Raw genomic sequence first — 115308 nt, forward strand, 5'->3', positions numbered from 1 at the left:
TGCGTAGCGCTAACGTACATCATCAGAGCTGAAATGCCTTCACAAACTCATAATCATATACTTGTCCCCCTTTAATATGCTTATTTGCTTTCCTTAAAGGGTTAGTTCACCCAAAATCAAAAAATATATATTTTACCTCGTACCTGTAGTGCTGTTTATCCATCTAGATTGTTTTGAGGTGAGTTGCCGATGTTGATTTCTGGGGGAACTGTTCCTGATGGATGTCATTTCATGTCTATAGCGAGGAAACAACTCTCCAAAGTAAAAAAAAAAAATACATATAACAATGCCGTACTTCTTTTGTTGAAGTTGTACAGAGCTTATTTGGTCTTAGAGGGAGTTACATGCTGAAGCAATTTGTCTTGTTTTCAGAGTAAGGGTGGCTAGTTTTGTTACTTTCACTTACCAAAAATAAACCAGCACTAACATCTGGAACACCGGGTACAGACCATAATGGTCTTCAATTTCTAACTCCACTTACAGTCGCAGAAGCGAGCCAAGACACGTCTTCTAAATCCAGGTATGCAAGTTTTTTTCAAGCTAGTTTTTCGCCCTGTCAATATGTTAGAAGATTGAATAGTCCAGTTAAAAATGACGAGGAATACAATTATTAGTGTTTTTACCGACAGTCAGAAGAGAAGATGGCTGTGGGATAGCCAAATATGAAGTCACAGCCACCTAGTGAAAGACCTAGCCTCACAGGATGCCAACAGACGCCTCTAAAGCTCAATAATTAACATGGAATACATTTTGGCTATTTAATCGGCACAAAAATCTAGTTTCTTACCAAACAATTCCTGTTTCCATTCTTAACGCTAAGCTAAATGAATTGGATGCAAGCTACAGCTTCACACACACGAGCGTGGTGCCAATCTTATTATGCAACACTTGGGAAGACAGTGAAAAAGCTAACTTATATAGCAACATTGTGTATGTAGCAACATGATGAACTGCTCCTTTAACTCTCTCTAAACTTCCACTGCACTAATTATGCATCTACACACATTTGCACTTACTCAGCAACTAATTACCCATATGAACACACACACACACACACACACACACACACATAGGTTCACTGCACGACAACCCTTTGATAGTTGTGGTGGGAGAGGTGCAGCACCATGCCTGTGTTCATGCTTGTAATTTCAACTGTGTGTTTGTGGGTGGTTTGGGTTTGCACACGTCGTCTCGACTGCCGACGAGGGCTTGTAAATGAGTCACTCTTGCTCAGTGTTATTAAGTATTACATGTAGTTTAAGCGTTTTTACATATATGTATGTGTAGGTGTAAGGATTTACAGGTTTGTTTGTCTGTTGTGTGGCTGTAGTCTCGTACAAATGCTCAAACGTGTGTGTGGGCTGGCACCAACGGATGCAGCTGTAGGTTAATTTAGCCACAGTAGACGGCTTGTAGCGTGTCAGAGGATCTTTAAGAGGATCTTTCTGTGTGTGTGCCAGACCGTAGAGCCTAATCACGCACTTTGTTATTACACACGGGCGAGATGCTGACTCGCTGTCCCGATCGGACACCTGGGGCTCCCAGCAGAGGAAATAACTCACGCTCCACCAGAATAAAAGACGTCTGCCTGACTCCGTGTCTGCGTTATGTAATTGGCTTGTATCAGATCTCTCTGATATGAGTCTGTGTCTCTAACAAGAGACTGTAAGACTCATCGAAAGTGTTTGTCCGCCGGTGTTAGTCATTGTTTATGACTCTGAACATGAATCTGGTCGGTCTGAGGGTAAGTAAGGCAATCAGTCAGTGGGGCAGTTAAAAATCTGGCTGCCAGTGAGAAGGCACAATAGTCATAGCAGGGTGCTGATAAATACAATTTTTAATTAGAGTTTACTCAGTTTGCATGATTCACGCTGCCTCACTGCTTTGTCAACATATTATTCTTATCAACAGAGAAATAATCGTTTCCTTGAGAGACCGGCTCATCCAAATGACCAAAAATCATATTTTCTTACTTTAGGTATCCAGTCATGTATGCAGTTGTGTTGGGATTTAAAAGGGGACATATTATGCAAAACTGACTTTTTCCTTGCTTTAGTATGTATATTTGCGTATCCGGAGTGCCTCCCCACCCCCTAAGCATGAGTTTTGACAACTAAGTCAATATTTTGTACCTGGCAGAGTCAGGATTTGAGTCTCTAAACGAGCCGTTTGGATTTCACCCGGATTGTTATGTAACAGTCCGGGTGATTTGCATACTCCCCGCCCTCGCGCTGGGTATCTCCTCCCACATTACGCCAGCTACCTGAACGAGGATCCGCCATTTTGTCGTCGCTAACTTGTACCCGACAGCCTGACCGCTACCATGTACAACCCTTAAAGCCAAGCACTGCTGCTCTGTCGTCGGATGCACGGATCCTCAAAGGATATCAGAGCGAAGAGGCTACTTTTTATTTATCAGGGTCTCAGCTTCAGTGAGCAGAAGCGTTATGGTCTGTGCCAGTCACTTCACATCGGACTGTTTCAGCAGCCAGGGTCAGTACAACGCTGGACTGGCAACGAGATTGTCCCTTAAAAGATGGATCCATACCCACTGTCAATGATGGAACTGTAAGTATTTAAAAAAACAGTGTAGTTTGTGTTACTTTGGCCGTTTAGCACATGAGCTAACGCTAACCGTGGGTGTAAATATGAGGCTGAACTAACATTACATGTGAAGTCATCAACGTTGGGCTTACTGGCCGTAGGACTCACGATAATGTTAATGTAACGAAGCGTTAATTTGTCATATCAGCATTCTTTTAAAACATGAAGGTGAATTGAGAAAATGAATTAGGATATTGAGATTTTATCGCTTCTAACCGGCCGGTGAACCACTGCTCGGCCGTGGACATGGGGAGGAGACGGGGTGAAATGTCTCAGTTGTTCGCGGACGTTTAGCTGCTGTTCCGCGGTGAACACGCAGAGGAAACGGTATGAACTGGTCTCTGTTATTCTCGGCCAGTGAGCTACGTTCATTCATTAGCATGTTGTGCTAAAGGACAGTGTGTAAGCAAACTTCTAGAAGCGTGTCTTGTCTGAATGCACTGCTGACTGTGTGACAGCCCGAGGAGCTGCTGTAGTTGGGCAGATGTCATGGCTCTGGGAGACTGTCCTCTGACCGTTTTTGCCTGTGTGTTGGTATACATGTAATACGTGTGTAGCGTTAGCTGTAGGTTACAGCTAACGGTACAGCTAATACTACAGCCTGTAGCGTTAGCTGCTGGCATGAGAGACCAGACCTCAGGGTACCAAAACGTTATCTGCAGTAAAGCAATCACTACTTTGTTTTGGAGCTGGAGACAGGGGCTACCTGCTACATGTCTGCTGTGCTACTATCAGTTATTTGCAGGCACGGACACAGAAAAGCTGCGCCGCGCTGTGTATTGCTCGTTGTTTTTTTTGTTTTTTTTTCCCAACTTTATTGAAAGTTGCTGTGTCTCGCTCGTTGCCATGGTCACGCGATGCCGTCCTCACGTCTTCCGGCCGACAGGAAGAAGTGGGCGGCGCACGCAGTAGCTCATTAGCATAAAAGGGAAAGTCACTGAAACCGGCTGCTTAGAGCAGGGCTGTGAAACTGGTGTGTAAACAACCCTGCTGTGCTCAATCCTTCCGATGGATCTTGGACTCTGTTTTACCTCGACCCATGAGATGTCCCTCTGGATTGTCTGAATGTCTGATAACCACTACAGTTTTTTTGGTTTGGATCTGAAAACACTAATTAATGAGCTTTAGATGTGTTGGTAGACAGCGAGAAAGTGAATAAACTCGCTTCCCAAAATGTTGAACTACTCTTTCAAACACTTGTAAGGACGGTTTATAAGTAACATAGATTTGAATCAAGCTGAATCAATAAAGTTTTGTGGATGAATCTTCTCCAGGGCACCGTCATTTAAAGACAAAGTTTTGACATCTTGTTCTTTTTTCGCCTCGGCTCTGTCTGCAAATCTTTCTAAGTGCTCCATTGTTTTCCCCTCTCCTCTGCTCTCTTCTCCCCTGAGATAAGGACCACTCATATTTCCAGTCAAGGACAGCTGATACAAAACCGTGGGTGATGCTGGTGATTCAAAAACCACATCAAACCTCCGGCACTGGTCATCGGGAGGGGAGGGCGTCCCACATCTGCCCTGGGTATTTTTCTGTTTTCCCGATACAGCCGGGGCCTCCACTTTAGCCTCACTTTCTCTGCGGCCAAAGGAACATAAAAGGGACATGAAAAGCCAACGCTACCAGACTGCAGCAATTACAACAAAGTGAGTGAATAAATGACCAGCAGATGAGTAACAAAGAAACGGAGCTCCCAACAGCGATCTGAAGTGATGCGGAGACAGAGGAGCAGGTGAAGTAAATTTGGAAATCAAGCTGTTTTGGAAATACGAGAGAAACGCTTTGAGTTTGCCAAGACAATTGTATAAACCTCCGGTTTTCATGAGGCTTTTTTTCCGAGCTTACATGTGGTTCAAGTTGCACAAGGTCGTGTAAATAATTTATTTTGCTAATTTCCAACTGCATCACAGAAGGGTTGTTTGTACACACAAGAACTATTCTGACGCCAATTACACAATAATAGACGCCATCGACCTCCCTTTCATCGCGCAGACCACTGTCGGAAAACTGGAAAATATAAGGCTCTCCTCTCTTTGCGTCCGTTGCTTCAAGGATTTATGATTTGATATTTTCTTAGCTCTAAATATTGAGTCGACACCACATGTGGAGAGTACAATGTCCCTTTCTTGGCTGTTGTTATTTTTAGGTAATGATGCACAATAAAATGTAATGTGACACACTCGTCCAATGACATAAATCAACTTCCAGATTGGGCATGTGTGACGCATTCTGTGTAACCCCAGAACACAGTTGTGAGACAGACCCAAGAACTTCGATGTCACACTGAACAATTTTCCAAATTCTGGGAGTGTTTGTTTCTAGTTAGTGGTTGACAGTTTCATTCATCAAGAGAACAGTCTGTGCCTCAATAAAGTCGTTGTTGGATTCTTGGAACTGCAAATGAATTTACAGGGCTTGGAATAATCTATTGAGTTCACTTTTTTCAGTCTTCACGCACAATTTCTGCTCCTGTCTGATAACGCAAGACTGTTTGAACATTTTTGTTCTCGCGGTTGCGTCAGGACACAAAAGACTCTCAAAACAGAGACCGATGTGATGCAGCTAGCACGGCCTGTCCTTATGGGTCAACTGTGCAAGCAGCATATTGCGACTGATATTTCTGTTAATTGTTAGCCGGCGACCTCTAGTGGCCATTGTAGTTATAACGGCAGCAAATGAGGAGGGCAGGTGAGTATAAAGGGCGACGCCGAGAGGAGGATGGGGTGGATGGACGGGTCAACAAAAACAGCACTTTTACCCAGGAGAAGTGTGGCAATTTGAAACAAGTATTATCTCTCTGCTTTTAATCTCTTAGTGTTCTACCTTGTTCGGTTTAAGCGTACTGAACCCTTCAGAAGTCTGGACATAGTTGCTTATCTCAGAGTTAAGACGGTAACAACAGGCTACCTGGAGCTCTTTACTGGATGTACGCATGATGAAAGAATCCTGTACTTTTAATGTAATCTCCTTCATCGTAATCTAAAATCTGAAAGGAGTGTAGAGTTTAAGGAGCTGTACGCAGCTGACTGCTGACCCTCAGGGTTCAGACTTTCAGAATAAGACATTTACAGTCCGCCCATCCATCTTGCTTATGATTTATACTAGAGGGTCGCTGGGAGCCGGAACCAATCCCAGTTGACACCGGCCGAGAGGCAGGTACAGGGAGAACATGCAAACACTTCACAGAAAGTTTGAAGCCGCAGCCAACGGTGCAAACTACAGCATCTCTGCCAGAGAGGTACAGTGAAAAAAAACAGAAATTCTGTAGGGACGCACAACATAAACATATCAGTCTCAGCTACCCTGACATGAGACCCCCCCTGTGTCCTATAAGCATCACAAGATGTCTATTAGAGCAGTTGTGATTGGGTTTTGAGTCCGGGCCAAACAAATGCCTTTATGAGGTGTTTGAAATTTAAATGAAAGGGGACGAACTTCATTTGGGATCAGGGGTGATTACACATTACACACAGCCGAGGAGCAGAGCCAAAGTAAGGACGAGCTAAAAGACAGGAGATGTGGAGACAAACAAAAACCTCAACAATGCCTTGGTGGTCTAATCGTTGCTCTTTGTCGTCAATTGAAGCCCTGAAGCTGGGTTTTTTTTCCTGACCACAACCCTCAAAGTTATTCTTTCTTCCCAACAAACTACCGGATCCTTTGTAAGCCTGCGTCTGTGCAAAAACAAACCTTTCTCAGTGGGTTTGTCCGCGGGCACCAAGCAGGCTTTCGTGTGGGGACAGTGTACTCTTCAGTAACCCAAAACCGGTCATACTGTAGGATCGCCTCCACAGAATGGGAAGGGGAGAATGCAGAAACCATATCTTCCTCATCTCGCACGGTGAGGAATGCAAGAGTAAGCATTTGCTGGGAAGAGGGAGAGCGAGGGTTTTCAGAGGAGTGCATGCATATAAATGAAGCGGTGAGCATTCCTGGTCAACATATACGATCCTTTTTTTTTATTATTAAGCCCTTCAAGGTTCACTCGGGTGCACAAACCAACGACATGTGACACCGTCTCTCCACTTTTTAGAAAAACAAATCTTGGTGTAATGAGACTGTTAATGCTTACAAATGGAATTACTTACATAATAAACTTTTCATATTTACACTAGAGGCGGTTTACTTGCGGGACTTGAGGCCAGATATCAATCAGTGACAGGGGGACACAAGCCCAAAGACTTAGGATAACAATCAAAAACACAACAGGAGTGACCTCTCAGTGTAAACCAAACTGGGTCATCTTGTTGCCAGACGCGAAATCCAGAGCCCTCAGCAGGAAATCCACCGTGTGTTGTTGACATCGCAGCTCATCCGTGACAGACAAGGAATAACACTTTTGGAAAGGAAGAGTTTTTTTGGGGGGGGGGGATAATAGATAGGGTCCAAGAGAGACAGGGTGCTGTCACCGGAAAACACGTTTTTTTAAAGCGTGATTTAGATCTTTCATAGAATATTCACTCAAAGAAAGAGGATGCATGGAAAAACAGAGATTACACACAGGGAGAGTTATGCTACGGTAACAAAATATGACAGATTTATGAGTCGAAATCCAACTAGGCTTGAGGAATTTACTACGTAATTTCTTTGCATTACATCGCATGTTGATAAATTATGTTTTGAATGGGCGTCCGGTTTCTTCACTGAGCCCGAACTTCACTGAAATGGCAGTTTCGCTAACTTATGGTTGGTGCTGTTGTAATCAATTTGTGTCACATGGTCTGTAAAATATGTAATTTCATATTATTGGTCTCCGTATAGTCATTCACCAGCTGTGCTACCAACAATAAAGGCCATTTTTTATTAAAACGAAATACTAAAGACATTGTAATTGGTCTCATTTAAAATGTCCCCAAGCACCGAAAGGATTTTACTTTTTCCTTATATACCATACCAAGCTAGGGTTAGTTTTTTAACGTCTATAATAAAGAGTAAAATGAGCCTGTAGTTTGTCTTTGGGGGGCAGTGTGTAAGAATCTGGGCTTGAGCACAGCTGGTTTCAGGTTCAAGTGTAAAGCGAACTGCGCTAACGAGAAAGTCACTTAGTATTTGATCAACATGCAACAGGGAAAACAGGAATTACTGCAAATTTACGACCAGAGAACATTACGGGTCGTTGTTAATGGACGTGTCCTTGAGCCAAATTCAATGTTGTAGAGAGATGTGGCTGCAGCTACGCCTCCACCGTTTCTTTTCCTGGACAGTGTTGATTTTGGCCGAACGTCAGGTTCTGATGTTGGCTAGACACTGGGAGAGCAGACTCGGGGTGCTTCCTTCTCATTCTCACACACATTTGGATGGGAAATGTGTGCTGGCAATGTGACAGAAGTTAGTAACAGAAATCTGATCCGCTGTGGAAAAAAAACAGACATTTTGCAAGGGAAGGACATCAGCCAGAACTCTAGAAGTAATGCAACAGATAGTAATCATAAACTTTTTATTCTGAATATACCTTATTTGCACATGAATAAACACGTTTTTTCCTCCCCAGGATTATAAACATTGTTCTTTTTTTCTTTTTTGTTGAGAACAACATCCCTTTTGTACAAATTTTTACAGGACTGATTCTGGAGAATCAATTTCCACTAAAGTGTAACATATTAAAGCACAATCGAGGGAGACTGACAGAGAGGCCCGCCGCCAAGACTTCCCCGACGCGGAGTCTGGCGAGGGGTGACTCGGTGGACGCTTCCATCAAGAGCCTGCCTTGAAAACCAAAAGGCAGAGAAAGATTGACTGACAGGCCCGCCAATCGTCTGCCAAAGAGTGGCAGCAAAAAGGTAACAGACACAAAAAAACACACATTAAGCAATCCTCAAGATTCCAGAAATAAAAAGGCCAACCCACACAGTCCACACAGAGAGCACCAACAGAATCAAAAAACACTTCATATCACATCGAGAGAGTATTGTTCCTGAGGTGACAGCATCTGATTTTAGCACTTAAGAGTAGAACGGGACATCTGGACGAGTATGAAGCTCGTGTTCATTCTCCAGTGTTTTCTGTGCATTTCTATGCGATTAGGTGGTGTGAATTTTCACTTATTTCATATCTGTACAATGCCTCAAGTGACTTTAAGGACCATATCAGTGTTTTTGCAAGTTTGTCTCCTTACCTACAATTAATATTTCCAATTTTCTCCACGTTCGAAGGTGTTTTTCTACTTTTCAGGCCCACACTGCTCTGTGAGGTGGTTTTGGGAGATTTAAAAGCAAACCACATGAACTTTGAATGAGCTTTTGCTATTTGTTGTTAGAATGTTTGCCCTTGTGATTTGATATGAGGGTATTTACATTACAGCTAATTACTGTAAGGGATAGACTTACATACAGAGGTCAACCTAAAGCACGTGTTACCGTCCAGTAGGCCACAACCGAAATAATTCTCGTCGGCATAGAGGATTAATAAGAGGAAACAACCTTTTGTTTTATTCATGTTTATCAGATGACAGCATCGAATGATTGCAAGCATGGCTGTTCTTGGCTTCTGTAGTTTAGCATGTTATAATTTCCTTGTGTTTTCCTTTTTTAGTGCTGAACACAGAACAGTTGAGGCTGATGGGATTGTCATTAGTTTTGCAGGTTAGTTAGTTCTTAACCAAATTACTGGACACACTGAAGTATTGACCTGATGACGGCACTAGATTAAAGTCCAGGGATGACTACAAATTTCATGGCAATCAGTTTAAAACCTGAGATATTTCACTTCAAGGTGCAATATGTGAGCGATTTACTCAAAGACGTTTAAAAAAATTAACAAAAAATTATCAACAGGACATGAAAAAAGCTGTTTTAATGTCATGAAATCTAAGTAGTGCGTTGTGGAGATATCCAGTTAGCAGAAGAGAGGTCGTAGTCTAAAGACACCAACCCCTCGTGCTCTGAGCTCCCGGTCCGGACCGCTAGATGCACGGCTAATCGAGCTAGCTAACTAAGAGCATCTACAGCAAGCTGCAGTTAGCGGCTACTCTGGTGATGTGCAGTCCCTTTTGTTTGGAGTATGTATCAGACAGCTGGTCAATTCTTTTAAATTTGCACCTTTAGAGCCACAAATCTGAACCTCATGGTGGCGCTAAGTAAAACTAGGGGGACCAAAGTCATCAGGACACATGAATGTCAAGTATTCCTTATTTGGAGTTATTGGTCCAAACTTGCTGAATCACTGGTATGGCCCTTAAATAACAGTAAATCACACATTGCTCGAACCAATCAGACAGATTGAGTAGTGCATTCAAACATCACGCTGGCCAATCGGGTTCCTTCCCCCAGCTGACTCAGAGCAGTGAGGAACCAAATGCTGTCCCCCCAAGAGAAAGGCAGTAATAGCTGATCATACCTTATCATATCATATCATGAACAAACACCTGACACCCAGAATATGATGCTTCCCAACATTACACACTAAAGCAGGAGCACACCGGATATGTTGTTTTCTTTTTTTTTTTCTTTTTTCTTCATCAAATTGTCAGCCACTACCATGCAGCGCACAGGGAAACAACTTATGAGACCTACATCTTGGTAAATTGCATAAATGTTGTATTACGATAATAGGTTTCTCCACAAGAGAATAAGAGAGTCCTATATGGCACTTGATATTCTTGAGTGTTAGTAAATGAGGAGCATAAATACCGTTGTTAGTTTCACCACATTGTCTTTTGTTGGAAGTTGAAGATAGAGGAAAACAGAGAGAGTAAAAAGTGCACATCAGCGACTTAGAAAGTCATTATGATGATGTTGGTAGTGGTTTGCCACAAAATGAGACCGACAAGAAGGCACTCCTTGATCTGACTCAGAGGAATGCTTATTTGTTCGAAACTGACATTTCTGTATGATGTCACAGCGAGTATTTAACGAAAAAGGAGAGAAATTGTAGTGGTAGATGATGTGGTGCACACAGCTTAGAGATTTCTGTGGTTTTCACGTCCCCACAGAATTAAGTAGTTTCCTGCAAACATGCGTCAGTGTTTATTAGACTCTTACAAAAAAACGATGCACCCCCCGGTTTTGTTTTCGTGGTGTTTGTAACATCCCAAATCCCCAATTTACTTCGTCTGTTGATGTTATGATTTGAAATAGTTGAAATTGGAAATGTTTAACAGTGGTTTTGAAACAAAAGGGGTGATTTGGAGTTGCTATTACGCAGTAAAACCATGAAGTGCATCTGTCAACAGTTGTAAAGTATTGGTAACTGTTTCAATCGTTCAGCCTCAGTTGACTAATAATGCATCACGAAGAACATATGAATCATTTTAGCCTGCGATTGTCAACTCTTGCCTGGAACCAAACGTCCGCATAATGGCAAACTTATGGGATTGCTCAATGACGGCCGTGACAAACAAGTGCCAAGTGCAGCTGGTTTAAATAATAATTACATATTTATATTACACAATCACACAAGTTCTCTGACAGACAAATAATTTCCTGCCTCGTTATATGTGTCCTGTACTGCTCAATATATGTGTATTAACACGTCAACCACAACGACGAAGCATGGCCTTAAATTGCATCTTCAGGGTGGATTTATATTTTCATCATGAAATTAATAAAATGAGTTATTCCCTTGCATCCTTGCCCACAGTACTAATATTGCATGGAGATTTAGCGGCTTAAATTGTCCAGATTTGATCCTGCAAAATTTGATACACTCAATTATTGTGGCAGATGACATTTGCTCTGCAGCAGTGGCTAATTAGTCTGTTTTGCGCTCTGGCCAGCAAGATGACACTATTTAAAGGAGACGTTATGCTCATTTTCACAGTAATTAATAATGTTTTAATTTCTTTAATAATAATAATTCATAATTTTATTTAAGGTTACTACTGGAATAAGTTTACATGCTCTGGTGTTAATGAAAACGCATCAGTTTTCTCATGCTCCTGTCTCCTTAAGGCCCCTCCTCCCAAATACCCAGTCTCCTCTGATTGGTCAGCTCACACACACCTGAGTCAGCTGTGCTAAATCAAATCTTAAGTGCCAAACTAGCCGCTAGGCATAAATTATGTGTGACATGGTGACCTCGTGTGACGGGATTTAAGGCGGGGCTACTGACGAGGCATTTAAGGAGCAGTGTTTTCTGTGGGAGGGAGGAGCTTCTGTTGGTGCGGACCTTGATCCCAAACTTTCAAGACCTTACTACATGCACAAGAACCTTTATAAAACACTGAAAAACAACAAAAAAACCAAAAAAACCAAAAAGCATTATAGGTCTCCTTTAAATAAAACCATCAACAGAAAATCATCTGTCAGTTTTCACACTGAAGCTCAGTTGTTTTGTGTACGTAACTGATGGAAAAGAAAGCACACAAAATGAACCAATATGAACTAACATTGATGAAAATGAAATACAACAGTAGACAGGATCATCAGCATGGACTGACTGCAGTGATTTCTGCTGGGTTGATATCATACCACAGTATAATAAACTGAAAGAGGCAACCTCGCTACTACGCGGACGGAGAGGTTGTTCTTCAGTCAGGAGATCAAACTGTAAAGACGAATCACAGCTGCACTTTGAAACGCAGTGCAGATAGTAGTCATTTAATTTACAAAGTGACAGCAATGAATACAAATGTACGGTTGTCCTGTTTTGCCGAGCAAAATGTCAAACACAAATTCTGATACCCTCCTCGTTCGTTTGCTTTCGTGGTTGCAATAAAACAAACAGTAGCGTGCTAGCCACAGCCTACGAAGCCAAAGGGTTCGTCTGAGTCACACACTCCACATGGCACTCGAGATTTTGTCCAATGAGCATGCACAGGACAACAGCCAGGCTCAACCCTGACCGGTTAATACGCACTATGGCAACAATGTTTTCATTGGAGCAATCCAACACCAAGGTGGGAAATCCGGATAGTCCACCACTCTTGATCAGAGCTGATGGGTGGGCGATCAGCTACGAAGTTAAAATCCGTACAGAAGAAGAAGTCAGGCGCTCTGTGGCAGTCGGAGGGGCGGTTTCTGTGCATAAATATTAACAATGAACGTGATTTCCACACTGCAAATACAGTATCTACATGAAAGAACACCGGGGTGAAAGTAAAAACGATGTATGTTGCGAACCCTCAGAGATACTGTGAAAATGTTCTGGGAAGCGCTATCATAAAATCAGACTGCGACAACATTATCATCAGCAACCCCAACGGAGGCAAGAGAAGGGCGCGAGCTTGTGATGTAACAGTTTGGCATACGTTACTGCAATCTTAGCCGGATTCTCAACCACAAAGAAAATAAATACCTAAAAACTAGCCACTGCAAATCGATTCAAAATAAACGGTACGCTTACAAAGGGCAGCGCTGATTCTGGCAGTGGTGAATAAAACTGCTCAACATCTTCAACAAACACCAAGTCCCCCTCTTTGTGATGTGTTAAAAACCCTCTGATACTATAAGGCAGTCCGATCTCTTTCATCAATGACATCAAGCCAGAGAAAGTTCAGAAGTTGCCAATCAAAATTAATCTCTGGATTCCTCTGATCTCAGCTGGCAGGGGACCACTGACCGGATGAACAACAGCCAAAGCTCAAGTTCTTTCTTATCTTTCTTCCAACATTCATTTCTTTCGTCACTTGTGCCCCTCGCATCCGGTGAAATCGCTTTGAGCAACCCCTGAAAATGAACGTATCAAAAGAAGAGATGGGCAGAGTGTTGGGCTCACAGGTTTTTTTTTTTGTTTGTTACAAGCGCTTCTCATCTGCGTTCATCGTTTCGGTGGCAGCGTTGCATGCTGGTTGCCATCTGGGAGATAACCGAGGGAGGGAGAGAGGGTGTGATCAGGATGTTCGGAGGTCATGATTGGATGGCGTGGTGTCTGGAGCCGGTCATAACCCAGAGGAGCACCAGCTGAAGGGCCAGCATTAGCCAGAGTGAGGGGCTCAGACCGGATGCACCGCCACAGTCAGGGTCCTCCTCCTGGTGCCGAGCAGGGAGGAAAAGAAGTGAAGTTAGTGATTGTTAAAGCCAACATGTTAGACACTTTTCAACTGAGCATTCACTAAACCCCTCCCCCAAACAGAGATTGTCCAATCCAGTCCAGTTAAATGTTGGCATTGTACATTTCTGGAAACCAAGGATGAATGAAAACGAACCTAAACTGAACCAGACAAGTGCGTAGACCTAACCAGACCTTAAGTACAGCATCGTCACAACATAAAATTGAAACATAACCTTAAAATGAAAAGAAATGTAAACTTTTAACAAACCTGTGGTTCGCAGAAACGTACAATTCCAACATTTTTTCTGATGATTGGGTTGTCGAATCATAGCTTAGCAACTAGGCACAGCAAACCTGTCAAGCTTTGTGTTTCTCCAAATGCGTTGGTGTTCATGGGGCTCTAGTAAGAGCGATACTTAGTATGTGTAAGAAAGTCTCATAAAATAAGTCAAAATCATTAGCGAACCTGGCTAACTAGCTACATTAGTTCTTGTCGTGACATGTGAACCACTCACGACTAGCACATCCATAGAGAGGAAGCCAGTCCTCTTGTAATGTTAAAGAGGCTATATGTAAGATTTTTAGCTGAAGAAAGTATAAAATCAACTGAAATTATCAACAGAAGCAGGGGTATCTACTGAAGTTAGCATGCTAACTGGCTAGCCTTGACCCGGCCCAGTCCGAAGCTCCCGTGCTAGCAGTGTAAACACCAACACTCCCCTGGTACCGAGCTCCCCGTCTGAACTGCTAGCTGCACTGGGCCAACTAGCTATAGGTTAGCAGTTACTCTGGTGACATGCTGCCCCTTATTTGTTTCGAGGATTTGACAGGAGGCCAATTCTTACTCTTATTCTCTAATTCTTTCTCACTTGTTTGACAATTACTAAGAATTTTGAGTAGCTATCTGCCGACTTCATCATTGTAAACTGCACAACGCAAAGCCTGACAGGTGCAGGACCTTAGCAGCTCTAAGTAAGGGTGGTGGGGCTTCGCAAACGGCCAGCAGGAACTATGCAGGGTACAAACATGAGGTCAGAAAATATAGAAAAAGCTTCAAAACTTCTTTTGAAGACTTGACTGGAAAACTCTGAGCCATAACTAATTGGATACTCTCACTCTCTCTGTGAATTTTGCATCTGGAGAGGCACAAGGGAAAGAATGTCTTTCCTTGATTTGTTTATCGAGAGGAAAAACGTTGAGAATCATTAAAAGAGACGTCAGAACGTCTAGATGCAAATGCGAAGTGAGCGGTCTGTTTAAGCTAGCGTCTGGCCACATCAGAAATCAGATGTCAGAGCAGAGCAGAGATCGACACTGGAGTCTATTGCCTGAGACGGACAATGATAGATGGGGAAAGATACAAAGAGCATGGCTTGAAGTTCAAAGTCAGGTGAGATGGAGTAAATGTTGGCGAGCGGTGTGAGGGAAGTAGACTGGGAGGTAAGCTGGGGGGAGGTGAAGACAGATGGCGGTATAACATGAGAAAGAGTGACGGGTGAGGATGATAAGGGTCAGGAAACGATGGGAACAGACGTGAAGTAGTGGAACAAAGCAGAGACAACCAGAGATGCAGAAAAAAAGGAGGCGATAAGGTGAGAAAAGTGTGCAGGGGTCACGATTGAGGATAAGACAGTGATATAAATTAATGAAAGAGAAAGAGCTAGCGTTATGGGACTGACCCGAGACAGCACATGAACAGTGGCAGCAGTAACATGAGCAGAGAGGAGGCCAATGGGGAGCCTGCGCTCCTCCTTCGGCACATGGCCTCATCCTAACCATCAACAGCCAATCACAGAGCGGGAAACAGAGAAAACAGAGAGAAAGAGAATCATGCAGCAAAAGGTCCACACAGTTAGCAAGAAGTTAGAAAGCAAATATGAGCAAGAAAATTAGTTTTCAACAATTATAGTACAAGAAAGATGCATTCACTTGCGAGATAAGAGTGTGAGAGAAAGAGTTAGTGTGTGTGTGCGCGAGTGTGTGAGTGTGCAAGACAGTGCAGGCATAGGAGTTAATTCATAAAGCCGACAAACTTCGACACTGGAAAAAGACTATAGAGTGAAAACAAACAGAGCATTCAAGCGCAGAGGTTTCACACGCAGAGATTCATCAAGATGTTTGTTTAGCTTAGTTATTCATAGTCGAGCAACAACCCGCTGTTTGTCTCTGCGTGGGAAATCTGCGCACGTACGGCTTTCCAGGGATTGCAACAACACAAAAAAGAGATGACATGCACCATGTAAAGATATTAGTGATGGAAAGGTGCCATGGGTAGAATTTCCTCACTGATATACTGTTTCCATAACAGGAGCGCAGCTTAAGGATTTTGGGCCTCCGGCCAGTGAGGCTAAAAGCTGACTGAAACCCTCCCTTAATTTTTTATTGGTCCCTAATATGTTGCTGTTGCGTCTCCTTCGGTGAAATGTCAAAACAGATCAGGTTGTTTCATCTGGAGTATACATTTGGAAGGAATAATGAATAAAAAAGATATGAAAAATGCTCCCAATAGCCGGCTCTGGGATGATATAAACTTAACATTCATATTACAATAAATTATCACAACAACCTTGATAACATCTAATGTAATAACACAATATTTCCTTCCTTCATATTTCAGTCGGACCGGTTTAAAGCTTGATTTGTTGGTTGAACTTAGCTGTTAGCGGACTCTAATCAACATATTTATATTAACGACGGATCAGATGATTATGTGCTAAGTGAAAGGGGTCAAACCCACAGAGGATTCTCACCCGACCGCAGTTCCCTCGAGCTGTTTTAACATCTTTCAGCGTATTCTTTTGGTTTTATGGCCTGCAGCTTTAACTGCCCTCATCAATCACATTTCAAGCAGCGCGAGGCAGCTGTTTTCAGCTAAAAACCCCCCAAAAAGCTCAAATAAACCTATTGTACGCTTCTTGCCCAGCACCAAACAGCTGTTAAACACAGTTAGTGACGAGCTGGTGAACAAAGTGTAGCATTTAGCAGCAAAAGAGCCAAAACAAGCCAAAGAAGTAGCTAAAGAAAGGCAACTTCACCATAAAATGTCATAATGAGACAGGGTTGAATTTTTAAGCTTGATGCAGCGCCCCAAGTGGGCAAAAAACAATCAATTATGGAGCTTTAATTCTATCGGATTCAGTAAATTCATGGTGTTTGTTGTCTAGATGTGTTAGGATTGGATCAACAGATGATTATCACAGTTCTGCAAGTGCTGAAGTACTAAGAAACGCTCTGTTTTGCAAGCTGTCACCATGCCTAAATATTCCTTGGCGATAAACTTGAGGGATTTTAGCAGTGAAACCCAAAACAGTAGCCTCGGGGCGGACGCTTTAATTCGAAAGGCTTTTCGGATTTCAGCAAATTTCTGCAATTCTTACGAGACTATTAAAGCAGGAATGATACATGAAACCCTACACAGAGCACCCTCAGCAACACATTTGTGCAGTTAAAACTGTTGAGCAGTCCAGGTCTGATGAAAACAACTTACATGTTCAGTGTTATCAAAACAGACCGCAGGCCCTTTTCTGTACCGAGGATTGTTAGACAGTATACACGGATCAGGGCCGTCAGCTGGATGAGTACAGTCAGGAAACATGACAGTTTCTGAGTGATTAGTAATAGCGGTAAACAAATTGCCCTTTGTAAGTAGACAATTGCCATGGGAAGTTCTAAATTATAACATGATTAATAAAATCACCAGGATGTATCATATTACTGTCCAAATCAGGCAGATCCAACGTAATTCTGCAAGGACTATAAAACGTTTTGGGTTTCAAGCACATTGCTCAATGAAATGGCCGTCAGTGTGTTTTCCAAGAGGCTTAATCTGTAATTGACAACAGCCTTGTGTGCTGGAGAGACCATCACGATTTGTTTGTAAGCTATTCATCAGACATATTCAACACTGCCATCTGCTTTGCAGACACAGAGAGAAACCCAGCGTGTATACATCTGAGATCCGGGCAAGTTTTAAATGTCAACTACCATGGAAATGGTGATTATTGAGAATTACGCATCGTGAGGAACAGCCTTTTTACAGAAGCATGAAGAAAACACATCCTGTGTTCACCACTTTCTATGCAGCCCACGTCTATAATGCATTATAACACACTATGGCCATTTATAGTGACTTTTAACCAGCTTGTAATGTGTTACAGAGGGATTCATTACTTTACTTAAAACACTTACAGTAACCTCTCATCACAATATAACACATAGTGTTGTGATTATTGTTATAAAGCATTCTGAATATGAATATTCCTTATAACTTTCGGCACACTGTAACACATAAGAATGTTTTAAATAGATTATTAACCAGCAGCATCATAATGAGTTATGATTATTGTTATAAAGCATTATGAGTATTCATGAGTGCTCATAACTATAATTGCACAGCGCTATAGGTGCGTTATAACGCATTATAAGACTGTTCATAATACATTATCATGCACTTTAGGAATGCTTTTAATCGATTATTAACCATTACGATAATGAGCTATGATGATTGTTATAAAGCATTATGAGTGCGCATAACTATAATTATACAGTGCTGAAGGCGCAATATGACGCATCATAAGTATAGTTATGATTATTGTTATAAAGCATTATGAGTTTTCATAAGTGCTGATAACTTTTTATACTAATTATAAAGCGCTTCAGACACACTATAATGCATTGTAAGTATGTTCGCAGTGTGTTGTAATGCATTATAGACAGAGGCTTCATGGAAAGTGTTGGTGAATATATCCTGTTGTCTTGTCATAATTAGCATTCATCCACTGTTATCTTGTCACAAACATACACTTTTAAAACATCTGTTCACTCAATCCAAATGTTCACGTTCTGTGCCAGATGACAGCTGCATCAGCTAAAAGGATACACTGCTTTTCTTCCTGTGTTAACGGCTTGCTGGCACAGGCCGAGCAGAAGTCTTTTCTATCAGCGATGATAAAGACCAGGTTCGTCTTGGGCAGCTTTTCGGCGTGGTACGTCCTGGAGAGGAGCAGACACACGAGAGACACAAGAGGAGTTGTTGACACATGGGCTGGAGTCCAGGAAAGATGGAGATAAAATTTCACCGAGACATGCTTACAGGAGATAGAGTAGGAAGCTGAATATTTAACCAGAGCGCAGTGAGAAGAGGACATTGATTTTGCACTGCAGACACTTATTATTTCACATACATGACCAAGCAACACTCTTGTAATCTTTGACACAATGAAAAATCGCTCAGTCAAGTCTCATGGCTGCCTTTTATTCCCGAGGGGACGCGAACCTGCTGTGCCACCCCACCTCCAAGACCTTTACTGAATCCCACATGTCGCTGGTGCACAAATGATTTTCTCTGCCTTTTTTATGGCCGTCGTTAAAAAGAAACGTGTGTGCGGCTAATGTGCAGGAACACCGCGCGGCATGCGGGCAGGCACTCCATTAGCCGGCACGAGGGGGCCTTAAAATGGCGTATGTACACACGCATCTGCACAATCGCACACACTCGCGCGTGCCAAGACGGTGGTCCGCGTTGGTGACTTAACTTCACCTTCATGGCATGTGAATTTTTACAGCCCCTCTCTTAGCGCCGCCTCTGGGGGCTTCATTTGTGTCTCATGGATGCAAACCAATCGCTGCAGGTCAGGCAAAGTGTTTGTATCCTCCGTGAGCATGTATCGACAGTAAATGGCCGGTGTGTTGCTGAGAAGGTGTGGGTGTTTTTACCTGGAGCAGTTCAAACAGTCGAAAGTGCCACTGAAAGACCCTTGGTCGGTCCCAAAGAAGTACTGCGTTTGCTCCGTGATGCAGACCTGTTTATGCTTGCCGTCTGACATCTCGTCCTCCATCTCGGCTGCGGGATGATATCAGGTGTATTCATGTAAACAGGCGCTTTCAAAAATATACACATTTGACACAAGATTCAAACAGTTACATCATTAAAGTGTAACATTGTTAAAATAAACTGGCTTTTTGTAGCTTTTGTAAAAAATAATTGTTTGCCCACTTAGCATCAAGAGAGGACTACGATTAGAGTGCAGGAATCTAGAGCTGGCTGCCTGACAATCCCTCTCAAGACGAAGACACAAGCAGCGTGGGATCATGGGAGTTGATTTCTACCACTATGTGACTTGGGCAGAAATGCTCACGGATGAGATAACGTATCGAAGTTTGAGTCACGTTACGTTCAGTCTCGTTCACCCAGAGCCAAATGAAATGCACCACTACCGTGACAAAATTAGGATTTTTCTGGGTTTGAACATTGCTGGAAACATTTGGGATGATGTGAGTACACTCCTGGGCAGAATGGCACACTCTGGCAAGCTGCCGTTCGTGACCTCCCATCCTACTGCATCTATGTATTTGTATTTCCCGGATGAGCGATGGACAACTCCTCGCAGTAGCAGAACTTTTCTGTACCAACTATTCACACATCAGACTAATATGTTGCAATTTCCTCCATAATTTAATGTCTTTTGGTGCCTTCAAAACAATTCAATGAAAGGCTTGAAGACAGAATCGACGGGGGGTTGGAGCTTAAACTCAAATCTTTTACGATGCATGGCTTGTACTGCACTTTGTTCTTGGGGGTGTTACAATTTTGTGTTATTGCTTGTTTTTTGTTTTGTGGCTGTTTAAAATCATTTGTTTTTTGGCTGGGAAGTTAAATTATTTTTTTTAAAATAAATTCCTGAATGTGTAATGTGCAGATTTCTCAATAAAATACACGATTAGCTGTTTCCGTCAGAAGAAAAAGTCGCCTCCAGTGAATTCAGATTCAGAATTTCACACAAAGATCTTGCAAAACATGGAGAAATGAAACCCAGGCTTAATGCTCTTAAACCAGGAGAGGTTAGTCAGAAAAATGTGTTTCCTGTTATCGACCTGTTATGTTGTTTTGGATCTGCTGATAATCTGTATTGTCTTAGAGCACACACAAATAGAACTGTACATTCGCTGTGTCTGGGTCAGATGTGCAACATGTTGCGCGCATGAAATCCTCTGATGATGAATTCCTGTTCAGCTGTTCCTATGAAACGATATTGTTACTAATGCCATATTCTTGGCAGGTGGCGGGGGGTTGTGCTAGAACCTCAAGATAAAAGAAACAGTTGGAAAAATAGTGTGCTCAACATCTTTTCAGGCCTTGTCAAAGAAACTAAAATAAACATCGATTACTATTTCGTTTCTGTAACGAGGCTATTTTTGGCTGTCAGGGCCTGATTAAGGTTCGCAAAAACCCTCAAACCGCCGTTGTTTTCCACGTGTCAAATGGACAGAAACTCACCTGCGTCCAGGAAATTGGGGAATGTGATGCTGACCAGTAACTGCTGCAGTATTGACCTAAAAAACAAAAACAAACCTCATGGATGAAAAATGTCTGGAACATAACCTACAATAAATAATCTGCGTGAATGCTAATGCATCAATAAATCAAGGGAGAAGATTTTGTGGAATGCTGACTGTCTTGGGAACAATTCAGCTTTTAAACAGATGCTATATGTCCATTTTGGAGGAACAAATCCTTGCCTGCTTTCCAGCAGTATCCGAGGACTTAAATGCTTTAAAAGTGTATATATTTCTCATTAATCACTTGAAAAACACTATCAGGAAGAAGCTCTAAAGAGCGACTCACCAGGCTGCAGCTGTCGCCCACCATCCTACATTCAAAATATCAGCAATTGTGGGCTAAGGGAAACAAACAAAGTACAGATTAATATGAGAAAAGGACAAAATCAAGTCGTTCTAAGCTGCTTGAGCCTGTCTGAACATCCTGCTGTGTTTCCAGTGGCTGCAGACACCACAGAGACCAGAAAGGTCCGGCCATAGATTTTCATGTTCCTGTCTCTCGGAGGAAATTAGAACACAATCCTCCTCAACAGATGCGCGCATAAATATGTAAACAAGGAGCCAGTGAGAAAACAAAGCAGCACACGGTTTGAATCAGAGGCACCAACATGCTGTTTTGATTATGGCTAGCATGCGAGGGCCTTGTTTTGGTGAATCACGGCTGTGTCCTTTCTCTTCAGCTGATGGCGTGTTGAGTCATCGGGGAGCCTTAACTAACCGTGTTAGAGGCATCGTCTGCTATTGACGGCATCTTTGATCAAGAGATGTCTGCACCTTTCATCTCACCTTGGTCACTCGAGCGTGTTGTACACATTTGCGGGAAATTACATGGTTTTCCATTGTCTACTAATGAGGGGAATTTTTGCATCTCTGAATACCTTGGGAGTAGCCGAATCTCTTTCTTAGGTACGGTATCAGCTTGTTACCTTTACTTACCGCTACCTGTAATGACCTCTGAGCATCCAAAACAAATTAGAAACGACGCCTGCGGACGTGTTTGCGTCAATTTCGCTGTACACTTTGCATGTGATGAAAAACAGCGCCTCTTTCTACATCACTCGCTTGTGTTAGCCAAGCACACTAGACCACCTAATCCTGTTACCGTTTCTGCAACTCCCACTCTAACGCTTTCACCATACCCTCTGCTTCCCTTCTCATCTGCTCCATCCAGATTTATGGCTCCCTGGTGACTGTAGGTTAGTGTGTTCGTGTGTGTGTGAGAGACCATTTGGAAGCAGGCGAGCATGGCTGCGAATGCATCTGTCTGTGCAGAGAAATGAGCAAATGTATATGTGTGGATATCAAAATGTGTGAACATGTAAGTAAGTGTGGGTGTGCACATGTGGGTGGCTCTGTGTGTGTGTTAGTGGTTGTGTGTGAATGGTCTCTGGCTTATGTAACTCACCACGTAGACGGATCGCAGGCCTGCAGCCGCCTTGCTCTCTTTCTTGGGTTCACAGATCGACTGGTAGTCGAAGGTCTTCTTATAGGTGAACAGAGACGAGTTGACCAGGGTCGTCATGAGGGCCGGGTCGATAACACCGAAGAATTGCCCGATCTAACGACAGGAAGACATTTTTTTTTTTATATATATAGCACTTTTATATCACATTAACAATGAAAGTGTTTAAATAGAGAAAGAACAGAGCTAAACAAAAAAGCCGATTCCAGCTTCTAAAATGTTGATATTTTCTGGTTTCTTTCGTCCTTTATGTACGGAAGCCCTGAGGGGCAAGTGAGGATATTTTTTTGTTTGTTGTTTTGTTTTGTTTTCTCTCCATTTTTTTCATGTACGAGACCAAGTTTTTAAAAAAAATGTTGGGCGAATTTTTGTGGAAAACCAAGCAAATATGAATTGTTTTTAGGAGATTTTTTTTATTCAGGAGAACTTTTTTAAACGTGTGAAAAATAATTTAAAAAAATTCCAGGAGTTTTCATTTTTTTCATCTTTTTAACAGCACCATATATTGCACACATGCCTGCAGTTTTGTCTTGAGGCCACAGGACATAAATGTAACTGCTGAGCCGCTTTTAGCTCACTTTCTTCCTCTCATCATTTGTTCTGTACAGTATTCAAACACATCCAGATTTGGCATGTTAGTTGAAGGTTTAGGTAATTATTAGCAAAATGACCACAAAGCAACTAACACACGGTGAACCTGAGGCTTTCTGGAGGCCAATCCAGCCTTGACTATACATTAAAACAAATTTAGTATGTTTTTAATAGAACAGTTTGACATTTTGGGAAAATATCAGGGAAATATATCAGACTGTGCTCGACCTGACAACTTCAGAGCAGAAATCATTTCGGTAACAAGGGTGTGAGAAGCGTTTGAACCCTCACTTTGTAGATTTTACCGACTGAGGTGTTCATTTACAGAGCACTTAAACACTTTTATACAGCCATCTCCCGATTGTTAGAAGTAAAACACATGCACAAAAGCAGTCGAGGGCGTGTATACATGGGTTAAAAATGTTCACAGCGAATTTACACACACACGCCGACACGCACTCAGTAAATCACCCTCAAACCAGGATGATGGACTTCAGTATAATCTGATTAACACAGTCAACCAGGCGGCCATAAATTTCCACTCAGAGGAAGTAGTTTGTCTCGGCATCTCGGAGGTGTGACATGACCGTATGCGCGGGAGTGTTTAAGTACTTGTGTATCCAGGAGGGAGTGTGTACAGTAGGTAGTGCTCATCTATGTGTGCGTCTGCACTGAGAGATATGTGTGCACGTACGCGTGAGGAAATACAAACTATCCCTTTCCTTCCACTTTGTAAGGTCACCGTTAACAAGCCGTCCTCCGCATATCCATTCCTCTTTAGTCTAACAGCCAAAGGATATATAAATCTTCCAATCTATAAGGTAAAGGGAGCCTTCTCTCCTTTCCCCGTGCAATAACACAAATAATGAATTAACAGTCACAGCCCTGTTGGCTGCAGACTCCCCGAGGGTTTCGGAGAAAGAAAAGGAACGAGCGAGCGGGAGAAAGACATAAAGCGGGAGAGAAAAGCGAGAAGCTTACAGAGAGAGAGAAACGTTGCTCCTGTAGGAAATATGATTGAGGGCACACAGCCTTCTCCAAACAAGGCCTCAGGCCCCTGGGTTTTTAGTGCTGCTGCCAAACTTCAGAGGGCGACTGATTTATCCAGCGCACACCCAGCCCTGATTAGGAAGGAGCCGAGGCCGCATGAAAAAACATTTACTCAGATGACAGCAGGGGCCCGCTCTTAGCATTTAGCATAGGGCAAAGGGAGAAATGTGTGCGCCTACTGTAGGTGTGTTTGTGTGTGTCTGTTAATGATATGTAAAGACGGGTCGGATTGTGTTTTGAGAGGCTTCATTCATTTTTTTTTGTTACGGTTGTTGAGGGCCAATTGAGACCGACTGAAGCTTCACAATAGGTTTGGCTGATCACGTTATAGATGAGTATCTTAAGTATTTTAAGTGTGAAAGCTTATTGTTTGTGGTAAGTCAAAAAAAAACATCTTAACTCAAGGTCAACTGACTAACTTTTCCAGAGCTTTAAATTTCATTTCATGGCGTACTCCAGTGTACGGTGTTTGGTCACATGATTATATTTGGTCATATGTGATTCTGATTCCACCTGAAAGTGATAACAACTGAGCAAACAACCATTTTTTAAGGGTGTGAGACTGTGGACCATGTGCTAGTTGTTTTTGTCAATCAAAAAATCTTTCTGTCATTTTTATTGCCGAAAAAAAAAAAGTTTTTCCATCTTTACAGATGGTAGACTCAGGAAACTGATTGGAAGAAACCCTAAATTGCTCTCCAGCAATATCAACACAAACCAGTTATATCATCCTAAAATATGAATACGGGAACCATAAAAAATGTTTTGCACATGCAGAGATAATTAATTCATGTTGTCAAGATATTTGGACAAAAGCTTAAAACATCCATGTCAGCTCTCTTCTGAATTACAGCACCAAATGTAAGTTGTAAATAAGGCCTCTTTTGTAAAGATGTTATAAGTTATTACTTGCTTTTGGAAAGTAAGCTAACCCATGAGAATTAATTAATGGATTAAAAACATTTAAAACTGCATTACTACCTCTGCCAAGATTGTTGTACTTTTCTTTTCGTTCCCGTGTTTGTTTGTCAGCTGGACAACACATAATCCTGTCCCTCATCGTGCAGATCTAGATAATATGACGGATCCTGGAATTTTTCTCTCACTTTTTTGGGGGGGGTTTTCAGCATTTTTGTTAATTTCTCAGCATATAATGTATGCATTATACCTATAAAGCACTGGTTCATTAATCACTAACACAGAATTGCAGTTGACCTGCCGAGGTCTTTAGTTTTTGTGATTGAGAATAAAACGCAGAGGCCCACCTTAGAAATGTCATCATCTTGATTGGACATCACCAGGAAGCCCCCGTCATCCAGGATGGAGCACTCTACTTGCTGGAATCACAGAGAGATTGAACCGGCGTCGCATGCTCATGACTCTTGTCCATAAATAACAGCTCAAAACATAAAAATATGCATTTAAGCTTCTTACCTCGTCGTTTCGCTTACAGCCACAGATCTCATCCTTGCACTGAAAATACAGTAGAGCAGATATAATCATGAAAGGTGTGTGTCCTTGTGCAAACTGTATGTGCCATGCAGGTAGAATCTACTCACATCCACCCTCTGCGTGGTGTTGATGAAGCTCGCCATCCAGGCACTGATGTCCAACTTCACACCGACCACTGGGATCAAACACAAAAGCCAGACATCCTAGATCATGTTGGACCTCTGTGTCAACTTTACTCTCTGAACTTTCGAAAATGCAAACTTGGCCAAGGATCACAGGAGACCAGACAACTTGATGTGTGGTTTGTGTGTGTGTGTGTTTGTGTGTATATGTCAGAGTGAGAGGGAGAAACAGACAAATGAGGAGTAGCGGCCTGTAAATATCAGACGAACTGTGTGTGTGTTTCAGACGGTACAAAGGCATGAATAGGGTTAAGGCTATAGGGTTGCATATGTAGGTGTGTAAATAAGAGACATAGCTGTAAGTGTGTTTATATGTGGGTGGCAGATTGAGAGAGACAACCTGAGGAATGAGGGGTATAAATGTGTAAATACAAGCCTTTCTCTCTTTGTGTGTGTGTGTGTGTGAGTGTGTCCTTACCAGCTGGTTTGAGTGTGATATCATCTATGTCGATGTGTACTGCTCTGCTCACCAGGACCGAGTCTTCACTTGCTGCAAAAAAGAATAATAAGGGAACGCTGACTATACGTGCAAACACACCGAGGCACAGGAAAACACACACACACGCACGCATGTCGGCTTTCACTCACAGTTCTCTTTAGTGTAGGGAGTCGGAGTGAAGATGTACAGATCGTTATCCAAACTTCGCTTATAGAAGCTCGACTCGTACGTCTCTGCGTCTTCTTTCCAGGACAGCCCAGCACTGTCGTACACATTTATACAAAACAACAATGCAACTTCAAGCTTCACTTATTAAGGTAGTTATTGATGTGTTGATTGCTGGCAACTGCTGTCCTGCATTAAACCCAATAGTCCAGACTGATGTGTGCATCGCCCTCAACACCACAATCTTTTACACAAAGATTGTGCAAATACGTAGCAACAAAGACCATTCTTTGAAGTGTATTTTTACACTAGACCAAATAACGAAGGCCCCGGTGTGGGGTTTTGGTTAGCATGCCAAAAGAGCCGTGATGTTTGTGGTATGTAATTCTAGTGTGACGTTTACATACTTGTTGGACAGCGCTTTCTAAACAATAACACTGGCATAAGATGGCAACAACAAACATTTTCCATTTCCGCTACATGGGGATTGATTGCATCCTCTGCTCGGAAGATACGGATCTCTCGGACCTCATGTGTCCCCAATTTGCAGACAATTTAGGTTGCTTTGTAGTTTTTTTTATGCTTCTTTTGTTTTAAACTGCTGGTAGCTGCATCATTAACATCATAGAAGTACACATTTTAATCAGTAGCAGCTTTGATTGCTTTGATTGCAAATGATGCTGGGGTACATTTTTATGCAGATGATGCTCTTATGTACACCCCTGTCTCTCAAGATGATGCCTGAAAACTCCTCATACGGTGGTAATCCATGACTAACTTCATCCTCCCCAAATAACAAAAATAGTTATTCCCAAGGTAAATACATATGTGTTGTTACGTGCCATCTTCTCCCATTATATCTGCAATACATCTCAAATATCAGATACTTTGTTGTACTTTCAAAATGTATTTGTGACGTGTAAGATGACACTCTTTGACAATGGCCCAGAACTTACTGAAAGGATTATATAATGTAATGCTATCTGGACTGGGAGAAGCTTGGGATCTCCCAATAGCAACTGGTAGAAGTAGTTATGGATATAGGGACATGGGTCCTTGGACTGCTTTGCTTAGCGTGCTCCAACATGACTCAGACACAAACAAAGGGTGGATGGATTAATGTTCATCATGAACATAAAGCACTTTGTGGGTTTGCTGTAGCTTTCTTAGCAGACCACATCATTATTCTTTATAAGATAATCCAGAACATATTATCTACTCCTTCCCATGCTTCTAAATCAACTCCCCTCCAGGATGAGCTCGACAAGTACCTTTTGGGGTAGACCCGTGTGATCCCTCCGTCGGTGGCAACAAATCTGGCCGAGACACCATCCCTGACAAGCAGAGAAGATAAAGCTATAAAACACACAGTTACAAAAACCTGGACTGTGCTTTATGCCTGCATGACATTTACTGGTGATGGTGAAATACTTGAGCCATCTGCACTCAATTTTTCCACTTGGACATCCATTACCATATACCAAGCAACAAAATATCTGACGCATTTTTTTTTTTAGTTTGTTTTGCTGGATCACAAAAAACAATCATGGTAAACTAGGTAAAATGTTGGTGCTTCACTCACTGCAACTCGTTAGTTTTCCAAATCTTGGTTAGTTCAGAAGTGATGCCAGCATCCAGCAGCAATCTGTTCACCAGCTCCACATTACCTAAACAGAAAAACATCACTTTATTGTCAACATGTTATCTCTGGAAACCATTTGGTGTCTGCTGACTAATTAGAACATTTTAAAGTAAAAGATGCAATACGGAGCACTGGGGAAGTGTTGGTGTTAACCCTGCTAACACAGGAGCTTTGGTTCGGGACGGTACGGGGCTAACTGTTAGCATCTAAACATTGCAACATGATACAGAATGTAGACATCATGTCAAAACTGTTAGTCCTTCTCATTATGTTGATAACTCTAGTTAAGTCTTCAATGTTTTCAACCAAAATTCTTACATTTTGCACCTTTAAAGTTTCAAATCATCACATTTGAGGCGTCCCAAATGAACGAGTGCAACGTGGGAATAGGCTACAACTGATATACTGCACCTAAAAGGTCCAAAATAGAAACAGCTAGACAGACTGATGTGATGTTTTTTTGTCTTTTTTACAGAAAAATGTTCTGTGAAGAAAAGGTAACATCTCAAAAATCTCTTGTGCAGTAAGACCTAAACAGACACAACCGTATGAACCCATTAAAATATGTATTTAAAGTCTGCTATTGGTGAATGCGCCTGATGCTGACGAGGTGTAGCTGGTGGGCTGGTATAGGTGCAACAAATTATTTTTCGAGACATTCAACAAGACCACATGACAAACGTAACAGGCGATAAAAGCCGTTCGCCCACTCTTTTGTCCATGCCCGCCACTTTGAACTCTCCGACGACCCGCTCCAGTCCATTAACATCGAGGCTCGTCGATATAGCCCCACCACCTCCTCCAACCTTTATGACACACCACACACATCAGAGAAAACAGCTGGTGTAACACTTTATTCCTCCCCCCCACCCCACCTTCCCTCCTCGTGCGGTGGTTTTCATTAGGGATCCTTTATTGAAGTCAGCCCAGGAATTCCTAATGTACTTCAACTTCTTCGCCACTGCAGTGGCTTAACCAAGTAAACCGTGTAACGATACTCAAGCCGCCAATAGTCCACATGGGCCATACTCCTCTCTCTCCCCCTCTGAACTCCCTGTGGACTCCATTAAACTAGCAGCTAATAATGGTGAAAGTAATATTTCAATTGGATGAGAAGTTTTATTGATCATGTTTGAACCAAGTTCTCGTTAAAGTAAACTTAAAGGGAATCTTTTATAAATACCTGAGGACCTTTTGTTTTACTCAGCGGGCACGATGCATATCAATGAGTGTATGCAAGAAATGGCAAGGATGTTAATGCATTGGTCAGATGTTTGGGAGAAGGTCCACTGGCCCCTGATTTGTGTTTTATTGCTCCTCTCGTGCTCCTGGCTTGACGTGTCCTGCTCTTTCTCACAAACACACAGTAATTGGATGAGGTCGAGCGGCTATGGGTGGGGTGTGGAAGGCATATTACTGGTGAATATTGTGCGAGTGCGAGCGCGTGTGTGTCACATCTAAGCCGACGTGCCTCACACATGTGCACTCAGGCGTGTGATGGTCAGACTTTTAGAGTTAGCATCAAATGGGTAACACGAACACAGGGGTTCCACTTCACAAAGCTTTGCCTGGTCATGCACACCAAACAGCCAGACCTGTATTTCACTGGAAAGAGAGAGACCTCTGGGGAATAGGCTTCAGTTGACGGTCTTCCATTAAATTTTCAATGCACACCTAATGCTGAGCCAGATGGCCGAGATTCATTCGCATTTATGCACTATAGCAAATACTGTAAAGCTTAGCAGCTCTTTGTGATGCAAATGAGAGTCTGTAGTGAGAATGAGGTCCAAGTGTCCTGCAGAGTACATTAAAATCGAGGAGAAAACTTTCAGTTCTCAAGCAACATTTCAGAGTTGATGGCACCAGGAGGATGTAAGCTGGAAAGAGGCATCGCAGAGAATATTTCCCTGTTTTTGATACTCACACAACGGGTGGTTTGGAGTCTTAGTGTCGATGTAATCGTTGAACTCCATGAGGAACTCAGTGTTGTTTTTCTTCTTGTCAGGCTTTAAGTCCTTGCAGTACATTCTGTGGGAAACGAAAGCAGTTTATACAGTACTGAAGTAACGTAAGCAGAAAAAAAGTGAATCACAGGGTTGAAATTTGCCTCTGTACTGAGTCACAGTCATCAGCAGGGGTGTCAGGTTTCTACAAATCCATTTTCAGTTGCAAGGACATGATTTAATTTAATTTTGGATTTAAACATTTCTGTTTTCAGCAATGACAGCTACTGTTTGCCATAGTTGGACTATCGAGTAAGCGTGCGACGTGACGTCACAGTTGCATGCAGTAATACGTAGGATATTTCTGACTGTCACACTGTGGTGAGAGCATATGTCAGTGGGTGAGAGGATAGCCGTTTTGGGGCAAAATCCAGTCCAGTAGGTGGGGAAAATAGGACTAAAAGCTGTTTTCCACCTGCCATTTAACATCGAAAGCAGAAGAAGACACAATAAAACATCCCGTTGCACCGAACTGTGACATTAAAGCAGAGGTATGTACTGAAACTTGATCAACAGACCATTGGTTTTATGCCGTGACAATTATTTATATTATAGTTTCAGGTGTAATAACAATATTTCACAAGTCATTTGGGAACAAACTGTTAAACACAAAAAGAAAAGGACAGTCACTAGATGGCAGAAGGGTACTTTACTAAAATCTTGTGTTTAATCCAGGCACAAAACATGTGTTTAGCAGAACACGTGTTTTTCTTTAAACACAAAGAAACTGTAATCCAATTAAACTTCATGTCATCTTACCTCGGTGCAATAAACGTATAGCCGTACTCATCGAACTTGTCTGCCAGCAGGCTTTCAGAAACTGGTGAAAGGAATGAAATAGTATGAATTTCCTTCCCGTGCAGAATAATATCAGACAGGTTCAAATGAAACTGAAGTAATAATTGTATGCAGATGAGATGGTGCTCGACCGGGCAGAATGCAACACCTGTTGAATATTTAACAGTGCAGCAATAAGAGAGAAGTGCTACAGGGACCAAAAACTGAAATGAGATTTTATCTCTCGACAGACATTAACAGCACAGCTCAACATATTCATCATTAGCTCATCCCTCCTTTCAAAAAAGTTACCACATATCTACAAAACTGAAGTAAAAAATACAGAAATGTAACACTGTAAAGAATACAGTCATACACAAACAGCTAATAATCAGGTAAAACAAGAAGGACCAGAACAGACTTGGCCAGACATGCTGGGTTACGGACCCACAAGGCTCAAGAACGGGAGGAGAGAGATGAAAGTAAAGGAAAAAATACTTGCCATTTTTCCCTGGAGTGGAAAAAATCCCAGCAGAGAGAAAGGGAGCGAACGACAGAATCATCCCCCAGGGAGGAAAAGACGAGAGGGAAAAGAAAGGAGGGGGAAAAAAGGCAGGGTAAAACCACAGGGGTCAAAGGTGACACAATATTTTATTCACAGAGCGAGTCCTGAATAGAAATATTGGATTCCAAACTAAAGGTTTGAGGCCTTTGGATGTAAATGGAGACAGTGCACAGAGAGAGGCTTACGATGCGGTCAGAAGGTTTTAAACTTGTGATTTAGATGTGCTTTTAGCGTTTGTATTAGCATTCTTTTGGTGATAGAGGGTCTGCACTTCAGTGATGTATTTGCATTACAATACAGCACGTAGGAATATCAACCACAGCTCGTAACCTTAACGCTCCTTTGACATTCTCCAAAGCATGTCGTGTCGACAGTCGATTATACTGTACAGCAACATTTCTCATGACGACATGGGCTACTCCTTGTCCTCTTTGGTGGTCATGATTGGAAAATAATTGCACCCATGTGCTTTTTCTTTGATATTCGGTCACCACTTACTAATCCAACAAAGTATCTAGTAATGATGGATAGCAGGGAGATTTGGAGAGTGACGACTGCTTATATTTTCAGCTGTTTCGCACGCCTTTTCACACTGATGATGACAGTTTTGCGAATAACTGAATCGCTGCAATATCTAAGGTGCGCGGCTTGAATCCTTCCAAAATGAGAGCTGCCTTCAGGATTAATCAGTCTCACACACAGAAACATGGAAGACAAGAATCAGCATTGACAAATAGATGTGGGAAACGAAGACACGATGCACTTTTTCCCAAGTTCCCTTAGCTTTTTAAATTAACATTTATTTCCACCATCTGAGTATAAAAAGATACAAAATCGGGCTTCGGTTTGAAAACCACAGCGCTTAAAAGGGGATGCTTTGAGGGGATGTTTGATTCAATGACCACAAACAAGTCAAAACTGATGACAAAGCACACAGAAGGACAAACAGAAGAGATGAGGCTCAGTGTGTTAGCAGGGATCCTGTCTTTCATTAGCATTTGTTTAACAAGGTTGTAAAACTCAAAGTGAGTCAAAAAAGAGAAAACTAAAGAAAACAAAAAAGCAAAAACACGACTCATGTTTTGGGCACACACTCACAGCTTTCTCCTTTATGGCTTCACCTTTAAATAATGCAAACATCCTGTCCCTCCTGCTACAGCGAGTTAGTGCCAAAACCACATCTGAGGGCCATTGGAACAGGTGGGGGGTTAAATACATACATGCGCACGCACACGTACACACACACACACCATCTGCGACACACTGTGTGGGCGCGCGTTGCATGCGAGGCGCTGCTTCTGAGAGCAGACGCCAGCTTGATTCAGCGTAACAGAATTGTCATTGTTAATCAGACGTCGCTAAATTAAGAAAAACAAAAAAACAAAATGCTCCTGTGCTCCGGAGTCTGAAACACTGCATATGAACGGAGTTAGGGGGCGCAGTTACATCCAAAGTCTGCCGGTAGTGTGAGCGTAAGGAGACGGGGGCTGTGAGGTAAAGCACAGGAGGAGAATACTTGCCCACAAAGTCTGCAGGGGGTCCAACACACCAGGAATGGTCAAGAGTTGAGGAGGACGGGAGAACAGGAGGAGGGAGGAGGTTAGAAGGGTGAGGAGAGGAAAGAGAGGATTGGGAAAGAGAGCAGTGAAGACAAAAAGAAGCCAACAGGGTTACGCAATATTTTATTCAAATGGACGTTGAATAAGAATATTGTCTACAGAAGTACAGAACACTTAGAGATTAAGTAAGTTACCACTTGAAGTGTGTTTAAGGAATAATGTATGTGCACGTGTGTGTGTGGCTGTAACTATGGCTGTTGCAGGCCCCCCTAACAAGCCCATCCAAACCTCTTATTTGACCTATATGAAACGATTGGACAGGCTACTAGAGCTGCCAATAACTGAGTAACACAAAGCACACAGCCCCTGAGATTAGGCTCAGGGGCTGTGTGCTTTGTGTTTTTCTAAAGAGGCAGCAACAGCCTTCTTCGGTGTCTAACGTTAGCATAAAGCACACACACCCAGAGTAACTGTAGCGCTGCGTCGCTTTTTTGGACTGAGGTTTGTTTGTGAAGGCTATTTTGGTCGTGGGGCAGTCTGTAGTTCTGGAGGAGTGGCCCTGAACCTAGACCTCAGAGACCGGGACAACCGTTAAAAGCAGTTTCCAAACTGCACTCAATGAAACTGCAAGAAAAATGAAGGCGATGAAATCTTCGATGTGATGGATTATCAATGTCAAGCAAGCTGCCTAAAGGTGTGAAATTTAAATGTATGACATGCATCGGAAAATGGTTGGTATTAATGTACAGCTGTGTTGAGCAGATACACAACCATACTTATGGCTGTCTAAGGCCCACTTTTGGCTACTGATGGCAAACATGGAGTCAGATGGACAGACTCTAACAAGGGACGGCTCCATCTTAATTGTAGTGAACACACACACACACAGGCACACTCACTATAAAACCGTCCTTTGAGTAACACTATGAGTCAATGACATCTTTTACTAGTGGGAACAGACGTGGCTCAAAAGAGACGTGAGACGACATCGCCACACATATGGAACCTCTGATCCACTGCATGGTATCCAATAGGCTTGAGGATGAACACACACACACACACACACATACGGCCACTTGTAGACACACACACGCTCAAACATAAACACACACACACACACACAGCGAGGAGCTGTAAATGAACTGATGAGTGCTATATGTGTGAAAGGGGACACTGGAGCCTCTCGTCCCGCTGTCTGGCGACGAAAACTTTGAACAGCGCCACAACTGAGGGTGTGTGCTGCCATAGACTCGAGGAGAGGGCATGCAGGGGTTGGCGTAGATTTCTTTTTGGGTGGGGTGTGTGTGTATGTACTGTATATGAGCATGGGGCACTATAAGTGATGGACAGGAACCATAAGCTGAGGCAGGACTGTTTCTCAGCCTTACATGGAGAGCAAAATACTGTCACTGGAGAACATTAGCAGTCATTTTCCAACCAGGATCATTTGTCTTCTGTGTGTATAAATGGAAGGTAAATGTTCCTGAGTGGAAAAGCTACAAAGGGAACAGAAGATTGAACTGATTTAGATGGCACTTACATTTCGCCTGGGTGATTGTGTCGCCGATTTTAGCCGCGAGGTAATGCATACTGTAGTCAGGGAGGACCAGGGCCAGGCTGAGAGAGGACACACATACGATCATAAACAACATATCATCACAGCACGGATTAGGTTTGTTTTTTCCCACGTTGAGCCACTTTTCTGCAATTTTTTGGAACTTTAAGTTTTTGCAAGATTTTTTGTGAATCCTTATTTTTCTTTCACTGCATTGTTCAATTGAGTAAGCATTTAAAGGGTAACTCAACAAAGTTTACACACCGAAGTGTGTTTACAGGTCTTGTGGAGCGCTACTGCATATGTGAAATTTTTTTAGTATGAAGCTTGTTGTGGCTCCAGAGGAAGCTGCATGTAATCTGATAAACCCTCGCACTTTTATAACACTGTTTGACTCATTATGGACCTTTTAAAAACAAATGATCACAAGCGATACAGCAGAAACTTGGTGTCTACAATACCTACAAGCAATTTAGCCACTGAGTGACGTCACGAAGGCAATTTAAAGATTGCATGCGGCTTCTTCTTGAGCCACAAAAGCCATTATACTACTTTTGTTGACCTATAGTACTCCCCAAGACCTGGAACACAGTGCAATGTGAAAAAACACACAATAAAAACATCACATCCACCCCCAAAAATCATCACTATTCCAAAGACAATCTGTCAGTAAGTCCTGCTAAACATTTCTCAGCAGGAGGCTGAAATTACCGAATCATACACACACGTTCTACATTTTTATCTGGACTGTGTCCTGAACTTAACAACACCCTGCTGCTCCAGTCCCAATGAGAACAAAATGGTTTTATGTAATTATGAGAAACATTTCTCAAAGCATCTGGAGTTCCTCTCCCTCTGGACTGAAGTTTGCTACGAAGGTACTTCACACACGCGATGGATGAATCACTTTATGGCGATATTTACCTGTAGTCTGTCCCCTTCACTGGTCCAAAGGTGTACGTCCTCTGACCTACGTCAATGTAACGCTTTGAGGGGCGACAGTTTGGTCAGTACATGTTACATTTTCTCAACAAACGTGTTTATAACTATCATGGACTCCGACATCCTCCGAGTATAAAATTACCTCATCTTGGGATTTCACCAAAGTAGATATCGTGTAACTTCCTCTTTGAGCGTCGATCATTTGTTTTCTTATCTGTAGACCAAATCATTATAAATGATTGAATCAATTAATGAATTTAAAAAAGGAAAATAGAAATCAATCATGCTATATTCGAAAATCCCAGTGCTATTGATTTGTACATGAGCTCATGGGATCATAAGAGTTGAAGTAATCTATTTTCCAAACCTCCACTTTGATCTCGTTCTCCAGCTCTGCATCCAGGAAGTCCAGCGTTACGGGGTCAGTAAACTCTAAAGTCTAAGCGGAAAAGCAGGCAATTAGTCCGCAGCAATACTATAATTCAGAAATAACTCAGAATTTGTGGGCTTAGAGTACAAAGCCCAGAGAAATATTGACATTTTGCAGACATCACTTATTGATCTTCTGTTTCCAAAACAGATTCTTTTTCTTTTGTCCCAGGCTTTGAAAAGGGAACTAATTATGGACAAATTTATCTGTTGACGCTGACATTTGAACGGTGTAATCATCTGTGACCAATCTGTGCATGTGTTATTTACAAGAAGAGCGCATATCTCAAAGGTCAACAAGAAACATCTTGTTGGGTTTCAACAAACATCATGCCGGAGCCATCGGGACGTTTAAAAAAAAAAAAAAAAAAAGAACTGAAATGTCGGCCAAGCGATACAAACAAAGTCAGTGTGGTAATTCAGGATAAGCAGAGATGCTGCAATGTCAGTTTAATGCTAAAATCATACCTTCTTTGGGGACAAGCAAGATAACAAATCTTTTCTGCAAATGTTTTGTAAAATGTGACGACCGGTTGGCAAACGTCAGCGATAAGTCATAGGAAAATCCTTTGACAATCCAACATGTTGTGTTTTTCTTGACTGTTATTCATGTGCAACTAATGGGTTTTTAACAAAGTAACAGATAGTTGGAGCAACATCAACTCTGACTAACTGGAGAAAAAGGAAAACGTCTGGTTGCTCTGAATCAGATTATAGCGATCTGACCCACCAGTGGCTGGAGATTAGGGTGGAGCAGCACATATCCGTTCGGGTCGATGGCAAAGTAGTAGCCATTTGGTCCAAACTGCAGAAAAAAAAGGGAGTAGAGATGAAGATATCAGGAACACTGGTAGCAAATACGATATCTGCTGTATGAGTAGGCTGGCTTCTCTATGTCCTGCTCTTACAGTAAACCGAGGCGTCAGTCTCTTGATATCTTCCAGGGACACGTCAATAGCCATGACCCCCAAGATGAGCTGGTTATGATATTTCGGAGCTTTCTGAAAGGAAACCACAGGGGGAAAGAGCCACTGTGAGACAACTTTATACTTCAACTCCACAACATTGCCATTCATGTATACTGGGCCTCTCTTTTCAATTATTGTATTATCAGTGTCTGTTTGTGTCTTTCTAAATATCACGTTAGAGAATATAACATCCATTCAGACACCGCACAAACTTAAATACTCCAATATCATAACAAATCCTCTTTTCAGTGACCTGTAACGCCATTTAAGGCCAAAATGCATAGAAAAAGCTTCATTATAAGAAATACCTGTGTACGTTTGGACAGGGCCTTAGTCATTCTATGGCCTGACGTGTACATGTGCACTTTTCTGTTATCTGGTACACTGTTTTTATACTCTGTGCTGTCTGTTTGTTTGCTTTTGCTTTGTTTTTTCATGTTTGTGTTGTGAAACGGAACATTTCATATAAAAAATACTTTTTAAAAAGATAATTTTTCAACTTTTACAGTGGCAGCAGGCTGGAGGGGACATAGTGTACTTAAGTAAGGTTTTGAATGCAGGACTTGTATCTTTTATTATTATTTTCACAGAGTGGTATTAGTACTTTTACATAAGCAAAGGGTCTGAGTACTTCTTACACCACTGTGTAAGAGCCTAGTATGAGTCCTGTTGTTCTTTCTGGATGAGTCAAGTCCCTCTGTGCATTCTGAATGATTTCAAGGAAATGGGGTGCAATAGAAATCTGGACAGTCTCATTCCCAAAAGCTTTACATGCCGCCATGAGTCACTGACAAGGCATTTCCAGCCTTCGTATTCAGCCGTGGCGGAGGTTGCCTCTCGTCCTTCGAGATAGACATGTAAACTCATCTTGAAGCACTTAGCTACCGGATCATTTGTCTCCCCGCTCTGCAGGTTTGATCTCTTTTTGATATTTGCTTTATGACGTCCCAGATCCTCTTCCTGTGGGGGCACGTGGGAGAGCTTTGAGGGACCTCAGCGTCAACAAAGGATATAAGGGAGACCCACAAGAAAGAGGGGGATAAAAGTAAAGGATGGGACGATAATTAAGATTATTCATGTCGCCTGTTTATTTTTTTAGTCTGGCAAACATTATGGCGTGTCACGAAAAACCCCAGACCTCAATTCTCACAAGGGGTCAAAGTAAATTTATTCAGTCAGTCAACTGTAAGCTAGATGGATGTAAAAGGCGGCAGGATGAGCCAACAAACTGAGATACAATCGAAGACTAATTACGTGTAATATAAAAAAAGTAAGAGTTATTAAAAGTGTGCCTATTGAATAAATTAGGACCAACCTTTGTGCCCATGCCTGTCTTGTTGAAGACTGGCAGAGTTCCAGTGATCACAAGGCCAAGCTCCTGGAAGACCAAACACACAACACATTGAATAAACACGAGGTCATGGGCAAATCCATCATCTCAAAATAAACGTTCATGGCATAAATTGAGTGATATTACGAGCCAGAGCTAGCTGGTTAGCACGCTAACTTCAGGAGGTATGTCTGCAACACAAATATTGACGTCCTACACATAATGTCAAAACTGTTATTTCCTTACTCTCTGTTGATCATTTTTGTTAATTTTTGAATGTTTTAAACTAAAATTGTTGCATTTTGCACCTTTTAAATGTCCAACACTGAAACCACACACATCTCGTGGGTGTCACTGGGTCATCAGAAAACCGAAAATAAGAAGTTTCCCGTAACAAAAGGCAGAGACATTTCTGAGTTTGACCAGGTCACTACAGTCACAAAAGTTGACAGCGTCTTATCAGTGACAATATCCAAACCATTTGGCTCCGTTTTCGAGACTGCTTCCTTATCTACACTGTCGCCTAAATGTTAATCTTGACAGAATCGTAATCACCACAAAAAAAAAAAACGACTGATGCAACATTTGTTGAAGTAAAGTTAATCTGTCATTTCACAAACACTGCTGGAAGAGAGTTGAAGCTGAGTTTACCGGGATGACAAACAACAAATGCTGCAGATAACTGAACAAGACTTATCTCAAATTCTTCATCTGACACAAAACAGATTTCTTCTCATTCTTGCAGAACTACAAATGCCAGTCTTTTCCCACACTGGTCACATGTCTGTCTTTATATCAATGTGTGTGCAACATAACGTACCAGTGCGTCCAGGTAGACATTGGTCCACTGAACCTGCTTGGCCTTCCTGCTTTCCTTAACCATAGGCCTGCCCAAAACATCCAGGTACTCCTGCAGAGGCAGGAACAGAGGAGGGCTTCAGTTTTAATTTTCTACATGCACATCAGCCATTCCACCACAAGAGGGCAGAACACACGGCTTGTTAAGTAAGCCATGGACAAATAAGCTGAGACGTGGTAGTGCTGTATGGGTGAATTTCAATTTACCTGGGTATTGATCCTGGTGGCACCTATAGATGGGATCTCATAGTAGTACCCTGAGGCAAAGACATATCACAAGGATTTGCAAACAAATAGATAGGATGCCTTTATTGTCACACATTTCTCTCTCTCTCACACACACACACACACACACACACACACCTGTTAATAAAGAACTGGTGACTACAGATAAAGAAATGATGCTGCAGCAGAGCCAAAGTAGTGCGATTAAATTAATTTGATTTATCAGTAATCAGACACAAAAAACATTGATCCCGTTAATCGGAAAAATGCTGAAAATCAGCCTTGATAATCCATCAAGTACCCCAAAAAATGACTTAATTACAGTAATTTAAGTAGCTGTAATCAGTTACTTCCACCCCTGAACGTCAGATATGTGATGTGCTGCCTCGAACGCAACCTTGTACCTTTGTTAGAGCAGGCCATCCACTGTATCGGCCCTTTGTCGTAGTTGTGCTGACCGACTGAAAATGTAAAGATGCGCACCTGCAAAGAAAATAACATCAGTAAACAAACAGAAACACAAAAAAAAAAAAAAAAAAGCAAAGACAGCTGTACTCTGCTCTCTGAATACATCCTACCGCTTGATTAGGATTGTATTGTTTGAAGATCTCCTCTGCCTTCTCCTCTCCCCCGTCAGTGAAGAGCATGATGATCTTGTTACAGTTGGCCCGTGACACGTTCACCTAGGAGACACAGAAGTATTTTGTATTTTAACCACAGTTTTATTTAAGGAGACTGGATAACAACTGGCTGAAGGAGTGGTTGCAAGGGAAACATGAACTCCTGCACTGACACGTAAATCTGTAATGTCCAAAAACATCCAGAAGAGGTCGACACATACTCACTCTTCAGGAGAACACCACTAGGATTGAGTTGTCAGTGTGTTCTCTGCTCCATCATTATTTTCATAATTGAATGAAATTGATAAATAAAATGAACATGAATTATATCAGACTGTTAAATAGGTGTTTCATCAAGCTTCTGGGTCAGTCTGCATATTTTAAGGAGCATTGAACACAACAGATTGACGGCGACATCCTCAACGTTACCATCCCTGCACACACACACACACTCCTACGCCCTTATGTTAGTCAAACGTTCCACCACGCATGCCCACGCCAACACTTTACCGCTGCGAGCTGCTCGAACGCCATCTCAAAGCCGCCTTTGTAGTTGGTGATACCCTTGGCAGTGATTTTATCCACATCTGCCTTCAGCTTCATCTTGTTGCGGACGTTGGCCTGCACCAGGTTCTGAAAGCACGACGCGTGGTTGGCCTTCTCGTTGAACTGGAGGGGAAGAGGGAAGGAGGGATGACGGGAAGTGGAGGGAAGGCACTTGCACATATTTTCTGTTAAATATGTGGCCTGGTTTCCCTTCATTATGGAGTCATGCAGTGTCCCTAAACATATAGGATGCACTTAATAATAAGGTATTTAAAGAGAGAGATTAAATTGATTCCATTTGAGATCACAAAGTAAACAGACTACTTCAACAACACTTTAACTTCTCGGCTTTGCTGATGCAAAACTCTGTCGTGTGTTAAATGAAATCAGTCTTAATCAAATCTGTACAGACCGAAGGGAGCTGTGGGAGCAGAAGGAAGGATTGGCAGGAGAGCAGGTAGGGATGTGAAAACAGTGGCATAAGGAGGTAAAAAAAGAAACAACAGCCAAGCTTGATTATGGAAGAATTATGCCATAGAGACAGAAACCACTGGTAACTGGTTAAGGTACATTTAGACAGCGCTACATTTAAAATATCTTCTGATTAATATCTGTGAATAGTTAATGTGGAGGAACAGATGGATCCCTATTACACACAAATATAATCCTACACACACACACACACACACAGCATCTATGGAGGACTGGGACATGGCTCATTAATACCCAACATCTGTTTTGGCCTTGACTCCAATCATGATCATGTTCAAAACACACACACACAAACACACACACACAAGAGGTGCACAAATATCGCCTTTACCGTGCTGTTAAAATGTCTTGCTCTGTAAATATTCATTTCTGCCCGTACGCATCACTGATCTGTTACACTATTTGTTTGTCTTTAAAGGGCAACTCTGCCAATTTTACACATTAAAGTGTGTTTACAGGTCTTGGCGAGTACTACTGTATATGAGAAAAAGTAGTATAAAGTCCTTTTACTGGCTCTAGAGCAAACTACATGTTATCTAATAAACTACCTCCAGTGATGTCACTGAGAGGCAAAGCTGCATTGTGGGTAATGTAGGCACATTGCATTCCTATAACAGTGTTTAACACTCATTTTGGACAGTTTAACAACAAATGATCACAATGATATCACTTTTTTAAACTCCACGCCTACATTACCCACAATGCAACTCAAACTTATCAGATTACATGCAGCTTCCTCTGGAGCCACAAAAGGCTTTACACTACTTTTTTCTTCACATATGCAGTAGCACTCCCCAAGACCTGTGAACGCACTTCAATGTGTAAAATTGGTGGAGTTACCCTTTAATAGCATTCACTTAGATCTGCATAGGTGCTACATTGGTGAATTGTACCTTTCTGCAGAGATCATCTAAAAGTTTTAAGGGGACTTCTCGAGCTGGAAACAAAGATCTGACATAAAAATGTCAAACACGGGTGACAAAGTGATAGAAGAAGCACCAGAAAGAGACCGAAGCGTCGTCGTCTCTGAGTTCAATGACGAGGGCAACTACAAAGACGAGTCATTTTCAGCTGACAGCCAGTGTTGTCAGCTTATAAAAGACAATCAGCACTTTTAAGTGAGTTTTCAAAGTGTAACAGAGGCAAAGTAGCCCATATTTTCTAGGTGCGGAAGCAAAAGAATAAATGTTTAATTGGAACAGAAATAAAAAAGATCACTGTGGTTAATAATCTCTGTTCAACAAAAAATGATTCATGATAAGAAGAACACAAAATCCAGGATCTAACAAGCAAGGGGCCATGTGTCACCTCTTTGCTATTTTTTCTCTATCTGCATGGGTTTATGTTGTTGGAACGCCAAAGGAGCTCACGATAACCGCTTCCAACTACTCAACATGTTGGCGGACGTTTCAGGGCAAATACTGCCAAGACATTCGTCCTCTAAACAGACGCACGCCTACACACACACACACACACACACACACACACGCTAATATAAACCATGGTGAGTTAGAACTTCATCTAACTCATAAAACACATCTTAAAATATCTCAGACAGTAAAAGCTCAGCGGAGCAGCATACTGTATGTGACATATATATATGTTCTCCATTGGCAAGACATTGCTTATATACATTCACCCTAAAAACACACAAAACCTTGTTATCTTGGAGAGATTTGGCCAGAAATACATGAAGCCACACACAACAAACCCAATCGCTTTAATTACACTATTTGATTCTGAAAGGTCATCACAGATTGAACCTTCGAAAAGCTTCTAAATGCTTCTGGAAGGCCCATAAACTGAGCCGGACGCCATCAATATATTTATTACGCTGCTGCCTGATTTCATTAACTTCAGAAGCCCGATCACTTAGCTGATTTGAAAGCTCCAAACAAAAACATAAACCACCGCTTTATTAAGGAAAGTGAAGGAAAATGTAATTAATGGTTCGTTTGGAAAGTTGGAAGTAATTTATGTTCCCTCCCATTAGGAGGAAGGACAAAAAGGAGGCAAACAAAGATTAAGAAGGAGGTTTCGGAGAGTGCAGGCACATCCACGATCCTGTGCCAAAGAAGCGAGCGACTGGAGCGAGACATTTTTTTGCAGCCAGATACCCACCTGTATGCTAAAGTTTTGAAAACGGGTTACTGTACGAGGCGAAGAGGAAGCTGGTTATGCGCACATAACGTATGTATCGCATGAATGGAGAGGGCGACGCCTGCATTCTTACCCAACGTCATGGAAGTTTTAGAAAGACGAGGCAAGACATACAAGATGACAAAGATAAAAGGGGAGGGAAGCTGTCAATGTCAAAGTCCTCCATTTACGGGAATTGAGCGTCTGCTCCTTCTGGCAGCACGTTATTGTTGTCTGTGATCGCCCGGTTGACCTCTCCTTTTAACAGCAATGGGGGACTTTTAATTCGGTTACACAGAACGAATGTTATTTTGTTCTTGTGCAATCTAATTTCTCAGAGAAGGCACAAATGTTATTTACTGAGAGGGTGATACAAGGACATTCTGGCGGCAGGAGTCATCTCGTTTTCATTACTGTCAGTGTGTTTGAGACTTTTTCTCCTTTGTCCGATCAGATTACAAAAAAATAAATCAAAGTGATGGACCTTCTTGTGTTTTTTTAGATAGCAACATTAACAACATTAACTAACTGGTCTTGCGCCATCTCAGTGCTTGAGAAAAGTCTAGCTGCGCCATTGTGCATCCTTAAGGCCCGCCCATTTTCACTCTGTGGTCCAATAACAGCTGAGCGAACCAGGATGAACCTCAGTCAACTTTGTACGGACACATCACATTGGATGTAGCCACATCTTGGGTTAGCAAATGTTAGCAAAACAATAGTTTAACGTCTGTCATCAGCAATAAATGCATAGAGTAACTGATGCAAAGAAGGGTATAAGGGGACGTAACCACGTAATGTAGTCTTTGCTGTTAGCTTCTTGAAGCTACATTGCCTGACTCCCAGAAACTATCTAATAAAAACTGCGGGACCCTGCTAAATCCAAACAGGACCGGCGTCGCCATTTTTGTTATTGTCAAGTTTGTCCAACCTAGCAACAGTAACTAAGGGGGGCGGGACGTAGGATTGGTCATTCTGATATAGGGGGAAAAACAATCAGGCTTTGTTTTCATGTCTTTAAACCAATCGCAATCATCTTGGGTGGTGCTTTTTATTTTTTTTGTTGCATTATCGTTTTGAAGGTGAGTCCTGGGATAACAATGGCAAACCAGGTTAGTGTTAGTCTAAGTGTTAGGAATAACACCGGAATTCGGCGCCCAATAACAGGCTACACCCAGTAAATAAGACTAGCTATGCCCTCTAAGTGACAGACAGCAGCATTTGGCGTTGGCTCAAAATCAAGTTAGAGTGGCGCCCTACACATTTCAGCCCCGGAGATAATGTCCAGTGTGATTGCCTCTAATATGTCTTCTGGAGTACTCGCAATTTCCTCCAAAACCACTGAAACCAGTATGATTTTTCTTTCCGCAACTAAAGTTGCTCGGAAGCACGACTACGCCCTCGGCAGCCTGCTATTGAGCTTTAAATGATGATGGATGAATATTTCCTCAATCCCCATGTCTGTAACTCCTTCGATGCCTCAGATTCCTCGGGGCTTTTCCATAACATGCCACTGATTCAAAGTGTGGGTCATAAATAAAGCACACAATCATTCGTCAAAGTTATCTCGTGGCACTTCAGGGTTCGCTCAAGCTGTGTCATCTGTTCGCTCTATTAGGCACACATACTTGTATTCAACTGCGATGCTCTTGAGACGTGCACCCCTTCGTAAGCATGAGCGCATCCATGCAGCTACAGTAAAGATTCATCCATGTGCAGTACATTAAGTCACTCAAAAGGTCACTGCCACGTTAAAACGGTGACGCAAACGACAGCCAAGCCACAAATACTGTATGTCCACATTAACATTCAGCAATGTGTGCGCCTGCAAATTCAATACATAAAAACAAATAATGTACGTTGTGATAGAAAGTTGAGTACTTCAACATTCAATTATTATTTTACGTGTTCCTTGCTGGTGATTAAATGAAAGCATGAGCCGTGTGAATACTCACAAAGAGCACGTTCACGAAGTCGTCGTCGGAGAGCGTCTCCAGCATTTTGCCGACGGACTGTCGGATGAGTTTGAGGGTGAGGCCTGACACGCTGCCGCTCCTGCAGTTTCGAACAAAGATACGTTTTACAACAAAAATCAATATCAGCATTAAAAAAAGAAAGAGAGAAGAAACGTCCCCGCTGGTTTAAGTGGACATTAAAATGCAGGGACGAGTCTTACTGAAATTGATCCTCACAGAACAGTGGCACAAAGCTTTTTAACTGCACCTCTGCCTGCTCGCCCCACTTTCCTCTTGTGAAATAATCTGAGCATTTCAGGTGATTTCTGGAGGTTTATGTGCTTTTCAGTTGCCGCCACAGCCAAAGAATGAAATGAATAGATGGATAAATAAACCTTGCCCTTTGATTGTGTACGAGACAACTGGACATTTGGCTCGATCAGTGCGCTGAAGCAAGGGTCAGGCGCAACTGTCACTGCCATCTTTAAAGCCTTCTGCCTGCAGGGCAAAAAGACTATTCGTGAGCTATAAGCAGAGATATCACATGCCATCATCATGTCTCAGCTAATGACCCGTACACAAACTGTGAATGATTGTATAGAATGAATAATAAACTAGAAATGCAAGAGCGCTGAAACGCCCAATGCTAGAAATGCAGAAATTGCCTCAAACTGCTCTACCAAAAGCCAGGATTTGAACTGGTGATCATGCAGTCCAGTGCTTGGGCTTTCAGCACTGTCAATGCTCCTTCAATAGTTTTCTATATTGTACTAAAGACGAGATAACCTAGTGGATCTATAAATATGCCTCTTGCTTGGTTCCTGCAGGTAAAAGAAAAGATAAATGGATGGTGGAGTTCCTTTGATGTTCTTTTCATCCGAGCTTTAAATGTCTAATAAGACCCATCAATCCTCCGCCTGCCAATTACCAGAGCTGTGTTAGGAGTTGACTGCAAGTGGACAAATCTAGTTTTTCATTCATCACAGAGCGTTGTCATTTAGCCCTGCTGCTGTTGCCAAGTGTGCCATTTGTCATGAAACACCACCTGAAAATCCAGACGAATCGCCCTGACACAGCCGAGAAAACACAACACGCGCGATCACGTGTTCGCGTCTGCAGCATGTTTAGTACATATACTATAGCTCCACTGGTTGTGATCATGAAAGCTGTTGAAAGTGAGTATTTAGGATATGACAGGCTTTGGAAACACAGGCAACACTTGTTATTGATATCAATTTATTTCCCTCTTACTACAGACTCATTGACTGTATATAGACTGGCTGCATGACACGAAGCCAAAACATTTCCATCGCCCCCTGGTGGCTGGCTGCAGTATCGGTAATAAATCCTTCCTCCTCCATGTTAGCAGACAGTAAGTGTGCCACACGTAAAATTGCAGGTCAAATAATGTTTTACCAAAGATGGCATCATCATTTAAGGTAGTTCTCGTCGTGCTCATGTACATTCAAGTGTTTATTACTCAGATAAGTTTGGTTTTAAATAGTTTTTGGATATAAAAAGAGGATGTGACGTCATGATTGACAGCTGAGACTGCTGTCATGACAGATATCACTTCAGAATCTTCCCTGAATATCTTGTCTCTTCTAACCCTAAAACCTTTAAGGCGAAAAATCACAAGAAGAAACAACTGGACCGGAACTGATGAAGTGGCCCAATACACTGACTGCTTTTTGTTCATCAGTGTCACACGAGCGCGGAGACAGCTGCGGTGAGCACGTCGCAGCAGCGCCCGGCGGGGTGAGGCCAGTCTCAGAGCTAGCATCGGGGGCCTTCTGGCACGCAAAAGCAAATAAAATCTGACTGTAACAGATGAATCATAGGGTTGTCACTCACGCATCCACCAGGATCAGCATGTCCTTGGGTGACGCTGCCCCCTGAATGTACCTGGTGAGTAATCACAGACACACACACACAAAGGTTGCAGATATTGAGCAGCGTAAAGGATTTACAAGTACGCAGAAGTGGAAGAGCAAACGGCCACAGACACACAGGCAATTAATATAATGTAGGAATCCTTTTTTAATCAAATTCATATAACACAACACAGACACAGAAATGGGCACACATAACAGTTATGAGACTATTTTTCAGTCTCGTTACTCTGATCTCTTGTAGAGCGAGTAAACAAATATCACTTTCTCTCATTTGAATCTAAAATCAATCAGACCTTTGTATTCTTTCATTAGCTCCCGTCTCCAGTTTCTTTAATAAACAAACAGTTGCATATCTTTGTTCAGAGCTTGAGTGCTAAGTAGCTGATGGGGCTTTTGAGGCTAATGAAATGTAATAACACAGTTAAAAGAATCGGTGGCTTCCAGCCAGATTTTAATCATTTTTAGGAGACTAATGAAGCTTTTGTGTTGGTACCCTTTGATCTGCAGTGGCTTAATCATCACAGCGCTCTGATGTGTTTGTTTGAGCCGGTTCGACTTTGTTCACAGTCCTGGATCCGATCGCTTTAAACTGTGCGTGTGTCCAGACGCTCCTGTGTGTAATCGTGTTTGTGCAACATGCAAATACAGTTCTTGCAAACGAATGTTTTGATATCGTAACATTTACACAGGTAGATGGAACGAGCCTCGTGTCTGCCCTCGACAAAACGCTAGAGAGACAACTTACAATGAGATGATTAGAGGCACAGAGACAAGACTGCACCTCCCACAACCAGTGTCCACACTCACCACGGTCGTCTGCGCACGTCGTAGAGGTCGATCTTATGGGGTAAATTGCTCGAGTTGGTCCAAGGGGATGCTAGGATTCGGCAGAAGGGGAAAAAAGAATATTTTTACTTCACTTTATGCTTGTGTTTAAGGCGTTTTGGGAAATATGCTCATGTGTGGTCTGGCTAAGAGTTGGATGAGAAGGTCCATATGGTTCTGATTTTTATTTATAATGCGATTAGCTTAGCATAGCATAAAGTGGAAGCAGCTGGAAACAGCTAGCCTGGCCCTGGCTTCTCACTAATTTACACAAGTCTCATTTGTTTAACTCAACAGTTGGCACTTACTAAGTACTTTTACTCAACTCAATTTTGATACTTAGCACACAGATTTCCCCCCAAAAATGTCGGCCTAGTCCTTTAATGCAATCTTATATAGATGATGGTGATTTGAGACTTTTCTCACAGCTGTTGTGGGTTTTTTTAAGTGCAAAGTCACAAGGAAGAGTTTTAATAAAGTCTGAGCGACAGCAACACACTGTGACAGAAAGTCTGTCGGAGAACCCCCCCATTGGCTACCGGGCTGCTCACCTGGGTAGTACCGAGCCAATCCGGTGGCAGAGCCAAACACCTGCCAGAGGAGTGACGGATCTTCCTCTTTGTTTTTCCGGAAAACATCCTCCAAGGCCTCTGTCCAATTTAGCTCATTCAAAATGATGGTAGCTGGAACACACACACACACACCGAATAAAAGATAAAATGAGTCATACTGTATTTGTAGATCAGTACAAAATCATAAAAATCACACAAGCACAAAATGTCAAGGCTTTTCAAAAATCATTTACTCGGAAAAAAGCTATTGTGAAGAAGGAGAAACCGTGCTTGAAGGTCTAAGACACACACACACACACACACACACACACACACAGATTTGCCAGTATTAGGCTACTGACATTGACGGCTAAGAGGAAGCTTCCTCACTGATATTGAAACTGACGTCAATCTGCTGTGATGAGAAATTTTCCTTTTCTTTTTACTTTTTTGCTCTCCGAACACACGCCGAGATGTACAGAACGAAAGGAGGGAGGCAAAAACAGAATTATTCAATTTGATATTTCTGGAAATAAGACAAAACCATCTAGCGGGAACTCGGGGGACAGACATACAGTAAACGTTTTGTTTACCTGTTTGTCTGCAGGAGCTCTTACTGGCTTAATGCTCCGACAATCTAGTTTGATCGAAAAAGGCAGCGCTCTGCCTGGGAGAGTGGGCTGCATGTCAAAGTGATTGCATGACTCATACTTGCGTGTGTGTGTGTGTGTGTGTGTGTGTGTGTGTGTGTGTGTGTGTGTAGATGCCCCCATCAATTTGTGTGTGTGCTTTTGTGAGAGCAACCAGATTAAACGCACAACAAGCCACAGCGACAAAAAAAACCCGAAACAACCGGGGCGAGGCAGGAGGTCCGGGGGTTTTGCTGAGGAGTCGCATGTGACAGACGACTCGAAGCTGTGTGGCTGAAAGTGAGTTATGGCGAGTTAGTGTGAGGCACCTGTACTCGTAACGCAGTTAGAGAATTAAATTGACAACTCAGCAGGAAGGGGAGAGAGAGAGAAGAGGCAGAAGCAACGCAGAGTGAGAGAGCGAGAGAGAAGAGATTTCATTTAACTCTTGGGTAGTGGCTGCGTTGACCTGAGAAAATCCTCAGTGTTTTGTAATTTGAGTCAGATGAGAACACACAGGCGTCACAAACTGTTGTTAGAGTCACTGTAACTCAGATCTCTATTCACGCTAACATAATTTGGACTTCTCTTTAGCATCACCAGGTGAGTTTTGTCTGTAAACCTACAGCACATAGGCTAAAAACAAGGAATGCATTTATAAATTAATACATTTTTATCAACATTCTGATGAAAAAAACTAAATATACTGTATATACATACGTGTAAATATATGTAAATTTCACTTTTATGTGGACTCTTGATACTTAAGTACCATTATTGCCCAAAAAAGTTACTATTGATATTTAAAAACATTAATATCAGCTATTTTCATATACTTTTCATACATGCTGTGGCAGCTGAGTGCTCAGTGTTTGCTACGAAAGGTTTTCGGCAAAAGAACAACATTTTCAAGTTGTCGAGTGTCGAATGATGACAACCACACACAGCCGCAACACCAGCAAAACCAGAAAGGGTTAGATATATACCATAGAGCCCAGAAAAAAATCCCCTAACCTCCCAACTCCCGGCTCCTTGTAGGATGAAGACTGAGTTTACGCCGGGCCTGTGATGGCTCCCTGTGGTATTGTAGAGGAAAGCGTGTCCCAATGATAAGTGGTGACAATTTGTTCAGGCCTGATCTGTCTGGTCCCCCAGGACAGCCCTTAATGGATTAATCCTGCTGGTTTCCGTGACATCAGTTACAAGAAGTCTCACAGTAACAAGACATCACACAGGAATCATTGGTATTTTTCCCCCCACGCAACTAACAAGGAAAGAGCACATTCAGTATTTCACTGGCTCACCAGCTGCCACCGTGGGAACCCAACGGAGTGACCAAACCATTAGGTGATGGCGAGGAAGGGAGACAAAATAATAAATCTGTTTTTATGTGTTTCCTTAGATGCAGACACACATCACACACCCCCGGATGAAGAGACCAGACATCATCGATGAGCCCTTAGCGACAGTATCAAAGGCGTGGCGAGGCAGCTTCCTCTAATCGCGGCCAAATACGAAAACAAATCACCGTTTCTGTTAACACATCCGTCTCTGTGACGACGTGTCTGTTTAGCTCGAGGTCACCGTGATGAGGGGAATAAATGAGAAGTTTCACCGCAGCGACGCGAGCACCGGTCAGCTCCATTTGTCAGGAGTGTTATCATGGCCGGAGGGACTTTTGGGGGGGTGTGTGTGTGCATATTAAGAGCTACAAACATGGATATATTACCAGCGCTGTGAGGAAAATCTGGATTTCTGTGAAACAGTTTTTCTTCAAGGGTTGTGAAAAATGAAATGATAAATAATAAAGCAATGTCCATGAATTTTTGAATGTTCTACAAATTGGTTTTCTGCTTTGAGATTCTGTTTTCGCTCTGATGAGAGCTGAGAAAAGACGCAACATAATGAGCGAGCAGAGGGAGACAGAAGATGAAATGAAGAAGAGGAGCAAGGAAGCCGCTGCCAGTCGTTTTTACCTAATTCAGCTGGCACTAAACACTTACGTGTAACCTACGTCGGGGTTTCTGCCAGTGTATTGCAAAACCATGTTGTACTGACCCAAGGATGACTCGCCAGGCCCAAGCATTTTGAAAAAATGTGAATTTAAAGGTGCTATTTGTAAAAAAAAAAAAGTTGAGTCTCATTACCAACTCGTTAAAAAATAATAAATAAATGATAATAAAAAGCTGCCACCCAAAAGCGCCTGTTTTTGACGAGTTGGGAGTGAGACTCAAAAATCATTTTTTCTTACAAATAGCACCTTTAAGATTTTAGACAAATTAAAATGTGTTCTACAATTAGCAATACAACTATATATAAAATATAGGAGTGCAGTGTGGCCCCTGAGTTAGAGACAGCTTTGACCCAGGCTCGCCTAAGATGTACTGACTTTAAGGTGGACTGGCCATCTATTCCCATTTTTAGCGACAAGACACTATCAAGACCTTCCGCCTGTGTGGGCCTGTCATGCAACAGCGGTTGCAATTAAGACTTACTGAAGTTGGAGAAAACGCTCTCCAAACTAGCATCCTCGCTAACTGTCACTTGAGCTTAGTACTGTACGTGTCAATTAGCTGACAGGCACCGCTCAGCCCATTCAGAAGTATTTTTAGTAATGACTCATTTCTCACAAACATCCTCAAACTTTTCCTCTTTGTGAATGTTGTATATATTTGGACACTACAATGAAAGCGGATGGCGCCGTACAGCTTATAAGCTTTGAGAGCTTCCTTCATTTTGGAGGACAGAGGTCAACAACAACACATTAATTACTGGATTTGTTGAACTTGACGTGAAGAAATTAGTGTACTTCTGCTTTGCCTCCGGTGGTGAATCCAATTAAACCTGCCATCGTAAAAGGCGGTAAAATATTTAGTCAACAAATTACAAGTATGCGTTTTGTTTGGCACTTCCATTAACCGGTCAAGCCAAGTCGGAAACTGTTTCGTAGATAACTGTTGGTAACAGGTTGGTTTCAGCATTGAGCATTTTACAGCTCAGACGACTGAAATATAATTGTTTCAGTTGATTATAAATTCTGCAAAGATGCCCAGCCCTGCCAGCCTCATAAATCACACTATTCAAATATCACATGGTTAACAAGTGAAGACAAGTGAGATAAAAAAAATGAATGATTCATGGGGTGAGAAGACTTGGGAGCTGAATATGGAAAAAGAAGATACTAAATATTCCCTGTGAGGCATGTAGATGCTTTCAAAAACAAATCAAACAGGATTCTGGCAGTGACTGATGAGGGTGACGGCGGTGGGAGGAGGTGAGGGTGAGGAGGGAAAGCTGCACGGTGCCATGCCAAGTGATGCCCTGCGGTGCTCCCTGTCATCAGCTGGCTGGTGGCGGAAACCGCCTGTGCATTTGAAAGTAATTACACGCTGAGGGATGTAGTGGCGAGAACGTGCAATCATCGTATACCCGATGATACGTCGCCGCTCGCTTCTGATTGTGACGTGAGCGCCGTCGCATCCCGTCGCAGGGCATTCGCTCAGCGCTGACATCCACTTAGCTCCCTTCTCGAGATCATCGGGATAACAAAGACTAGACACATAATTCATCTTTCCACCAACACACAGTTTCTTGTGTCTTGTCAGATGTGTGTGACGCACATCAAGACTCTTTCTTATTGTTTTCCATGAATGCCCACAAGACACGACGCTCTCCTACATCCCAGCATCAACGCGTCTCCAGAAACAATTCAGTCGCGTTCACCCCCAAGATCGCACGACACGTCCACGATGCTACGTCATGCAGCTGGCGCGTGTTGCATTGAAGACTTTGCATCGCAGGGCACCTGGAAATCCTTACATAACACAAATTCTCACCATTCATTTTCCGTAATTTGGATGAGGTGTTGGATGGAGGGATGTGGGCAACAAGAGCACTAAACTCTGCAGAGAGAGCTGAGGGTGACAGGGCTTCACAAGAGTGAGGTGAGCTTCAGCTGAGCTGTGGATCTGCTGCACACAACGCTGTTTTACTGTGCTTGCTGCACCCAGCTAATCCTGACCGGCATGGACTCAATCCAAACATGATCTATTCAGGCGTGATGCTACAATCGGTGGTATAATCTGCCTGAAAAACCAAGATGAGGTCCCTGCCTTCACAAACACACAAGGGGGCAGAAGAGTTAAAGATGACAGGAGAGGAGGAAAGATGGAAAAGTGTTGCCGACTGTGCTCCAAGAGTCGCTAGAAGTGTTCAGATGATCTTTTTAAGCCATATACTGTGAAATGGTGATGAAGTCTTTAGCCAAATAATCATAAGCTCACAACAGGGACAGCACTTATTTGAAGTAAAAAAAAAACAAAGCTACAAACGGAGTCAGAAGATCAAACGTACTACTTAAATATTAACAAGATCAGACAAACTATTTACATATTTATGATCCGTGGAGCACCCTGATTCAGAGAGGAAGAGTGAGAGAGAGGCTCAAACAAACTATTAACATATTTACAGGCTCCGTTACAGGGAAAAGTTTCAGAGCGGGAGCGTCACGTAACCATGGGAAGTCACTACGACTGAACTCACACGCCGGCGGTGAGTCGTGTCCTCCCCCACACGCCACACCTACTGACAGCCTGCACACGGCGCAGGAGGGGGAGAGACCCCTGCTCTCTGCTCTCTCTCTCTCTCTGATTACTCTGAGCAGCGTGCATGGGAATGACTTACAAAATCATATATGTGAATATATTTGTTGACTTTTTGCTGATGGTCAGAATAAGTCGCCGTATTTGTCGCTGCTGAGAGGGCCCCAAAAGTCGCTGAATCTAGTTGCAGTCAGTAGCATATCGGCTCTTTATTAGTCACTTCCAAGCACATATCAATGCCTTATTCTTCATCATCATACTCTACAACTGCTGGGCTATTAACTAATAACTTCATAACTTCCTTTTTACTGTTTATTCATAGTGAGTACACAAATTAGGGTCTTAAAATGCTCTGCTCGTGCTCAGTATGGGCCTGTTAAGGTGATAGTACCATAAGAATAATTATTTCCCTTGATGATACTTGAATGTGGTCTATAACCCGACCAGATGGATTGTTTGACAAGGTGGTTTGTTTCACAGAGCCATCTGCCGCTACAAACTGTTTGAAAAAGAGCCGGCGCTTTCAGAAACTCCCAAGACGAACTATCTGCCTATCAAAGGCAAACTGTAACCAGTCAGATCAAGAGGAGCCCACTGGTACTGTAAATCAAACTTTTGTCAAAGCCAGTGGGGATAACGTCTCTCCAAAGAGAGAAGCCTTCAGTGTTGAATAAACTCTCCTGTAAGCGATGCTAGCAGCAGTGCTAACCTCTTGAGAAGCCGCCATTGTTGTTGTCACTTTGCTTGCTCTTGCGAGAGGTGGTGTAGTATCTGTAATACTGTAATACGACAATGGTGGGACGAAACTTTGTTTTCGTGCCATACCGCCTGACTATAGAGCTCAGTTCATCCTCAGCAATCCGACATAAAAAAATAGTTTCAGTCATATGACTTATTCGGCCCAGATGAGTCAGAATCCAGCTGATTGACAGGCATTATGAATAACTGTAACCACGAAAAAAAACCAGTCAATCTTCTCACTGATGGTGTTGTTTGCTTATAGGTCATTTAGAGTCATCAGCATTCAAATGGTAGTAATGTACCCTAATGTAAAATGTTGCCTCAGTAAATGCTGAGTGTAGTTAGAAGTATGTGTGACAACAACACACTCGCAGCAGCCACGGCTAGAGGCACCCAGCACTCACACGTACTTAAGTACCATGATTATTTGTGTAGCATGACAAAGCTGTCGAGGTCATGAACGTGAGAAAAGCCCTTTTGGTAATCTCAAGTGCAATTACACCCATAATACACACACTGATGGCCGTCCAACTATACAGTACGTGACACTGGGGAAATCTTTTTCATTACTTTCATAGAAGTTTTATGGGTAGGTAAAGTCATTTTGTCTGGAAACCGTCTGGCATGGAGGGGAATCCAAATGCGACTCCCAATCACCTGATTAGAACATTCTGGGAAGGCGTCCAACCTGTCGTAAGGACACAGGTCGCAGACATAATGATGGCGAGAGAGGGGGTAGGAAGAGGGAAGGAAGGGCGAATGGGGATGAAGACGCTTCAGAGTTTGGCAGCCAGCGCCGTAAACGAAATCGGACGTGTATCAAGTGGCACAAGAGTGCAAAAAGAAGGGAAAAAAATCAATTTATACGCTGTGAGCTTTGCCACAGGGACCGTGACTTCACCACAAACACGCTCACATACACAGTGTCACAGTATCTCAGCACGTCACAGTGTGTGTGTGTCTCGGGCTGACAGGTGCCACACAGAGTTGATGCAAACGGGCATCAGATGAGCCTCGGATCTCCTGCCAAGGCCGCGACGCTCTCCTCTCATCTCCTCTCATCGCGTCCACGCCAATCTGCCTAATGAGCGAGGAAGACACGCACACACAGGGACGGGATCCATATACAGTACAGTAGGTGCATGCGATGTGACACGCACGCATGACGGCCCTCACACCCCGAGTGTTTCTTCCTCCATCTATCGCGGCTCTCACACAGATAAAACACTGACTCATCTCTGGCGTGCATGCACACACACACACAAACAGGATAATGAATCCCAGTCTGACCACCCACACTGGATCTGCAGGGAGAATAGATTCCAATCAGCAGGACTAATGCGGGGGAGAGAGACAGTAGCACATTTGTCTTCACACACCCCGCTATTAATATGCCTAATAAAGTGGAGCAAGGGATGAGGGCTGGGTGGAGTGAAGGGGTAGATGTGGAGGCAAAGACGGAGGCAAATATGATAGAATAAGTAGGGAAGAAGGGACGGTTAAGGAGAAATAGGGAAAAAAAGAGGAGGTGGACTGGATGATAGGGGGTGGGGGTGGCGGAGAAAGTCCACAGCAATCAAAGAAGAAGAGGTGGATGACACATCTCTCCTTCAGCATCAGTACAACCCACAAGGACGCCAGCATTGTCCAAACAAAGTCCCCCTAATTAAGTTACCAATCTTTCCTCCACACAACAAGATAAAACACCAGGGCGTGTCTCAGCATGTGTGTCTCCACACACACACACACACACACACACATATATTTGAATACACATCGCCATGGCAACGCTGACAGTGCCGGCCAGCCGGAGTGGCATCGATGTGGCAGCCCGTCCTTGGAGAAACAGAGAGAGAGAGAGAGCAGGAGAGTGGGAACACCAGCCTAGCTTTGCCACTTGCCTAATTAGAGCCCCGCCCGGAGTCCGCGCTCCTCCACCTGTCTGAGGCCAAACACCCTGCGAGCTAGAATGCCGCAAATACGGAGTATTAAGTAGTTGGTTTTGAAAAAAGAAAAGAAAAATTGGGCTTTGAGATACCTGCCACCTGACAACAAATCAACAGCATCAATATCATTCAAGATAATTACAAACAAAACAATCCTCATCAAGACTTAGATTAATATAAAGTATGCAACTGGACCCAAGAGGCAATTAGCTTTGCTTAGCTTAGCTTAGCTTAACCTCGCTTAACTCTTGTTTATTTCTGCGCAAGACATCTGCCGGTTGGTTCTAGCTTCTAAAAAGGTTTGTGAGCCAACAGGATGTCAACGTGTTTTGGTCAGCATCAACAGTCTGCAGCTGGGCCCATAAGGCAATTAGCTTAGCTTAACTTAATTAGACTGGAAGCAGAGGGAAACAGCTGACCTGGGTCTTTTGTTAAAAAAAAAAAAAGTCTGCAATTACATTTCATCTTGTTTGTTCAAGCTGTGCACAAACCAAAATGTGAAAACAAAAGGTCGCGGTTTCACAAGGAGTAAGGTGCTGTCATTATTTCATGGCCCCAGGAGCAGTGCTGGCTTTAATCGATACGAGAGACTGTTGAATAATGAGCAGCAGCCGCTTAGCTTAGCTTAGCACACAGACTGGTAACTCACTTTGTTTTTTGTACGGAATAAAGACACAAAAAAGATGTACACAAAAAAGGGAGTTAGTGACCTTTAAAGCTTTATGTGGATCTTATGATCTTTGGACGGACACAGACCAGCTGTTTCCCCAGTTTCCCAGTTCTTGTGCTAAGCTGGCTGTGGCTTCACATTTACGTGGCAGGCATTATTGTAGCACCAATCCAGATGGACAGACAGACAGACAGACAGACAGAAGGAGACAGAGGTCATATATAGCTGCAGAAAGACCGAAAATGACAAACGGATGAATCACATTAGGAAAACCCCCCTCCTCTACCGCCCAAACCCACCCCCCGCCTTTTCATCATTATAACTGTTGCTTGTAAAAATAACTAAGTGCGTTTGGCCATTTGGCAATGACAAAACTGTCTGCACAGTCAGAGGCCTCCTAGGCCCGTCGCTCTGCGCATTTATGGTCCAAATTATGCGGAGTGAGTCACTGGATAAAGGCACTGAAGTCACTGCATTCAGCAAACCCAGTGTGGCGATCAGTACGGAAACTGATATTGAATGCTCAATCAATGCCAGGGTGGATATTAGCTTATGCCTGGGTATGAGGAATTCATTTAACCTCTTTAAAGCATGCTACAGTCATGTCTTGTTAAATGTGGCGTGAAACATGTGAAATGTCTCCGTCCCTTTATACTGTAAGTGTGCGTATTATACGAAAGTGTGTCTGCGAGGAAGGACATGACCTGTGCGTCACGGTTTTGTATGTATGCATTAAGACATGCCTGAATACTCATTTCCATCCATATGTGTGTTTGTGTGCTTCGTCCTTGCAGTATGCGTAGTGTCCTCGAACAAGAGGCGAATAACCCAGAGGATATGTTTGTGTGGTGTGCATGTGTGTGAGGTCAAGTATGCCATGCTCCGGTTAGGGTGTGTGGTCACCCATCCATACATTAGTCCAGTTTGTTTCTGCCAAGGGAGCTTGTGCTTGTTTAACATATCGCTGTTGTCTGAACACTGTGAATTTTTGTATGATAATGTTTCACGTCTGACGCCATAAGGTCATAATGGATAACACTCCGATTATGTATCTCGCAAACTTGTCTAATACAGTTTAATGCCGGGCTTCATTCTGCAACAGCATTCTTTATTACATCAGATTTCATTACCGTAAGCCAAATCTAGTTTGAGTGGTGGCCTGACTAGTGTGTTTTCCTGCTTCGTGTCCAATACAGGGAGAGGCTGCAGGAGGAGTGGATGGACAATTATCCCAATGAAGTTAAAGCCCTGTATGTGATTAACTTTGGATCAGCTTCCAGTTAGAAAATGGCGTCAGCAGTGAGGGAGCCGAGGAGGGTATGGCATGGCAAAAAGATGAAATCAGAGAAACGTGATAACCTCATATAAATGATGTTATCTGATCCCTCTATCGGCATTATTCCTGAACTAACTAGTACTAAGCAAGTACAGCTGAGGTACATGAGGGTGACAGATATTTCAATGGGTAAATGGCCATTTTGACATGTTGATGGCTCTAGATCAAAAGTAAGGGGATCATTAAAGTCATTATGGTTCATCCTCTGGGTAACTTGCATATCTGTACCAACTTCCGTGGCAATTTATTAAACAGTTAGAGACATTTCACAAGAACAACAAGAACACAAATTTCATCCTCACGGTGGCACTAAGAGTTAAAGTCAGGGGATCACCAAAGTCATTAGGATTCATCCTCCTGGGACCATGAATGCCTGTCGAGATTTTTATTGCAATACATCCGTCCCAATGCCAGCTTTATTGCCATGCTACTGGTGAGGCTAACATTTAATTTTTACTTTACACAACTCTGGGTTTATAAGATGAAAAGAATAACCAAGTGACAGTCCAAAAGGCCGCAAGCGAGCTCAAATCACCCACAAAAGACCTTCCAATGAAACTGTCCCAGAGGTCAGCAGGGTTAGCGATGAACGGGAGAGAAAGGAGCAGCTGGTGACCAGGCCAAAGAGGGTGCTGGCCAGTGGGTTGTTGGAATCAGGGCTATATATAGACTAACATGGCCTGGCCTCGGTTATGGGACTGTACACCGCAGACAGCGCTCGGAGGCTGAGCTCCACATCATGGGAACATACACTGTAGATACTGGACATAGTGGTGACAGGGATGAAGAGAGACAGATAGCAGGGTGGGAGGTGGTGGTGGCGGCTATATATTACTATTTATAACACAGGGATGTGTGAATTTGAAAGAGAAAATGCGTATTTGTGTGTTGCAACTTACAGCCTTCGTATATATCCGTAGGGATGTGGACGGCGGTGGTGTTGTACGAGACGAGTCGTTTGAAGTCGGGGTCTATCTCGAAGTCATCTGGAATATATCGGTTCCTCTTTCTCTTCATTTCCTCTGTCTGATTAAGCTGTAAAAAAAGGGAAAACAGGCATTTTTTGTTGCTTTTTTGCTTAATAAAGGTCTGTACGTGTGTGTACACCCTGGGTTTGTAAACACACTGTATATGCAGCTTCTTGTTGCTGTGAATGACAAGGTGTCAATGTTGAGTACTCACTGAAATGTCACAACTGACAGATAAAGATGGAGAAACTGAATTTTAGGCACTGAAACATTAACCCAGGCATCCAGATAGAAAGAGAAAGAGGGGAGAGGGGCTGTCAGTCAAATACAGAGTGACATTAGTGTGCTGTGGGTGTGTGGCTCTTTCCCACCGGGACAGTGGAGGGGAATTAGATGCTGATCCCTGTTTATAAGAGCAGACAGATGACGTCTGAGGCCTGGGGATGCGTTCGGTGTCTCATGTGTTCTCATGTGTTTCTGAGTATGGGGTCCAAAAACATGTAGTGATCCTTGTGCATGCAACACAAACATTGACTTCTTTTCGCTGATTCTTACAAGCTATCAATAAAACATACTATCAGGTTTGTTGCCATGGTAATAATCTCTAGAGGGCCTGATATGGGTTGCTTGCAGTTACAGTGTGACAGAAAATCAGAATAGTGGGAACAAGTACTTACATCCTCTTTGGCGTTGTAGTAAACGATTTTGTCCACCTGCAAAAGAATTAAAGACAAATCGGAGAAGATGATCAAATAGAGGAATCGCACATCATCGAAAGGAAACTTAATACCAGGCTAAAAAACAGCATTTTACTGCCGTCTCTGGTTGAAAGTTTCAATGTTCTACCTCTGAATATAATCAACCTTCGGTGACGAATGAGGTTTGGTGCTTTGACGCAGCTGTGACCACACCCAACAGTGATGTTACAGTTAGCTGACACAATCAGGAGTAAACCTCTGCATCACTTCATCAAGGGAGGAAGTCGCGAGAGGTCGGTAAAAACAAGATTTCCAGCTACTGATAAGTTGCTCTTTAAAGCCACAACTCAGTGTGCAAGTCTCCAAACGGGGGACAAAGGATCAAATCCTGGACTGAAGAAAACAACATACCAGAAATTATCTTGGAGCATCGGCGGGCTAAATTGTTACATTTGCTCTCGAGAGTTGTGAAAATGTCAGAATACCATTAAAAAGTGTCCTGGGAGAATACAATCAGCAAACTGAGCGGAAAAGTTGACATTTTAACATGTGGCGTAGGTTAAGTGTGTGAAAAATCAAAAGGTTTTAATCTCAAAGAAGCATGAACATAATTAACACTCCATCCCCAAATAACTGCAGGGAAATCTGGCCATTAGTTTTCACAGACACAGTGTCGTAGACGAGTAAATAAAACTATCATACAAGCTACATCTGCAACTGTGGATCTAACCTGAATCTAGCAGGGCGGCGGCCCGTGTTTGACGCTGAGGATCAGTGATGTAGGTGGTGTTGTTTTGATCTCACACGGCTGCGCTTCCTGTCAGTACACATGCTAGCAGGGCGCTAACGAGCTAGCCATAGATGCCGACATAAGGACGCCTCGGAGCCACGGAGCTGGTTCACTGACTCTCACCACCTGCCTACCACTTCTGGAGCTGCAAGCCGACTGGATGGCAACTCAAAGAGACCTGTGACTTCTCGTGCGACTGCCGCCGCTAACCTCAGCTCTAACAGTTTGAAATTAGCCCACAATAAGCGATTAAGCTGTGTGAACTGCGCCAAAAGCTGGCATCTGCTCTCTGTTTCGACTGTTATATCAGAAGACGTGTAAGTTCGACTATGTGCAGAGAGTAGGTGTGATGCACGCATGCAGATCCAAACAAAAACATGCACGCAATACAGCTGATAACAGGATGCCACGATGTTTTCTGTCAGGTCAAGTTGCTGCAAACAATGCGCACCTTCAGAGGTGATGATAACACTTAGGTCACACCATTGCACCCTTCGGGGGAGGAGGCTACTGTGGGCAAGAACACTTAATGTGTGAGAGATGGAGAACAGCATATAGGGAGGGGAAGGGTTGAGAAAATAAACGAAGCCGTTACTTGTGTGGCATATTGTAGTGGGTGTGATGTGTACTGCCAAATCAGTCTGGATGAGAAGATGCTTGTTAAAGTACTGCGATCCAGTCTCTGGCAGGTGTAACTGCAGTTCATGTCTACATTTGTAAAAACCCGATGACTCATTCAATATGCCATCCACTCGCTGACAAACTCCAACACGATCTGCAAACACCAGCGACGGCGCTTTTCCCTCGCATTCGCAGCAGCTGCAAACGCTGGCCCGCCGATGGAGTCGTAAAAGGTTGACGCCGGCTTTAATGCTTCTTATTTTCGACGGCGCCACCTTCAAACTCACTACATGCATAAAAACTGAGAACTAATATAAACGTAATCAAATACAAGAACAGCTTGGCCAGAGTCGCCGTGTTACACTGAGCAGACGCATACAAGTGTGTGGTCCTCTTGCTGCAGTCACACCTTTAAAGTGTTTAAAAGTCAGCGGGGAGAGGTGCCCAGTGGTACTGACCCAGTTACTGAAGGTGACGTTGAACAGAAGCATGCGCGTAAACACACACACACGCTCCACTGGGTAGCTCAAATACTCATAAGTTACCGTGATATAAATCCATATGATATGTTTACATTTTAAACATTTTTAGCATTATCAACAAGTCAAGTCGAGTCAAGTTTCAGATCAAGTCTTACTACTTTGGTGATGGCATAGCTCAGGCCTCCGAGGGTGGGCGCTGTCCTACCCCCCTCTCGCTTCTCTCCTACTTCACGTCTCTCCTGTCCTCGCCTGAACCCGTGTATTCTTATTCTTTCCCCCCAGAGTCAGACTCCTGTCAAAGCCGCTGTGAATCACTTCAGTATTGTATTTCCCATTGTCAAAGTGGCATTCGTAACTGAGCTAAGTAGCCGACGGCAGCTACATTCGGCAGCAGACTCCTGAACATATCCTCCATGCAACTACACCTTGCACTTCATAGTGCAACCATGTGCTGTAGAATGACAAATAAATGAAGCCTGAACCTTGAACATGTGCGTGCACGGCGTACATTGGCCGCTATTTCGAAAAGGCTAAAGGCTGATACAGAATGACACGTACTCTGCGTGCAACGAAGGTACGCGCAGGTTCATGTGGGGCTAAGCTGAGCGTCAGAGACTAGCCTGAGGCCGACACTAACACCGTCTGCAGGAACATGCTACAAACATGCTACAGCTGTGTAGTGAGGAGATTTTTATCCGTCAACCGTAGCATGTGGGCATATCTATGGCAAAGCTACATAGCTAGCAGCAGCGTCGGCGCAAACCAGTAAGACTAGTAAGAACTTAACTTTGTATTTGAGTCCCAATATCAACATTTATCACCCATCTGTGCCTAATAACAAAAATTCAGTCATTACCTGCTCACAACAAATGGAGAGTCGAGTGCATAGTGGTATGTAGATAATAAGTACATTTTAACTTTTAGGTGTACTTATCCTTTAACCATTTAATTACATTCACTAGTAATACAGCGGATAGATGAATCAATCCCTCGAGAGGATTTTTCAGGACTTTGAATAATGGGAAACTTCTAATGGAAAGGAATCATTAAGGTTTGGCAAACAGCGCCGAAGAGGTTTTTAAGTTAATATTCTAAGTGGCGAGGTTGGATTTCTTTGAAGTTCGTCCACCACAGTATTCACGCACAATATCATTTGTCATTTGTTAAACGGCTGCCAAGAGCGCCAGGCTTTTTCCTCGTTGCGAAGCAGTGGAAGGAAATTTGCAATCTGCATTCATTACGAGAAGGCGGGAGCTAAAACGCAGCGTGAGTGGACGTGAGCAGCTGAACTCTCAGAGAGTGGAACGGGGCAGTGCATTCATTGGACCAGTAATTGAATGTGTAAAATAATAGTGTGTTCAAAGTATTTGCCGTACATCCTTTCTTAACGTATCGTTAATACAATGATTAATGAGAGTGAGCAGTGTGTGTGTGTCCGTTCATCATAAGCATGCCTGGTTATTTTTTGCCTATTATGTAAAATAATGAAATTCAATCTCATATAAAGTCATTACAGCACCGTTGTCATTGTAATGAGATTTGCCATCCAATTATTACAATCATATTGGATCATGAATAACATGTCCCCTCCCCCTCGGCTCCTCTCATGGAGTTCGCGGCACCGCTTGATCTGTATGTAACGCAGCCAGCGTTAATGAACATATCAGCTCGCTCACCTCGCTGTCGTCCCTCCACTCGTGCTCCATTTGGTACTTTTCTGCTTCTGCAGCCAGCCTCTGAGAGGAGAAAGAGAGAGAGAGGAGAGACATACAATATGTTACACCATGTTTTACACCAGACTCGCACTTTGTCCAAGTGGAGGAGTTTTTTTTTTTTTGCTTAGCTGATGAAGAAATTTGAAAGAGTTGGCAGTGATTTTCATACAGAAGGAAATATGCATTAATTAGTTAAGGGTTACATGTAAATCAGAGCTGCAACGATAAGTCGATTAGTTAGCCTCGTCCTGTCCTGGTCCTGGTGTAAATACCAACACTCCCCTGGATCCCTGAGCTCCTAGTGTATCACCAGATCAACAGCAGCTACAGTAAGCAGCAGATAGCTGTTACCCTGGTGATAGATTTGAAGGTATGGTGTCTACGTATTTTGTTGCTGAGATATCTACTGAAGTTAGCATGCTAACCACTTAGTCCGGTCCCAGTATAAAGCTTCTGTGCTAGCGATGTAAACACCAACATTTCCCTGGAGCTCCAAGCTCCCAGTCCGGTTCACCAGATGAAAAGCTAACTGAGCTAACTAGCTAGCGGCAGCTACAGTTGGCAGCAGTTAGCAGTTACCCTGGTGATACGTACGAAGTTATGATGTCCATGTATTTTGTTGCAGAGATATCTACTGAAGTTAGCATGCTGTAGAAAGCTTCTGTGTTGGCGGTTAAACACCAACACTCCCCTGGTGCTCCGACCTTCCAGTACGGATCACTAGATGAACGGCTAACCGAGCTAAGAGCAGCTACAGTTAGCAGGAGTTACCAGTTATTCTGGTGATATGTTGCCCTCTGATTGTCCTTAGTATGAATTCGACAGGTGGCCAGTTCTTACATATTGCCCCTTTAATGAAGTTATTTTTGGTTCTTCTAGGAAATTGTGATGAGCATTTTCAAGTCATGATTTATAACCCTAAGGCAGCTCAAAGAGGGTGATGCTCACGCAGGAGCAGCGTTTCCTAGGGAGAATACCCTATTTCCTCCGAGCAGGCGTGAATTAGGACTGGCTGCAATGTTGTGCTAAAATTAGGCAGACGCCTTTTCCATCTTTTCCCCAGATCTGGTCCTAATGACTAGGTTAATGGGTTTATAATGGGCCCAGCTTTTAATCTGTACCTGGTCCAGAAACGCACTGTACTATTAATTTCCCCAGGGAAATATCAAATCCAGCTCTTTCTGCTTACTCCTGGGTTTCAAGTCACACAGAAGGAGCAGATATTTGATTGGGGCAACGTAGTAAATTAATTTAGGAAATGAGAGGAGGAGGGGGGGTCGAAACAATGAATTATTGAATTAATTCTGCTGTGAAATTAAACAAGGCGCTCGCGAGAATCAGAGAGGCAGAACAAGGTCTGATTGTGAATCGCACGCTGGGATGTTAGTTGCAGTGTTTGGGTGCAGAATCAGACCTTTAACAAGACGCCAACTGTGCTTTTATCTTTGTTTATAAATGTGGACTCACTCATTCAAAAGCACTAAATATCTAATACTATCATCACAACATTTTTTTATCTCTTGTTGCACTGCTCCCTCTTTTTTTCTCAAAGAATGACCCCTTTCCTGTACAATCAACTGGCACTGAGGCAACATTTTGATCATGAAACCCCCCCCCTCTCTCCTGGAGATCTGGCTTCAGATGACTCGTTATGTCTGTACGCCACGGCGCCCCATAATGCATGCCGGGGGCTCTTGTGGTCGGGAACACAGTTACCTCGACAGCCTCTCAGTTGTGTCTCATTAGCGGGGAAATTTAGCAGCAGGTGTCAGAGACGGCGGGACCTTGCGGCTAGCGTGGGAGCAAAGGTGAAACGGAGTTATGTGTGTGTTTGTGCGGTTAAAGCAGGAAAAGAAAAGCTTCGCTGCGTTTTGAATACTAACCGTCGTTGTATGGGTTTGCGGGCACCAGCAAGAATGCATACGGAAAAAAAATAATTGGGCGACGTACCTCCCAATGGGTCGTCCTCCTTCCTATGTCTATGTTAGCTTTTTATATTTGTGAATTTCCCTATAGTATTTCATGTTTTATATACAAACACACTTTGCAGATGCAGATGCCAGTTACCGTTGGCTCCACAGCTGCTAATGAGAACTTACTGTCAGGTTCCAGCCAGGTCATTAATGGTGCAAAGAAAGATTGGGGTGTGAGTTTCAATCAATCTATTAAACTGCTTATCTGATGCTGTGGTCACAAACCTGTCGATGGTGATTTACTCAGGAAGTACTCCTGTTTGAGCTCAAAGCGTCATTAAAAGAATGAAATTCAATAAGAGGTGCAAACAAAAGCAATTTGCAAACAACAGCCACCACATTCACAGGCCAGTGTCGGTCACAGCAGTCCTGGTTTCATCCTTTTTAAGGAGCAGTTAAAATAAATATTAATGTCCACACTGACCCTTTAGCTGCATCTAAAAGCAGATGTTAAAATATGTAAAGTCTATTCTAAGTGCTGTATCACAGGTAACTGGATTTGAAGACGTTTCACCTCTCATCCAAGAGGCTTCTTCAGTTTTAACTAACTGGAGAGGAGTTGCAGGCTTTCAAACCCTGTGTGGGAGCGTCCTTACAGAGTCGCCAAGGACACGTGTGAACGGTTTCAACGACTAAAGTGACTCGATGTCTCTTGAAATGAATGACACAGAAATGCTCGGACGTAGACAGACATGAAGATAAGGTTTCCTTCACATTTCTGAGAGAAAAATCATTGAGAGGGGTGCGAAAAAGCGCTTGTTTGAAGAAGATCGAGTCATTATTTATCTGCGAAGTGAGCAAATTCTGTAGCTACAAATATTTACAAGACAGAAACTAATGATTACACCAGAGCATTACACATAATGTGTGTGTGTGTGTGGACAACTCCTGTAAAAGGGAGCAAAAATCTGATTATACAGTCACACTGTGGGGGTTAGCATCTGTTCTGGGGACAACTCAGGTTTAAGGGTAGGCAGGTAGTGGTTCTGGTTAGAAATGAATCTCAGCCAGTGAAATGTCTTGTGTTTAGTATTGTTTTATTCTGTTGACCTTGTCATTTAATTCAAAGTTGGACTTACTGACCCTTCTTTTGATGCCTCAAAACCAACAGTTACAGCTGTCAGCTGAGATTTCCAGCAGCTGTACGTACGTACACACACACACACACACCTGCCCGCAAACACACACACACATGCTCTGAGCACAGAGAGGAACTCATTAATGAGTATCTTTACGGCAGATCAAGAGGTCAGAGAGTCAAAGGCCGGCAGCTGTTGCAGTTTCCTCCACTGTTCTTTCATGTCAAAACCACGGTCTCGCTGCGTGATCTCGCCACACCTGCAAGTGGTGTCGGATCCGCAGAGCTTCGTGGGTTGTACACCTGACAGCGTGCGTGAGCATAAGTCAGATGATAAGTCACAGGAACTGAGCGTCCCGATGGATTCTGAGCTCAGAGAAACTACGACCTGTCTCTGGAAAGTGCTGTAAGTAATGAGAATAAACAAGCACGACAGAAATATGGACTTGCTAATGAGCTGGCATTACATTTTATGATATCAGCAAGCTGCTATAGAATGACTAATGAGAGCATATTGCTGAGTTACAGAACAGATAATGAGGATGATCTGCTCCTGGTTCATGCAGCGTAGCAGCCGGTGGTTTTATGCGTGGAAATCAGGTACAAGTCGTCGTTGTGTCCTCGTGTGCAGCCGTTGTGGCAGAGGAGGTTTACTGCCCATGCACTAAAACGTGCTGAGTGAGTGGAACGAGACGTACGGCATATAAACAACAGAGAAGAACTGGGCTGGGCTGCTAACAATGAGCAAGCGGGAAAAAATGTTTAACAAGCTGCAAGTGCCTGCTTCAGAGCAGATCTCCCATAAATCCACTGGTATGCTCATGCAGAGAAAGAGTGTGCATGTTCATTTTTGGAGAAAATGAATCATGATCACTCGAATGCCTTAAATCTCTCACGATCAAGCGTCATTAAATACTTCAACGTAAGGGAACGCATCTCCTGAATCCCCTTTCTCACCCTGGTTGATCAGATGAACACAAATTCGTCAGCACAAAGTACACAGAAGTAAGTTTGAGGGCAACGTAACAGACTTCTGTTCTGCAGCCTACATGTGGGAAGTACCCTGATCTCTCTTTTGTTCTCTTCTCAGCGCCTGCGACTCCTCTCGAACGCAACTTTTTGTGGATTTACGATGCGCAGTCTCTCACGGTTTCGTTCTCCCGCACTCTTCGCAGAACAGCGCCGGCTCTCCGGTGATCAATCGCAGCCCTCGCTTACTTTTAACGGAGGACGGACTTTGTCTAATTTAACCGCGAGTCTTGGGAGTCTGAACGCAGGATGTGGAGAGGGAGGGCGGAAAGCAATGAGATCGACTAATGAAAGTGAACTCGTGCACATACATGTAAGATACAAAATCCAAAAGCCTTCTTCAGGTCCGGGTGATTGATTTAAGATGGTAAAAAAAAAAAACACACACACACAGAGATGTTCTGTGTAAACACGCCTGCTTTCCTGACAGACACGTTCCTGGCAGGCTGATTAGAGCATCTAGTCTTGCCAGGACAGCACACACACACACACACACACACACACACACACACACACACACACACACACACACCTGCAATCTCACTGATGTGTAGGGAGGCACGGGAGAGCCAGGGAAACATGAGCATCTGCTGTTGTGACTGGCAGCACTTTAGTCAGATCTATCCTGCTCAGCCTGTAGGGAGCCAGGAGGAGAGTGGTGAGAAAGAAAAAGGGGGGGAGAGAGATTTGCACTCTCTCTCTCTCTCACACACACACACACAGAGTGTCACAAGAAAGGAAGAACAACTGTGTACACTCAGTTGACAAGTTAACTCTGTTTACTACACGTGTTTTAGACAGGAAGTGGCCCTCAACAACATAGAAACTTCCCAGGAAGTGACTTGTCAGAGGCTGGCGTTACCGTCTTGCCATCCACTGCTGTGCGCTGGTTTGACAGCCCATCTCTCCTCCAGCAAACTCTATCCGTGCGCCAGCTGGCTGCCAACAGCTCCCAATTACAGCTGTACCTGGCTTCAGTGTTGACATGGCGCTTCTTGAAGTAATGTCACAGTCTCTATCACCTTGGATTTGGCTTTTCATGTCACTCTTTTGTGACTCTTTTGTGAACGAGTTGGCTCGGCGCCCGCTTCCTTTAGCTCCCACTTAAGGCTGAGACAGTGTTTTGGCATCGGTGTTTTGAGTGGATTTATTGTCAGTGATAATTTAACACGTCGATTTGTTTCGGCGCTCATCGCGCCAAGCTGTTGCTGATGCATCGAGCCGCCAAAGAAGGGAAAAAAGATCTGAAATCGGCAGCCAAAGAAAACAGTCGACGATGTCAACTATCGTTCTGCACGTCGCATGATGACACATCTATCCTGTAGCACAGCTGCTGCTGTCCGGGACCGCGTGTGACGGAGAGCAATAACGAGCGAGACACATCAAATGTACACACCCTCTCTGTATGCATGTACTGTAAGTTTCATGTAGGTAGACAGAGATGACAAACACAAAGCTGGAGCCGCGGAGACGCACGGAGAGCGCGACAGCTGGGCTGACAAGGGAGCCAGACAAACAACGCACACACACACACACAGACACACACTCCAGGAAGTGGTGAATAATGAGTCACTGGTGGCCAAAATCACTTACACACACTCATTCTCACTGATTCAACTTTTTCTGCGACGTTATAGATATTAAATATTAATAGTTTCTGGTGAGAGCGACGGAAATATGTTTGCACAATATTGCTTTCTTTTTCTGCGAGCTGGTAACATTTAAAAAAATGCTTTGCAAAAGGTTTTCTGAATTCTCCTTTGAGCTGCTGTTCACCGCCCCCTCACTGCTGACTGTATATACTGTACATTGTTGGCTAAAGCTGCCGTTTTTAAATATGTTTCATAGTCTTCTGGCAGACAAATGTAGAGCAGGGAGGCAGCGATGTTGGCTTCATGGTGTGCTGCAGTTCTGCATGTGGGTTTGTCCAAGTGGTGTTGCCGTACCCACGCAGAAGCTGTTGCTCGACTGCTGTGGGTAGGTACAGTCTCTTTATTATATTACATTAAAAAGGTACTTAAAAGAGGAAAACTAGAATGCAGTCGATAATGATCGTTTTGGTAAAGTTACAACTTTATTAATGTTGTCGACTCGCAATGTCGTGCTTGATTCCTGTCAGAGCGTTAGCTAGGTTGCACAAATGTCATGCACTTACTTGAAAAGTTGAAACCACCCATAACTGCTGAACTATAATTGTACTCACTCTTAGATACAAGCCAACCTAAATACTATTTTTATTATATCATCAAGATCGTTACATTATTCCATGAGAAATTCATGAAAATGTCGAAAAAAATGTCCTGCATCTGCACCAAAAGGGATCGGGATGGGAAACAACAATTTGTATTGTGTATTTTTAGTCTGTGTGTGTTCCATAAATCAGCCCCAATCCCATAATTGATCTCCACTACCAAGAAACTATAGTGCCTTTCAATCTCTCCTACACTGAGCTAATGTCTCAGGGCTACTCACAATATTAGATCACTCTGCGAGAAGCTTGTTGCTCTGAGAGCCCCGCTGTGCACTGCACTGCCATCAGCATAAATTACCTGCCGATAATAACTCCTCGACATGTGACACTAAAGGAAAATTTATGTTGTTTATTCAGCGATAATAATACATTCTATGATTATCATACAGCAAATATTGCCTGGCGCTTAACTGAGAGATATTCTTGGACATAACGACATAACGAGCTCTCTTCAGAATGTCACCAGAAGTAAAATCTAAGTCATCACAGCATTTGATCTTTGAGCACAAGCGGCTAAGCACTCATGGGAAACTGTTTTCTCTTATCGTACAACTTAATAAAATAACGCGTTGAGCGAGGAGCCTAATGAGCATGTGTGTGAGTGTGTGTGTCCTTCTGTGTGTGTGTTTGTGCCTAGTCTGTGATTAGGGCTTTAACAGCAGCGTCTAATGACTCACAGCATGTCATCCAGTGTCGGTTTAATAACGCACTTCCAGACACTGGAGATCAGTGACTCCTCTGTAATTACGCACCACTACATAACACAGCGTTTTAAAGAGCTCCTATTCAAGAGCTCACACTCTCAGCTCTCATCCTTTTTGGACAATTTAAACGAACACGAATGCCACTACACAGGCAATTTGGTGTTTTAATGCATGCATAGGTTGGATTACGGCGGGCGAGGGCACTTGAATTAAAGTACCCGATGAAGGAGAAGTGATTCATTTTGGGAGAGACGAATCTGTTTATGATGCCCACGTTGCCTAGCGACCAGGGTGTCATGGTAACCTGCCGCATCCGTGGTCCATGCTCTGTGGAGAGCGAAGAAGCTCCCGTGCGACGGCAACACAGGAGACCCAGGAACATTTTGTTCATTATCTCGCCATTGTAGCGCGGGCCATCTTTCTCCCGGGCAATTAAGACCCGACTCAAACCTGCGTCTCTGTGCCAACGCCAGCGGCCCACTCACAATTAGGAAGGTTTTGGTTTCCTATCGACGGAAAACCCACGCTGAGGGTGATTTAAACCAACGCGAGAAGCCAAGGTTGAAAAACAACTGTTGTTTCTGTTTCCAAAATGGCTACCCAACTGTGGCTCACACTCTGGTGGGCAGCCAAAGCCTTTTTGGATCCGCTGCCAAGGCACTAATGCGATCCCAGGACTGAGATAACCCTGACCAATCAATATTCAAATAGCAAAGTCCTCAGCTGTCTGCTCTGTAGTCCGGTACTGTCTCATCCCCTGATGCTCTCCCTCTCTTTATCTTTCTCTTTTACTTTGCTCAAGTAAAAAGTCTCCAGGAAACAAAGAGCCTCGCTCTCTCTTATTACTCATTCTTCCTTTTATTCGCTCCCCTCTTTGATTTAAATCACCACGTCGTCTCTGCAGGTCAGTCCGCTCTCGTCTGTGCAGGCGGTCCGTCTGGGGGAGGTCTTGGCAGGCCGCCATGTCCCTCGAAGCTGGTGCTTTTTTGTCAACAAGCATCGCTCAAGGTGGGTACAAAGCATCAGAGGGAGTTCCTTGAAGGCACACACACACAGAATAACCTTCCCCCTCGTCCCAACAAGTCAGCCCTCGCTCACCAGTTTCAGGCCATCTTGAGACTGGCCATCAGCGAGGGACATCCTCCTTGGCTTTTTCATGTCAAAAGTAGCAACTGTGAGGTTTTACATTTACAAGGACAAACGAAAGGCGTGTCACTACTTTTGCAGCCATTTTATATTGAAACAACTGCAACATTAAGGAAGTTAGGTCAATGAAATGTTTGTAAGTAGTTACCTTCAGTTACCTTTTTTTTAAAATGGAGGAAATCTGTTACATTAAAATGACGAATGAAGAAAAGTAGACTAATAATGTTAAGCTGCTAAACTTTTTATATCATACAACTTAAATGTAATATTCAACTGTGCTTGGTTACTGTATAACTACTATACAGAGAGGTGATAACTTTGAATGGCTGTTGCAGAAAAAATGCAGACCATAAGATCCCCACCCTTAAAAAATCCCCTCAGCCCAAATGCTTTTCTTTATTTCTTTATTTATTCTAAGATGAGTCATGACTCATGTCATTATTTTCTTGTCCAGCTGGCTCATTAGACGTGCTCTGAAACATATCTCAAACTAAGACACAAAAGTTGGACTTTAGATCACATTAAGATATAAATGTCGCGATCAGCCTCTTTGGTAAACAGTTCCCAGTGCTAGAAACAAGTAGTTACCTCAGCATATTACCAGAGTTTCCTCTCAAGCTTTTGAAATGTAAAACACTTAAACACAACTTGGTTATGTGAATTTAATTTCAGTGCATTTTGTCTCACATATTTAATATAAGTCACTGCTACATTTTTCTTTTCAACCACCACAAACTGCTACGCCTTCTTATGATAAATGAACCCTTTTCCTGTGTCACTGTGGGAAGACGGATGACCTATTCCTCTGGGGGGAAGTTAACCACAGGCCCCATCAAAGAGTATTGGTTAAGAGGAAAGATTCAATTATTGATGAGAACAGAGTCAGGAGTGGCCTGGATATCAGAGAGCGGCGATCTACTGTCAAGGCGGGTTAAAAAAAGAAACGCAGGTCGATGCTACGACCAGATGGACAAAAGGTGTCCCGAGTGTATGGGGAGCAGCTCGGAGTCACAAGTACATGTGAGCTCAGGGTGGATGTAATGATGGAGGCAACTGGAGGGAAGTACAGTGGAGGAGGATCTGAGTCATAGCCACACAAAGAGATAGAAACTGTGAGGAGGTAAACAGTGCAGGGAGGCAGCTCTTCCTTTGATTACATCAGTCAACTACAATCTCTGTTGTGTAATGATGTATTAATGATGATTTGGGCTTTTTGTGTGTGATTTAATGACAACAAGTCAGATGTGTGCATGTTTGAATGCGCTCTATGTTAGACTATGTTCATTCTCAAAACAAATTTGGGGGCAGCATAACATCTGTATGTTTGGATGTCCAACCCTCTTGTCAGAAACAAGACAAGTGCATGGAGTGTTTTTGCCTCGTGTCTCTCACTCTGTTAATCATTTTTTCAATTTAGGTGTTCAGAGACGCAAATGCAATCCCAGAAAACCCACTAAAGCAAGACAAAAACTCCTTTTTGTGGGAATACAGCATCTATAGCTAGAATCGGGGTGGGTTTGGAGCCCTCACTGAGGAGAAAAACTTGCTAACTTGGATAGAGAAAAGCAGATGCACACCTGTAGCATGGTAGGGAGAGCACTTTTAAGGTGACGTGAGAGCAGAAGTTTCAGTCGTCCTTGGAGAAAACAGATGGGCAAACAATGCCCTGCTTTATATTAACGTCATGTTTCAGGAGATGCAAAGTTTCCTGGTTGAGCATGAGGATGAGAAATTACTCAAGAAGGTAATGATTTCACATATATATCATGACTTTCTGTGCTCTGGTGCCTCCCCACATATGAGGTGCCCTTTTCATTTTTTCGCCCCCTGGCCCAAAGACATCCTGAGTCCGCCACTGCTTATAATATATACATATATATATATATATAAATGCTAAAGATATGGTAAAGAAAAACAAGATATACTGGTTCATTTTTCACACAATCTGGAGCATTACAGCTAAAAAGACGGAGTGGCCTGAAGAGGAACGAGAAGTTGGAAATAGAGACGACAGGCAGGACAGAGAGAGGAGATCAAATTTTAAAGTGTAACGCTTCCTTACTTTCAGAGGAATTTATCATCCATATTCACACTGTGCCCCATTTACACATACATGGACACACACACACACACACACATATGCATCCAAAAGGGAAGAAATAAGAAAGGACAGAAACGGAGAGAAGAGGAACACGGGGCAACGCAAAAATGGGACAATGGGAATGAAGAGTGACAGAGAATCGGGGTGAAGTTATGGGAAAGGAAGTTACGAGGGAGTTATGAGCAATGAGGATGGAAGGACAGGGTTGGAGGGAGGAAGGAGAGAGAAAAAAAACGTAGAACGGGTGAAATAAAATACCGTATGTGACAAGAATGGAGGTCCAGAGGTGGGAAAGGATTTCAGGGATGTAAACAAAGGCTAGAGAAAAGGGAAGGTGACTGCACTCGCGTGTGTGAGCATATAGAAGTCCAGTGTGTGCAGCCTGTAAAGGTTCGGCGTCTGTAATCTCCAGAGTCGCATCAGCAGTGAAACTAAGCTAAGACAGCAGCCGCCCAAAGAATCTGACTCATCTTCAGAAGAATCAAAGAGATCTGGGAGACAACTCTCAGTCTGGCACGCACACACACACATGTCGATATCTCCCTCTAAAAAATAATCAGCTACGGCACGCTGCAGATGACAACGAGACTTTCGGGGGTTTTGTCTGAGGTAGAAAGTTTCGCAGCTCTCTCAGCACCGCGCCGGTTTCTTTCCTGTTGAGAATTCCCGTTTCACTTGACATCCTTTTAAGCACAACGTGAACCAAATGCAGAATATTGTGGCGCGACATGAAAGAGGAAAAAGTCTTTGATCGCCCATGAGCGGTTTGGAAACAAAACTATTTCCCCAGTCAGATCACCAACACTTTGGGAACATTAACTTGAAATGGTTGAGACAGGCGTGTGAGGATGGAGAGCTGTATGTTTACAGGCTTTAATGCATGAAAACTGAGACAACAGACCTTATATGAACTATCCGTCTTGCAAAGAAGTCCCCTGGATGCTGGCTACTACTGCGGATTCAAACCAAAAAACAGTACAGATACATGGCAGATACAAATCTGTTTCTAGGACATCTTTGATGGATTCAAGAAGGAACTGACAGTCTGTCGAATGACATAAATTGAGAAAAGAAAACGAGCTCCAGCTTTGCCAACTGTGTACAGACAGACGCCAGTATCAGCAACACAAATCTGAGCAAAAACTGACATAAGTGGTACAAACTTAAAACACACTGGAATTATTCCCGAAGACTTGTGACACTTTACGAAGTTGTTTGCCAAGACTGATGACTCCCAACTGGGTGTATTTGTACAGCTGCCTGAGGGGATGTGGAAAGATTGTAGATGGTAGTTTCATCCAAGTAATTTAAAAAATAAAAAGCAGAAAGAATGATTTGGTACTAAAACATGTCCACATATTTGTGTTTTGGAGGAAAACAAGCAGCTTAAGTGCATCATAAAGGATCTGTGAACCTTTATAAGGCATTGTTCTCAATTTAGACCCAAAGTTAAAGTGACACTTGCCTTTAGCTAACTAGAGCTAACTGCTAGCACACTGAAAGCGACGTGAGCAGGTGCTGTTGTTCAAAGCAGATAGTTAGCTTTTAGCTACATCCGCTTGCTAGCTAACCTAGCTAACTTACAACCTTCAGTGCAATCATCGTTGCTAACATTAGACACTACTTAGCCACGTTTGCTGCCGTTCTTGCAGCAACCAGCTAGCTCTTAGGTAGCTGTGCTTTTAGCTAAAATTAGCAATAGCTGTCTGGCTCATCAACAACAACCATGTTGTTACCGTCGTATTAATCTTAATTCATCTAAAGCTTAGTAATGGTTTACAAGGACATAAGTTTTGTCCGCCTGTCACATTCATACCCAAAAAAAATAGGGGGCAGCATATCACCAGAGTAACCGCTAACTGCTACTAACCATAGCTGCCTTAGCTAGTTAGCTTAGTTAGCCCTGTAGCTAGCAGTTCAGTTCAGAAATGTGAGTGTTTACACCGCTAGCACAGGAGCTAAGGAACTGGATGGGGTGGGGCTAGCTGGTTAGCGTGCTAACCTCAGAGGATATGTCTGCAACACAGTACATAAACATCATGTTAAAACTGCTATTTATTCACATTCTTAATAATAATAATAATTTAATATAAAATAATTTCAACTTAAATTATTACATACTGCCCCTTTAACGTTTTTAAGCAGTCTTTAAACTGTAAACAGGTTTCTCATAGGTGTTTATAATGATGCTAGTGTGAAGTTTTGCTTGTAACAGCTGAGAGACAGTCTTAGGAAGATTGGTTCTTGTCTTGTGCACAGCTCCAGATAGAGTTAGACCCACTGTGAGTATAATAATAAACTAAAATCTGTCTCCCTCTGAGTAGCCACAGCTGCCAACAGCTGAGAGATTGCATGTCGCGAGAGCGCCGCCCGTCAAACGCAGCGCTTGAATTGAGGCGACAGGACGGGCAGATGTCAGATTGACAGACAGCAAATCCGAGCGGGCCCCTGATTAAGTTAATGACAGCAGCCATCATTCTAATGGGATTGTGTTCCTCGATGCTGGCGAACAAACACACGCACATGCACACAAAACAAATAAACACTTGCAAAGTGTAGCCAGAAGAGACAAGTTGGCCTAGTGTAAAGAGAAATGCCACTAGTCAAGAGAGGCGGTGTCCATTTGGCTTATTTCAAAAACAATAGCCTGAACTGTACAGCTGCAAGGGGTGGAAATACAGACAATTTCAGTGGGGTTTAAGCCTCATGGCGTGATGCCTTACAGTGTTTTGTTACAAGTTTCTTTTGTTGTGGTAGAAATCAGCGCATCATACACCTCATCAGGCTACATCCAGAAGATGATGTAGACGTATTCTTCTTTTCGGAACTGATTATGGAAGTAGCTAAGGAGTGAGACTTCTCTCTTCTTTCTCATCTCTGTTGATAGTTGCACATGTGCAGTACCCATCACGCAACTGAAAAGGGTCAGTGACACGGTGGTTATGATGCTTAAGCTCTGCTTGAACAGAGAAAGACGGAAAAGTATCAACAGGCCATCGTCCTTAACTTTAATGCATGTCGTAGCATCGAGTCTGAAAAGGGGCAAAAATGTGCGTGTCCACCCAAATGTTGTGGATTAGAGCTGGAGACGATAAACACCTGTGACTACAGCAGGAGTGAATGCCAATTGTACACACTCCAATTAAAGACAAAAGCAGGATGTAAGTGGGAGTTACCGTTATTCAACTTCTTGCTTTGGCATAATAAACTTTCCGCATTGAGAAGGGTCTTCCTGCAACTATTTTCCAAGGTGGGATAATGCCTTGTTTCTGCTGCTTGGCAAATGGGTTAACTATATTTCAAATGTGTCTTCCTGCGGTGTTCAGCTGGATTCGGTGATACAGATCACAATATCAATTGAACATTACAGTAGAGGGGGCATATTCGGGGAAGATGGGTCTACCGAAAATGCCATTAGCGGTTTCAAATCGCAAAATAACCAGAATTCAGTGTAACAGTATCTGGAGGTGGAAACTTTTCCATGTACCATGTACCTAACCCCCCCCCCCGTGAAGAAGAGGAGAGTGCTGCCTGTTGAATTGTGTACTAAGAGGCAAAGATCCTAATGGATGGGAGGTCTGTAATAGGCTTCTAGTCTTTTGTACGCTGCCTCATGGGAGGTGTGGCGTAGTGCACTGATGGGCCTCTTACAGCTCACCCTCTACTCATCATCATATCTCCTCGGTGTCTCTTAGATAGAAAGCTATAACCTCTCGCACAATCGCTCTCTTACTCGATGACTTCATGACGCGTGCAATCAGCCCTCTCGATTGGAACATGGGATAGAGAGCCATTGTGGAAGTTGTTAAGTCAAAAGGGAGGGGTCGAAACCAGTGCAGAGAAATATTAGATTAGCGTAGGTCAGGTCGAGATCATTACAGATGCTGCAGTCATCCTTTCCCTATGCCCATTTCAATTCATGATTCAGCTAAGTGGACACAGCAACTATTTATGGTCCCTTACATAAATTGATCGCCATAAAGCTGGCTCAACTCCACTTCATTATACAGAACACCATTTGCAGTAGCTACCACACCACCACGGGGGCCATCTCCTCTTCAATGCTAATGCAGTGTCAGGCGAATACTTTTTGAGAGGAACAGAAGAAAAATCAGCATATGGTGTTCAGCTAAAATAAATAAATATATATATATCATCCCCGCCTCCCTCGCTGTTTTCACACTTCCAGTAAAGAGCTCAACAACTGTTGTTAACTCGCGCAGGTGAAACACACGGCAGATGGTGTTGATAAAACGGAGGAAAATAACTTGTAGCTCAACGTCTCTATTCCGCTGCCATCAATCCACTCGGTAGTCGTGATTCTCTCCCAGGGTGCAACAGAACAACACCAAAAACTAATTGTCCCTCGTCCCCTGGCAATTACTGGAATGTAAGAAAAACAAGAACGCTCGGGAAGATTGATGGGTTAATCAATGAGAACGTAACTATGGCAACAGGCTGTCTGGATTTAATTGGATATTTCTGACTCTCGGAGCCCGATTGATCGAGACCGGGAGCGCCTGGAGACCTTAATTCAGTTGGCCAGATACTGCTGTGTTTAAACTAAGGAGCAGTGAAAGGTCGTACTGATCAATTTAGCTTGTTGCCCTTTGTAACTACATGCAAACACGACTGAGAGTCTACGGCCACACTAGCAGGTTGGTGAGGCTTTACTGGTAGCATTAGCATGCGCTAACGCTGATGTTTAGCAGGTAATGTTTTCCATGTGCACAATCTTAATTTTTCAAGTTAGCATTTGCTAATTAGCAGTACCCACTACTGGGTGGCGTTAAACCCAGGATGCAGCAACATGGCCTGGGCAAAATAGTGTCGGAAACTTGCACCTGAGGAGGTGAGCCCTGGCATTGAAATTGTTAAATCCGAGCAAAAGAAAAGAAAACAGCTACTAGCTTGTAGGCTGTTGTAATTGTTTTCAGTAGCAATAGTTGAAGGAACGGGGGAATAGGTGCCCAGTTACCTACTTATATGATAAATGATATTACAAGTCTACATTCGGTAAATCAGACTACAGCATCTTGATCATCCCACTAAATTTCTTGGCAAACCATTAACAAATTGTTGAGGCATATCACCCGAAACCACAAATATGAACCTAACGGTTGCGCTAGAAGATGGAAAATAGTTAGGGGTTCTTCAAAGTCAGTAAGATAAACCTTCTGCCAACCTATCCAGTAGATGTTGAGACTGATAAGTGAAAAAAAGGTTTGACCTGCGTGGCAATACATGAAAAGTCAGGGGGTCACTGATGTTGCATGGCTGCACAACATTTATTGGCAATCTATTTAGTAGTTGTTGAGGTATTTCAGTCTGGACCAAAGTGGTGGACCAGCCCGATTGATTAATAGTGTTATCACTAGAGCGGGCCAAAAAAGCTAACATGTAAACTATGGTTTGCAAAATGTCTGTACACTATAAACTGATTAATCAAACGAAGGAACCAAATCCAAGACAACCTCAGTGTTAGAATTATCAGCTACATGTGCTACACTGTCAGGGAGACTTCATCACAAAATGAATGCATTTGGCTAGCATAGCTTTTCTAGCATTTTGCGTCAGCTCAGTCAAGTATGAATTAGGTTTGAGGGCTCGGCCTCAGTGGTCGGAGGAAAGACCAAGGATTCCTGAAAGTTGGAACTAAACATGGTCATCTGTAAACAATAGCATCGCCAAAAAGCAAACTGATACGACACATACACCCAATGGAAATCTTTTATCATTTTTTGGCATGTATCAACCCAGACTGGTAACTTTGAATTAAGTCATCTAGCTGGAGGATGTCTGCTTATATTTTATCAGTGGCTGGCCTGGAGCAGTGGCTGTGTTCCAGTGTCTGTTCTGACGTGCAGTGAGGAGAAGCAGACTGTTGCTGTGGGTTTTCTTGTGCTCTGGACCTGATCTCACAAACAGACTCAAATTTGCATTTTTATGTTTTCCATCCCAAACTAAAAACTAGTGGCTTTTTAATGGTGAAGTTAATAACAGAAGAAGAAGCAATAACCAAACTCCTTCTCCCGTTCAGACGCAGGGTTAACAGGAGGTCACACTCACCTTGAGGGCTTCAGAGCGGTTGGCCAGCAGTCTCTCTATATTCCCGGCAGCCGTCGCCACCAGTTCCGTCGCATCGTTGGTTTCCACGGTGAAGTGAGCTTTGTGATTATGGTATATCTGAGACAATCAGAGGAGAAGGGAAAGGGTCAGAGGTGAGCAGAACTGGATGTCAAGTCCTCGATTGTCAAGTCACTAGTTTCACTATCAGAACTTGGTCCATTCAGTCCAATAACATTCAGGAATTTAAACAATTTCACCACTAGATGTCGCAAGAGACTCAGCCGCACCCAAGAGTAATGTACTGAGAGTCCATGAATGACAGTGAAGCAGCGCTACAGTCTATCAGGACAACTGTGACACAACAATAATTCAATTTAACTTCCCTTCCTACGTAGTTTACCATTAAAACGATAAATAACTTCTGCTGCGTGCTGAGTGAAACTGGAGAGAAGACGGGAGCAAGTCAATGAGTTTTCCGCAACACATCCTGCAAATGTTTCACAATAAAAGCCTTGTTAAGAAATGAAACTCTAGAGGGCTTTTAATTTGAAACAGATACAAACATGAACAGCATAGTGAAATAACTCAGGCTACACAAACAGCGTTTAACACTAATAAGCTGCACATAACTTGTTACTGATTGGATTTTTGTCTCTTGTGGGCTTCAGTCTGAGTGATTTTATTATGACCACAGAGACATCATAACAAGCCATAAGCACAGCACCACCTACTATATGGAGCTGAGCTAATCGGCCATCCCTAGAATAGTAATTTAAAATATGAATTAGCTTTATATAGCCAAAAATCTGCATAAACGTCAGCATTAAACCTGATGAACATCTAAAAATAATTTGTTTTGGGGTCTTCTATCCCTTTCAGTAGGCATGTCCACACGATGATCAAACCTCAGTTTTCTAGTCAAAGACGATCACAGGACATCAGGTCGTCAAATACAAACATACTGTATAGATGTGATCAGTTCTGGTAGGATCTTGCTCATATTCACTCAGTCTCAAGGTATTTTTTCATCCACGGACACACTGTGTCTGAGGCTGACACTGCATCAGAGGCCGTCTTCTATCCTTCACCAGACCTCACCGACCAAAGCACAGTGACTCAAAAAGAAAAGAAGCTACATGTCCCCTGATTAAATTGCAATGTCAGGTTATGTAACCAGACCATTTACTGTGCTATGAAAAAAAAAAAAAGGCTCCAGCAAAAAGAAATAAGAAACACAAATGCCAAACAGCCAATTATTTAGCAGCCTGGAGGGATTTCATTGTCCGACATTCAAAACACAGAACTGAGGCGCGTGCGTGTATTTGTCTTCATCCTCCAGGCGTCCGATGGGTTTTGATTTAGCGCAAGAGCAATATTAAAGAGCAGTACTTTTTAGATTTGGATTATGCTTTGCAAATACAAAATACCCAGGATGTTTTTCTTTGAATTTCTATATTTATAACCTGTATGCTGAAAGTTGGATTTGGGCTTTTTGAGTTGAAAACTGACATGATTTTGAGTGACTAAGGGTACAACCGCGTGCATAAAAGTCTACAGTTTGTGTTGACCATTAACAATATTGGAAGACATCCCAGTTTTAATTTACAGGATGATCTGTATCTAATTTCTCCACATGTATTATTAACTCGCAAGCTGTGTAACACTCCCTTTTAAATTCTGCATGCCGCGTACAGGACTTTGCCGCCTTTAAACAAGGGCGTCGCCCAGCTCAAGATTTCAAGGAGGATTCGGTTACACAAAAATATCAGCGTGTTTAATTCTTATTTCTGGTGACAAGTCAATCCACCACATCAAATAAAAACATGCTTTGTAACGATTTCCGTGACACTCTAAATCCGACTGATATTATTCTGGAAGGAAGCGGGGAACAAAAGTGCCAGATGCATTATGTCAATCAATGTGGATCTAAAAAGCTTCTTCTCCTTTGTCAGATGTGGGCTTATGTGTGTGTGTGTGTGGGGGGGGGTGGGTGTGTGAGTGTGTGTGTGTGCAAGGACTACAGCCATCACAGTATAGTCCTGATGCTGATCTTATCTGAGCGTGTACATCAGGGCTGGCGGGATGAAGTGATGCAGCTTTATGTCTAATGAGAAGCTACTATATATAGAGTGGTGATGTATTGTGACAGCCGAGGTCATGCAAGGAGGGTTAATGAGTGGAAAAGAAGCAAGTGACAAAGTACGCACGATAATTATTATCAATGCTAAATCTGCGTAATGAGTTTTATTTCAAGCTGAACTGAAATTATAATTAGCTAGTTAGCCAGGAAATCAATATGTCCATTGTGTTTGTTTTCGTACTTATGGACTTATTTGGTCTGAATAGTGATTAACGGAAAGGAGATATTAAAGTATTCATTATTTTTCTGCAGTGGCATTGCCCCCTACAATAGTGCTCCTCAGTCTTCTCACTGACAATACTGGCACTCATAATTGATTGGTGCAATATGTGAGGGCACTAAAAATAGTTTGTCATATCAATGGAAGGCATGAGGACAGTTAACCAGCCCAAGGCCCAACAGAGTGCTGCAAGGATAACATATTTTGTAGGCTAACCCCACAGTTAGCTCATCAGCTTGCTAAATTGCTAGTCTCGGTCGCCAAGCCTACCAGCTGTTTTCTCATGACTTAACCACTATAATACTAAACATGTTGTGACTTCTCGTGTCTTAACCACGAGCTCATGAGTTCAACTTGAAGGCACCATGAGCTAGTTAAAAAAGGGGGAAAGGTGTGTCTCCTCACAATTCGAGCTCTCAACAACAAAAAGGCTTAGACGCTGTTTTCAGAATTCCTTATTTTCTTACTTTGTTGGAATAAAATGCACGAACAATGAATATACACGGTCAATTAGAGCAACAGTTGTAGTCAGTGTGTGTGTGACAGAGGGACAGAAAGTCACGCTTACCTTTTTTAGGTGTTGCATACCGCTGGCTGTGTCTGTTAACGTGATCAAGTCTTTTTGCATCTGGTCCACCCATTCCTTTATTCTGAGAAAAACACAAAAAACATACAATTAGCCGACCAAACCTCATGAACTAATGGAAAACTTCTGATCGGCCTGGGCGGTCTAATCAAATTTGTTGAGCTGCTCCGATCTCACATGACCCAAACTGAGCTTTACTGCTCACTATCACAATATGCTAAAAAAGCTGTGTAGATTAAGGGAGGGGAAGCGTGAAATAATAATGTTTAGCCAAGTGAATACGTTGCTCTACTCCACATGAGCTGTGCATTAAGGCGAGAGCTATTCATAGTTTGTCAGCATGAGAGTGTCGCGTCCTCAGGGGTGAGATGCTGGTTTATGTATTCCTCTGATGAGAAAGAGGACAGAAAGAGACAGAAAAGAGCCCGAGAGAGACAAACGCTCATTAATTAGGGTTTAGACTTCGTTTTAAATGACTTTAACACACTTTGGTAAGATCAGAACATCCCTGAGATTCCTTGACTCAATCAAAATTATATGTTATTGATGTTACATTTCAGAATACTCTAAACAGTTCTTAACAGCACGTCTAAACTAGAAATCAACTTTACGCCTCGTAACGTAGCCACGGGGATTTTAAGGACACCGGCTCCTTATATGGACTCCTTGATATTCAGTTCAGTTCAGGTCGTGTGTGCACATGGATGAGTGTGTGTGTCTATGTGAGACCGTATCCACTGTACCCCCTCACTGTCATAACACCAGTGAATGTCTTCACTTGGCAGGTGAGACGTGACCCCACACACGCAACAAAAAGTTATTGGTGTTTGTTTCCAAAAAAGTGCATGCTTGACTGGCTGTTTTTAGGCTTTGATAAAAAAAATGCTTGTTCCAGATAAGCCTCCTAATGATGCATTCATTTGCTCTCTGGGAAATAGTTCAAACCGTCATGGTTTGAGGTTTTGTTATTTCCTGTTTTACTTTGAAGTTCTGCCCTCATGAACCTTTAAACTGGGCAAAATCATTGACAGTTGGCCATTTTTTCATGCAAGAGCTGACGAAGAACAACAAAAGCACATAATACTCTGGTTAACCTCCTTCTGTTCAACTACACAACGTGTCCTGAGCCCTCTGAAAACAATACACTGTAAGTACACCAACAAACCCTCCCCCCCCGCCAGCTCCTTTACAACAGCCAATAAAAAATACATGACATAATCCATAAAGAAAATTACCCTTTCTCCCCCACGGTGTGAACTAACCTCTTCACCTTCCGCGCCGCTGAGGGGCCTTTGACATACGAACCCTGCCTCTGTTATCTTATTTAAAAAAAATACAGTGTAACATGAGAACGGTTAGCTCACGCTGGAAATGTGTAGCATAGCAGCCACGCTGTATATTTAGCCTACTGAGAGACAGCTGAGGGCGGATATAGAGTGGTCAGCACATAGCTCTTTCTATCCCCCTACAACTATGGGCACATCTCTTATAAATTAACTTTTAAGTGTTTCAGAGTAGTAGCTGTTCTGCGTGCCGACTGCTGCACATGGAGCCAACTCCAGGGTCAGGATAAGGTCCGCTGACCATAGCGAGCAGGTGTGCACTGTGTTAGGGTTGTTATGCAGCTGACTTTTTCGAATAAGTTGGCCTGGAGAAAGAGGTGGGGGGGTCATTACAACAGGTGTCGGATGTGAAAATGTTGAGCGTGTGTGGGTGTATGTTTATGCCCGATTCAAAGAAGAACTGAGGATCATTATCCGTCCATTGTTTCAACAAAAGCTCACTTTGTCCTCACACATGTAAAGTCAACCCAATGTTCAATGCCCTATTAAAAATTAATCCTATTACCACATCTCTACAGCACATTCTCGTCACGTCTGCTGTAAGCGTGGGGCCGTTTTGCTGCAGAACACCTGTTGCTGATCCATGGCTAGTGTCGCACTTGTAGGTACAGACAGCTCTGGTCATGAACTAGCTGACACTAATCCTCCAGAAGCTGAGGACGGCTACAACAAGCGCGATCCAGGTGAAAGTGATCAGTTCCTCGCATGTCCGCACCAGCTCGGATGTTCCTACATGAGGTCAACCCGGCGCTAATGGCTCACCACTTACTTTGAGTGAGAATCTTTGAAATCTCTCTGATCTTGGCGTAATAAAATCTCTTGGGTAAAGCAGCGTTCTGATTAGCCACTTCCACAAATAACCATCTTCCTCTTATCCTCTTATCAGTAGGACATACCTTCCTGCATAACATCAGGATGTGTGGGCTTCATTGTGAGTTTACTGTATGTTTTGTGATTAGAAGCACACTATGGAAAGAGTATTTTACTGAAAAAAAGTACAAAAACATTTGTTGAGAGAATGGAAACTTGGAGCGGTACATGGAAAAATAAGATAGCATCATCATCCCCTCCCATGCTCGGCAGCTCCTATTTTGCCCCCCTCTAACTCTCTCTCTCTCGCCCTCTCCTTGGGGAAATTGGGAGAGAGGGGGGGGGGGGGGGGGCGACGTGGAAAGGAAGGAAGCTTGCAAAATGGCTGGTGAGCCATGCAGAGCCTCTCGGATACAGTGGTTAGACTGCAGGGCCGGGGATGAGAGGGGCCAACGCGAAGCTCAGCCAAGTGTGAGACCTGCTGGCATTACAAGCCTCTTTTCTCTCACACTTGTCTCATTGAGTCATTAATATCACCCACTTATGAAGCAGACTGTTTCTTTTTTTTGCTTTTTCTGACAGGCAATTGTCCAAGCCCCCTTTTCCTCCTTCATATCTTTTATTCTTGTTGCCAGTTGTGGTCGCTCACTCTATACACTACTGGTTTAACTGCATAATCTGTTAAACTATTTTTAAAAACCATTTCTATTGCATTTCATTGTCACTGCGTTGCTCTCTGGAGTTGATTTTACACCTACTGCTACTATTATTACTACGAGGTACTGTTCAGCCTGTGAAAACAGATTAAATATGACTTCTGTGGTGCTGGAAGGAGCTGCCAGTTGACCAGCATTTACCAGTCCCTATCGAGATGCATTATGGGAAATGTAGGATCCACTGTTTTCGGGGCTTTACCTGCACTTAAGACTAAAAATCAGGATTAGGAAGAGGAGGACATACATTTTTATCAAGTATAAAAACACTCTAGATAAGTTGAACATAGTGAATCTGGACAAGAGTGGCTTGAAAAGGTAGCTCAGTGTTTTTCAGTCCTGTTCCTGGGCCTCCTGGTTCCCTGCTCCAACACACCTGGTTCAAATGAAGGGGTCGTTAGCAGGCCTCGGCAGCCCTTGATGACGAGCTGATCATGTGAATCAGGTGTGTTGGGGAAGGAAAAAAATGTGAGACGTGCAGGGTGCCTCCAGGGTGTCGACGTGCAGGGTGCCTCCAGGGTGTCGCCCTGCAGACCAACACCTCCAATTTGCACTCCTATGTCTGCGGGACAGCGACAGAAAGCTTTCAGACTGGAAACATCACAAACTGGCATTGTTCGTGTATGTCGAGCACAGGAAAGCTCTACTGCAGGTAATTAACACTGCCCAGAACATCACTGGCACCCATCTAGCGAGCATCTGTGATATGGTGAAGTGAGGCGTCTGTGCAGAGCCTAAGAGGTACTAAAAGGCAACGCCCACTACAGCTAGTGTCTGTTCAGAGTAGCTTCTCTCCTCAGATTGTGAGACTCTGGTTTGTATAGTTTTTGTTTTTGTGGTTTAAAGAAAAGGATCTATAACTGGAGTTTTGTTAAACAATCTTTTAGTTATTTCACAATATAATCTTCCTCATCTGTCGTCTTTGTCTTCAGTAATTCAGTAATTATAACTTGCGCTATACAGTATGACACAATATAAAAAAATCTCACACAACATTAGGAAATCTGTTGGGACTGCAGGGCTTCCAGACTCTCAGTCTTTCAATCCTTAGGTCATTGTTTAGACTGGCCAGGAAGTTGGCAGCGTTACTGTTGTTATAATGTCAAAAACACAACATAATCCCCTCCTCAGTCCTCAGAACGACTACTAGCGGGAGTCTTAAGGAATGCCCATATGCTGCAGCAGCAGTGAGGCTCGTGTTCGACCATTTGGTAACGTCTAGTGCTGCGAACTCCACTGAGATAATTCCAGGAAATGCTTGTTAAAGTGGACAAGAAGAGTTGGAGTTTAGACAAACGGATCGTCTGATACGAGGCCTCCGCTGCTGAAAAGATGACATTAAAATTTCATCAAGTTCTCTCCAATATCCTCAGTCACAGGCAGAAATGTGCCGGTGAGTTAAATGGTGTGAAATTAGATGGGGGTTCCAGTGAGCGGTGTCGATATTGCGATGGATCGTACCACACCACACCTCTGCAGGCCAAACAAAGATAAGAGATAAACAGGAAACAATAAAGTCTATGTGTAAGAAGGCCTGTGCGCTGCTAAATTAGCTCATTCCACAACAAGTCGATGTGTGTCTTAATTTGCGTTTGGCCCAAAGTATCCCCTCCCCTCCTCCTGTAGCCTCCATCCCTCTAATGACTGGAAAGGAAGAAGCTGCCTCCGTTTGGCCGGCTGTCACGTGTACGCGTGTTCGTGTTGGTGTCAACGCCTGCATGTAACCAGAGCAGCGGGTCTTTCAGAGGGCAGTAGGGGGTTGCCCAGGGTCAAAGGTCACCAGGACAGGTGCATCTGTTTTGCTGAAGCTCTTAATGTAATGAGGTGGGTGTTTCCCATTTGTGCATAAGTCAGAGTGATGGGCCAGAGCGTGACAAAGCACTGGATGACAATATACCAGTATAAGAAAACTTAAAGGATAACTACCGTTTTTTACAACCTGGACCTTATTTCTGGCAAAAGATATGGTCATTTACTCACCCAGATAACTTTGGTGTCATTCGGCGTCGTTCGGACGAAATTAGATCCAGTGTAGCGGCGATATATCCATATAATGGGAGAGACGGGGCAGCGACACACAGCCTCTATATAACGCATTATCTGCCACGAAACTAGTTCATTTCACCAATATTTTGTTACGATATGCTAGCGCTATTCCCCTCTGAGTCCGGGCTCGTCCGTTATCAACATCCGGGGTCAAACTAGCAGTAGCAGCTACAGGTAATCAAGCCGCGCTGTCGCGGGTGCGCGCGCAGCTCAGAGACGACATCTTCCAGGTCAGAGGTAGTAGATCAGCCTACAGACCCCGGATGTTGATAACAGACGAGCCCGGACTCAGAGGCTAATAGCGCTAGCATTTCATAACAAAATATTGATGAAATGAACTAGTTTCGTGGCAGATAATGCGTTATATAGAGGCTGTGTGTCGCTGCCCCGTCTCTCCCATTATATGGATATATCGCCGCTACACTGGATCTAATTTCGTCCGAACGACGCCGAATGACACCAAAGTTATCTGGGTGAGTAAATGACCATATCTTTTGCCAGAAATAAGGTCCAGGTTGTAAAAAACGGTACTTATCCTTTAAAGCAGCACTTGGCAACATTTTGTGCATCAACAATGGGCTGAAGCACTATTTTTAATGTGAGAGGTGTTGCTCGTAAGGAAAAACCCACAGATAATTACCACCTGCCTCTGCAGTTCTGCTTTTTTCTTTTGAGCGTCTATCATCTCATTGTTTTGGTTTCACAGCCCACAACTTTACTGTTGTGGTACAGTCTCGCTGCTCAGAGCTACCCTGTTTCCTGCAGGAGAAGGCAGCTCTGGTAAACCCACTGACAAAGAACAGACAATAGAAAGGCAAAGTAAGTGACTAGCTGGTGAATGTAGTGGAGGATTTAGCTGGTAAAGAGCCAGATATTTCCCTCAGAAGTTGGTGGAGACTGAATAGGGCTGAAAGGCGAGTGAATACTGGACCTACATTCATCAGGTGGCCAGAAACACGACTCTTGCTTTTGATGTTTGATGAAAGATGGTCAGTTTTAGTTTAGTTTTTTAGAGTTTGAAGCGTGTTTTGTGCAAGGTAAAATTACTGTTTTTGTCAATGGAGTCTGAGGAGAGTGTCACAGCAGTTGTATTTTGTTGAATAAAAAACCCTTTTACTCTTTCACAAATATGTCTGTATGTGTAGGGATCCTTTCCATAGTGCTGTCAGACACTTAGAATAAGAATCTGAGCCTGTCAGTGGCTAAAAAAAGCACTTTTAGTGGATGTAGTTTGACAGATCCAGTTGCCTTTTTAAAGATTGTGTTGCAGCCACTGCAGCCCGTTTCACTGCTGCCGGCTGAGGCCAGCTCCAAAGCTTTTTGTACCTATTAGTCATTAAGACACCAAATGTGTTTAAAAATAGGGCCGAGCTTGAAAAATACTAGAATAACCCGACCATATTTAGCTAATTTTGATGACATACAGCCTACAGACTGTCAAATTTGCAAGATGATAATCCTCATTAGCCTGTTTTTAGATTTTAAATGTAAATTTTGAATCAATTACTTTATTGACATTGTTAATAGTAGTGCTAGTGTGAAACTGTTTAATGATGACAATAATTGTCTCATTAATTCAAAATTAAAATGTAAGGGGTTAATTACACAGAGAAGAAAACAAGATGCATATAAAAGTGAGTGAGTGAGTGAGTTTGTAGTACAACCTGTATGAGAGACGTAAGAAAAAAACAAAAGCCTGATTATAACTCTGATTTTTCAGAAACACCCTGACTCATTATTAGAAGAAAAACAAATAGCCTCGTTCAGCCAGTTGGGAGCTGAGTGCCCAATCTGAGGGGCAAACACGCAGAAGTGGACACAGTCCCAGAATAGAGAGCATGACTCAGCGTGGGAGCACTGTTGTCTTACTCATGACCACATTAACCCCTCCAGCCGAACAGTGTGTGACTGTTGGGGAGGCCGTTCGTTCCTCTGCCTCTGTTTTTACGTTTCAAAACCACAGCCTCTGGCCTTTTATCTGTCGTGCAGCTGTTTGATACACTTTTAGTGGGGCTAATACACTTATAGGACAATCGGCTCAGGAAGTGAAAATGCTTCAACATTCAAAATCTATAAATATTAAAGCCTCTTTGGTGTCATTTATCGGGAAACCATTTAGATTGAAGGATATTTCAAGATGGTTACAGGAAAAGCATCTTTGGGTCACATTCTGGATTGAATTATTTAAAGGATAATCTGGTTGATTACAATTCCGGGCCTATTTTGATTGTTTCGGCCATCAATCTGTGCCATCAAGTCAGATGGGGGAAGAAACAGACATCAGGTAGTCTTATTTAAGTTTCAGTCTCAAGATTTTTGCCAACATGGACGTGACTTATTAACACCAACCGTGTATAGATTGGTTCCCTAAATCTTGCTTTAACTATGCTATTCGACTGGCCACTGGGCTCAAATTTTGCCGCCAAATATGAAGGACAAGTTACGGCACAAAGGAAGCACAACGAAAACAGGAAGAGGCACTGTTTTCCCCGGTCACCATCCACAGGTAACGGAGTAACTGAAGTGTCGGTGTTGTGTCAAAGTCTGTTACCCAGCTGATATGTGTTTCCTCCTTAAATAAACGTTGTCTAATTACACTTTAAACAACTCAAAAAAGAAAGCATTTGAACATTTGCTATTTCCTGCTATAAAGGAAGTTAATGTTATCTGATCAGGAGATTGTTTTTGTCAATTACCCGTCCGTAGCATGGATCTAACAAGGGAAATCCGGATACAGCGTCGGAGGCAGTGGTCAGTTCAATCCTATGCAAATTCTGACAGTGAACCGAGTCAGTTCATGAGGATTATAGTGCTTCTAGTGTTTTTTTTCAAAATGTAAGCCTATGGGAAAAAGGTGGCTCCTGGTTTAATTGTTGGCTTGTTTCTTGCCCCGTTGCCACAATTACTTGGGCGACTACGTTATCACCAACAGAAATGATAAGACTATGACAACAAGACCAAAGTTGTGATAAACCGGCACTTTCTTCTAGATATAAGATGACCTCAAACTGTCCTCAACCAATACTTTGTTTTTACTTTTACCTCCAACTAAGGTTTAGATAAAAAGCTCACAGGCGGACTGTCACAAGGGGTTTGCGAGAGTTTGTTATCCAACTTTAAAACAGAGTTCCCCGATGGGGTTCACGGAGAGAAGATTGGGAAGATTTTTACCTTCAAGCTTTTTCTGCCGAGTCCTGTCTATACTTTGATACCGAACTTATTTTCTATGTCATTTGCAGAAAGAAAGCAGGAAGGGGAACTTTAGATAAATACCCTGTGGACCGTCATCTTATGCTGTGGGCTGTCAAAGTATTGGAACAGTTTGTCATAACACACTTTTTCACGTCTCGCTGGTTAGCAGGCAGCAGTTGCTTCGAGTCTTCTCATCTCGACTGAGACTCACGGTGTGAGTAGGATAATTTCATGCAGCGTGTGTGGCATATCCTTAATCAACAGGGGATGAGAAGGGAGTACATATAGGGAGAAGTATTCATTTCTCTTTCACCGCAATGACCTTATATTGTCATTCAGCAGCGGAGGTTTTCAAGCTCGCTCAAGTTATTCTCTAGCTTTTAAAACTAGACTTTGTATTTCCTGTCTCCTTTTTGTTAACACCGTAGGATAAAACCGACACCACGTAAACACTCCGAGTTCACCCACAAGTTCAGAAAAATTGATCCAGCAACGTCGGACGCTACATCATCGGACTGATTCGCCGAAAAGTCGGCTCCGACGCCCGACATGCATGTGTGTGCGCGAGCAGCCACAAGAATCCGGGGCTCAATATCCAATCTCGGGAGTTTCCGCTCCAGCACCCTTTCGCCTTGTAAACATCCTCGTGTTTTTATACTCGGAACCAAGTATGCGGATCCGCATTTGATCTCTTAATACCATCGCAAAAAAAACGTCACGGAGGGGAAGCATCCGACAGCAAACACTCTCTTGCTTGTTGTGGAGTCATGGTTTCCAGCACTGGGGAGACAGCTTGAAAACCTTAAATCCTCTTCTGATAGTAGTAATTTGGGCTTCTAATCTGTTCTTAGAGAGAGACAAGGCTGGCATCATTACAGGAAGAACAGGGGGATACACAGATACGAAGACGGGGATGTTTGAGGACGGCTGTGTGGATGTAATTGAGCCATTGGGGGATAGATAATAAGAGCTCTGACTATGAGGCGAGGCATCTAATAAGCAACAAGCCTGACAGGAGCAGGAGCAGAAAAGTGACTGTCTTCCACGAGGCTCGCTCTTTTTCCTTGATGTCTTTCCATACGTTCTCACACTCTTCAGTAAATCTATCACCTTTTGCTTATTTCTTTTTCCCTTCATTGCTCGGATCCTTCTGCCAATTCTTTCCTCTTCACGTCCTCCGTATTCCCTCTTTCCGTCCTCGACTCTGTTTTTTAATTCAAAAACACTGTTTTCTCGTTTCCTTTCTACCGCTGAACGCTTACGTTTTCATCTCGCAAACTCGACATAATTAACGGCCTTATTCACCACCTAATGCTTCCTATTTTCTCTCTAAATTAACTCGTAACGCTGGAAATCCTTTGTCCTCCTCCCCTCTCGCAAAGGAGACAAGTGATGATATCCTCTCCTTTATTGAGGTCAATAACACCATAATTGCAGGCTTTGTAAATGTCTCGCGGCCTCATTATCTTCCATGTAAAGACGTTATTGATGTTTCTGCCTCTCTTCTGCCGTTTTCCTCTTAGCAAACAGTCGGACCATTATACCGCCGCCCCCCCCGCCTCGATCTGAAGAGCAGTGTTTAAGTGAAGCCTTGACAACGGTGTTTTAGGCGCTCTATCAAGCACTTATGTTGGGGTGTATTACAGCTGCGGAGCTGACAAGACATTGTATGAGATCATTACCAAATGATGGGTTGGTGCCGGTGGGCAATCATGCACTGATGGAGCAGGTGTTGGCTGCAGGAAGCTGATTACGGCCAAAGACAAACGGCTTCATATTGACTTGTTGTGCTCGGTTTAACTTTGAAGGGACACCACCAGCATTTACTATGACCAGTATATAGAAAGGGAATTAGTTGGTCAGTTAGCGACACAGGGTACATCTTCAGACTCTGCTGGAACATCCCTTAGATTGTCGTGCTGTTTTTTCCACCTATAAATAAATTAAATTGAATAAAAAAGCATTCAGTTATTCATTCACAATAACATAAACTCAAAGAAATGTCTATTGAATGTCAGACCAGGACATTTGGTTATCTAAGCCCTTCGCTTTACAGCCTGTCCACTGGCAACAGAGGCTGCCACAGAGGACCAGGAGGGGGGTCGGACTCTCTTCCTACCCTTGCCCACGTTTGACCTCACACTCTGGACCGACGGCTAGCTGGGAGTGACTCGGCGTCCCCCCCCCCCCCCCCCCCCAGCGCCTCGTCTGCCTCGTCCACACCCTCCATGTCAAAAAGCATATACGTCCTGACAGAACTAACAGCTCCCATTGTATCACCTCTCCCAGCAGGTGTCTGGACACATTAAGTGGGTGGAAACAGAACGGTTGTGACACCTGCAAGTGTTTGTACTCGCTGCAGAGCGATCACACCTGCTGGTGAGATTCCAACACAAAATACTAGACTAAAGACAACAAAGTATGGGTTTGCAAAAGGGTTTTTCCTCACACTTTGATATTATTTAAGCACATATCTTCTTTTCAATCCCCAAGTATTTCGTATTATTTTAGAAAAAAATAAGTATTTCTACTTAAAATGTCTGTTTTTTTCCCCTCCTCTTGCTCATCTTCATCCCTCCAGCTGTCTTTCTCTCTGCTACATGTCGTTTTGAGCTGCCCTCAAATGACTAAACCTCCACATCCCTGTCACCTTCACACTTTCTGAGCAAACTCTCTACCCATCCACCCATACCATCAGCCCTGCCCTGCTGCCTCACTGCACACACACATACACATTTATACACTCAATGTGTCTAAATAGAGAGATTAGAGAGCCCCCCCTGGCCAAAATGTCCAATTAACGTCAATCGAGACGCCTACACAAGCAGACTACTGTTAGCGTTGAACTGAGTACCGGTTTCCTGATGGCTACACACACTGCCCAGTGCAGTTTAGTAGCGTAGTGTAGTGTAGTCTGGCATTTACAGCTCTTCTGCTGCAATACGGCTCCATTAAGGGGCTCAGAGTAGCCATCACAGGCCATCATGGACTCACTTTTCTCTGCGTGTCTCTCAAAATATAACACATCAGATGGGCTTGCGGTGTCTCACTAGAGATATTTTAAGCTCTTCACAGCTGTAGTGTGTGATTGGCATAAATTGGCTTGATACCACAATTCAAAATATCGGTAAGAAACTTTCTTTTCAAAATTGTGTGTTTAAGTAGAAAACCCTTGCAAAACACGCTTTTTTTCATGATGCTATTTCAAAGCATATAAATCTAATTCATCTAAAATGCATTTTTGACAATTTCATATCTCATTAATACGTTAGGTTGGAGGTCTTATTTACCTTTTTAGATGCTAGCTTGCGTTTACCCCAGACTAGCAGCTAGTCCACGATGTGGCCGCTGAGTAGATAGCCTATCAAAGATGCTAGCAAAGCAGTGCAGTACTTATAAAAGGCTAAGCGCAGCAGAAACATCAGAAACAAACAATTTGGTGATTTCATATACCCTTTACCCTCTCTGTCATGCAAATCAACCGCCACCTGTCTACCTGGAAGTTGTTAGCATGACCTCAGTGGTTTTGTCTAAGTAGTGAGCTTTATGCGCCGAACACACCAAGTAATTTAATATAATCGTTGAGACTAGTTATGAGAAGATTTATACTGCTCTCATTCCAGTAGGCTAGTTGAAATATGAAGCTGGAGCTAACAGGCGGTTAGCCTAACATGGTGAGCATTTGTGAGTTTTTGAGATGCTAGTAGGCTAGTTTTTCTTACCTTTAGAGAGAACCATGCTAGCTGTTTCCCTCAGGTTTCTGTCTTCATGTTAAGCTAAGCTAAGCTAACTGGCTGCACCGTCATATTTAGCGTAGGCACAGACATGAGAATGGTAGCAATCTTCTTATCTACCGTAACTCATTTACAAACTTTTAATCCACTTTCTTCACATGAATATAGTTTGTTGACATTAAAAGAAGTGTCAGAATAAATCGCACATTTTTAATAAGGCTATTTTATTAAATGAGACTTGAGCTTGGAGACGATTAGCTTAGCTTGGCATAAAGACTGCAAAACAGTTACTGTCTCAATCTCAAGTTTTTGAGATGATTATTCTTTCCTTTTAGAGAGAACCAAGTTAGCTGTTTCTCCAGCTAGCTGTTTCCAGTCTTTATGTTAAGCTAAGCTATGCTAACTGGCTGTTGGCTGTACATTTATATTTAGAGAGTGGTATCAAACTTCTCATCTAACTCTGCAAGAATGTGACTAAACAATGTCAAAAGAGATTTTTCATGCCCTCTCTTCAGACGAATACAGTTCAGTGTCCAAGAAAACACATTTTTAACAAGGCCATTTTATGAAATGCTCATATTGTTCTCGTCGTGTCGTGTTTTTGGCTTAACAAAACAATTCTGGCGTGTTTAGCAAGTCTTTATGAGTCCTAACAGTGGCAGTGGGTAGCATATTTTTTCAACCCACAGACAAATAATGTATGTGAACTTGAAGAGATGACAGCTACAAAGACTTTGCATGGGTTTGATTTTTAACTTTCAGTCACGCACAACTTCTACTACTACTTTCTCTTCTATATCTTCCACACTGCTTTACTTTACAGACTATTGATTAGTTTGGTAGGCTCTTAATGTCCTCAGAGCCTTACAAACAAGCTTATAAATAACTAAACGAAATAAGGAAGAAGTGACACGTGCTTGATTTATAACACAGCCTTAAAACTACACTCCCTGTGCTTTATATTACAGTATACAGATGTGCTTCCTGCACCGGACAGGCCTCCCAACCAAACAGCTGTTAGCTATTCCCAAGGTTGCCTGGGAAACGCTGCAATGGAAAATTCTCGGGAATTTCCATGTGCCGAAGACGGATTGTGTGGAAGTAATACAACGTTGGGGCTGCTGCGTAGGTCCCATACTTTCTTTTCAGGGCACATATATGACTTTTTCTCAAGAAGAGAAACTTAAAACAGATACTGAAGCAGAACTCAGAGGCCACACATGAGCAAAGGGTCCGCTAAATTACAAGCAGAGGGATTTATGGGAAGCTCCCTGCCACTCTACACCCCCTCTGTCTTGTATCTTTACCTACGTCTGAGTAAGGACACGCAGCGTCCCTTTCCCAAAGACTGAAGCTAAATATAGCAAGGGTTGAGTTGGGGGTAAATGGGAGCGAGTGGAAAAGAGAGATGAAGAGAAAACGGGGAAGTGAGTGTGGCGGGGGGAAATTGAAAAAGTGTGAGAGAGAAGCAAAAGATAAATTGTGAGAGAGGGTGAAGAAACTAAAGGGAGAGCAGAACAAACATCCACTGGCAAAGATCCTTCACCCTTACATGTATGTTGTGTGTAACAGATATAGCCAGGCCAGCTGCTCGACTCAAGGCCTCCCTGAAAATATACCTGCAAGCAACTCCCTCATGGCGGAGAGGTGCAAATCACAGCCAAAGGAAACCCAAGACAGGCTGATCATTTCCATCTGCTCATTACATTTGATTCATCCTCTTCAAACCTCCGGGTATTATCAGTGTCATACTCCAAGTTAGATTTGACACCGGAATAAAAGTTGAAGGAAAATCTAATTCATCACCTGTTTTTTTTTCTTCATACCTCAATTATATTAGGTGAGACATTTTAAATCCCTCCGTCTCTCCCAGAGCAAGAAACAAGATCAGGGCTCGATGATTCAATCAAGACGCACAGCCTGGAGCTATTTCTTTTTACAAAATAACAAAAACATATATAATTTTTTTGAAAAACAGTGTGTTGGACACTGCGACTGCAGCCAGGGTGATTTTCCAGGGATACAGGCACGTTTTCTGGTTCAAAACATCAGGCACAAATGTGGTTTTAAAAGCATTAACAAGTTTCTTTGCTGCGAGCCAACTTCTAAAATTATGACTCCAGTATTTGTCTGACCATAGCGCTGTGATTATCTTCTTCATCTGTGTATTTCTATGTAGCTTTTATCGGTGCAATATGTCACGTTCAGGAGCAGAGCATCCAGGGAGCATCTGGGGTCCAGAGGAAGTTTAGCCGTGAAATAAGATGCATATGGATGATCTCAAGTGGGAACTGAGACATCATGCAGGACAAAGTACAGCTGAAAAGTAAACTACCATCAGGGAAATGACACTCGCATTAATGGAAACATTAGATCTGGTTGGATTAATCTGAAAAGCTGATGATTTGTCAATGTATTTGTCGATGTATCCAGCCAAATCTCAGGCTAAAGTTTGTAATAGGCACTGATCCACTAGAGGTCAGCGGGTGAGGGTGACGGTTTGGCCCGATAATGACGGGAACAGACGAATGCAAAAGCGAACAGCCAGTGGTGACGTTTTTGAGGAAGTAGTTATTTTAAGCAAATCTATAATCTTTTCCTAAACCTAACCAAGTAGTTTTGGTGACTTGATTTTGAAAATAGGACCAGACACGTTCGGCGTGATACCGGGTTGAAGCATCTGTATCTCGTCATCACTGTGATGTTCTCAGCCAATCAGTGGAGACTTCAGGAAATCTCTACAACAGATCAAGAAATAGTCCCACACATAATTTCCCCTAAAACCACATATTGACAATTGTATACATTGGTTGAATGCAAATAATCTTTACTATTCCTTTTTGAGGGAAGTCGAAGTCCGGACTACGACACTAGTGGAGGTGTGCAGTTACTGACTTTAATTTTTTGGTTATCCTTTACGTTCGCCAAAAGTTTTTGATGCCTTCGGAAAAAAGAAAGCGTGGACCTTCTCTGTTCTGACTTCACGCTGTACATATCTTCACACTCTCCATGCTCACAACTGCCCATGTTGCTTTCCGTTCAGATGAAGTGCCTCCTCACATTATGCCCGCTGATCGCCAGAGACGAGGCCGCGAACACGAGAAGCATGGCTTTTTAGCTGGTTGAGCATGAAATCTAGTTAGCCTTTAAAAAAAAGAAAAAAAAAGAAAGAAAGAAGCAAGTGGGAGTGGGAGAAATGGGGCAGAGGGTGACAGAAACTGTGGCTAAAGAGAGGATGGATATGAAATATGTCTTTTGGGTGACTAAGGCGAGAGCCAGAGAGAAGCATATGATCACGTCTTGGATTTGGATGGCTGCATTCAGAGCAACGCACTGACACATGATGACATTTGGACGTGTTTTCGGCCGTGAGGATGTTAACAAATAACGTTAAATACACAGAATCTATGCGGTGAAATACCAATAAACATAAGACGTATGGGTTCAAGAAGGCCAACAGTCTGGATTTCCTCATTTGTCTCTCCATCTCTATCTTTTCTCATCTCTCAATGTCGGTAGCTGGCGCCGAGATCTCCGGGGCACAGTCTATGACATCAGACTTTGCATTCCAGATTCGATGATGTTAATCATCCGCCCCCGGGCAACGAAGAAGAAGAAGAGAGGAGCGAGAGATAAAGAGATACATAGGGAGCCGGACGGATAGGGAGATGGACAGGGAATGAACATGACTGAAAGGGAGAGCGACGAGGAAGAGAGTGAGAAGGGATGGAGGGAGGGCTGCGAGGAAGAGAGGGGACATGGAGATCTGAAGCAGACAGATGCTGGCATGTGAGGTTAGAGATGGAGCCCAGAGATACAGTCACACTTCAAGCCATGAGACAGGGAGGTGAGAAAGAAAGAAGGAACATGTGCACATGTAAATGTTTTTAGTCAGAAAATATTGAGCCACTTAAGGCCTCGCTCCTCCAACGTTTTCCTGAAGGGGAACACACTGGGGTCGTGCTTCTCCACCCCTGCCCTCCTCTTTCTCTCTGCAACTGTCACCTTGAGGAGTCAACTTGAGGCTTGTCACTCAAAATCACCGTCACCGCCACGAGAGCACGACCGGCTGCAGTTAAACACAGGAGCGCAGCGAGAGCGAGAGGTGTTCTGCAGAATTTCAGCCCACTATTTCTTGTCATTATCACTGACGGCCGAGAAACAGATGTCACAATACAGACGGCGCGAGCTGACGGGAGTGTTTTTCTCGTTTTTCCAGCCGGGCACCGTCTTCTCGGCTAAATGAAGTTTTCCTAATTCAAACAAAGAGCCCCTGCCAATCTCTGTTTGAATTTTAATATTGTTTTTCCTGCCAAACTGCCAGTTCTACTCGGTAAGTCAACTGTGTCAGTGAAAGTGGGTCTGCAGCCCGCCAAGCCTGCGCGAATATCATGTACACAACCCACAGATCAATCCACTTAGTGCCCATGAAATATAGGGAGTGGGCAGGCCACTCTGCTAGTCTGACATCATTGTTCTCTGCCATTAGGCTGAGTGCCATCATGGCTCTCTGCGTCCCTCGGGGACCGTTCTTGGGCTGCGTTCAAAAACCCGTCGGTCCTGCCTCCGCTAGAACCATCTGGAATATCTTAAACCTGTTGATTAAGTGCGAGGTGCAGCGTCGCCCACCTACATGTTTGTTTCATTTAGGAACTGTGTTCCTGTGACTGTAGATATACATCATCTGTTGTATCTATTAATGTTGCACTGTAAATATAGAGGTCGGGAGTCAGATTTAGACGGAGAGGGCGATACCTCTACTGTAGCTCAAGTTCATAATCCGTCCTGCAGGGCAAGAGGAGAGTTTCAGCGCATTGCTGGGGGGCGAGTTTGGCTGCTAGTCTGCATGTTGGCAATGATAAATCATCCATATGGTGGATTTGTGTCTAAACACACAAGTGAAATATTGCATGCATACAGATTACTGTAAATTGGCATCTAATAAGGAGCTAGTAGTCTTTATAAAACTGTAGTTTCTCATGAGAAGTCTTTCAATGTGCCCACATGGTCTGCAGAAAAATAAGAAATACTCTTTTGAGTACAATTGTATTTCATTTTAGACCATCGTCCATTATTCTTCCTTTATTATTTTATTGATTTGGTCTGTAAAATAGTGAAAGTGTCTACCACAAGTTCCCACAGCCTTTTTCACGTTGCTTATTTTTGTCTCACAAACAGTCAAAAATCCAAAAAGATTCAATTTACCCTCATAGAAGTTAGAAAATCGACAAATATTCACATTTCAGAAGCCGGAACCAGTGGAAAACATTACACCACAGTGGCACTACGCTGTTTTGGAGAAGAAATAATAATAATACAAACTCTGAAAAATTGTTTTTTTTCTCACACAACTGAATAAACAAGCTGTTCTCAGGAGGAAAATAAGGTCCCACGACACCGGTCATAAATGGTCATGTAAATGAAGCGAGTTTGTTTATTTAGCTTTTTTAGGAATAAAACAAATTTCTTCCTAAAACTACATATTGCCTCTTTAACGATGAACTGATTATCAAAACTAGATGCTTCATGTCTGTTTTCGTTTGGATAAAACCATCTTGATGGGAGGAGCACCTGTTCTGACAGCTCCCCAGCAGACTCAGCATCAACTATCCTGTCCTGTCTTATAAATACATAAATAAATAAATAAATAAATAAGGCTTCTCCACAAAATTCTTCTATCCAATATGTGTGAATGCTACAGGAAAAGTTTGGAAAGCCAAATTTCAGAGCTCGGTCTGATTCCTCTGACAGCAGAGCCACATGTCACCCTGCTGCAAAAGCTGGCAACAGATAGAAAGCAGCTTTTAATATCATGTTTCACAAGGTGAAGTTGCATCCGAAGTAATGTGCAATCATCATCACTTGGCAAGAAGGGGCACGCTGAGGCGCTCCGAGGATAATGTTCCACCAACTGCAATTTAAAACTGAATATAAATCATAGGAAGACATATTCAATATAACATCAGCTTCTTGACCGTGGGATATAAAACTGTGTTAAAAAAGCCAGACACCGCGGATTATCCAGGACTTTCTTCAGAAGCCAACAGGCTGTTTTTTGAAGCTGTACTCACATCTGCGCTGTTGGGAATCCGACTCCGACCGACACAGACGAAATGCTTGACAGGAGTAAAAGTAGGCAGAATGAGTAATCCATTGTTTATTATTTCCCCCTCCTCAACCAGGATCCAGACAAGAGGGGGAAAAAAAGATGCACACAAAAAATTAAGGGTTCCCAAATCCACAGCGCCGTGCGTACTTCTCAGGGCAAAACCGCCTCACACCGCCATCGGTGCGCGCTTGGAAACAAATCTCATCTGGTGTCTATGTCCACCCCACCACCACCGGTGGAGTTGAGGAGTGTGCTTTTTTTAGGGTCGTGTGTGTGTGTGTGTGTGCGCGCGCGCGCGACTGTAAAGTGAGTGTCTCAAACTGCGATAGGCTATTAGAGCAGATCTACGGCGTGTGTCAAAAAATAAAAAAGGGAGGAAAGGGGGAGGGCGCATTGAGATCTCCAGCTCGGCCGGCAGAGCGGTGCCACTCCGCACACTGCAAGAAAAGAAAACCCCATCGGAACCGTTATTCAGCAGCCAGGTTTCAACTGGTGAACACGTGGGGAAGTGTGTTAAAGCGGGCGAGTTTTGAATCAGCTTCACATTGATTTTAATTCACATTAATTCTCCTTTTTTTTCTGGATGTTTCTGCTTTCTGCGCAACGGACGTTTGGATGAATATTCAGCGGAAAAATCCAGACAAAAGTGGGATTGTTTAATTGAATAATCCACTGTTCAAGATTCACTTTTAAAGCAAATTCAAAAGTGACATCGGGTTAACATTAAAATGGACGTAATTGATTTGTGGGTGACACTTTTTACAGTGTGTGTGGGGGGTTTGTGTTTTGCGTTCCTGACGCACAAATGGGTTTCCGGGCGCCCTCCCTGCTGCCACACGCAGCAACAATTACCGCCGGCTCTCTCGCCTGTTGGGAGTCTTATCAAGCAGCGGACACTGGGCACAATCAGCCGTGCGGCCACAGCGCAACACCGTGCAGCCACCTTTCTGCCCTCTGTCTGCGCGTTTCATTCAGATTAATGGGCAAGTCTGCATCACACAGCAGACAGCGACTAATATAAAGAAGATGGGATAGACTTTTGATGATGCTTTAAGCTTTAAAGATTACATCCATAGTGCATTATAATGCATTCATAATGCTTAATGTCTAGACTGATAACACACATAATGCTTCCTGTTGCACTACAAAGGCTGAAAAGTTCATTTATGTGTCACCCAGGTTGGAAAATGAAACTTTCCTTGGCTTTAAGTCTCTGAAACAATGAAGCAGTGAAGCTATGAACTGTTGATACGTGACCTTTGAGTCATTATAGAAATGCTTTGTAATATTTTAATATTTATGATGCTTATAACTATAGGCACATTATAAGTATGTTTTATAAAGCAGTACATGAGTTGGCATCATGATAAGTTATGGTCATTGTTGTAAGTTCATCGTGAATATTCATGTCTGCTTATAAATATGATTATAAAGCACTTTAGGCACATTACAACACATTATATGCATGTTCATAATCTGCTATAATGCATTATAGATGGGCCGACATGCAGTTGTGCAGGCTTCATCATTACATGCAACAGAAAGCTTTATGTGTGTTTATAAGTGTCGCCGTAAACGTGCTAAAATACACTGTGAATGCGCCAATAATGCACTTTAGATGTGGTCATCATAGAAAGAGTTAACATGCTTTATCGTTCATTATCAGTGACATATATGATGTTTTATGACTTGATAAAGTGCATCAATGCATTACCGTGCACTATGAATGGCACCATATTACACTATAGATGTGGTTATGATACATCATAAGCCACATCTATAATGTTTTATGACTGAAGTGCATCAGAAAGCATTATGTGTGTTTATTGGTGGTCATTAAATTCATTCTCACACACCGTGCACGTCCCCATATTGCACTATAGATGGGGTCTTCCTAGAAAGTGTTACATCCATTTTCTATTTCTCTACAAAAGTCTGCATCCTCGTAATATTTCTCACCATGAGATATAAATTTTCCCCCTAAAACGAGCTCCGTCCTCCAAAGAATGAGGGGCTTTGTTGTTTGATTTGTGTCCAGATAAGGACAACATTGTGCGGTCACATGTGCTGCTGAAACCACTTTCAGGCCCTTCAACTTGACTGCTTTCCCCGTCAAATTCAGCCCAACATCACACGAAAACACTCAAAATCCTCATCTAATAAAGGATCCCCCCCTTTTATTATGTATATCATTATAATCCCTCATTTAATTTGCGGGAGTGCGGTGCATCTGCTTATGCAGAAATTGGATAATAAATTCCACTTGCTCCAAGGGGTTGTGGCAAACTCAATATGAAGTGACATTTCCCTTTTGCTGGGATAATCAGCAAGGTAAATACCAGAAGAATATACTGTACTTTTAATGAGTTTTCTCTGCAAAGCCTCTTGTCAGACACAAAGCTAATCTCTGCCTAATTTCCTCAAAGCTCCTCAATTATTATGGAACCCCAAAGTTATTATTCCCGAGTTTAATTTTTGTTTGTGTTGAGGTGTGAATATGGATGAGTGCATGCGTTGATTTCCCTCTTTTTGCCATCAGTGTTGTCTATAGCTTGCCAAATGTGAATCGCACAAATAAGATTTATCGTGCAAATTGCTGCCCGTGTCCCACCTCCTCAGGTTTTACTACAACTATGACCTCTTGCCCGGGAGGTGGAGGCCGGGTAGTTTCAGAGCAGCCAGATAAAAAGAAATGTGTTCAGATACACTGGAAACAAATCAAATCAAATCAAATCAAATCAAATTTTATTTGTATAGCCCAAATTCACAAATCACAGTTTGCCTCAGAGGGCTTTACAATCTGTACAGAGACGACACCCTCTGTCCTTCGACCCTCGATTCGAGTGAGGAAAAACTTGCCCCAAAAAAAAGGCCCTTTTAACAGGGAAAAAAAAAATGCGGAAGAAACCTCAGGGAGAGCCACAGAGAGGGATCCCTCTCCCAGGACGGACAGACGTGCAATAGATGTCGCATGTACAGAGCAGATCAACGAGATCACAATGTATTCAATTATAAGCGATGGTTGACAGGATTGAAAGTACATAAAGATGTATTACAGCAATAATAATGAAATGCACATGGAAATGTGATTACAGATGAACACACAGATGAACAAGCTTTAGTGATAAAATATTCAGTTAATAAATATCAGAAATACCACAAGCCACATAAATCTGGAATTAAAAGCAAAAAAAATAAATACAATAATCCAACACCAATCCCTCATTCTGCTTCTGTTCTGGGACCAGGCCAGCAAATGCAACACTCTCTTAAATAGGATTATATGGGATTTTCACAGGGGATTGCTTTGTTTTACAGAAGCTTCTCAAAAGCAGCAAATTCAGTTTTGCTAAATACACCCCACTCCTGTTAATGATCTTATTTAATACACCCAGATCGGTTTTATGTGATTTTACAGTTTTGGTTCACTCTCGCCGTCCTCATCTGCAAAAACACTATCAAGCTAACGGCTAATGCGCTCGAAAGCCGGGAACATGCTAGTGCACTGTAGCATGCCGTTAACTCCTCACCTGACATTCCTGATCTCGGGATCTGAATGCAGACTTTTTGTCTTTTTATCTGTTAATTTTTAATTGACGACAAAAATAATATAACAAACAAAAAAAGGAAAGTAGTAAATACAGTCAAAATGTGTAACAAATCAAAAGGTTACGGCAACAATTTCAACCGTTGCAATGTGTCATTTGCAAAAACGTCTTCAAGCTAGCGAACATGCTAACTGTCCGTTGGGCTAGCTAGGAAACTGCTTGTTAATAAATTAGACAATTAAATAAGACTTACTGAAGTAGGAGACAAACGTCTTCAAGCTAACGAACATGCTAAATGTCTGTACTTCATGTCTCATGTCCTCTTGTTTGATAGAAATCTGCTTGTTAATAAATAAGACAATCAACCTAAGACTTAAAGTGAAACTCTCGCCAAAAAGCAACCGAGGCTTTATTTATGATTGGGTATGAGTCAAACCTTCACGTACAAGCACACTCATGACCAAAGAGGCACTTTTAAGATTTACCGTAGTTTCGTTTTGGGGCAAGCTCATTTTGAACGGGAGTACATAGGGCATACCACGACGGCATCAAAATGTCTATTTTTAGACCACTAAGAAGGCTCCACACATCATGAAACTTTACTGGTAGCATCACCAGGGTCTCTACTCATGACACGAGCAGTAAGAACATTGTTTGTGTACACAAAGTGTGTGAAAAAGACGGTTTTGAACTACTTACGCTTAGCTACTGGGACTCCGGCGCGCCGCCGCCATTCCAGGCAAAAAGTGTCGATCTCCGAGTGCGGCCATCATGACGGAGAGTAACGGTGGGACGCTCCTCGGGCTTATTTCCAGATGAATTCGCGGATAATTCGTTGTTCTGTCGTTAGTCAAAAGCAACACTGACGTCCATGTTGACAAGGGAGCCACATATTACAGAGCGTCCCACCGTTACTCTCCGTCATGATGGCCGCACTCGGAGATCGACACTTTTTGCCTGGAATGGCGGCGGCGCGCCGGAGTCCCAGTAGCTAAGCGTAAGTAGTTCAAAACCGTCTTTTTCACACACTTTGTGTACACAAACAATGTTCTTACTGCTCGTGTCATGAGTAGAGACCCTGGTGATGCTACCAGTAAAGTTTCATGATGTGTGGAGCCTTCTTAGTGGTCTAAAAATAGACATTTTGATGCCGTCGTGGTATGCCCTATGTACTCCCGTTCAAAATGAGCTTGCCCCAAAACGAAACTACGGTAAATCTTAAAAGTGCCTCTTTGGTCATGAGTGTGCTTGTACGTGAAGGTTTGACTCATACCCAATCATAAATAAAGCCTCGGTTGCTTTTTGGCGAGAGTTTCACTTTAACGAAGTTGGAGGAAGACATCTTCAAGCTAGGAAACATGCTAACTATCAGTTGGGCCTTCTACTTGACGGTTAGCAAGCAGAATAACCTGAAATTGGCTCACCTGAGTGGAATGCAGTATTTTTTGATATAATGATATCACACTTGTGATGTTCCCTGCTATTAAATGTCAAAATATCTGCAGTGAAAAAGGTCCATAGTTTGCAAATGGCTTTAATCCTTGAAGGTTTTAAATACAGTTTTCTAAGTGTGTTATAGTGCACACACGGTACCTGTGCAGCATATTCATGTCAAGTACGTCTGCAAATGAATTAAAAAAAAACGAGTTCTCTGGTTCAAAACTGGCTACAGTAGGGCACAGCTGCTATAAAAATGTTTTTTCTTGAGGCATGTTAGATTCACTTTGTGTAAAGCTTGTGTGGTTCACTGCTCTTTTATTTGAACCTGTTGACCACTGAGGTACAGTTTGCTCCCGGGCGTGTTTCCAGAAAAGAGCAGCGAAAACGGTGAAATCAAAAGTGCAAGTGTGTGTGTAACAGAGAGCGACAGGGAGGGTTGACGTAAAAGGTAGTGTTTCTGGGTGAATCAGGAATGTGTGTGTGTGTTTGTGTGTGTGTGTGTGTGTGTGCCTGGCAGGCAGCAGGTGTGGCCTCTCTCACCAGCCCACGACCCCACCCACCTGTCCAGGGAATTGCCCGGCTGCCGTCGCCTGGCAACCCCCTTAGCCGACTCCTCACAACCGAGCCACAAGGCTTGTTTTCCCAACCGGTGGGGGCACATGTTACGTGCGTGTGTTCACAATGGGAGCAGCAACGAGAGGGCAAAACAGGGGAGATAAACAGAGACATAAACACTCGGTATAATGAAGGAGAAGAAGGCAGCGTAGGATAGTTTCTTAGAAATCAGCTGAGAAAGACAAGACGAGCTTTACAAGTGGGGCTTTTTTCAATTCAACAATTATCTCATTGCTTTTTATTTGAGTCGAGCACACCATCCCATTTCGTGTGAACTTTTCCCATCAAGCTATTAATAATCAGTTTCAAGCAGCTCTCCTAAAATCTCATTTTTAACAAGAGCGCAGAGATGAGGAAGTAGTGGATCATAATAAGGTTTAATTTTCTAAAACTGTAGCAGCTCATTAAAACACAGTTTTGCAGAGCAAAAGGCCTTTTGCATTTTATTCAAATGATATCCGAAAAGCACCCGTGGCCATTTTTCACATCAAATTACACTTTACAGTGAAGTAAAGACGACAGAGAGTGTTTTCTTCTTTGTGCATTTGTGATTGTCGTCGGTTTGTAGCTTTCTTAACGCTGACATCCCTGGAAAAATGTAAGTTGTAAGCATCGGGAGAGCAGCCGATGCCTCGTGACACGATACATTACGATGAAGCATCTGTCAAATCAGACTCCTGTCTGAAGAGTTAAAATATCGCTGTCACATCCTCTCATATTTTTCTGTATCTCGCAAGACAAACAAATCGATGCACACACTGCTGAGCCTTCACTAAAGACGGAAAAAATCCAGAAACTGCATAAATGCAAAAATCTTACATTATACTGTATCCCCCCCCACACACACTCCTCTTCTCCCACCGGCTGCCGAGCACAATTCATTTATTAAGTCTGCCGGGCGAGTGTGTTACCCTGGCAACAAATTATTTCCAAGTTTAAAGTTTAATCTGCATTTCCCTGTTGCACAGTGTCTTCTTGGCGAGGACTATGGGACATGTGTTTTGTCTCCACACACTCTGACACCGGCGCGTTCTTCATTGTCAAGTCCAACTGTTACGAGGAACATGATGGAAAATGGAAAAAAAACATTGTGACAGGACATTTGGATGTGATTTTGTTGGACACAATGAAGCTGGAGTCTAGCGCCTTTTGAGGAAGTTGGTGTTTCAGTTTTTTTTTTTTTAAAGGTACAGTCTAACATTTTCAGAATTAGGCTTTTGCACGTTCTTGCTGGGAGCTGTGAGAAGATCTATACCACTCTTATGTCTGTCTGCTAAATATGAAGCTACAGCCAGAAGCTAGTTAGCTTAGCTTAGCTTAGCTTATTCTTAGCATAAACAATGGCAACAGAGGGAAATCAGTGCGCTTTAGTGGTGCTGTTAGATGGATTTTTAAAAAAAATGTCAGACAAAGACAGGCTAACCGTTCCCTTTCCCACTCTTTATGCTAAGCTAAGTTAGCTTACTGTTGGTTTTTGCTTGACATTTAGCTGAAATGCATGACAAATACCAAACTGTTCTCGAAGTTATTCAGTTATTCTTGAACTATTCATGTTCTTGCCATGATTATGAAGCTATCACAAGCAGTTTACAGTAACTAGTCAGGTAGCGAAGAAGTAAGCGGCTAGCCTGGACCTGTCCAAAGGTAACATGTGCCAACATCTCTTAAGTTCACAAATTAAAGGCATAATATGTAACATCTTTGCGTTAAAATGTCTAAAAGCAGCTGCACCCATGTTGCTATAACTTCTGGATGGAACTGCTAGATGGCTAATCGCCTGCTAGCAGTAGCTCAGTATTTACTTATAGACATTGGAGCAGTATCGGTCTCCCCCTGTGATTCTGTGCATGAAAGAGAGTAAACTTTTCCCCAAAAAGACTGAGTGAAGCCTCATATTTCTACATCCTTCATGTCTGTGTCTTCTTCCTCGCTGCTGGACATCTTTGGACATCTTCATCTTTGACTGATCATCATGAGCAATGGCACTCAAAGCCTTTGTAGGTCATCACAAAAAAAAAAAAGTCTTGCACCACAGTCTCCTCCTCGGTGTGCCTTGTTGACTCAGTGAAAGGGAAGTGATGGCAAATGTGTATGATATGATGTCTCACTCGGGACGGGGGCAGCCTCAGTCCCCTCTGTGCACTGACTGATCACATTACTATTAGTGAAAGCTTTTCTGTCAGGAGGAGAAGTTATGGCCCAGTCAAGGAGGGCCTCGGGGAGAAACAGGCATCCAGTGACATGAAGAAGGCTTCGGGGGGGCGATCCGAGGTGATTGGACATGAAGGGTCTTAGCTGTCCGGTGCAATTCTTTTTTACTTGTAAAATCTTGTTTCCTTCCTACAAAATTAAGTTTTGCTTTTGTACGTATCGTTGTTGTCATTTAATTCTCAAAGGAGTGATGTGACCTTTGCTTTAGCCACATGTACAGCAGTAACAGGTGACTGATGAATGTGTTGTCCGGCTGTTTATGTCACCAAATGTACTTTTCAGCCACAAATGTATCCACTCTGCTCAAACTTCACAATTCACAGGTCTGTCTTTTGACAGGTGTCCTGCTTGATTCACATTTATGTTTCCAGACTCCGGCTTTATTTAATGTCACGACACTGACATTAGTCACTGGTTAGTGATGGCACATCCCTGACTGTGAATCATCTGGACATCAGGACTTTTCCAGGTGTCCCTTTTTAGGGCTGGAGAACAAATTCAGGCCAATGGGGGGGAAAAAAACCTCTGGTCATTAAATCGTAAGTCCAGATGGTTTCTACTAGCCTGCTGTCTAACAGGTTTCTCTGTAATTGTATTACTATGTCAAATGATTTAGTACATCCAATAAAGGTTCAGAATATCTGGGACTTCTGTGAAAGATTTGCTTTCGAACAAGTTCAATATCACCGAGTGTAAGAGCCGGCAAAGTTGCTTCGGCACAGATATGTTTTGAGCTAAATGCTAACGTTAGCATGTTAAAATGCTCATTGACAGTGCTGACACCCTGAGGAGGTTATGTTTTCATCCGTATTTGTTGAATGGATTGCTGCTGCTTGTATATGTATTGCTGCTTTGCAGAGCTATGTGCTCTTCTGAGTCCCATTCTAGTTAGTTTTGCAAATATCTGATAATAAACCAAAGCATTGGACACACTGGAAGTTTGACTAGATGATGGCACTGAATGAAAAGTCATAGACTCACCAAGGTTATAGCAATTCTGTCTGCACCAGCCTTAATTTTGGTTCTTGTCATTCTTCTTTTTCTTCCAAATAAATTGGATATTTTAGGGGCTAAAGGTGCATCAAAACTAATGAAACTCTGCACATGGGCAGCAAAACCTGCTACATTTCATTCAAAACCTCAAATGTCAACCCCAATATTGGCACAAGAGGAAAAAAATCAGGAGCACCCAAGTTAATATGATTCATCTTCTGAGGATCATGAATATCTGTACCAAAGACTCAGACTCTACAATGCAGAATTGCCTTCCCTACCTATATAATTTCATTTGATCTATTTTATCATATTTCCTATCCCTCTGAAACAAGAAACAAAGCCTCAAAGAACAAATGCTTGGAAATGGTCCCTCAACTGAATATTGACGACCCCCCTCAGAGATGGAGAGACGTTTGATGGCTGTGTGAACCCTGTGTGACCTAAGGATAAGCTGATGCACGCGGCAACGTCGCCTGATGTGGCCTCCTCAAATCGCTGTCGTTTTGATCAGCCTCACTGCTCGGTGAATCACAGACACGGGCCGCTTCCAGGCCCCTGTCTGACGCAGGCTCGCATCTTTGAAGGCAAAAGAGGGGAACAAACACGTCTTTAGAAGTGGAGGATCTGAGGGATCCATGATCAGAAAGAGAGAGGGAGAGAACAGTAGGGGAGTTATTGAGAAGAGGGATGGAGGGCATGAACATGAAAGACAACACAGGGAACATAAAACGAGGAAGGGAGACAGAAAAGGTACAATGCAGACAACAGAATGGGATCTGGCAGGGAGAGCCTGGCACCCTTTGATCAAACTGTGATCGTTTTATGCGAGAAGCACGTGAGGAGTCAACCAAGGAGTGTCCTTTAACACTTAACCCCCTTTCTTTCTCCCAAAAAGACTTCTGAAAAGAAATGATAGAGGGTGCGTAGACCATTTACACTCTGGGGTCCATGGGCAATGTTTGGGGGCTTTTTAGTGGAACCAGTGGACGTCTTGTTATCTGGATAACGGATATCTTTCATTTGCTCGTCGTTGCTTACAGCCCGATTACCAACTTGAGACACGACGACTCTTACCTGCATATGAATTCAGATGGACTATTTATCTACCTGCAACCAAAGTCCGCTCAAGTGTGATCGATCAATACCAAATCGGACAATAAATAGACGACAAACTAACTACAAATTGAATCCAGACACCAAAACTGTTGCCTACTGATTCTCCATTCATATGTATGGTAGATATCTATTTATAGAGATTAGAAGCTTGATGAGTGAGTTAATTAAGCAAAATTACGGTAAATTACTTCCCTAATTTACCAATAAACAGGATTCAATAGATACAAACTAATATGGTAACGCTAAATATGAAGCTATAGCCAGCAGTGAGGTACATTAGCTAAGCACAGAGCATGGAAACAGTGGAAACTGGCTCCATGCTAGCTGGTTGCTAGCTGTAGCTTCATATGCAGCATACAGATATCAGAGTTTCAATCGCTCACTTAGCAAGACAGCAAAAAAAAGCATGTTTCCCAAAATAACTAACTATTCCCTTAAAGCATTTTCCAAGTATGCAGACTTTCACATGTAAGTAAATATAACCGGATGCAATGTGACTCTGCGAATATCCAAATACAGCCAGATGAGATTTCAAACTTTCTGAATATAGCTTGTGTCAAGACCTCAGAGCTCTTCTATATTTGTCACGTTTTTCTCTATTTAAAAGTACAGTTGAGACTCGCTGCTGCCTGCGAAGCCCTGTGCGGCCATCACAGCCGTGTATGGTCTCTAACAGGTGTCCATGCAAAGGTTATAATTACACCAGAGATCATCGACCACGATGAAAAGTCCCAACGTTAGTCATCACCGGCAACACTTTGGGGATTAGTCGATCACCAATTACATGACTCTATTCTAAAATGGTGACAGTGTATCCACCCTCCTCCACTCTGGGGCTTTTTTAATGGCGGACATGCACACTGAGGATCTTCACAGCAGTGGTTTGGGCTTGTAACCAAACATCTGATTAATGCTAGTATATGTTATTTTACAGAGACCCTGGTCAGGTGTTTATACATGAATAAAAACACAGCTATAAAAATCATATTCCACCTCTGCTGCTAAATCCTACACGCTGGACCTTTAATACTTCATGGCATTTTAAAAAAATGAAACTGTTAGTATGATAGTGCAACAGTGGTCTAAGGCTAGTATCATATAACTACAGCAGCCCAGATTTGAGGTCGTCCACTGACCTTTGTTGCACGTCATGCCCTTTCTCTGCTGCTATTTTTGTTATTTCTTTTGTGCTGTGAAATTATCCGAAAGCAAAACGCTGAACATTCAAACTGAAGGAGGATTTAATTGAATCTCTTGTGTTGTTATTTCTCCTATAATCCGTCAGTTTTACTGTGTATTTATACAGAAACTTCTCACTGTTTTATAAGGATTATTGGATGATGAGCTTCATTTTTATTGGTGCGAGGAAGATAAAAGATTGAAAGGCTTTGGTTGATTTAAAAAGCTTAGAGTAAAAATCTTTATGATGTTTGATTAAAAAGTTGTCTGAGGTGTTGAGGTGATGTGTGTTTAAAAAAAAAAAAAAAATCTCCCCGACTCATTTTGAAAGACTCGGAAGGCAGAAGCAGGTGGTTTGTAGTTGCAGCTGCAGAGTCACCGCCCAGCAGGTGCTGCCACACTTGATCCGTCCTCTCTGTAAACACACACACACACACACACACACACACACACACACACGCAACACATATCTCGTTCTTCTCTGTCTGTCCCTGCAGTTACAAATCCATCAACACATGAAACTGCATTCAAGCATTCACTGTATCATTTTCTTTGTGAACTCTGACTTTGTGTTTCTTGTCAGAAGGGGAACACGTGAAGTCAAAGGTCATCACAGCAAGAGACCACAGGGTGAGTCTGCAAAACGGGTTTCTCACCCCCCCTGCTGGCAGAACTTTATAAATGCTGGCACTCATATTTCAACCCAAACTTTAAAGCCAGGCGTGCATTAAGGCTGTATATGTATGTAGATGTAAAGGGTTAAAAAAAATTCATATAAGCTGGTAAAGGTTTTTACCGCACCCTCACACAGACTTTTTATTTTTTAATTCCCTCATGTGTTTTGTATTTATGTATGTAAAACAAATACACATGAACATCAAATGCACCATGGTTCAAAACTTGTGCAACTTGATGTACAATAATATGACAACAGAGAAGCACAGTAATTATCCTCAATCAAACCTCCTTTCCATTACAATACTTAGTATTTTTATCATAGTGTTGCATGAACACCTATATAAAATGGATGACAAGAACACTGGTAGTGCAGCTCAGAAAAATAAACTTTATTATCTCAGTGCACCAGAATGTTTTCCAATCCTGCGGATGATCATCAAGCCCGAAAACAATCCAAAGATTCTTCATTTAAACACAAACTCGGAAAATAAACAACACATGTCCACTCTTTGAAGCCGTTGGCTTCAACTCAAAGGAACAATTAATTCTTTTTCATTAGCACCATTTTTACTACATGAAGTACTTCATCAGCTGCTCGTGCACCTCGGCTACAGGCACACTCTTCAGGTCTTTATGACTTGACACAGTTGTTTAATAATGTTTTACTGAAATATAATTTGCATATGTCACTAGATAACATACTTGGAAAATATGTGGTAATATTCTTTATAATATGTGCAGACAGCAATAACTGGTTTATCTGACAATATATGGTGAATATATCATTTGTTATATTGCACGTACAAGAAATGTATTTTGCAATACATACTGGATTAAGATGAGGCCGATTTCAAACATAAGCCTGTGTCAGTTATTATATCTCATGTCAGTATAATGTGTAATTACACAGTGAAAATATTGTTATAACACTGTTTAACTGACTCAAATTATGCAATCGGTAAATTAAAACATCTAGATTGTAAATATATTAGATCTATTGTTTGGCATGCTGCATTTGGCATATTATTTATTGACACATATTGAATCTTATTGACATACTAAATACTGTTCAGAGATCTTGTTTTATTATGTTTAGGGGATTTAAGTGCACAGATGTATGTGTTAGGTTGATATTCTTGTGTGGAGCTATAAACTGCTCCTCTGAACCCAGACTCTGGTCCTAGCTATCTGTAAACATCTACAGTGCTACATTGAGGTTACACTTTTAAAAGGATGAATGTGACAGAATATAATATATATCTAATTAAAACATTTTATTTGCCAATTTAATTCATTGTGGGAACCTGAGCACCAGGGGAAAACCCACACAGACATACTTGACTTGACTTGACTTGACTTGACCTGACTTGACCTGAGACCAGATGACTTGATTTGACTCAAGTCATTTGGTCCGAGTCTCAAGTCACTTTTTCTTGGGCAAGTCAAGTCAAGTCAAGTTTAGACAGTGGACAGCAATTCAGTGTTTTTTTAAATGAAATATTTATTTCATCATGGCAAGAAACCTGCGCACCAGGAGAAAACCCTACTGTGTGATTGCTGAGCCACTGTCAAGTAAATGGCGGGGGGACGATGGAATGGTGGAAATCGGAAAGGATTAGGAGACGGGCTGGGGTTCAGAGAGAGATGGAGGCAGGTGGCTAGAGGGGGGTGAGGATGAGGTCGAGGGGGAGAGGGTGGAGTGAGGACGGAGGAATGAAGGGAAAGTGATCCGAGGACGGGAGGAGGGAGATTTTCTTTTCATTTCTTTTTTCTCCTCCTTTGCTCTCTTTTGGAGCTCCGCCTTCATCTGTTTTTCTTTCTTTTTCATCTCCTTTTCCTGATGCTTTTCCAGCTTTTGTTTAGCTTTCAGGTCCTCTTTCTCTTGTTTCTGTCTCATTTTCATCTCTTTTTTTTCTTTCTTCCTGATCTTCTTATCTGTTTTAACTTCCTTTTGCTCCTCGTTTGTTTCCTCTACCTCTTGGTTTGTTTCCTCTACCTCTTGGTTTGTTTCCTCCACCTGTTCAACTCTCGTCTTCCAGCTCTGTTCTTTGTCCTCCAGCTCGCTGAAATTCTCCTGCAGAGCTTTATATTTCGTCTGCCAAGCCTGTTCGCTCTGGAGAAATTCAGCTTTGTTGTTTGTCAGCTGGTTTGTGGTCTCTGTGAGCTTCTGAGAGAGAGCCACGTTCTCCTTCCCGAGATCCAGGATTACATCGTCCTTCTTTTGGAGCTCCTGCTCCAACTGCTTCACCTTCTTCTGCAGGTCGATCTGGAGCAGAACGCTCTTATGGTTGTCGAGCTTCAGCTGGAGCATCTGATCGTCTTGCTCAGACAGCTTTTGTTTTTCTGCCTCCAGTCTTGCTGCCATGGCTTCCTTCTCCTGATTGCTCCGGGCCTGGAGACTATCCAACTGCGCCATCCGGAACTGGAGATCGGTCTTCAGGTTTGAGATCTGGGCCTCATGAGATGCGATGGTCTTGTGCTTTTCTTTGTACTCGACCTTGAACGCTTTCTCCCTGAGTTCCATAATACCCTCAAGTCTGTTGAGCTTATACTTGAGGTTGTGGATCTTGTAGCCCATAGCCTTTCTCTCCTTCATCCAGCGTTTATATGGATCCTCTATGTAGTCAAAGGGACCCTCGTTCTGGGGAGATACTGGGCGGCCCTGAGGACCAGCGTGAACCACTTGCTCCATGTTTCTTGGGCCGTTTCTCGGGTTGTTCTGTCAAGACATTTCAGTTATCGTAGTAAACAAAGTTGTGGTGGCGTCGAAGTGTTCAGTGAAGCAAAGTTGTAGCTATCTGCCGTAGACTGTGGTCTCTAGAAGATTGTCTGGTTGATGCTACTCCAATGTGGTCACGTGTGTCAAGGCTTGAATATTAGACCTGCCTTTTAAACTCTAAAGGTTGGTTCTGTTCCGTGGCTTTAATCTGTCGTCTTTCGTCTTCGATCCTTTACTGGATCATAGCCACAGAATCGAACCATCATTCAAACTGTTTGAA

At 42.8% G+C, this 115308-nt stretch overlaps 1 protein-coding gene and 2 long non-coding RNA genes across 4 annotated transcripts; 2 read left to right on the forward strand and 1 right to left on the reverse strand.

Moving 5' to 3' along the window:
* Positions 1-8027: 8027 nt before the first annotated feature.
* LOC311252696 (voltage-dependent calcium channel subunit alpha-2/delta-1-like) lies at positions 8028-100806 on the reverse strand. The gene is made up of 38 exons (XM_084346115.1): positions 100489-100806; positions 82562-82643; positions 79634-79750; positions 63244-63303; positions 59654-59689; positions 58908-59043; positions 48086-48217; positions 47517-47586; positions 46669-46719; positions 44815-44914; positions 40196-40354; positions 39644-39748; positions 39470-39548; positions 39048-39097; positions 38803-38892; positions 37968-38030; positions 36593-36685; positions 36415-36489; positions 35623-35694; positions 35398-35469; positions 35238-35299; positions 34299-34375; positions 30617-30677; positions 29779-29882; positions 27795-27879; positions 27484-27546; positions 26197-26309; positions 26027-26098; positions 25534-25601; positions 25409-25447; positions 25240-25311; positions 22277-22429; positions 21158-21210; positions 20810-20865; positions 19249-19375; positions 18413-18525; positions 17021-17103; positions 8028-13511 (listed from the first exon to the last, which is right to left on the reverse strand). The coding sequence occupies exons 1-38, from the start codon at positions 100569-100571 to the stop codon at positions 13389-13391; spliced, it is 3249 nt and encodes a 1082-aa protein (XP_084202241.1). The 5' UTR covers positions 100572-100806; the 3' UTR covers positions 8028-13388.
* LOC311252698 lies at positions 46649-50549 on the forward strand. Its single transcript, XR_014621577.1, has 2 exons — positions 46649-46722; positions 50117-50549. It is a non-coding gene; the product is annotated as an uncharacterized lncRNA (long non-coding RNA).
* LOC311252697 lies at positions 85934-96215 on the forward strand. Of its 2 annotated transcripts, none has more exons than XR_014621575.1 (2): positions 85934-86097; positions 95990-96215. It is a non-coding gene; the product is annotated as an uncharacterized lncRNA (long non-coding RNA). The 2 variants fall into 2 exon arrangements; XR_014621576.1 differs by lacking the exon at positions 85934-86097 and adding an exon at positions 95396-95542.
* Positions 100807-115308: the final 14502 nt, after the last annotated feature.

This window comes from Pagrus pagrus (genome assembly GCF_965226575.1).
Source record: "Pagrus pagrus genome assembly, chromosome: 23".
NCBI classification, from domain to species: domain Eukaryota; kingdom Metazoa; phylum Chordata; class Actinopteri; order Spariformes; family Sparidae; genus Pagrus; species Pagrus pagrus.

What these genes read in the sequence shown, in the direction of transcription:
- LOC311252696 (XM_084346115.1), bottom strand. Translation starts at nt 100,571, where the DNA reads ATGGATTACTCATTCTGCCTACTTTTACTCCTGTCAAGCATTTCGTCT. An exon ending in ACTTCGTGAACGTGCTCTTT is followed by an intron (nt 40,355 to 44,814) that starts GTGAGTATTCAC and finishes CTTCCCCTCCAG; the next exon opens with TTCAACGAGAAGGCCAACCA. An exon ending in CCCCAATTTCCTGGACGCAG is followed by an intron (nt 19,376 to 20,809) that starts GTGAGTTTCTGT and finishes ATCATCCCGCAG; the next exon opens with CCGAGATGGAGGACGAGATG.